Source organism: Dendrobates tinctorius, unplaced genomic scaffold, assembly GCF_039654945.1.
Source record: "Dendrobates tinctorius isolate UK_male_01 unplaced genomic scaffold, ASM3965494v1 ptg000418l, whole genome shotgun sequence".
NCBI lineage: Eukaryota > Metazoa > Chordata > Amphibia > Anura > Dendrobatidae > Dendrobates > Dendrobates tinctorius.
Window position 1 is genome coordinate 423,343 of NW_027362082.1, and position 144,179 is coordinate 567,521.

Consider the following 144,179-nt stretch of genomic DNA (forward strand, 5'->3'; position numbering starts at 1 on the left):
TCCGTACAACAGCACCACCACCAGCAGTGTCACCGAGCATCTGCACCCCGTCCCATGGAAGTGTCCAGCTCTCCGTCACCCAAACCCTAGACAGAAAGAGGAAATACACTACTCACCCACTGGCCCTGAATAACAGCATGTACAGATTCCTGGCCTTTGAAACGCTGCCATTCCATCTAATGGAGAAAAACAGTTTTAAAAAAGTGATTGTGGTGGCTGTTGTGCAGTACGTGGTTCCCATGCACCACTAATTTTTCAAGCGGGGCCATCAGTGTCCAGCACACACATGTTGCAGCCAAAATCAGGTGTGCAACACCATCAGTGGCAAGGTCCAGATAACTACCGATAGGCGGAACAGTAAGCACGGGCAGGGACGTTACTGCGCAGGAGCTGTGGACAGTGACTAAACAAGAGACCGATGAGTGGTTGGGGCTGCTGAACATAAGTCTTGGCCTGGTGGGGTGCGATAAGGGCTCATGCTCACTTGCGGTGAAATCGGACAAATTCAATCCAATAAAAAAATCAAATTGAATTTGTACCAATGTTACTCTATGATGGTGTGCTCATCTGCGTATTTTTCCAGCTCAGATCGGATCAAGATCAGGCTGGAGAAAAAAATCGCAGCATGCTGCAATTGTAATCACAAATCGGATCGCATCCTGCAATAGAAGTCAATGGGTACGATAAAAAAATCGGACAGCACTCGGACCATGCGAATGCTGTCCGATTTATACGCACCGCTGTCCTTTGAAAAGCCGGCAATTCATGTCCAGCTATTGTAAAATCACACTGACAGCTCAGAAAAGAATAGATAGAATAGATACAGTATATACACATAGAATACCGTATTTTTCCGACCATAAGACGCACTTTTTTCCCCCAAAATTTTGGGGGAAAGTGGGGGGTGCGTCTTATGGTCGCAATACAAGAAACTAACCTAGCTGGTGGCAGCGGGCGGGGCTCTGCGGTGCGGTGGTGGCAGCGGGCAGTGCTCCGGTGCAGGGGTGGCGGCTCCGCCGGCATTTCTTCGCACCCCGGAGGCCCCCGCAGATCCCTTGCTGGCCGCCGCCATGTTGCCCCTGCACCGGAGCACTGCCCGCTGCCACCACCGCACCGCCGAGGGCCGCGCGCTGCCACCACCGCACCGCAGAGCCCACCTGCCCCTACCCCAGCACAGAGCCGCCCGCTGCCACCACCACAGAGCCCACCTGCCCCAGCACAGCTGCCCCAGCCCAGCTGCCCCAGCACAGAGCCGCCCGCTGCCACCACCACCACAGAGCCCACCTGCCCCAGCAGTTGCCCCAGCGCAGCTGCCCCTACCCCAGCACAGCTGCCCCAGCACAGAGCCGCCCGCTGCCACCTCCGCAGAGCCCACCTGCCCCAGCAGTTGCCCCAGCGCAGCTGCCCCTACCCCAGCACAGAGCCGCCCGCTGCCACCACCGCAGAGCCCACCTGCCCCAGCACAGCTGCCCCAGCACAACCAACCTGCCCCAGCACAGAGCCGCCACCGCACGAGCCTGGACCACTGAGTGACCCCTGTGACTACTTCTCCACCTGTGCCGGATCCCTTCCCAGGTAAGCTGAATTCGGACTGTAAGACGGACCCCCATTTGACACATAATTATTTTTTTCCCTATTTTCCTTCTGAAAATTGGGGTGCGTCTTATGGTCCGGTGCGTCTTATAGTCCGAAAAATACGGTACATAAATATATATACATGTCAGTGACACAAACACAGTGCCTTGCGAAAGTATTCGGCCCTCCGGAACTTTTCAACCTTTTCCCACATATCATGCTTCAAACATAAAGATACCAAATGTAAATTTTTGGTGAAGAATCAACAAGTGGGACACAATTGTGAAGTAGAATGAAATTTATTGGTTATTTTAAATTTTTGTGGAAAGTCAAAAACTGAAAAGTGGGGCGTGCAATATTATTCGGCCCCTTTAGCGTAATACTTTGTCGCGCCACCTTTTGCTGCGATTACAGCTGCAAGTCGCTTGGGGTATGTCTCTATCAGTTTTGTACATCGAGAGACTGAAATTCTTGCCCATTCTTGCTTGGCAAACAGCTCGAGCTCAGTGAGGTTGGATGGAGATCGTTTCTGAACAGCAGTTTTCAGCTCTTTCCACAGGATGCCGTCAATCACCACTGGGAGGACCGGTCGCCCTCCAACATACTTGGCTCGCCACTTCTTTGGGCCTTGTGGTCCTACTCCTGGGGGGATGGTCCTCTGCCCCAGGGGTTGCTCATTTAAATAACAGAATCTTGCGATGTGGCCTGCCTTGCAGCAGTGACGACAGATGGGACGTCCATCCTGGTCATAGCGATCGTTGTCACTCCCCTCGGAGTGGCAGGATCCTCTTCTTCCGTAGCCACGGGACATCCTCTGGAGTGGAAGCCAGCTGGATCTTCTCCTTTGAGGACATCTGTATGGACTGCACAGTTTTGGCGAGTGCAGCCATATTTTTGGTCAGCTCTTGGACCTGAAGGCGCAGTTCTGTAGATGGATCATTATCCAAAGTCTGTGCGTCAGCCTCCGAGGGAAAGATGCTGCTTCTTGGTGGTATGTGATTGCTGGGCGCCTAGGGGGTGCTGGACGGCTGACATTTGGTTCATTCAGCACCCGGTTAGCCCTGTCTTTAAAGTCTGCAAAGTCTAGATCAGGGGTTTGTAGGGCTATGATGCGCAGCTGTGCTCTGGGTGCTGGATAGGAGTCCCTCAGTAAATTGGTCCTTTAACAACCTGTCTCCATCTTTCACACTGTCTGAGTCAATCTGCTTTATGGCTCGCAGCGCCTCCTGCAAGTTAAGAGCATAGTCCCATATACTGTCCTGCACTCTTTGCTTACACCCAAAGAATCTCATTTTTATTTCAGCTGCAAAGCAGGTGTCAAAGGTGCTTCTTAGCTTAGCCAGAATCTTTTTAACAGGCTCTTTATCAGTGTCCTGCCAGGACTTTACTTCTCTTTGCGCTGCACCAGTTAGCTGCCCAATAAGGATGTTCACTTTTTGGTTTTCAGACAGAGGATACACCTCAAACAAGCTGCACAGTCTCTTTGAATTCACTCAGGGTATGTGACTCCCCTGAGTACTGCGGTAACCAGGCCACTCCCGGTATATAGGGCATGGACAGCGGCATTATGGGGACTGCTGCGCTGGTTCTTGAGGTGCTCTGGAGGCGGTGCTGGATTCTGCGGTGCCATTGAAGCCGCAGCTGCGCTGGCCCCTGCACCTTGCGGCGCTGTGGGGGGTGCAGTGGCGTCCACCGCTGCATCTTCTCTTCCCCCCTAGTTAACGTTTGCCAGGCCCCGTGTTTCACTGGCTTACCGTTTGCCGCTCCAGAGGCTGGATGATCGGGGATGCCAGGACTGCAGGCCTCAGTTCCTCACATCCCGCCCGCTGGTCTCTTCCCGCGCAGCACTTCACTTTTCGCGCTCTCTTGCAGGCTCCACCCATGAAGGCACACCCCTTTGGCTTCCCGCACACGCCAAATGGGGTAATGGCGGCAATTGCAAAATAAGTCTATGGCACACAATACAGTCTCTGGCACACAGGACCTGGTAGCACTGGACTTCGTAAATCCTGTTCGTGACGCCAAAATGGATCGCCTGCCAGGGCAGTGGGGTTACTCGGTACCGGGCCGGTGTCTCAGAGGGATGTGTCACGGTGGCGGTGACCCGGTCTGTGGCCCTAGGAGTCCATGCAAAAGGGGTGAAATGTGGCTGAATAAAGTTTATAGGTGGATGATACGTGACGCCACCTGTGGTGCTCGGCAATGAAGGGGCTAAGCCGACACTGCAGGCAGATCCTCTGGGACAGATGGTATAAGGCAGCAACGTGTAAGAGCTCCCCACAGGTAGAGCTGTAGTCCCAGGGCAGTGGTAATAGGTGTTGAGGGAGAGGGTGCAGTGTTAGGCACAGAGATGTAGCAGTGCTGAAGGGGTTGCAGGAAGGAGGCAATGGCACAACAGGGTGCTGTTTCCTTTACCTTTACTTTGCTTTGTAAGTGCAGTCGAGGATCCAGATTACAGATGGAACAGGAGTTAATCAGCCTGGAAGCAACTTAGGAATCTCTTTATGCAGATGGGTTGTGTAGTCTCCTTCCTAGCGCTTATCTGAGGTACTTGCAGTACTGAGTTACACTGAAGTTCCCCTTGCTTGCTCTCTTTTAGAACTACCCTTGTATGGCAGACAGCCGTAGCCTCCTCTGTTGTGAGTTCATTCTCCCCTTCGTCACTGAGGTCTGGTGAACTCCCTTATCTGGTAAAGGAAGGTAATGAGCCTGATTATCAGGCACCTGAGTCTAATGATGATGACTGGCTGAGTGGAGTCACGGACTGGATATAAGGCTGCCGATGCCCTTCTGCCCTGCGGGTGATTTCTCTGTGGACTTCTAGGAAACCAGTCAGATTCCTGCTCCTCTAAAGCTAAGTTTTCTGCTTTGCCTTTTAGCATTTGTGTTTTGTTTTTGTTTGCCTTGCTTTTCTGGATTCTGCCATTCCCTGCTGGGGTGAGCTGATTCTTCTTTTGCCTGTTGCTCTGTCTTCAGAATATTCCTGAGTACTGACATAGTCTTTTTGAAGCCTAGCGTCTTCAGGGCCTTTTTCACTGTCAGTCTGTTGGCTCTTATTTTCATAGGGTTTTTCACGGATTGCAGACAGCAGCCTTCCTGTCCATTCCTATCTAGTTAGCTTGGGCCCCGTCTTTGCTCAGTCTATCTTTCTGTCTGTGTTGTGTTCTTTCTTCTTGCTTCACCGTCATTATATGTGGGGGGCTTCCTTTTGCTTTGGGGTCTGCTCTGGGGCAGTTTAGATTTCCCTTTCTGTCTTTAGGCTATTTAATTCTCCGGCTGTGATCGAGGGGTCTAGGGCATCGTAGGAACCCCCCACGGCTACTGCTAGTTGTGTTGATAGGTTCAGGGGTCTGAAATCCGATAGCTTCCAACCTCTCTGGTTTTCTGGACTTAGCTGCATTTCTGTTTTTGCCTCCTACGGTGACTCAATCATAACACTCCTCCTTCTATGGCTCACACTCGTTGCTGCTGTGCCTCCGAGTCTTATGTGGGAACAGAGCATTTACAGCCTCCTGTTCCTCCGGTTTCTGTTGCAGGAACATCAGCATCCATACAACCTCGGAGACCAGACTCCGGACCATGCGCTACAGCTAGAAGTGAGCCTGAATTCCGCTCAATCCTCCAGCTCATCTCTCCCACATCCACACACTTTGCCATCTCCACACGAACTCACTAACTTCCCTTTCCTGGCCACAGAGAGCAGCTCCTCAGCAGTTTGGGTTCAGAGCTCCCTGTGCTGGCCTGGAGTGGGAACTGTGCTGTGTGCTGGATTTACCTGCTAGAGAGATCCTTCATTGCTTCCAAGCAAGACATCACACTCCCTAGGAGGAAGGTAATGCCACTGTGGCGACCATACTCCAGGGGGTGCCACAGAAGCACTCGGCTGAGTGGTTCTGTTCTGAATTTAGACGTTGGGCAGCTGGGATTTCTTGGAGTGATGCCGCCCTTTGGGGGTTGTTCCGTAGAGGCCTGTGTGAATGTCTGAAGGATGCCCTGCACTTCATCCTCCACCTGACTCCCTGGAGGATGCCATGACCCAAGCTGTTTGTATGGATAGCAGACTGTGGTCAAGAGGCGTTATGCAACTCAAAACATCGTTATTCTCCAGTCGAGGTGATACCCGGACTCCTCCTGTGGCTATGGAGGTGAGTGCTGTCACCTGTGAGGAGAAGGAAATAAGATGCCGCCAGGAGAAGCAGTTGTGCTTCTATTGTTGGGAATCTGGATATTGGAAGAAGGACTGCCCTTCCTGTCCGTCGTCCTCCAAGGTGGCGGGAAATGACTAAGTCTGGGTAGTAGTCGACGAGGCTACCAAGACATTCAGGTACACTTTTCCTCACTTGCAAAAATTGTGCTTCAGTTGAAACTGGAACTTGATGGTCCTGTTCAGACTACCGCCTTTGTTGACTGTGGTTCTGTTGTTAACCTGATTGATACCCATATTATGACTCTTAATAAGATAGGGACAGTCAGCAGGATCCTGTTAAACTTGTGACAATTGACTCGTCCCTTCTTACCCAGTATGGTATCTGTTTCAGGTCTGAACTTTTTTCTCTGAAAGTGGGTCCCACTCATGTGGAAAAACTAAGTTGTCTTGTGTTAGATAACTTGCCTGTGGGACTGGTACTGGGGATGCCTTTGCTTCAACGCCATAATCCTACCATTGATTGGGTAACGGGGGAGCTCACTCAATGGGGATGCAAGGATAAATGTTATAACCTGAGACCTCTTGTTAACTTTGTTAAATCCATATCTGTGTCATCTGTCGGTCTGGAAGGTATTACGGAATACCTGAAGAATTTCGAAGATGTGTTTTCCAAAAGCAAAGCTGAGGCGCTGTGACCACATAGACCATACGATTGTGCCATTGATTTACTACCTGGAGCCAAGTTACCTAAGGCTCGGTTGTTCAATTTGTCTGGGCCAGAGTGCCAAGCCGTGAAGGAGTACATAGCTGAGAGTCTCCGCAAAGGGCATATCAGGCCTTCTGTTTCACCCGTGACAGCAGGGTTCTTTGTGAAGAAGAAAGATGGTGGTTTGCAGCCGTGCCTTGACTTTCAGGAACTTAACAAGATAACGGTTAGGAACACTTACCCGCTTCCCCTCATCCCAGACTTAAGGCTCCGTCACACACAGCGATCTTGCTAGCGAGATCGCTGATTTTGTGACACATCAGTGATCTCTCCAGCAAGATCGCTGTGTGTGATGGGGATCAGCGACCGGCCCCCCTGCTCGTTATCGCTGATCGTCGTCGAATGTCCCGGGCCATTTTTTGAATGCTGGTCTCCCGCTGCCCAGCGCGCATCGCTGCATGTGGCAGCGAGAGACCAGCGATCAGTGACGCTGGTTTCTAATGTAAACGTCAGGTAACTAGGAGCCCAACGGCTCTTGGATACCGGCTGTTTACCTTGGAAATGAGCGTGCACGCTGGTTTCCAGGGTAAACAGCGGGTATGTAGGAGCCGTGGGGCTACTAAAAAGAGAAGCAGCATGGATTGTGGATTGCGATGCACAAGTTCCCCTTGGCCTCAATGATAAATTGAATATGTCCGTGTGGCTATGATCTATATTTCTTTTAATTTTTTATATTAGTCATTTCTCTGTACTCGCTGTAAATGTTTTGCACTTCTCAGTTAACCATTCCCTAACCCTTGTTAAAACGAAGTGGTGTAACCCCCTGACAAGCATGGACCGGCAGAAGTGCTAAGCAAGAGCGAAACGGCCATAGTCCGTCAGGCTCTCTAATCTGTATAGCTCCCTGCTACCTGCACGCCACACTCTAATATGGTTTCATGTCTCGTTTCACCATGGAATAAAATTGCAAGAAGGATCTGGGTGACAATTCTTTCAATTTCTTATGATTACTCTTATACGTATACGCAATGGTGATGAATGGAAGGCCGCATTCAATACACCGGAGGGTCATACTGAAAATTTGGTGATGCCATTCAGAATAAACAATGCTCCGGCAGTCTTTGAAAATGTCATTTTTTTTTTTCTCACCGATGGGTAGATTTGCGGTAGTTTACCTGGATGATATATTGAGTTACTCACGTCCTCTGCAGGAGCATCAAGAGCATGTCAGACAGCTGGAGTGGGAAAAACATTACCCAGCAATCCCTTTTTGACATTTTGAAGACCTCCATAATTGAAAAATGTCCTAGCACCAAGAAACACAAAAGAGAAGAAGGAAGATTTGCTAAAAATTGCCTGTCTCCCGAATAAACTCATTACATGCAATCTGAAAACTTGCCTCTGCTGTGACTCGATCTGCCATGGTCTCTCTGAATTCACCCTTATTTCTACTGGTGAAATTTTCCCGATCAAAACTCCCATGTCATGTTCCACCAGTTATGTTACACACGTGATTATATGCTCATACCAGACATTATATGTGGGAAGGACGACCCAACCCCTCCACAAAAGGCTGAACTCACACCGTTCCAATACTCCATAGGGTTTTCTCCAACATGGGCTTTCACGTCACTGCACCATCAAACACAAGAAAGATTCCACACAACTGAGAATATTCCCCACAGAGGAGATTCCCCCACAGGGTCAGAATCGCATTGGATATCTACATCGGGAAGAAATCTTCTGGATTTATAAACTAAACCCCCTTACTCCAAATGGCCTCAGTGAGATTACAGATGTTACTGAGGCTCCTGCTGCACCAGCCTGGGATAAGTCAGATCATCAACGAACACCTCCTGTGACCCAGCTCCACCAGCGCTGCCGATCCCCCCCCCCCCCGGGTTTACTGAATTCAGACTGTGGGACAGACCCCCATTTGACACATTAACTTTTGCCCTATTATCCTTCTGAAAATTTGGGGTGCGTCTTATGGTCCGGTGCGGCTTATAGTCCGAAAGATACAGTATATCTTTATTCATTCTTTTAGGTGACCGCACTTCATTCATAGGCACTTTATAATATAATTATTGTATGTAAGTGTGTTCTGTTTTCTCATGAACTATAATTTATCTTTGTGTGACGGACTTTCTCATGAACTTTGACATTTTGTGATTTGTTGGCATTTTTTCATTTCAAAGACATACTGATAGGGAATTTAGATTGTGAGCCCCATCAGGGACAGCGATGATAATGTGTGCAACCTGTAAAGCGCTGCGGAATATAAGTAAATAAACATTTTTAATGAAAATCTCCATCTCCGATCGTCTCCATCAGCAGCGCAGGTACAGACACATTATACCCGGATCAGCTCTTCTGCTCGGTCTTTGGCCCCGGGTCCTGCAGCAGCTGATTTATGCATTGAGCATAGTGTAAAGGAGCCGCTCCATTAGGTGAGTGTAATACTCCCCTACTCTCATTATATCTGGTTATCAGGTAAGACCCTATTTTTCGCTTGTTTGTTCCTCAGTATCTCGACTACAAGAAATCTCTGTAACACTTTCAGGTTACTTGGATAAAACCAATGAAGGGACTGCTGGGACCGTAACGGGGTCCATCTGAACCCCCAATGCAGAAGCCACATGTCCTGAGAACTGGACCTGCTGGACCACAAATTGTCATTTCTCCAGGTTACCAAATAAATAGTTGTCACGTAGAACCTGGAGAACCTGTCTGACATGCTCAGCATGCTCCTCCAGAGGACGGGAGTAACTCACTATATCATCCAGGAAAATTACCACAAATCTACCAATCAGTGAGAAAAAATAATTACTGACATTGTCACAGACTGCCGGAGCATTGGTTACCCCGAATGGCGGCATCAGGTTGGGTTTTCTTACCACGAATATTGGATTTATGTTGGGGCCCCCTGTCCCTGACAGCCGGTGTCGTTTCCCCTACAGAGGCTAATCCACAAGGGCCCTGAGGAGCGAGACTCGGGCGAGTTTCTCCCAAGTGTGACCCCGGCCTCAGCCGGACTCTGGAAGGAGGAAATAACCGAGATTTGGGCATTTCAGCTCCTGGTGTGGAGTCGATAGCACAATCATATGCCGACATATAGTAGACGGCCGGTAACTGGTGAGAATTCCCTCATGTGTGGGGTCTATTTCCCTCCAGAGAAATCACACGTTATATTCCACACATAACAATGTGTAGAGAAGGCGGCGCGGGGTAATTGTGCCAGTAGTGAGGGGCGAATAATGGCGGGAATGTCACTGACTGAGGAGAAGGCTCCATGGAGGTCTTCACTCCAGAGATCATGAGACCCCTGACTCCTCCCCTCCTGTGACCTCATCACAGGTCCTGTGCACAGAGCAGCCATATATGTGGAGTGCGGCTCTGCAGGTTAGTGGTGGGCGGTCCGGCTCTTCTGGCTCCTTTCTCCACTTTTCTCCCTCCTGTCCCTTCACTATAAAGCCTGGGCCTCATTATACAGCTGTACAGTGGTCTAGTGAAGGCTTTTTAGCCCTTTCCTCAGACTGTAGCTCCTGGGATCAGACCCTCCTGTCCCTTCACTATAAAGCCTGGGCCTCATTATACAGCTGTACAGGGGTCTAGTGAAGGCTTTTTAACCCTTTCCTCAGACAGTAGCTCCTGGGATCAGGCCCTCACTCCTGTCCCTTCACTATAAAGCCTGGGCCTCATTATACAGCTGTACAGGGGTCTAGTGAAGGCTTTTTAACCCTTTCCTCAGTCTGTAGCTCCTGGGCACAGGCCCTCACTCCTGTCCCTTCACTATAAAGCCTGGGCCTCATTATACAGCTGTACAGGGGTCTAGTGAAGGCTTTTTAGCCCTCAGACTGTAGCTCCTGGGAACAGGCCCTCACTCCTGTCCCTTCACTATAAAGCTTGGGCCTCACTATACAGCTGTACAGGGTTCTAGTGAAGGCTTTTTAGCCCTTTCCTCAGTCTGTAGCTCCTGGGAACAGACCCTCACTCCTGTCCCTTCACTATAAAGCCTGGGCCTCACTATACAGCTGTACAGGGTTCTAGTGAAGGCTTTTTAGCCCTTTCCTCAGTCTGTAGCTCCTGGGAACAGACCCTCACTCCTGTCCCCTCACTATAAAGCCTGGGCCTCATTATACAGCTGTACAGGGGTCTAGTGAAGGATTTTTAGCCCTTTCCTCAGGCTGTAGCTCCTGGGAACAGGCCCTCACTCCTGTCCCTTCACTATAAAGCTTGGGCCTCACTATACAGCTGTACAGGGGTCTAGTGAAGGCTTTTTAGCTTTCCTCAGACTAGCTCCTGGGATCAGGCCCTCCTGTCCCTTCACTATAAAGCCTGGGCCTCATTATACAGCTGTACAGGGGTCTAGTGAAGGCTTTTTAGCCCTTTCCTCAGACAGTAGCTCCTGGGAACAGGCTCTCACTCCTGTCCCTTCACTATAAAGCCTGGGCCCCATTATACAGCTGTACAGGGGTCTAGTGAAGGCTTTTTTAGATCTTTCCTCTGTAGCTCCTGGGAACAGGCCCTCACTCCTGTCCCTTCACTATAAAGCCTGGGCCCCATTATACAGCTGTACAGGGGTCTAGTGAAGGCTTTTTAGCCCTTTCCTCAGACAGTAGCTCCTGGGAACAGGCCCTCACTCCTGTCCCTTCACTATAAAGCCAGGACCTCATTATACAGCTGTACAGGGGTCTAGTGAAGGCTTTTTAGCCCTTTCCTCAGACTGTAGCTCCTGGGCACAGGCCCTCACTCCTGTCCCTTCACTATAAAGCCTGGGCCTCATTATACAGCTGTACAGGGGTCTAGTGAAGCCTTTTTAGCCCTTTCCTCAGACTGTAGCTCCTGGGCACAGGCCCTCACTCCTGTCCCTTCACTATAAAGCCTGGGCCTCATTATACAGCTGTACAGGGGTCTAGTGAAGGCTCTTTAGCCCTTTCCTCAGACTGTAGCTCCTGGGCACAGGCCCTCACTCCAGTCCCATCACTATAAAGCCTGGGCCTCATTATACAGCTGTACAGGGGTCTAGTGAAGGCTCTTTAGCCCTTTCCTCAGACTGTAGCTCCTGGGCACATGCCCTCACTCCAGTCCCTTCACTATAAAGCCTGGGCCTCATTATACAGCTGTACAGGGGTCTAGTGAAGGCTTTTTAGCTCTTTCCTCAGTCTGTAATTCCTGGGCACAGGCCCTCACTCCTGTCCCTTCACTATAAAGACTGGGCCTCATTATACAGCTGTACAGGGGTCTAGTGAAGGCTTTTTAGCCCTTTCCTCAGTCTGTAGCTCCTGGGCACAGGCCCTCACTCCTGTCCCTTCACTATAAAGCCTGGGCCTCATTATACAGCTGTACAGGGGTCTAGTGAAGGCTCTTTAGCCCTTTCCTCAGACTGTAGCTCCTGGGCACAGGCCCTCACTCCAGTCCCTTCACTATAAAGCCTGGGCCTCATTATACAGCTGTACAGGGGTCTAGTGAAGGCTTTTTAGCCCTTTCCTCAGTCAGTAGCTCCTGGGATCAGGCCCTCACTCCAGTCCCTTCACTATAAAGCCTGGACCTCATTATATAGCTGTACAGGGGTCTAGTGAAGACTTTTTAGCCCTTTCCTCAGACTGTAGCTCCTGGGATCAGGCTCTCACTCCAGTCCCTTCACTATAAAGCCTGGGCCTCATTATACAGCTGTACAGGGGTCTAGTGAAGGCTTTTTAGCCCTTTCCTTAGACTGTAGCTCCTGGGCACAGGCCCTCACTCCTGTCCCTTCACTATAAAGCCTGGGCCTCATTATACAGCTGTACAGGGGTCTAGTGAAGGCTTTTTAGCCCTTTGCTCAGACTGTAGCTTCTGGGCACAGGCCCTCACTCCTCTCCCTTCACTATAAAGCCTGGGCCTCATTATACAGCAGTACCGGGGTCTAGTGAAGGCTTTTTAGCCCTTTCCTCAGACTGTAGCTCCTGGGAACAGGCCCTGACTCCTGCCCCTTCACTATAAAGCCTGGACCTCATTATACAGCTGTACAGGGGTCTAGTGAAGGCTTTTTAGCCCTTTCCTCAGACTGTAGCTCCTGGGAACAGGCCCTCACTCCTGTCCCTTCACTATAAAGCTTGGGCCTCACCATACAGCTGTACAGGGGTCTAGTGAAGCCTTTTTAGCCCTTTCCTCAGACTGTAGCTCCTGGGCACAGGCCCTCACTCCTGTCCCTTCACTATAAAGCCTGGGCCCCATTATACAGCTGTACAGGGGTCTAGTGAAGGCTTTTTAGCCCTTTCCTCAGACTGTAGCTCCTGGGCACAGGCCCTCACTCCTGTCCCTTCACTATAAAGCCTGGGCCTCATTATACAGCTGTACAGGGGTCTAGTGAAGGCTTTTTAGCCCTTTCCTCAGACTGTAGCTCCTGGTCACCATGTGATCTCACCATAACCCTAACAAGCTAATTAAGGTGTGAAATCTTCGTCAAAATTATCTTAGTACACAAATCTCCCAGGGTGCCCAAAGTTTTGCATCGCCCCTTTCTCCTTTTTGCAATTATGAAATTGTAAAAAAGTCTATATATATTTTTTTATTATTATTTTTGCCTAAAATACAAAGGCCATGTGTGATCTTAGAGGTTCGGCCTTTTAGAGATCATTTCATCTTCATCTTACTACTGCTCACAATAACGGTCATTTTGACCAGGGGCGCCCACACTTTTACATGCCGCTGTCAATGCTTCATCCCGCTGGTGCTCAATTTTTAATAGGGTCTCACTATTAAACTTAATGAAAAGTTTGGTGAATGTCTTTGAGCTGTTATTACTAGAGATGAGCGAATATCGTCGGAGAAGTTGTTATTGGCTGATATCACTTACAGAATAGCTGCATCGGGACCCCGGATCCCTGGAGCGCTCCCGATAATCAGCTGCATGTGTCGCCCTCCATGCAGGTGCTGTGACTAGCGGAGCTAGGACCGCTCGGATCACAGAGATATGGTTATTATATATCTATGTTATAGGGCTTTCGCAGGGCAGGCTCTTAAAGGTTTACTTCTAACTCCTGATTTCAAATAAAGAGTTTTTCCCGCACTTTTTTCCTTTCAGTTGAGGCTGAGAGAAGCCAAATGGTGTAACAGCAGGGGGCCTCCTATTCCTAGTGTGAACACAGGCTGCAAAGGAGGGGGGGTGACACTGCTCTGTGTGTGTGAAGGGAGGAGGGGTGAAGCTGCAGTGCCAGCAGCCTGGATTGTCCTATAGTGCTGGATCTTTCTGGAAAGTTACAACAGAAAACATCATATTTTTGTAGGCAAAACCCCGTACCTCACAGACATTGTATATCACAAACATATCCTACACAAGGATGACCGGTTAAAAACACTATTCAAAGACCCCCCCTTGCTATGTTACAGACAACCTCCCAATCTAAGAAACATCATTATCCGAAGTTCAATGCCCTCAGATTCACCAAGAGGAACATTTCCTTGCAATGGGAGAAGATGCAAAACCTGCATTCACATAGAGACCAAAGACAAAATCCGAATTCCCAACACAGCAGGACTATAAGATCCCAGGGACATTCACATGTTCCTCTTCCAATGTGGTGTATTTAATTCTATGCAATATATGTCCTGTGGGTGGCCTCTATGTTGGAGAAACAGGACAGAGACTGAGAGCAAGGATGAGGTCTCATCCTCATACAATTACAGACAAAAAAACCCATTTACCTGTGGCCAAACATTTCTGTGGTCCAGGACACAACATAAACAATATGAAAGTTGTCATTTTAAAAGGCAATTTTAAATCACAGAAACACAGGAGAGTGTGGGAGCAGAATTTCATTAAAATCTTTGATTCTATTCACACAGGACTCAATTTGTCAGAAGGTTTTATGGCCTATTACCATATCTGAGCTACTTGCTTCAAACAGCCCTTTGATCTCACAGAATTTTCACACCTCTGATGTAATCTTACCTAATTAAGGATTTTCCCTTCAAGCTCAGTATTTGTTTATTGAGATTGTATTGTCTATTTAAATGTCCATGTATCACACCAGCATGTGCTTTAAACTGTATATAAAAAAGGTTTCTTCAAATATTTTGTTATATCAGCCTGAGGAAGGGACGTAAACAGTCCCGAAAGCTTGCTTTGTAACAACATTCACTATTTGTTAGCCATTAAAAGGTATCATACCCACAAGATTCCTATTTTGTTTCTCTCACTGAGAGCACTTTATACAGTCATATGTAAAAGTTTGGGCACCCCTATTAATGTTAACCTTTTTTCTTAATAGCAATTTTGGTTTTTGCAACAGCTATTTCAGTTTCATATATCTAATAACTGATGGACTCAGTTATATTTCTGGATTCAAATGAGGTTTATTGTACTAACAGAAAATGTGCAATCTGCATTTAAACAAAATTTGACCGGTGCAAAAGTATGGGCACCCTTATCATTTTCTTGATTTGAACACTCCTAACTACTTTTTACTGACTTCCTGAAGCACTAAATTTGTTTTGTAACCTCATTGAGCTTTGAACTTCATAGCCAGGTGTATCAAATCATGAGAAAAGGTATTTAAAGTGGCCACTTGCAAGTAGTTCTCCTATTTGATTCTCCTATGAAGAGTGGCATCATGGGCTCCTCAAAACAACTCTCAAATGATCTGAAAACAAAGATTATTCAACATAGCTTTTCAGGGGAAGGATACAAAAAGTTGTCTCAGAGATTTAACCTGTCAGTTTCCACTGTGAGGAACATAGTAAGGAAATGGAAGAACACAGGTACAGTTCTTGTTAAGCCCAGAAGTGGCAGGCCAAGAAAAATATCAGAAAGGCAGAGAAGAAGAATGCTGAGAACAGTCAAGGACAATCCACAGACCACCTCCAAAGACCTGCAGCATCATCTTCCTGCAGATGGTGTCACTGTGCATCGGTCAACAATACAGCGCACTTTGCACAAGGAGAAGCTGTATGGGAGAGTGATGCGAAAGAAGCCGTTTCTGCAAGCACGCCACAAACAGAGTCACCTGAGGTCTGCAAAAGCACATTAGAACAAGCCAGTTACATTTTGGAAGAAGGTCCTGTGGACTGATGAAAGAAAGATTGAGTTGTTTGGTCATACAAAAAGGCGTTATGCATGCGCTGTATTGTTGACCGATGCACAGTGACACCATCTGCAGGAAGATGATGCTGCAGGTCTTTGGAGGTGGTCTGTGGATTGTCCTTGACTGTTCTCACCATTCTTCTTCTCTGCCTTTCTGATATTTTTCTTGGCCTGCCACTTCTGGGCTTAACAAGAACTGTACCTGTGTTCTTCCATTTCCTTACTATGTTCCTCACAGTGGAAACTGACAGGTTAAATCTCTGAGACAACTTTTTGTATCCTTCCCCTGAAAAGCTATGTTGAATAATCTTTGTTTTCAGATCATTTGAGAGTTGTTTTGAGGAGCCCATGATGCCACTCTTCATAGGAGAATCAAATAGGAGAACTACTTGCAAGTGGCCACTTTAAATACCTTTTCTCATGATTTGATACACCTGGCTATGAAGTTCAAAGCTCAATGAGGTTACAAAACCAATTTAGTGCTTCAGAAAGTCAGTAAAAAGTAGTTAGGAGTGTTCAAATCAAGAAAATGATAAGGGTGCCCATACTTTTGCACCGGTCAAATTTTGGTTAAATGCAGATTGCACATTTTCTGTTAGTACAATAAACCTCATTTGAATCCAGAAATATAACTGAGTCCATCAGTTATTAGATATATGAAACTGAAATAGCTGTTGCAAAAACCAAAATTGTTATAAAGAAAAAAGGTTAACATTAATAGGGGTGCCCAAACTTTTACATATGACTGTATATTTTTTCTACTGGCTAACATGGTACCAAACCACTTTTTTCGCTTTTCAAAATAATGTACATATTTTATTAAAATTTCATACAAAACATTATTATGCCATGGATCATCCTTGGTAGCTGAGCCTGATTGGATATACAGGTAATACTGTTCACATGCCCATACACTATATTAGCATAATAGCAATCACTTATAGATGTGGGTTGGTCTTTGTCTATTAATTATTGTTGTCCATGTTATTTGGCTCTATCCATAGCACTGAGATATTTTCTCCCCTTGTGATATATACAGCATAGCTCTCATGGTTGCTTTTCCAAGGGGGTGGTGTGTCCTTTAAATCAACAGCTGCATATTTTGCACATTTCTTATCCATCATTCCCTCATGTTCTTTCCCCTGTGTCTTTTTTTTAGCATAATAATGTTTTGTATGAAATTTTAAACAATAAAATATGTGCATTATTTTGAAAAAACTCTTTGGACTAGTACACTTTTTTTCGTTTTTTCTTGCAGCCCCCTCATAGAGTATGATGCAATCACCGCTCATAGAATATAAATATAATACTGTCCCCCAAAGAATATAATGTAGCCCCGAATAGAATATAATACAGCCCACCTCCCCATAGAATATAATGTAGCCCCATCAACGAGTATGATGCAATCCTCCCTCATAAAATCTAATACAGCCCCCCATAGAATATAATACAGCCCACCTCCCCATAGAATATAATGTAGCCCCATCAACGAGTATGATGCAATCCTCCCTCATAAAATCTAATACAGCCCCCATAGAATATAATACAGCCCACCTCCCCATAGAATATAATGTAGCCCCATCAACGAGTATGATGCAATCCTCCCTCATAAAATCTAATACAGCCCCCATAGAATATAATGTAGCCCCCCATAGAATATAATACAGCCCTCCTCCCCATAGTATATAATGCAGCCCCCCATAGTATAAAATATACCGCCCATAGTATATAACACAGCCTCCCTCATAGAATATAATATACCCCACAATAGTATATAACCCAGCCCACATATATAACCCAGCCCACATAGTGTATGGCACAGCCCTCATAGTATATAGCACAGTCCTAAAAGTACATAGCACTGCCCGCATAGTATATAGCACCGCCCGCATAGTATATAGCACAGCCCTCATAGTATATAGCACAGCCCGCATAGTTTATATAGCACAGCCCACATCTCCCCGCAAGAATGGCCTCACAGTCAAGTATTCACTTTTATAGTAAAAAAAACCCACTATCCTCACCTCTCCTCGTGCCTGCGCTGCTCCTGGCTCCTGTCTCAGCAGCTGCCTCTGCACTGCCTGCACCCGCAGTGTCAGAGGCAGGGAATGATGGGAGAGTGAGCATCAGCTGCCGCTCTCTCCCCCATCATTGCTTTGAACTGTACCGGCAGACGCCGGTATATTTCAATGTGGCGGTGGGTCAGCGCTGGTGGGCCCCCCTGCCTCACGGGCCTCAAAGCGGCTATGTGATGTGCCGCTAGCTGGGGACCCCTGGGGGAACGGGGGCCCTAGGCAGCGGCCTGGTCTGCCTGCCCCTAACGCCGGCCCTGGTTATAAGATACGTGGGGTTCCCGATCAGTTCGAAACCGCCGACCATAGACAAATGTCGGCGCAGCACAAAGCCCTGCTAGCGCTGATGTTTATCTACCGCTGGCAGTCATGAAGCGGTTAAGTTAAGGGTACCATAGTTTCTGTCCAGGCCTATTACATGAGATTAATTTTTTTTTTCATTCTGTGGAAGCATGGCTGAAAAGCCATGTCTGACATTCATTTCTTCATTTTCATAGATTTTTTGATTTATTATTACTTTTGTCAGATTCAAGTTATTTCTGTGACCATTGTGGGTTTTTCTGTCATTAAACGAGGGGTACCAACAATTTTGACCATGTGTGTAGGAGGAGTGAATAATTTGACTCCTCAGTCTCTTTCCAGAAATTAACACGCAGTGGATGTTGGAGTCAAAATTACACATTTGCCATTTTCTTACCCAGCACATAGTGCCCAGATTGTGCTCCAGGAGACACCGCAAATTAAGTGGATTCTTCTCACTATAATATTGCTAAATACAGGGATCCTAAATGTTGTTTGCGCACACTGCAAGACTCCGAAGTGAGAGCGGATTTTGCTGGATTGGTTTATAGAAACCTTGTTGCTTTTCAACAGCCTTTGAGCCACTAATAGTGTGGGAACCTCTGTTTTTCCACTGACAGATGATGGACCTGAGTGGGGACTTGTTTTTGTGAGATGAGAATTGGTATTATTTTCACCTACATGACATTGATTGGTTTCTTTTTATTCGATATTTGGGAGGCAGAATGAACAAACAGTTGAACACCACACACTACTGGCTCATCCAGCAAGGTTTTCTATTAGACTGTGAACTGTCGTCTTGGTAAATAAAGTTTTTTACATAGCTTGCCATTTTTATGGACAGTTTAAGTAGAAATGTTCAAAAATATAAAACTCAAGGATATTTTATTAAAAAATAATTTTTTCATCTTTGCAGATGACTGTACCAGGACATCAGAGGGACAGCTGACATCTTCAGCTTCTCAATCTGATGATCTTGAGATCCTACAGGATACAACTGAAGTGATTGCTGTTACTCCAGATATAGCATCAGCCATTCACAGCAAAGATCTGTCATCTGATCCTATGAAACAGGTCCCATCTTCTGATTCATTACCGACTACTAAGGAAAATGAAAGTCACAAAAGAGGCAATAAAAAACAAACTGCTCCTAAAGGAAAGAAGTCATTTTCCTGTTCAGAATGGGGGAATTGTTATGCACATAAATCACTGCTTGTTACTCACCATAGAAATCACACAGGGGAGAAGCCTTTTTCATGTTCAGAATGTGGGAAATCTTTTAATCAGAAATGGAGTCTTGTTACACACCAGAGAATTCACTCAGGGGAGAAGCTTTTTTCCTGTTTAGAATGTGGGAAATGTTTTACCCGGAAAGCGCAACTGATTAGTCACCAGAGAATTCACACAGGGGAGAAGCTTTTTTCCTGTTTAGAATGTGGGAAATGTTTTACCCGGAAAGCGCAACTGATTAGTCACCAGAGAATTCACACAGGGGAGAAGCCTTTTTCCTGTTCAGAATGTGGGAAATGTTTTAACCAGAAAGTGAATCTGATTAGTCACCAGAGAACTCACACAGGGGAGAAGCCTTTTTCATGTTTAGAATGTGGGAAATGTTTTAACAATAAATCACATTTTCTTATCCGCCAAAGAACTCACACAGGGGAGAAGCCTTTTTCATGTTTAGAATGTGGGAAATGTTTTACCCGGAAAGCGCATCTGATTAGTCACCAGAGAACTCACACAGGGGAGAAACTTTTTTCCTTTTAATGTGGGAATATTGTAACCAGAAAGTTCTTCTTGATCGCCATCAGATGAAAAGCTTTTTCATTTTCTTAATGTGGGAAATATTTTACTTGCAAATCAACTGTTAATAAACATCAGAGACGTCACATAGGGGAGAAGCCTTTTTTATGTTCATAATGTTGGAATAATTTTAGCCAAAATTGAATCTTCTTAAATGGGTTGTCTCGTGTCAATCCTCATGTTTGCTGACAAAAGGATAAAACTAAACTTTATTAATTCCAAATGTAAAACTATACCTATAATTCCCCCCCTGAAGGTTAGTCAATAGGTGACTAATAGAAAATAACATGTACCCCACAGTTCAGTATTTAGGGTGAGGTGATGTATACACACTCTCCAAGCCTCTCATTTCTATGGGTTTCATCGTCCTCACCAAAGGCGACTCATCAGGAGACTCTTTAATATTGATCTATATTCAAGCGATATTAGACAAAAAAAGCTAAAATCATGTATCATTTTATCCAAAACAGTCAGAAAACTAGCCCCATATTGGCAGATCCCAGACTTCAAACTATATACACTCACTGGCCACTTTATTAGGTACACCTGTCCAACTGTGTGTTAAGACTTAATTTCTAATCAGCCAATCACATGGCGGCAACTCAGTGCATTTAGGCATGTAGACATGGTCAAGACAATCTCCTGCAGTTCAAACCGAGCATCAGTATGGGGAAGAAAGGTGATTTGAGTGCCTTTGAACGTGGCATGATTGTTGGTGCCAGAAGGGCTGGTCTGAGAATTTCAGAAACTGCTGATCTACTGGGATTTTCACGCACAACCATCTCTAGGGTTTACAGAGAATGGTCCGAAAAAGAAAAAAAATCCAGTGAGCGGCAGTTCTGTGGCCGGAAATGCCTTGTTGATGCCAGAGGTCAGAGGAGAATGGGCATACTGGTTCGAGCTGATAGAAAGGCAACAGTGACTCAAATTGCCACCCGTTACAACCAAGGTAGGCAGAAGAGCATCTCTGAACGCACAGTGCGTCGAACTTTGAGGCAGATGGGCTACAGCAGCAGAAGACCACACTGGGTACCACTCCTCTCAGCTAAGAACAGGAAACTGAGGCTACAATTTGCACAAGCTCATCGAAATTGGACAGTAGAAGATTGGAAAAACGTTGCCTGGTCTGATGAGTCTCGATTTCTGCTGCGACATTCGGATGGTAGGGTCAGAATTTGGCGTAAACAACATGAAAGCATGGATCCATCCAGCCTTGTATCAACGGTTCAGGCTGGTGGTGGTGGTGTCATGGTGTGGGGAATTTTTTCTTGGCACTCTTTGGGCCCCTTGGTACCAATTGAGCATCGTTGCAACGCCACAGCCTACCTGAGTATTGTTGCTGACCATGTCCATCCCTTTATGACCACAATGTACCCAACATCTGATGGCTACTTTCAGCAGGATAATGCGCCATGTCATAAAGCTCGAATCATCTCAGATTGGTTTCTTGACCATGACAATGAGTTCACTGTACTCAAATGGCCTCCTCAGTCACCAGATCTCAATCCAATAGAGCATCTTTGGGATGTGGTGGAACGGGAGATTCGCATCAGGGATGTGCAGCCGACAAATCTGCGCCAACTGTGTGATGCCATCATGTCAATATGGTCCAAAATCTCTGAGGAATGCTTCCAGCACCTTGTTGAATCTCTGCCACGAAGAATTGAGGCAGTTCTGAAGGCAAAAGGGGGTCCAACCCGTTACTAGCATGGTGTACCTAATAAAGTGGCCAGTGAGTGTACATCGTAACAAGAAACGAGGAAAGGATTCGGCACACCAACCATGTAAAAATAAAAGAAAACCTTTATTGCAGCATGTGAAACTGGTTTAAAAACATTGGAAACACTTAACACGTTACAAGAGCCCTTACTCATAGGATATGAAAAAAACAAACTGACATAAGCATTATATACAACAGAAAAGCAATCAAAATCATGTGAATAATGGCATTAATTATGCACCAGTTGTGAATCAATGAACTTGGGAATGGAAAGACACAATACAATAGTCAATGGACCCAACACTGTTCCTGTCTTAAATAACGTGAAAAACAAAAACTGATGATATAAAAATTATTAACATGATAATTGTACAGCCATGAAAAGAAAACGTAAAATAATATGGCAGGAAAATTAATAAATATAAAACAAATCGTTTCTCAAATTCATGCCTCTGGGGTGTTTAGTGTCAAGCTTTAAGATCCAATAGGCTTCACGTATAGTCAGAAGTTTGTGTTTATTGCCTCCTCTGGTCGGATTATAAACCTTCGCAAACGCATAAAAGGTAAAATTAGAACCATCTCCTCTGTGAACATTAACAAAGTGCTTGGCAGCCCCCGAATAAGCCACATTCTTATTGGGAAGATTGGTCAAGTGCTCGGCAATACGTTTGTTTTTATCTTCCGCGTATGTAATTTATCCCAAACAATGTGCATGAAATACAATAAATTACGGATTGGGGGTCACAATTGATAAATGAGGTAATGTCATACGATTTGCCGTCTGATGATTGAAAAACCTTTTTTCTGTCTATCGCATGCGTGCAAACATTGCACCTACTAACTACCAGCACATTTATAGAAACCAGAAATGGACGACCAAGATTTAGGAGTAGACATTGGCTTTAAAAGAGTAGGGGAAAGAGCATTAGCTAAACTGCAACCCCGTCTGGCCATGGACCGCAGCCTGTACTGATAATATGCCGCAATTTGTCGTCCTGATATTGGTAAATATTTCTTAATTATAGATATTCAATTATATTGGGGCTGTAAGGTGCAGAAAAGGTGATAATAGAGTCGGAATGAAAATGAATAACGGATGATGTTTTAGTCGGTTCTAATGCGCTGGGTTTATTGGAAGCGTTATTAAATGCACGCTTGATGTTCAGGTTACTATAACCCCTGTGAAGTAGACGTTTACTGATAATTTCACTCTCCTTATAGAACAAACACTGATCACAGCATATACGCTCCGCTCCGTTACACTCACCGTAAGGGATCACCTTAGTTGTATGATGGGGATGAGGAGATGAAGAAAGTGACAGAGAATTACCAGAATTCTCCTTCCTATGGATAGTGGTGTGAATACAATGGAGGGTGGGATCGCCCATAAGAAAAATGTCCAAGAGGCAGATTTGGGTATTTATATTACTGACAGTAAAAGAAAGATTCAAAATATTAGAATTCAGACACTTATGAAGGGAAGACAAATCAGATGGGAACCTCGCCGAATGAGCAGTAAATCATCCACATACCTACCAGAAAAAACAAGATTTATACAAAAAGGATTGGAATCAGAAAATAAATATAATTCCTCCCACCAAGCCATATAGAGAAAGGCTAATGTTGGGGAGAATTTTGAGCCCATTGGGACACCAAGGACCTGCAACAAAAAAAATCATTGTTAAACAGGAAAAAATTATGTTTTAACAAATATGTAAGAGAATCAATGATAAATGACTTAAGACGATCAGAATCATTGCTGTAACAATCTAAATGGTGAATAATCGCACGTACAGCCAAATTGTGGGGAACAGAAGAATATAGGATAACAACGTCACATGTAAAAAATTGAAAATCCTCTTGCCAATGAAAATGCTCAAAAACCTGCAAGACCGACAAGGTATCCTGGAAATCTCCGTAATTCTGGACACAAGAACTCAAATTCTCATGTAAAGATCCGATTCTAGAAATGATAGGACGTAAAGGTGGTGGAAAGACATTTTTATGACTCTTGGGTAGACCATGAAAACCAGGAATAATCTCATGATCTGGTAATAGCCATTTGCTGACTTTAGAATTTATGATGCCGGCACGTGTGGCTTTTCCACACTACAACCCCCTTTGTCAGATTGACGTATCACAATGTTGGAGTTGCACTGTATTTCCTCAACAGCATTAGATTAATAGACAAATTATTAACATGATTTATGTCAATTTCGGCATCCAGTGCTTTCGGTTCTTTTTCAACCAATGATTGGAAAACATCAAGAGAAGGAACCCTTGATTGTAAAGGGTAACTAGATGTGTATTTCCTGAAGGAAGTACAGATAGTGGTTTGAAATCGTACCCGGCTGCCCCTTTAAGAGAGACTTGCCTGCTGCCCCTGCAAGACTTTCAACTCAGGATCCGTTTTAACTATGAGTGCCTCTCAGGGGCCACTTTGGCCTCAGGGTCTGATTTGGTGGGTGGGGCCCCAGGATCTTATTCCTTGGCCTGGGCTCCTCAGGGCTTGAATTGTTGGCTGGGATCCCTCATGCTCCGATTTGGAGGCCGGGGTCGATCAGCCTCCGATTTGGAGGCCGGGGTGGCTCAGCCTCCGATCTGGAGGCCAGGGTCGATCAGCCTTCGATTTGGAGGCCGGGGTCGATCAGCCTCCGATTTCGAAGCCGGGGTCGATCAGCCTCCGATTTGGAGGCCGGGGTGGCCCAGTCTCCGATTTGGAGGCCGGGGTGGCTCAGTCTCCGATTTGGAGGCCGGGGTGGCTCAGTCTCCGATTTGGATGCCGGGATGACCCGGGGTCGATCAGCCTCCGATTTGGAGGCCGGGGTCGATCAGCCTCCGATTTGGAGGCCGGGGTTGATCAGCCTCCGACTTGAAGGCCGGGGTGGCTCAGCCTCCGATTTGGAGCCTGGGGTCACTCAGCTTTCGATTTGGCGTGTCGGCCCTTTAAGACTGATTTCGGTGCGCCGGCCCTTTAACAATCACTTTGGCGCGTCGGCCCTTTAAGAGCTAGTTTGGCTCACTGGGCTTCTTCTAAATAAACTCTGGCGGAAATTCTCTCTCAGGGGCATGCGTCATGTGATGAAGCTAGATTTGCATTAGAGCTGTGGGTTTCGCTTTAAGAGCTGATATTATGTGGCAGAAGCTCTGTCCTCGGGGCGTCATGTGACGTTCGTAGGCGTTGGCATAGTAACTGGGTGTGCCTGCGCATATCAATGAGCTTAACTGCCATTTCAATCGCCTCTGGGCACGTTTTGCCATTTCCCATTGAAAAGCATTGGAGACAGTGCATTCCAATGACAGGAAAAAAAATTTTCAAACGCAAATTGCGCAAAAACTACAAATCTGATCGACACGAAAAATACTTAGCACACCTCTCATGGACGCTGGCTTCGAAACGACACCTCAACGGAGTCTGTGCGTGTAGCGGTTCGGGCCGCATTAATTGCGGAAATCAACTGAATAATAATAACTAGATGTGTATTTCCTGAAGGAAGTACAGATAGTGGTTTGAAATGGTGCCCGGGCTGCCCCTTTAAGAGAGACTTGCCTGCTGCCCCTGCAAGACTTTAAACTCAGGATCCATTTTAACTGTATGTGCCTCTCAGGGGCCACTTTGGCCTCAGGGTGTGATTTGGTGGGTGGGGCCCCTCAGGATCTGATTCCTTGGCCTGGGCTCCTCAGGGCTTGAATTGTTGGCCGGGATCCCTCAGGCTCCTATTTTGTGGGTGTGGCCCCTCAGGGTCCGATTTTGTGGGTGTGGCCTCTCAGGGTCCGATTTTGTGGGTGGGGCCCCTCAGGGTCCGATTTTGTGGCCGGGGCCCCGCAGGGTCCGATTTTGTGGCCGGGGCCCCTCAGGGTCTGATTTTGTGGGTGGGGCCCCTCAGGGTCCAATTTTGTGGCCGGGGCCCTCAGGGTCCAATTTTGTGGGTGGGGCCCTTCAGGGCCCGATTTTGTGGCCGGGGCTCCTCAGGGTCCGATTTTGTGGTTGGGGCCCCTCAGGTTCTGATTTTGTGGGTGGGGCCAGTCTGGGTCTGATTTGGTAGGCGGGGCCCCTCAGGGTCTAATTTTCTGGCCGGGGCCACTCAGGGTCCGATTTTGTGGGCTGGGCCCCTCAGGGTCCGATTTTGTGGTTGGGAGCCCTCAGGGTCCGATTTTGTGGTTGGGGCCCATCAGGGTCTGATTTTGTGGCCGAGGCCCCTCAGGGTCCGATTTTGTGGTTGGGGCCCCTCAGGTTCCGATTTTGTGGGTCGGGCCACTCTGGGTCTGATTTGGTAGGCGGGGCCCCTCAGGGTCTGATTTTCTGGCCGGGGCCACTCAGGGTCCGATTTTGTGGGTTGGGCCACTCTGGGTCTGATTTGGTGGGCAGGTCCGCTCTGAGTCCGATTTTGTGGGTGGAGCCCCTCAGGGTCTGGTTTGGTGGGCGGGACCACTCTGGGTCTGATTTGGTGGGTAGGGCCCCTCAGGGTCCGATTTGGTGGGCGGGGCCACTCTGTGTCCGATTTGGTGGGCGGGGCCACTCTAGGTCTGATTTGGTGGGCGAGGTCACTATGGGTCTGATTTGGTGGGCGGGGCCACTCTGGGTCCGATTTGGAGACCAGGGTGGTTCAGTTTCCGTTTTGTAGGCCAGGGTCGATCAGCCTCCGATTTGTAGGCCAGGGTCAATCGATTTGGAGCCTGGGGTCACTCAGCCTTTGATTTGGCGTGCCGGCCCTTTAAGACTCATTTTGGTGCGCCGGCCCTTTAAGAATCACTTAGGCGCGTCTGCCGTTTAAGAGCCAGTTTGGCGCACTGGGCTTCTAAATTCTCTTTGCCGCACATTCTCTCTCAGGGGCATGCGTCATGTGATGAAGCTAGATTTGCATTTGTGCTCTGGGTTTCGCTTTAAGAGCTGATATTATCTGCCAGAAACTCTGCCTTGGAGGGGTCATGAAAAGTTTGTAGGCGTTGGCATAGTAACTGGATGTGCCTGCGCATATCAATGAGCTTAACTGCTATTTGAATCGCCTCACGACTGCCCCATGTTTTCCCTATGGCAAAATTTTCCATTTGAAATGCATTGAGACAGTGCATTCCAATGACAGGAAAATGTTTTTTCAAGCGCAAATTGCACAAAAACTATAAATCTGATCGACACGAAAAGTACTTAGCACACCTCTCGTGAACGCTGGCTTCGAAACGACACCTCAACGGAGTCTGTGCGTGTAGCGGTTCGGGCTGCATTAATTGCGGAAATCAACTGAATAGTAATAATAATACTAGATGTGTATTTCCTGAAGGAAGTACAGATAGTGGTTTGAAATGGTGCCCGGGTTGCCCCTTTAAGAGAGACTTGCCTGCTGCCCCTGCAAGACTTTCAACTCAGGATCCGTTTTAACTGTGAGTGCATCTCAGGCGCCACTTTGGCCTCAGGGTCCGATTTTGTGGGTGGGGCCCCTCAGGGTCCGATTTAGTGGCCAGGGCCCCTCAGGGTCCGATTTGGTGGGTGGGGCCCCTCAGGGTCCGATTTAGCGGCCGGGGCCCCTCAGGATCTGATTTGGTGGGTGGGGACCCTCAGGGTCCGATTTTGTTGCCGGGGCCCCAGAGGTTCCAATTTGGTGGTTGGAGCCCCTCAGGGTCTGACTTTGTGACCAGGGCCCCTAAGGGTCCGATTTTGTGATTGGGGACCCTCATGGTCCAATTTTGTGGCCGGGGCCCCTCAGGGTCCAATTTGGTAGGTAGGGCCCCTCAGGGTTCGATTTTGTGGGTGCGTCCCCTCAGGGTCCGATTTGGTGGATGGGGCCCCTCTGGGTCCGATTTTGTGGCCGGGGCCCCACAGGGTCCGATTTTGTGGGTTTAGCCCCTCAGGGTCCGATTTGGTGGCTGGGGCCCCTCAGGGTCCGATTTGGTGGTCGGGGACACTCAGGGTCCGATTTGGTGGGCGGGGCCCCTAACGGTCCGATTTGGTGGGCTGGGCCCCTCAGGGTCCGATTTGGTGAGCGAGGCCCCTCAGAGTTCAATTTGGTGAGCGGGGCCCCTCGGGGTCCGATTTGGTCAGCATCGCCCCATAGGATCAGATTTGGTGGGCGGGGCCCCCCAGGGTCTGATTTTGTGGTTGGGGCCCCTCAGGGTCCGATTTTGTGGGTGGAGCCCCTTAGGGTCCGATTTTGTGTCCGGGGCCCCTCAGGGTCCGATTTTGTGTCCAGGGCCCCTCAGAGTCCGATTTTGTGGTTGAGGCCTTTCAGAATCCGATTTGGTGGGCAGGGCCCCTCAGGCTCCGATTTGGTGAGCGGGGCCCCTCAGGGTTCGATTTGGTGAGTGGGGCCTCTCAGAGTTCAATTTGGTGAGCGGGGCACCTCAGGGTCCGATTTTGTGGTTGGGGCCTTTCAGAATCCGATTTGGTGGGTGGAGCCGCTCAGGGTCCGATTTGGTGAGCGGGGCCCCTCAGAGTTCAATTTGGTGAGCGGGGCCCCTCAGGGTCCGATTTGGTGGGCGGGGCCCATCAGGGTCCGATTTGGTTTGTGGGGACCCTCAGGGTCCGATTTGGTGGGCGGGGCCCCTCAGGGTCTGATTTGCTGGGCGGGGTCCCTCAGGGTCCTATTTGGTGGGCGTGGCCCCTCAGAGTCCGATTTGGTGGGCGGGGCCACTCAGGGTCTGATTTGGTGGGCGGGGCCACTCAGGGTCCGATTTGGTGGGCGGGATCTCTCAGAGTCCGATTTGGTGGGCGGGGCCCCTCAGGGTCCGATTTGGTGGGCGGGGCCCCTCAGGGTCCGATTTGGTGGGCGGGGCCCCTCAGGGTCCGATTTGGTGGGCGGGGCCCCTCAGGGTCCGATTTGGTGAGCGGGGCCCCTCAGAGTTCAATTTGGTGAGCGGGGCCCCTCATGGTCCGATTTGGTGAGCGGGGCCCCTCTGTGTCCGATTTGGTGGGCGGGGCCCCTCAGGGTCTGATTTGGTGGGTGGGGCCCCTCAGGGTCCGATTTGGTGGGCGGGGGCACACTTTGCCGCACATTCTCTCTCAGGGGCATGCGTCATGTGATGAAGCTAGATTTGCATTTGTGCTGTGGGTTTTGCTTTAAGAGCTGATATGTGGCAGAAGCTCTGTCCTGGGGGCGTCATGTGACGTTCGTAGGCGTTGGCATAGTAACTGGGTGTTCCTGCGCATATCAATGAGCTTAACTGCCATTTCAATCGCCTCAGGGCACGTTTTGCCATTTCCCATTCAAATGCATTGAGACAGTGCATTCCAATGACGGGAAAAAAAATTTCAAACGCAAAATTGCGCAAAAACTACAAATCCGATCGACACGAAAAATACTTAGCACACAACTCGTGGACGCTGGCTTCAAAACAACACCTCAACGGAGTCTGTGCGTGTAGCGGTTCAGGCTGCATTAATTGCGGAAATCAACTGAATAGTAATAATAATACTAGATGTGTATTTCCTGAAGGAAGTACAGATAGTGGTTTGAAATGGTGCCCGGGCTGCCCCTTTAAGAGAGACTTGCCTGCTGCCCCTGCAAGACTTTCAACTCAGGATACGATTTAACTGTGGGTGCCTCTCAGGGGCCACTTTGGCCTCAGGGTCTGATTTTGTGGGTGGCGTCCCTCAGGGCCTGATTTTGTGGTTGGGGCCCCTCAGGGTCTGATTTTGTGGCCGCGGCCCCTCAGGGTCTGATTTTGTGGCAGGGGCCCCTCTGGGTCCGATTTTGTGGGTGGGGCCCCTCAGGGTCTGATTTGGTGGGTGGGGCCCCTCAAGGTCCGATTTTGTGGCTGGGGCCCTTCAGGGTCCGATTTTGTGGCCGGGGCCACTCAGGATCCGACTTTTGTGGCCGGAACCCCTCAGGGTCCAATTTTGTGGGTGGGGCCCCTCAGGGTCCGATTTTGTGGCCAGGGCCCGTCAGGGTCCGATTTTGTGGGTGGGGCCCTCAGGGTCCGATTTGGTGGGTGGGGCCCCTCAGGGTCCAATTTGGTTGGCGGGGCCCCTCAGGGTCCAATTTGGTGGGCAGGGCCCCTCAGGGTCCGATTTTGTGGCCGGGGCCCCTCAGGGTCCGATTTTGTGTCAGGGGCCCCTCAGGGTCCGATTTTGTGGTTGGGGCCCCTCAGGGTCCGATTTTGTGGCCGCGGCCCCTCAGGGTCTGATTTTGTGGCCGCGGCCCCTCAGGGTCTGATTTTGTGGCAGGGGCCCCTTTGGGTCCAATTTGGTGGGCGGGACCACTCTGGGTCCAATTTGGTGGGCGGGGCCTCTCAGGGTCCGATTTTGTGGTTGGGTCCCCACAGGGTCCGATTTTGTGGTTGGGGCCTCTCAGAGTCCGATTTTGTGGCCGGGGCCTATCAGGGTCCAATTTTGTGACTGGGGCCCATCATCCGATTTTGTGGCCGCGGCCCCTCAGGGTCTGATTTTGTGGCAGGGGCCCCTCTGGGTCTGATTTTGTGGGCGGAGCCCCTCTGGGTCCAATTTGGTGGGCGGGACCACTCTGGGTCCAATTTGGTGGGCGGGACCACTCTGGGTCCGATTTAGTGGGCGGGGCCTCTCAGGGTCCGATTTGGTGGGCGGGGCCCCACAGGGTCCGATTTGGTTGGCGGGGCCCCTCAGGGTCCGATTTGGTGGGCAGGGCCTCTCTGGGTCTTATTTGGTGGGTGGGGCCACTCTGGGTAAGATTTGGAGGCTGGGGTTGCTCAGCCTCCAATTTGGAGACCGGGGTCGTTGAGCTTCCTTTTTGGAGGCCGAGGTCAAAGAGCCTCCGATTTGGAGGCCGGGGTCGATGAGCTTCCGATTTGGAGGCCGGGGTCGATGAGCCTCCGATTTGGAGGCCAGGGTGGCTCAGCCTCCGATTTGGAGGCCGGGGTGGCTCAGCCTCCGATTTGGAGGCCGGGGTGGCTCAGCCTCCGATTTGGAGGCCGGGGTGGCTCAGCCTCCGATTTGGTGGCCGGGGTGGCTCAGCCTCCGATTTGGAGGCCAGGGTGGCTCAGCCTCCGATTTGGAGGCCGTGGTGGCTCAGCCTCCGATTTGGAGGCCGTGGTGGCTCAGCCTCCGATTTGGAGGCCGTGGTGGCTCAGCCTCCGATTTGGAGGCCGGGGTGGCTCAGCCTCCGATTTGGAGGCCGGGGTGGCTCAGCCTCCGATTTGGAGGCCGGGGTGGCTCAGCCTCCGATTTGGAGGCCGGGGTGGCTCAGCCTCCGATTTGGAGGCCGGGGTGGCTCAGCCTCCGATTTGGAGGCCGGGGTGGCTCAGCCTCCGATTTGGAGGCCGGGGTGGCTCAGCCTCCGATTTGGAGGCCGGGGTGGCTCAGCCTCCGATTTGGAGGCCGGGGTGGCTCAGCCTCCGATTTGGAAGCCGGGGTGGCTCAGCCTCCGATTTGGAGGCCGGGGTGGATCAGCGTCCGATTTGGAGGCCGGGGTGGCTCAGCCTCCGATTTGGAGGCCGGGGTGGCTCAGCCTCCGATTTGGAGGCCGGGGTGGCTCAGCCTCCGATTTGGAAGCCGGGGTGGCTCAGCCTCCGATTTGGAGGCCGGGGTGGCTCAGCCTCCGATTTGGAGGACGGGGTGGCTCAGCCTCCGATTTGGAGGCCGGGGTGGCTCAGCCTCCAATTTGGAGGCCGGGGTGGCTCAGCCTCCGATTTGGAGGCCGGGGTGGCTCAGCCTCCGATTTGGAGGCCGGGGTGGCTCAGCCTCTGATTTGGAAGTCTGGGTCGATCAGCCTCCGATTTGGAGGCCGAGGTGGATCAGGCTCCGATTTGCAGGCCGGGGTGGATCAGGCTCCGATTTGGAGGCCGGGGTGGATCAGGCTCCGATTTGGAGGCCGGGGTGGATCAGCCTCCGATTTGGAGGCCGGGGTGGATCAGCCTCCGATTTGGAGGCCGGGGTGGCTCAGCCTCCGATTTGGAGGCCGGGGTGGCTCAGCGTCCGATTTGGAGGCCGGGGTGGCTCAGCCTCCGATTTGGAGGCCGGGGTTGCTCAGCCTCCGATTTGGAGGCCGGGGTGGCTCAGCCTCCGATTTGGAGGCCGGGGTGGCTCAGTCTCCGATTTGGTGTGTCGGCCCTTTAAGACTCATTTGGGTGCGCTGGCCCTTTAACAATCACTTTGGCGCGTTGGCCCTTTAAGAGCTAGTTTGGCTGACTGGGCTTCTTTTAAATCCACTTTGGCGCACACATTCTCTCTCAGGGGCATGTGTCATGTGATGAAGCTAGATTTGCATTTGTGCTGTGGGTTTCGCTTTAAGAGCTGATATTATGTGGCAGAGGCTCTGTGCTGGGGTTCAAGTGAAGTTCGTAGGCGTTGGCATAGTAACTGGGTCTGCCTGCGCATATCAATGAGCTCAACTGTCATTTCAATCGCCTCAGGGCACGTTTTGCCACTTCCTATTGAAAAGCATTGGAGACAGTGCATTCCAATGACGGGAAAAAAAATTTTCAAACGCAAATTGCGCAAAAACTACAAATCCGATCGACACGAAAAATACTTAGCACACCTCTCGTGGACGCTGGCTTCGAAACGACACCTCAACGGAGTCTGTGCGTGTAGCGGTTCGGGCCGCATTAATTGCGGAAATCAACTTAATAATAATAATAATAAGAATAAGTTAGCAGCGTTCGGATTACAATATAGTGTTTTTTTCAAACCACTATAACTAGATGTGTATTTCCTGAAGGAAGTACAGATAGTGGTTTGAAATGGTGCCCGGGCTGCCCCTTTAAGAGAGACTTGCCTGCTGCCCCTGCAAGACTTTCAACTCAGGATACGATTTAACTGTGGGTGCCTCTCAGGGGCCACTTTGGCCTCATGGTCTGATATTGTGGGTGGGGCCCCTCAGGGCCTGATTTTGTGGGTGGGGCCCCTCAGGGTCCGATTTTTTTGGGTGGGGCCTCTCAGGGTCCGATTTTGTGGCCGGGGCCACTCAGGGTCCGATTTGGTGGCCGGGGCCCCTCAGGGTCCGATTTGGTGGCCGGGGCCCCTCAGGGTCTGATTTGGTGGGTGGGGCCCCTCAAGGTCCGATTTTGTGGCTGGGGCCCCTCAGGGTCCGATTTTGTGGCCGGGGCCAATCAGGATCCGATTTTTGTGGCCGGAACCCCTCAGGGTCCAATTTTGCAGGTGGGGCCCCTCAGGGTCCGATTTTGTGGCCGGGGCCCGTCAGGGTCTGATTTTGTGGGTGGGACCTCTCAGGGTCCGATTTGGTGGGCGGGGCCCCTCAGGGTCCAATTTGGTGGGCAGGTCCCCTCAGGGTCCGATTTTGTGGGTTGGGCCCCTCAGGGTCCGATTTTGTGGCCGGGGGCCCCTCCGGGTCCGATTTTGTGTCAGGGGCCCCTCAGGGTCCGATTTTGTGGTTGGGTCACATCAGGATCCGATTTTGTGGCCACGGCCCCTCAGGGTCTGATTTTGTGGCCACGGCCCCTCAGGGTCCGATTTTGTGGCAGGGGCCCCTCTGGGTCCGATTTTATGGGTGGGGCCCCTCTGGGTCCAATTTGGTGGGCAGGACCACTCTGGGTCCAATTTGGTGGGCGGGGCCTCTCAGGGTCCGATTTTGTGGTTGGGTCCCCTCAGGGTCCGATTTTGTGGTTGGGGCCCCTCAGGGTCGGATTTTGTGGCCGGGGCCTATCAGGGTCCAATTTTGTGACCGGGGCCCATCAGGGTCCGATTTTGTGGCCGCGGCCCCTCAGGGTCTGATTTTGTGGCAGGGGCCCCTCTGGGTCTGATTTTGTGGGCGGAGCCCCTCTGGGTCCAATTTGGTGGGCGGGACCACTCTGGGTCCAATTTGGTGGGCGGGACCACTCTGGGTCCGATTTGGTGGGCGGGGCCCCACAGGGTCCGATTTGGTGGGCGGGGCCACTCTGGGTAAGATTTGGAGGCTGGGGTCGCTCAGCCTCCAATTTGGAGGCCGTGGTCGTTGAGTTTCCGATTTGGAGGCCGAGGTCAAAAAGCCTCTGATTTGGAGGCCGGGGTCGATGAGACTCCGATTTGGAGGCCGGGGTGGCTCAGCCTCCGATTTGGAGGCCGGGGTGGCTCAGCCTCCGATTTGGAGGCCGGGGTGGCTCAGCCTCCGATTTGGAGGCCGGGGTGGCTCAGCCTCCGATTTGGAGGCCGGGGTGGCTGAGCCTCCGATTTGGAGGCCGGGGTGGCTGAGCCTCCGATTTGGAGACTGGGGTGGCTCAGCCTCCGATTTGGAGGCCGGGGTGGCTCAGCCTCCGATTTGGAGGCCGGGGTGGCTCAGCCTCCGATTTGGAGGCCGGGGTGGCTCAGCCTCCTATTTGGAGGCCGGGGTGGCTCAGCCTCCGATTTGGAGGCCGGGGTGGCTCCGCCTCCTATTTGGAGGCCGGGGTGGCTCAGCCTCCGAATTGGAGGCCGGGGTGGATCGGCCTCCGATTTGGAGGCCGGGGTGGATCGGCCTCCGATTTGGAGGCCGGGGTGGCTCGGCCTCCGATTTGGAGGCCGGGGTGGCTCTGCCTCCGATTTGGAGGCCGGGGTGGCTCGGCCTCCGATTTGGAGGCCGGGGTGGCTCAGCCTCCGATTTGGAGGCCGGGGTGGCTCAGCCTCCGATTTGGAGGCCGGGGTGGCTCAGCCTCCGATTTGGAGGCAGGAGTGGCTCAGCCTCCGATTTGGAGGCCGGGGTGGATCAGCCTCCGATTTGGAGGCCGGGGTGGCTCAGCCTCCGATTTGGAGGCCGGGGTGGATCAGCCTCCGATTTGGAGGCCGGGGTGGCTCAGCTTCCTATTTGGAGGCCGGGGTGGATCAGCCTCCGATTTGGAGGCCGGGGTCGATCAGCCTCTTATTTGGAGGCCGGGGTCGATCAGCCTCCTATTTGGAGGCCGGGGTCGATCAGCCTCCTATTTGGAGGCCGGGGTGGCTCATTGTCCGATTTGGAGGCCGGGGTCGATCAGCCTCCGATTTGGAGGCCGGGGTGGCTCAGCCTCCGATTTGGAGGCCGGGGTGGCTGAGCCTCCGATTTGGAGGCCGGGGTGGCTGAGCCTCCGATTTGGAGACTGGGGTGGCTCAGCCTCCGATTTGGAGGCCGGGGTGGCTCAGCCTCCGATTTGGAGGCCGGGGTGGCTCAGCCTCCGATTTGGAGGCCGGGGTGGCTCAGCCTCCTATTTGGAGGCCGGGGTGGCTCAGCCTCCGATTTGGAGGCCGGGGTGGCTCCGCCTCCTATTTGGAGGCCGGGGTGGCTCAGCCTCCGAATTGGAGGCCGGGGTGGATCGGCCTCCGATTTGGAGGCCGGGGTGGATCGGCCTCCGATTTGGAGGCCGGGGTGGCTCGGCCTCCGATTTGGAGGCCGGGGTGGCTCTGCCTCCGATTTGGAGGCCGGGGTGGCTCGGCCTCCGATTTGGAGGCCGGGCTGGCTCAGCCTCCGATTTGGAGGCCGGGGTGGCTCGGCCTCCGATTTGGAGGCCGGGGTGGCTCAGCCTCCGATTTGGAGGCCGGGGTGGCTCAGCCTCCGATTTGGAGGCAGGGGTGGCTCAGCCTCCGATTTGGAGGCCGGGGTGGATCAGCCTCCGATTTGGAGGCCGGGGTGGCTCAGCCTCCGATTTGGAGGCCGGGGTGGATCAGCCTCCGATTTGGAGGCCGGGGTGGCTCAGCTTCCTATTTGGAGGCCGGGGTGGATCAGCCTCCGATTTGGAGGCCGGGGTCGATCAGCCTCTTATTTGGAGGCCGGGGTCGATCAGCCTCCTATTTGGAGGCCGGGGTCGATCAGCCTCCTATTTGGAGGCCGGGGTGGCTCATTGTCCGATTTGGAGGCCGGGGTCGATCAGCCTCCTATTTGGAGGCCGGGGTGGCTCAGCCTCCGATTTGGAGGCCGGGGTGGCTCAGCCTCGGATTTGGAGGCCGGGGTGGCTCATTGTCCGATTTGGAGGCCGGGGTGGCTCATTGTCCGATTTGGAGGCCGGGGTGGCTCAGCCTCCGATTTGGAGGCCGGGGTGGCTCAGCCTCCGATTTGGAGGCCGGGGTGGCTCAGCCTCCGATTTGGAGGCCGGGGTGGCTCAGCCTCCGATTTGGAGGCCGGGGTGGATCAGCCTCCGATTTGGAGGCCGGGGTGGATCAGCCTCCGATTTGGAGGCCGGGGTGGCTCAGCCTCCGATTTGGAGGCCGGGGTGGATCAGCCTCCGATTTGGAGGCCGGGGTGGCTCAGCCTCCGATTTGGAGGCCGGGGTCGATCAGCCTCCGATTTGGAGGCCGGGGTGGCTCAGCCTCCGATTTGGAGGCCAGGGTGGCTCAGCCTCCGATTTGGAGGCCAGGGTGGCTCAGCCTCCGATTTGGAGGCCAGGGTGGCTCAGCCTCCTATTTGGAGGCTGGGGTGGATCAGCCTCCGATTTGGAGGCCGGGGTGGCTCAGCCTCCGATTTGGAGGCCGGGGTGGATCAGCCTCCGATTTGGAGGCCGGGGTGGCTCAGCTTCCTATTTGGAGGCCGGGGTGGATCAGCCTCCGATTTGGAGGCCGGGGTCGATCAGCCTCTTATTTGGAGGCCGGGGTCGATCAGCCTCCTATTTGGAGGCCGGGGTCGATCAGCCTCCTATTTGGAGGCCGGGGTGGCTCATTGTCCGATTTGGAGGCCGGGGTCGATCAGCCTCCTATTTGGAGGCCGGGGTGGCTCAGCCTCCGATTTGGAGGCCGGGGTGGCTCAGCCTCGGATTTGGAGGCCGGGGTGGCTCATTGTCCGATTTGGAGGCCGGGGTGGCTCATTGTCCGATTTGGAGGCCGGGGTGGCTCAGCCTCCGATTTGGAGGCCGGGGTGGCTCAGCCTCCGATTTGGAGGCCGGGGTGGCTCAGCCTCCGATTTGGAGGCCGGGGTGGCTCAGCCTCCGATTTGGAGGCCGGGGTGGATCAGCCTCCGATTTGGAGGCCGGGGTGGCTCAGCCTCCGATTTGGAGGCCAGGGTGGATCAGCCTCCGATTTGGAGGCCGGGGTGGCTCAGCCTCCGATTTGGAGGCCGGGGTCGATCAGCCTCCGATTTGGAGGCCGGGGTGGCTCAGCCTCCGATTTGGAGGCCAGGGTGGCTCAGCCTCCGATTTGGAGGCCAGGGTGGCTCAGCCTCCTATTTGGAGGCTGGGGTGGATCAGCCTCCGATTTGGAGGCCGGGGTGGCTCAGCCTCTGATTTGGAGGCCTGGGTCGATCAGCCTCCGATTTGGAGGCCGGTGTGGATCAGGCTCCGATTTGAAGGCCGGGGTGGATCAGGCTCCGATTTGGAGGCCGGGGTGGCTCATTGTCTGATTTGGAGGCCGGGGTGGCTCAGTCTCTGATTTGGAGGCCGGGGTGGCTCAGTCTCCGATTTGGTGTGTCGGCCCTTTAAGACTCATTTGGGTGCGCTGGCCCTTTAACAATCACTTTGGCGCGTTGGCCCTTTAAGAGCTAGTTTGGCTGACTGGGCTTCTTTTAAATCCACTTTGGCGCACACATTCTCTCTCAGGGGCATGTGTCATGTGATGAAGCTAGATTTGCATTTGTGCTGTGGGTTTCGCTTTAAGAGCTGATATTATGTGGCATAGGCTCTGTGCTGGGGTTCAAGTGACGTTCGTAGGCGTTGGCATAGTAACTGGGTCTGCCTGCGCATATCAATGAGCTCAACTGCCATTTCAATCGCCTCAGGGCACGTTTTGCCATTTCCTATTGAAAAGCATTGGAGACAGTGCATTCCAATGACGGGAAAAAAAAAATTTCAAACGCAAATTGCGCAAAAACTACAAATCCGATCGACACGAAAAATACTTAGCACACCTCTCAAGGACGCTGGCTTCGAAACGACACCTCAACGGAGTCTGTGCGTGTAGCGGTTCGGGCCGCATTAATTGCGGAAATCAACTTAATAATAATAATAAGAAGAATAAGTTAGCAGCGTTCGGATTACAATATAGTGGTTTTTTCAAACCACTATAACTAGATGTGTATTTCCTGAAGGAAGTACAGATAGTGGTTTGAAATGGTGCCCGGGCTGCCCCTTTAAGAGAGACTTGCCTGCTGCCCCTGCAAGACTTTCAACTCAGGATACGATTTAACTGTGGGTGCCTCTCAGGGGCCACTTTGGCCTCAGGGTCTGATTTTGTGGGTGGGGCCCCTCAGGGCCTGATTTTGTGGCCGGGGCCCGTCAGGGTCCGATTTTGTGGGTGGGGCCTCTCAGGGTCCGATTTGGTGGGCGGGGCCCCTCAGGGTCCAATTTGGTGGGCAGGGCCCCTCAGGGTCCGATTTTGTGTGTTGGGCCCCTCAGGGTCCGATTTTGTGGCCGGGGCCCCTCAGGGTCCGATTTTGTGTCAGGGGCCCCTCAGGGTCTGATTTTGTGGTTGGGTCCCCTCAGGGTCCGATTTTGTGGTTGGGGCCCCTCAGGGTCCGATTTTGTGGCCGCGGCCCCTCAGGGTCTGATTTTGTGGCCACGGCCCCTCAGGGTCCGATTTTGTGGTTGGGGCCCCTCAGGGTCCGATTTTGTGGCCGCGGCCCCTCAGGGTCCGATTTTGTGGCCACGGCCCCTCAGGGTCCGATTTTGTGGCAGGGGCCCCTCTGGGTCCGATTTTGTGGGTGGGGCCCCTCTGGGTCCAATTTGGTGGGCGGGACCACTCTGGGTCCAATTTGGTGGGCGGGGCCTCTCAGGGTCCGATTTTGTGGTTGGGGCCCCTCAGGGTCCGATTTTGTGGCCGAGGCCCATCAGGGTCCAATTTTGTGACTGGGGCCCATCAGGGTCCGATTTTGTGGCCGTGGCCCCTCAGGGTCTGATTTTGTGGCAGGGGCCCCTCAGGGTCTGATTTTGTGGCAGGGGCCCCTCTGGGTCTGATTTTGTGGGCGGAGCCCCTCTGGGTCCAATTTGGTGGGCGGGACCTCTCTGGGTCCAATTTGGTGGGCGGGGCCTCTCAGGGTCCGATTTGGTGGGCGGGGCCCCACAGGGTCCGATATGGTGGGCGGGGCCCCTCAGGGTCCGATTTGGTGGGCAGGGCCTCTCTGGGTCTGATTTGGTGGGTGGGGCCACTCTGGGTAAGATTTGGAGGCTGGGGTCGCTCAGCCTCCAATTTGGAGGCCGGGGTCGTTGAGCTTCCGATTTGGAGGCCGAGGTCAAAGAGCCTCCGATTTGGAGGCCGGGGTCGATGAGCTTCCGATTTGTAGGCCGGGGTCAATGAGCCTCCGATTTGGAGGCCGGGGTGGCTCAGCCTCCGATTTGGAGGCCGAGGTGGCTCAGCCTCCGATTTGGAGGCCGAGGTGGCTCAGCCTCCGATTTGGAGGCCGGGGTGGCTCAGCCTCCGATTTGGAGGCCGGGGTGGCTCAGCCTCCGATTTGGAGGCCGGGGTGGCTCAGCCTCCGATTTGGAGGCCGGGGTGGCTCAGCCTCCGATTTGGAGGCCGGGGTGGCTCAGCCTCCGATTTGGAGGCCGGGGTGGCTCAGCCTCCGATTTGGAGAACGGGGTCGATCAGCCTCCGATTTGGAGGCCGGGGTGGCTCAGCCTCCGATTTGGAGGCCAGGGTGGCTCAGCCTCCGATTTGGAGGCCGGGGTGGCTCAGCCTCCGATTTGGAGGCCGGGGTGGCTCAGCCTCCTATTTGGAGGCCGGGGTGGCTCAGCCTCCGATTTGGAGGCCGGGGTCGATCAGCCTCCGATTTGGAGGCCGGGGTCGATCAGCCTCCGATTTGGAGGCCGGGGTGGATCAGCCTCCGATTTGGAGGCCGGGGTGGATCAGCCTCCGATTTGGAGGCCGGGGTGGCTCAGTCTCTGATTTGGTGTGTCGGCCCTTTAAGACTCATTTGGGTGCGCTGGCCCTTTAACAATCACTTTGGCGTGTTGGCCCTTTAAGAGCTAGTTTGGCTCACTGGGCTTCTTTTAAATCCACTTTGGCGCACACATTCTCTCTCAGGGGCATGTGTCATGTGATGAAGCTAGATTTGCATTTGTGCTGTGAGTTTCGCTTTAAGAGCTGATATTATGTGGCAGAGGCTCTGTGCTGGGGTTCAAGTGAAGTTCGTAGGCGTTGGCATAGTAACTGGGTCTGCCTGCGCATATCAATGAGCTCAACTGTCATTTCAATCGCCTCAGGGCACGTTTTGCCATTACCCATTGAAAAGCATTGGAGACAGTGCATTCCAATGACGGGAAAAAAAAATTTCAAACGCAAATTGCGCAAAAACTACAAATCCGATCGACACGAAAAATACTTAGCACACCTCTCGTGGACGCTGGCTTCGAAACAACACCTCAACGGCGTCTGTGCGTATAGCGGTTCGGGCTGTATTAATTGCGGAAATCAACTTAATAATAATAAGAAGAAGAATAAGTTAGCAGCGTTCGGATTACAATATAGTGGTTTTTTCAAACCACTATAACTAGATGTGTATTTCCTGAAGGAAGTACAGATAGTGGTTTGAAATGGTGCCTGGGCTGCCCCTTTAAGAGAGACTTGCCTGCTGCCCCTGCAAGATTTTCAACTCGGGATCCGTTTTAACTGTGCGTGCTTCTCAGGGGCCACTTTGGCCTCGGGGTCTGATTTGGTGGGTGGGGCGCCTCAGGATCCGATTCGGTGGCCTGGGCTCCTCAGGATTTGAATTAGTGGCTGGGATTCCTCAGGGTCTGATTTTGTGGGTGTGGCCCCTCAGGGTCCGATTTTATGGGTGGGGCCCCTCAGGGTCCGATTTTGTGGGTGGGGCCCCTCATGGTCTGATTTTGTGGGTGGGGCCCCTCAGGGTACGATTTTGTGGCCGGGGCCCCTCAGGGACCGATTTCGTGGCCGTGGCCCCTCAGGGTCTGATTTTATGGCCGGGGCCCCTCAGGGACTGATTTTGTGGGTGGGGCCCCTCAGGGTCTGATTTTGTGGCCGGGGCCCCTCAGGGTCCGATTTTGTGGCCGAGTCCCCTCAGGGTCCGATTTTGTGGCCAGGGCCCCTCAGGGTCCGATTTTGAGGGCGGGGCCCCTCAGGGTCCGATTTGGTGGGTGGGGCCCCTCAGGGTCCGATTTGATGGGCGGGGCCCCTCAGGGTCCGATTTGGTGGGCGGGGCCCCTCAGGGTCCAATTTTGTGGGTGGGGCCCCTCTGGGTTCGATTTTGTGGCCGGGGTCTCTCAGGGTCCGATTTTGAGGCCGGGGCCCCTCAGGGTCCGATTTTGTGGCCGGGGCCCCTCAGGGTCCGATTTTGTGGTTGGGGCCCCTCAGGGTCTGATTTTGTGGTTTGGGCCCCTCAGGGTCCGATTTTGTGGCCGGGGCCCCTCAGGGTCCGATTTTGTGGTTGAGGCCCCTCAGGGTCCGATTTTGTGGCCGGGGCCCCTCAGGGTCCGATTTTGTGGCCGGGGCCCCTCAGGGTCCGATTTTGTGGCCGGGGCCCCTCAGGTTCCGATTTTGTGGCCGGGTCCACTCAGGGTCCGATTTTGTGGGTGGGGCCCCTTAGGGTCTGATTTTGTGGGTGGAGCCCCCTGGGTCCATTTTGGTGGGTGGGGCCACTCTGGGTCCGATTTGGTGGGCGGGGACCCTCAGGGTCTGATTTGGTGAGCGGGGCCCCTCGGGGTCTGATTTGGTGGGCGGGGCTCCTCGGGGTCCGATTTGGTGGGCGTGGCCTCTCGGTCCGATTTAGTGGGCAGTGCCCCTCAGGGTCCGATTTGGTGGGTGGGGCCCTCAGGGTCCGATTTGGTGGGCGGGGCCGCTCAGGGTCCGATTTGGTGGGCAGGGGCCACTCTGAGTCTGATTTGGTGGGCGGGGCCCCTCAGTGTCCGATTTGGTGGGCTGTGCCACTCTGGGTCCGTTTTTGGTGGGCGGGGCCACTCTGGGTCCGATTTGGAGGCCAGGGTGGCTCAGCCTCCGATTTGGAGGCCGGGGTGGCTCAGCCTCCGATTTGGAGCCTGGGGTCACTCAGCTTTCGATTTGGCGCGTCGGCCCTTTAAGACTCATTTCGGTGCGCCGGCCCTTTAAGAATCACTTTGGCGCTTCGGCCCTTTAAGAGCCAGTTTGGCTCACTGGGCTTCTAAATACACTTTGGTGCACATTCTCTCTCAGGGGCATGCGTCATATGATGAAGCTAGATTTGCATTTGTGCTGTGGGTTTCGCTTTAAGAGCTGATATTATGTGGCAGAAGCTGTGTCCTTGGGGCGTCATGTGACGTTCGTAGGCGTTGGCATAGTAACTGGGTCTGCCTGTGCATATCAATGAGCTCAACTGCCATTTCAATCGCCTCAGGGCACGTTTTGCCATTTCCCATTCAAATGCATTGGAGACAGTGCATTCCAATGACGGGAAAAAAAATTTTCAAACGCAAATTGCGCAAAAACTACAAATCCGATCGACACGAAAAATACTTAGCACACCTCTTGTGGACGCTGGCTTCGAAACGACACCTCAACGGAGTCTGTGCGTGTAGCGGTTCGGGCCGCATTAATTGCGGAAATCAACTGGAAAATAAGAAGAATAAGAAGAAGATGAAGAATAAGTTAGCAGCGTTCGGATTACAATATAGTGGTTTTTTCAAACCACTATAACTAGATGTGTATTTCCTGAAGGAAGTACAGATAGTGGTTTGAAATGGTGCCCGGGCTGCCCCTTTAAGAGAGACTTGCCTGCTGCCCCTGCAAGACTTTCAACTCAGGATCCATTTTAACTGTGAGTGCCTCTCAGGGGCCACTTTGGCCTCAGGGTCTGATTTGGTGGGTGGGGCCCCTCAGGATCTGATTCCTTGGACTGGGCTCCTCAGGGCTTGAATTGTTGGCCGGGATCCCTTAGGCTCCTCTTTTGAGGGTGTGGCCCCTCAGGGTCCGATTTTGAGGGTGTGGCCCCTCAGTGTCCGATTTTGTGGGTGGGGCCCCTCAGGGTCCGATTTTGTGGCCGGGGCCCCTCAGGGTCCGATTTTGTGGGCGGGGCCCTTCAGGGCCCGATTTTGTAGCCGGGGCTCATCAGGGTCCGATTTTGTGGTTGAGGCCCCTCAGGGTCCGATTTTGTGGGTGGGGCCACTCTGGGTCCGATTTGGTGGGTGGGGCCACTCTGGGTCCGTTTTGGTGGGCGGGGCTCCTCAGGGTCCGATTTGGTGGGCGGGGCCCCTCAGGGTTCAATTTGGTGGGTGGGGCCCCTCAGGGTCTGATTTGGTGGGCGGGGCCACTCTGGGTCCGATTTGGTGGGTGGGGTAACTCTGGGTCTGTTTTGGTGGGCGGGGCCCCTCAGGGTCCGATTTGGTGGGCGGGGCCCCTCAGGGTTCAATTTGGTGGGCGGGGCCCCTCAGGGTCTGATTTGGTGGGCGGGGCCCCTCAGGGTCCGATTTTTTGGCCGGGGCCCCTCAGGGTCCGATTTTGTGGGTTGGGCCCCTCAGGGTCCAATTTTGTGGCCGGGGCCCCTCAGGGTCCGATTTTGTGTCAGGGGCCCCTCAGGGTCCGATTTTGTGGTTGGGACCCCTCAGGGTCCGATTTTGTGGTTGGGGCCCCTCAGGGTCCGATTTTGTGGCCAGGGCCCATCAGGGTCCGATTTTGTGACTGAGGCCCATCAGGGTCTGATTTTGTGGCTGAGGCCCCTCAGGGTCCGATTTTGTTGGGGCCCCTCAGGGTCTGATTTTGTGGCAGGGGCCCCTCAGGGTCCGATTTTGTGGGTGGGGCACCTTAGGGTCTGATTTTGTGGGCGGAGCTCCTCTGGGTCCAATTTGGTGGGCAGGACCACTCTGGGTCCAATTTGGTGGGCGGGACCAGTCTCGGTCCAATTTGGTGGGAGGGGCCACTCAGGGTCCGATTTGGTGGGCGGGGCCACTCTGGGTCCGATTTTGTGGGCGTGGCCCCACAGGGTACGATTTGGTGGGCGGGGCCCCTCAGGGTCCAGTTTGGTGGGCAGGGCCTCTCTGGCTCCGATTTGGTGGGTGGGGCCACTCTGGGTAAGATTTGGAGGCTGGGGTCGCTCAGCCTCCTATTTGGAGGCCGGGGTCGTTGAGCTTCTGATTTGGAGGCCGGGGTCGTTGAGCTTCCGATTTGGAGGCCGAGGTCAAAGAGCCTCCGATTTGGAGGCCGGGGTCGATGAGCTTCCGATTTGGAGGCCGGGGTCGATGAGCCTCCGATATAGAGGCCGGGGTCATTGAGCCTCCGATTTGGAGGCCGGGGTCGTTGAGCCTCCGATTTGGAGGACGGGGTGGTTAAGCCTCCGATTTGGAGGCCGGGATAGTTAAGCCTCCGATTTGGAGGCCGGGGTCGATGAGCCTCCGATTTGGAGGCCGGGGTCGCTCAGCCTCCGATTTGGACCCCAGGGTCGATCAGCCTCCGATTTGAAGGCTGGGGTCGCTCAGCCTCTGATTCGGAGGCTGGGGTCGCTCAGCCTCCGATTTGGAGGCCCTGGTGGCTCAGCCTCCGATTTGCAAGCCGGGGTGGCTCAGCCTTCGATTTGGAGGCCGGGGTGGCTCAGCCTCCGATTTGGAGGCCGGGGTGGCTCAGCCTCCGAATTGGAGGCCGGGGTGGCTCAGCCTTTGATCTGGAGGCCGGGGTGGCTCAGCCTCCTATTTGGAGGCCGGAGTGGCTCAGCCTCCTATTTGGAGGCAGGGGTGGCTCAGCCTCCATTTTAGAGGCCGGGGTGGCTCAGCCTCCGATTTGGAGACCGCGGTGGCTCAGCCTCCGATTTGGAGGCCGTGGTGGATCTGCCTCCGATTTGGAGGCCGGGGTGGATCAGCCTCCGATTTGGAGGTCGGGGACGATCAGCCTCCGATTTGGAGGCCGGGGTGGCTCAGCCTCCGATTTGGAGCCTGGGGTCACTCAGCTTTCGATTTGATGTGTCGGCCCTTTAAGACTCATTTCCGTGCGCCGGCCCTTTAACAATCACATTGGCGCGTTGGCCCTTTAAGAGCTATTTTGGCTCACTGGGCTTCTTCTAAATCAACTTTGGCGCACATTCTCTCTCAGGGGCATGTGTCATGTGATGAAGCTAGATTTGCATTTGTGCTGTGGGTTTCGCTTTAAGAGCTGATATTATGTGGCAGAAGCTCTGTCCTGGGGGCGTCATGTGATGTTCGTAGGCGTTGGCATAGTAACTGGGTCTGCCTGCGCATATCAATGAAAAAATGAGGATGAGTGACCTCATGGAGATCAACATCCAACACTGCGGAGACACCATCACATGTTTCTCAATGCAAGCAATGACTAGCCAGGTCTTTCATCGGGAAGGAACAACCACGGGAAGGGCAGTCTCCAATGAAGGAAACCACCTATGCCAAAACATAGTATCCATCCACAGACAGCTGTTTCGGGGTATCGTTGGCATAGTAACTGGGTGTGCCTGCGCATATCAATGAGCTCAACTGTCATTTCAATCGCCTCAGGGCACGTTTTGCCATTTCCCATTGAAAAGCATTGGAGACAGTGCATTCCAATGACAGGAAAAAAAATTTTCAAACGCAAATTGCGCAAAAACTACAAATCCGATCAACACGAAAAATACTTAGCACACCTCACATGGACGCTGGCTTCGAAACGACACCTCAACGGAGTCTGTGCGTGTAGCGGTTCGAGCCGCATTAATTGCGGAAATCAACTGGAAAATAATAATAATAATAAGAAGAAGTTAGCAGCGTTCGGATTACAGTATAGTGGTTTTTTCAAACCACTATAATAAGTCAAATTCTGAGTAGAAACAAAAATGTCATTGTCTTGAACAGAACATGGATTGCATTTTGGATCCTGAAGAGATGATAATGTACAAATGGCTTTCTGTTCCTCAAGTGAAAATAATGCGGTAGTCAAAGGTGATGAAGCGGGTTCAAATGTTGGTCAATTACATTGCCGATCCACAGAGAAAAAGTGTCTTTTGACGGTTAACAACCTCGTAAGTTTATTAACATCTTTGATGGTCTGGAATAAGTTGAACTTTTTGCTCGGTACAGAATTCAGTCCTTTTGATAAAACTTCCATTTGTGCTTGAGATAAAACCACAGGGGTCAGAATCAGGACATAAGAAAAACTATCAATGGCTTTTACTAAGTTGTTTTCCTGTGCCTCGTAGGATAGCGTCTCCATGGACGGTTTTCTCTGTCTCCGTCCTCCTCTCCTACGCAAATTGCGTTTTTTGTTGCAACAGTGGAAAAATTACGAGGGTCACGTGTATCCACAGCCCTCCTACGTGAGGAATGGCCAGTGTCCTAATCCGAGCTATTGTATTCAGATGAAGAAAAATAGACCGTTTTATTGTGTTTATAACCAGGTTTGGAAGCGTTCACATTATTTCTCAAGATGGATTTTTTAGAGGAACCATGAAAAGAAGATTTATTCCAACTATATACTTTGTTGTTTTTATAGTTCATAGTGTCTCTGGAAAACGTAGATTTTTTATGTCAGGATCCTGACAGCGCCGGCATGCAGCCTCCGCTGAGCAGGGACTCACCCACACTGTAGGGGGCCCGGGGTCAGGTACAGCTGGAAAGTACAGATGCACAGGACCTGTGGATGCTGAAGTTTGCAAGCATTCACAGGACCTATGGTCATGTGACTGCAAGGGGGCGGGGCTTAGCATCCTGATTTCAGAGATGGCAGGACATTATCCAAAAACTCAGAGTCAGTCAAAACGAAGGTCATACACAGTACGGGCAAGCGAGGTACAGGAGGGATATTCAGGAGGGAGGTCAGACAAAGCCAAGGGTCATACACAGCACAGGCAAAGCAGGTACAGAGTCAGCAAACCAGAGACATAAACCATAACAGAGCAGGGTCAGAATACCAGGCAGACGGACAATGATTGACAATGAGTGACGCACGGACAAAGCAGGGTCGGTCACACTCACATAGGAGTATAAGTGACAGGGGATGGCTCTCCCCTGAAGCTATAAAAACCCTCCCCAGATCCACAGAGAGGCTCTCAGAGTTAACTCCTTCACCACCTACCCAAAACACACCATGACATTTTAGTCTTGATTATATTGTCTTCCAATGAATTTATATTATCAGTGATTTTTTTCATGAAAATGTCAAATCAGGTCGTGAGTTAAATTTCTTTACCGTATATACTCGTGTATAAGCTGAGATTTTCAACCCATTTTTTAGGCTGAAAGTGCTCCTCTCGGCTTATTCTCGAGTCATTGTCTCAGGAGGTAGGCGTTGGAGGGGGAGCACAGGAGTCGGCGGCTGTCAGATCATACTCACCCCTTCCTGGCACGGTCTCTGCACTTCCCTGCTTCTCAGATGGTTTCCGGTGCCGCAGATCTTCCTGTGTTCAGCTGTCACGTGGTACAGCAAGATTAAGTGGCGCGTGGAGGTGAAACAGGGACAGGTGAATATCACAGGTGTCGGGGCCCTGAGCAAGCGGCGACACTGGCACCTGGCCCCCATAGCGTGTCAGTATCCGCACCTGCTCATGACACCGTCACCTGGCCAACAGCGGCGAGAGGTGAGTATGTCATTTTTTTTTAAATCACAGCAGCATATGGTGCATATATATATCTATGGAGCATCTTATGGGGCCATCAACATTTATGCAGCATTATATGGGGCATATATATCTATAGAGCATCTTATGGGGCCATCAACCTTTATGGAGCAGCATATGGAGCAGCATATGGGGCATAATATTCTATGGAGCATCTATTGGGGCCATCAACCTTTATGGAGCAGCATATGGGGCATATTATTCTATGGAGCATCTTATGGGGCCATCAGCCTTTATGGAGCAGCTCTCCTCAACCACGACTATAAACTCTTGGTGAGGATCCTGGCGAACTGACTGCAGATGCTGCTACATGGCCTCCTATGTGAGGCTAAGACAGGATTTAATCAGGGATGCAGCAGCGTGGCAAATATTCGCATTTCAAACCTTTCAAACCTTTGCGGGCATTAAGGTTCCCGTGTCAATTTACTAATGGCTCACTGAAATGCTTGGGAATACAGGTGACAAAACACCCAGCTAAATTATAGAAAACTAATATTGATACATATCTTAAAAACTTAGAATCTACCTTAGTGAAATGGAAAGATTTTAACTTGTCATATCTAGGCAGAGCCAACTTAATTTAGATGACGGAATTCCCACGTCTCCTCTACCTCTTCCATACTATCCCAATTAACTATCTGTATCGCTCATTCATCTGGGAGGGAAAAATGCCCCGTATAGCCTTCAAAATACTCCAATGATTGCGGGGAAACGGGGGGATAAATTTCCCTGACATTTGACACTATACCTTAGCATCCCTGTACCGGGTGGTGGTGGACTGGCTGAGAGGAATGTCTTATTATGCCCAATATGACCTGGAGCGGTCTTACCCCGGCACTGGCTCTCCCTACCCTTCTACATCTCCCTTATACGGAATTGCTGACTGAAGTATAAGGGAGGGACAGGACTGTAGTCGTGACCTGTATTCCGGTGACAGCTGTGTCCAGTCCTTTCCCTACATGAAACAATACTATTCTCGGCATACCTGCATCTCCAGATTCAGGTTCACCCAGGCACTTCCCAGGCCATAGCAGTCTCTCTTCTAGGCGACCCCCATCAATGGAGACACAGTCCGAGACAACTTTAACACTTTCTCTACTTAGAATTTTGCACGTTACATTCACAGTTGGTACATCATAACATTTTCTTGCTTCCTGATCTCTCCTTTGCTTGTTGTCACTTCTGTGCAGTAAACACCCGGACTGGACCGTACTAGACTGCTTCCCAGTTCCTTCCAGGCCTGACCTCACTATAATGACATTTCCTTCAGCCTGTTTCACCCCAGACATGAATTCATCAATCACTATGTTTGGTGGCCCCTAGTGAAGCATCCGGCCCGTCTGTACTGATCTTGTCGAAGCTCCAACTCCTTTCATCTCCTTAGTCCAGCCAACTTATGCCCTAAAAGCATTGGCCCAGGCGGTAAAATGCCACATCTTCCTTTTCCGATTCTGACCCACTGCTTAGGCATGCAGTGGCCGTGGGTAACGTGGACAATAACGACTTAATTTTATGTGACTGCCGAGCTGTCCGGCCCTATAGCCCATGTGGACACTTGGGCACCCTGGCCCCATCTGACTAAACCACTCTTCATCACTAACCTTAACTCTCAGCAGCCCCTCCTACAAATAACCCTCTAAGAACCTCCTATCAGGCCCCACTAGTATACCCCCTCTAGTGGTCCGCAACATAATTACAACTACCTGGTCTATAGGGGAAACTATATAGTAAGAGTGTCCTTCTCTAATATCCCAAGAAGGATACACTACCTATCCCTGACTGTACATATACAAAGAACACATAATATGTAAGCATTATAATACAGGAATGCAAGTCAATATATACAGTTTTCTATACAATGGTAACACATTCAAGTGGCAATACCATAAGCAATGAGCAGTAATACATAGTTATACATGTAGCAGTATCGCAGGCAATTATCATAAAACACGTCTGTAAACATTTAGAACTGGAAGACAATCAGAGGGAAGGGGAGCATGAAAGACATCATATCTTACACTCGTGAGAGCTAACCCACTTTTAATGTCCACATGGAGGGTATGGCAGAAACTACGTTGACATTTCCAGCTCTTTGCCTGGATGTCTCTTCTTCTTCCACTTATTGGTAACCCCCACTTTCAGGACGGGCACTCTCACCCTGTCTTCTACCAGTGGTACTCCCAAGGTATAACATCTATTAAGCACTTAGTCCACCCCGAGGAACGACGGATTTACTCAATAGAGGAGTTGAAATGTAAATATCCCACTGCCATATTCCCTCCCTTCCAATACTTGCAAGGTAAAAGCTATGGAACAAAAGTATTAGCACATCTTTCTGAATATGAATGGAGACCATCCGTGCTTAGATGGCTCACGAAATATAATTCTCCATCTGGCCAAATAGCCACTAATTACAAATTCATCCATATAGCTCTGGATTATGCACAATTCCAATTTCCAGTAACAAAATGGCAGACTGAAGACCCCAGCATGTCCTGTGACACTATTCTGAAAGCTCTAGACCCAGCCTACAAATTCCTCCCCTCAGCCCGTTTCCTAGAAATGAGATTGAAAATCTGTCACGGCTCTTACCTGACTCTGCGAAAAGGTCATAGAATGGGGTTGTACACAACTTCTAAATGTTTTATATGCCATTCCCTAGAAGCCAACCTGTTTCATTGCTTGTGGGCATGCCCGGTCATTAGACTATTTTGGGAAAGAGTACGGCAATACACTGCCATACATCTGACAAACTTTGTTCCTGATGAACCCTTATGGGCCATATTTGGATACCTAAAACCAGATAATTACACCTGTTCTCCAGGGGCCCGTAAACTACTGCATTTGGTGGCGTCCGCCTGTACTAAGGCCATTTTACAGACATGGATCCACGACCATGCCCCTCCTTTCAATATCTTTCTAGAGAAGCTGTCACTCTTGCTTCAAATGGACTGGGCTGAGGCCTCTTTACATAAAGAGGGAAGGGTGCAGGCCTTTTTCAAAACTTGGGAAAGCTTCATCTCTCTGCTCCCACAGCACATCCAGAGCGATATTAAGACCTGTTTTCAGCCAACAGTCTGGTACCAGGAGCAACTACTACTGGGGGAGACACCTGTCCATTGATGTCTCTGGGTGAACCGCTGCAGAGAGACACTTCGGGGTGTTTGGGGTGTACTTTAGTGTCAGTGGGTCCTGAACTTAAGATTAGACACATGTGCTGGGTGTCTGATGGGTAAACATTATGCTTGTTTTTGACATGCCCCCCGCTTCCTTCTCCCTTTTTTCCCTTCCCCGGTTTTTCAGGTTTGTCTTGATCTATTGTTCTGTGTACCGATGCGATCTCTAATGAGGTTTCATTACATATGCCTCAAACATTATCTGCATGGATATATGTAGGAAAGATTTTTTTTCAATAAAAACAAAGTTAAAAAGACACAGCTGGATCCCAATGAAGGAGTAGAATTATCTCAAGGAGGATCACAGGGAAATGGACAGCATGAAACTTACATATGAGTGTCTGAGCAAAGGGTCTGAATACTTATGACCATGTGATAGTTCAGTTTTTCTTTTTTAATACATTAATAAAAATTTCTACATTTCAGTCAAGATGAGGTGCAGAGTGTACATTAATGAGAAAATTATGAAATTTTTTGAAATTGCCAAATGGCTGCAATGAAACAAAGAGTGAAAAATGTAAAGGGGTCTGAATACTTTCCGTACCACTATATATGTAGGGTGTATTTAGGTCATTGAGTGTAAACCGGCAGTGAGTGGGGCCGCCATATCGCAATCTTAGGGTGCCAACCTCGGCGGCAAGGCGGGCTGAGTGATAGGCCGTAATATGGCTAGATAACTTCTCCTCACTGTACCTCTGATATGATAAGCCCCCCTTTTTAAAGTATTAAAATTGTTGTAAGTAGTAGGAGGGTCTCTTTTTAGCTATTTTTTCATCTTCCCACTCTTCCATTATCATGGCTCTTATGTGTTTGTTAGCTGGAAAGACTCTGTTTCTCTGGGTTCACAGCCCCTAAACATTTCATCCTGTATTGAGTGAGCCATTTGTGCTTCCTCAGTTTTCATTGTACTCGTTCTGCATCGTCGGATGAAAAATAATCTTTATTCCATTCCTCTGGGAGAACCTGAGGCATTTCCTCTCCACCCTCCAGATATTGGTACCAATCATAAGAACCTTCATCTTTCTCTGATGATTCCATTTCCCACCTTTCTCTCTTATGATGGGACATGACCTGTACTGTCTGAGGGGGAACTGGACTGGAAACTGTGCTTAGCGCGTCTTCCCTAATTATAGACCTCATGTCAGCCATGAATGAGGTCTGCTCCTTCTTTAGGATCTTTGTAATACATTCAGCACACAGCTGGTTCTTATGTGTCACAAGTAACTTAGCCAAGACACCTAACTACTTTGGCACGAAGGGTAATAAATGGTGATTTTTTTCTCCTTGTCGTTAATGTATAGCTTGCCCAAATATGGAGGTGAGATTGACATTTAGCTTGAGAAATGGAAGTGTCAAGTACAACATTATCCATCACAGAACATGTGACACAGAGTTTGTCATTTACTTTGCCACTTGTCCTTGCAAGCTAATATATAGGACTCACGTGTCATGACTCTGGACAGGATGGTTCCGCCTCCATCCTGGTCAGGTCAGGGTTAATTTTAGTCTGCCTCTCTTTGGTTTTGGGGCGGCTATTTAATCTTGGCAGTTCCTGGATTTAGTGTCGGTGATACTTCTGTATACCTTGTTTGTGGTCGCTGACCCAGGTGACTCATCGTAAAGGTATGCCTTTGTCCCCTGACTTTTGCCTCTGTATTCTGCTTTGTACTTCTCTGTCTCTCCTGTTTATCTGATCCCCTTGGCTTGTCTCCGTTTACTCTTTGTCTTGTCGCTAGGTACTGCGCGCTCGTCTGGCTTTTGACCCTCGGCTCTCTTTGACCAGGTTTACTGTCTTTGTCCTGTGCTCTGCATGCTCAGTTTCTTTCCCTGCACTCACGTGTGGTGTCTCTGCCCCCTGGTCACGTGATCGCTTAGTGCTGGGTCCTGTGCTTGCTGCCCTAGCCTCAGGTCCTTGTGTGCTGCATGCCTTCTGCCTGCACTCCCCGCGCTCATTCATGTGCCCCCTGATAGCGCTCCCTAGGCAGTGCCTGTGACACCTTAGAAAACCTAGAGACCGAATAAGGTCAGCTTCTTACTGCGCTAAAGCAGTCCGTTCAACGCATAGCGTTGATGGGCTGCGTTAACACTATAGCATAACGCGATCGCGTTATGCTATACCGCTAGTGCAGATGCTTCATATGCGCTAACGGTGACGGAAGCTCAGATGCTGCAGCACGTGTCCGAGGGTCCATCACAGAATAATGGCACATCGCTAGCGCATGCTGATTATGGCATGAGTTGGCGATGCGCCCAATAATGGGGGTTAATGGCAGCGTTAACAGATTGCGTTACACTGTGTTATGCCTCGGTGTAACGTAATACGTTAAACGGATTGCCATAACGCAGTGTGACCCAGCCTAAGTGAACATGTCTTGAGCATCAACAATTCTAAAAAGATTGAAGACATGACTCAAATAAAACCCTTGCCGAGACATTTCAAGACAAAACATAACTGTGATTCCAGCTTACTACGTGTCTCTGGCATCAATAGGGTCCTGGTTACCAAAAGGGGTGGCGAATGGAAAAAGATCTGGTCACTAGGGATGGGCGAACCCAAACTGTAAAGTTCTGGACCCGTACCGAACACATAGTGCTCGGTCACAAAGTTCTGAACATGGGTTTCCATGGGATACCTGTGTTACAGTTGGGGTCCAAAGCCTGTAATAGCATAAAATTAATAATAAATATTATACTTACCTGTCCTGGGTCGCATCCTCCAATCCTGCTGTCTCCTGGCCGCATCTGCTTCTGGGGCCGCGCATTAACTGGGGTGAACCCTGACGTCACCACACGAACGCCACTGACACTGGCTGAAAATTTCCGAGCAGTGGAGTGAATAAGCCGGAAGTTAATGAGCGGCCCCGGAAGTAGATGCAGCCGGGAGACAAGGCGGGAGGACGCGTCACTGGACTAGTAAGTATAATTATAATGTTTATTATTAATTTTATGCTTTTACAGCCCCCCCACCCCATATCTGTAAAGTCCAAGCTCTGGGTTTGGACGCAAGTTTGCGTCATCTCCGGCCCCGAGCTTGAACTTTACAAAAAATCTCGGGCGAACCCAGCGATCCCGATCATCGGGGGGGGGGGGGGTTCGCCCATCACTACTGGTCACAATTAGAAACTAAATGGATCTGGCAATTACCTTATATCCCAATGGTGTAAATGAAGTTCTCAGCATCTCCCCTTTCCTATAGGGGGTTTGGTAGAATTTGTTCTCTACACTCTTTTTTAAATAAAACAGTTTTATCTGATTTCCATGTGTCTTATTTGTTTTTCATTTCCCTTTTATTTAAAAGGTTTCCTCATAAAACAACAGTCACAAGATAGCCTATCTGCACTTTACTCTCCTATGGTGAAGATCCTCTAGACATCCGGTGTCACGATATCACCGCTGCCACCAATATGTCACGATCCCACTGCTGACACCGATATGTCACGGACGGGGGAATGCGACGCACTGTCGACACATGGCTATCACAGGCACAGTGGGGGCTTATCTTAGTTAACCCACCACTGGCACCATGTGACAAAAATACAGCAAGCTAGTCTTGCCCTAACAATTTATCGCAGGGGGGTTATTTTGGATGCCCCAACACTGCTAACAACCTTCCAAGAACTGCGGGGATTTATGTATATCCCACTTTCTCAGTTCCACTTTGGAACTTGCAGCTCTCCGGCGCCCCCTTATTCTCAGGTCAGTCAGGGAACTACACCTAGGATAATTAGTCGCCGGACTGGCTGCTTGTTGTGCACAGGCGATTAGACTGCTGCAGTAAGGGGATTATCAGTGCTCTGGCCTCAGACACCCAATCAGCATATAAGACCCTTGCGTACTGCCAGCTAGCCCAACCAACCAAACACACCACGCCGCCACCAGCCCCTGGTTTCTCTGCTTAAGTTATAGACTTAATAGAGGGGTTCGAAGCCAACCCAATTCGGTAGCATAATTATCTAAAGGCACGTGTTCGTTTCTTAGAGCATGAAGACACACTGATAATTTTATGATTTATTCCCCAAAGGCGGGCAGTGATTACATAGATAAAAAGTTGTTACAAAGTTGAAACATTAGATATGTACATTGCAAATATAAAATAACAGGGATGAAAAGCAGAAATTAAAACTTACAGTTGCTCAATTATCTTTAGGCAAATCATGTGGCTGGGAGATGGGCAGGCAGCCAGCCAGACATCTCCCAACATCTGGTGGGTCCTTTCAGCATGAAAACTCCAGCTTAACTGACTGGTTTGTTTACTGGCATGCCTTATGGCGTCTGCTGTGTGACATCACAGAAGGGGTTGCTGGAGACGTTTGGCCCCCCTTTCTCTAAGTTACAATCTAACTGTAAAATTTATACTAACTATATCTCGATGAGGCAAGCTCACATAAACACGCAGATGGCATCGTTTTTCCCCATTTATCGAATACAATAAAACAAAACCAAACATGCAGTAGTTAGGACACAACATTTGGGAGTAATCCATATCTCCGTTTATGAGAGTGCTAGAACTTCGCAAGAGCCACCGTAGCGAAGCCGGGTCCGCGCAGATCACAGAAATGTCTGTTTCATTTTTCTGTTGCGACCGGAGCCTGCGCTAGGCTTATTTTAATATCTCTCATTCATAAGCTTGCCCCGTATGGTTTAAACAAAGACTTCCTTTCCTGGCTGTGCAGGGAGGGGGGAAGAGAGAGACAGCTGCTTGCAACAGGAAATGTCTGGTGTCCTATTACTAATGCAGACACAGAGCTGTGAGTAAGGGGGGTTTTCAGCTGACAGGTAGATTTTCTCATCAGTAGAGTAGCAATGGGAGATACTAGAATGTTCCGTAAAATCATATCTACTTAGCATTACATCCGGACAGTCAGGAACATTGGATACCATCTGTGTCTACCCACTATTCTAACAATGAACGGTCTCTCCACATTCATTTACTCCTCTATACGGTTATTACTGGGAATGACACTATGATGACTTTTCTTCTGGGAGACACAGATCACATGTGACTGATATTGCAGTGTGAATATAAACTTATATTTTTTCTGTATTTTTCTGACCTTACATTGTGGGTTATGAGGTGTTTTGGGCTTGTTTTTTTGTATCCTTTATTTTTAACTTTCCAGTTGGTTAATTGGGATTCCAATATAAGCCCATATATCCTGGGAAGTGTCAGGTTCTGGGATTTAATTATATTTTTTAATAACAATTTCATTCACGATTATTCACTTAACTTATTGTTCATTACATTTTCTCAAAATAACATATTTCTCTTTTTTTACACATCCTAATACTGATTTATTTATATTTCAAAGAAAACATTTCTATGAGTGTATACACTTCACAACAAACACTTTTCCATATATTTTATTATCCATCACTGTTTTTTAAGCTGCTTTTATCGTTATAACTTTACCATATCACTTTTTATTCTCTTTTCTTATCCGTTGCACTTTCACTGGCCACTTGGTGGTGTCACATTTGGCTCTTTTCACATGCATTGTTTTGTTTCCTGACACCACTCACTGTCACCCCTAGATTGTTTCCTATAGAATTATAGATCCGTGTCCCTCGTGATGTAAAAACTGTATGAAGTATATAGTTTGAAGTCTGGGATCTGCATATATGTGGCTAGTTTTGTTTCGGATAACATGATACATGATTTTAGTTTTTTTTGTCTAGTCTCGCTTGAATATAGATCAATATTAATTAGTCTCCTGATGACGCCTTTGGTGAGGACGATGAAACCCGTAGAAATGAGAGGCTTGGAGAGTGAGTGTGTATACATCACCTCACCCTATATACTGAGATGTAGGGTACATGTTTTTTTCTATTAGTCACCTACTGACTAACCTTCAGGGGGTGAATTATGGGTATAGTTTTACATTTGGAATTAATAAGGTTTATATTTATCCTTTTGTCAGCAAACATGAGGAATGACAAGAGACAACCCATTTAAGAAGATTTAATTTTGGTTAAAACTATTCCAACATTATGAACATAAAAAGTCTTCTCCCCTTTGTTATGTCTCTGATGTTTATTAACAGTTGATTTCCAAGTAAAATATTTCCCACATTAAGAAAATAAAAAAGGCTTCTCATCTGTGTGACTGCTCTGATGGCGATGAAGAAGCGCTTTCTGGTTAAAATGTTTCCCACATTCTGAACATGAAAATGGCTTCTCCCCTGTGTGAGTTCTCTGGTGCTTAACAAAATTTGATTTATTGTTAAAGCATTTCCCACATTCTGAACATGAAAAAGGCTTCTCTCCTGTGTGAGTTATTTGGTGGATAACAAAATGTGATTTATGTACAAAACATTTCCCACATTCTGAACATGAATATAGTTTCTCCCCTGTGTGAGTTCTCTGGTGCTTAACACAATGTGATTTATTGTTAAAACATTTCCCACATTCTGAACATGAAAAAGCCTTCTCCCCTGTGTGAGTTCTCTTGTGGGTAACCAATTGTGATTTCTGTGCAAAAGATTTCCCACATTCTGAACAGGAAAAAGGCTTCTCCCCTGTGTGAGTTCTCTGGTGGGTAACAAAATTTGATTTCTGTGCAAAATATTTCCCACATTCTGAACATGAAAATGGCTTCTTTCCTTTAGGAGCAGTTTGTTTTTTAATGCCTCTTTTGTGACTTTGATTTTCCTTAATAGTCAGTAATGAATCAGAAGATGGGACCTGTTTCATAGGATCAGATGACAGATCTTTGCTGTGAATGGATGATGATATATCTGGAGTAATAGCTATCACTTTAGTTGTATCTTGTAGGATCTCAAGATCATCAGATTTAAAAATTGAAGATGTCAGCTGTCCCTCTGATCTCCTGCTACAGTCATCTGCGAAGATAAAAAAAAAAAAAAATGTTAATAAAATATTAAGTTTTATATTTTTGAACATTTCTACTTAAACTGTACATAAAAATGGCAACCTATGTAAAAAACTTTAATTATTTACCAAGACAATGACAGTTCACAGTCTAATAGAAAACCTTGTTGGATGAACCAGCAGTGTGTGGTGTTCAACTGTTTGTTCATTCTGCCTCCCAAATATCAAATAAAAAGAAACCAATCAATGTTATGTAGGTGAAAATAATACCAATTCTCATCTCACAAAAAACAAGTCCCCACTCAGGTCCATCATCTGTAAACACTATTAGTGGCTCAAAGGCTGTTGAAAAGCAACAAGGTTTCCATAAACCAATCCAGTTATATCCGCTTTCACTTCGGAGTCTTGCAATGTGCGCAAACAACATTTAGGATTAGAGTTGAGCGAAACGGGTCGAAAAATTTCAAAAGTCGCCGACTTTGGGCAAAGTCGGGTTTCATGAAACGAAACCCGACCCTAGAATGAGGTCGGCCACGAGGTCGGCGACTTGCGCGCCAAAGTCGCGTTTCAAAAGTTTGTTTTGCGCTCTTTTTCAGCCAATCAGGATCCACGGACACTGTGGGCAACGTGATGACATAGGCACGGGTCACCACCATCTTTCAGAAGGGCATGCAAGTGATTGGCTTGCTTTGGTGGGCGTCACAGGGGGTATAAAAGGGCGTGCACGCCGACCGCCATCTTACTTCTGCCGATCTCAGTATAGGGAGAGGTTGCTGCTGATTCTGTAGGGAGAGTGTTAGGCAGGGAAGAAAAAAAAACTGCTTCTGCTGCTAGCGATTGTGCCTGTACAACACACCAGTCACTGTGTGTGCAGTGCAAGGGGAGGCTATATTGTGGTGTATCAGTGGTGTTGGTTGTTGGGCTGCCTTCTAAGGCTTCCTGACAGCTGGCGTTGCTGTTTACCCACTGCTCTGCAAACTGCTTTTTTAAAAGCAATCCCAATTTTTTTTTTTGTCCTGCTGAGGTACTGAGCTGCAAACTGCTTTTTTAAAAGCAATCCCAATTTGGTTTTTTTTGTCCTGCTGAGGTACTGAGCGTGCATTTTTTCACACCATACAGCGGTGTACGCTCCTCACACAGTACCGTGTAACGGCTGTTATCACAGCCACAGTGAAGCTATCTGTGTCACTCTGTGAGAATAAGTCGAGGACATGTTCCGTTCTTACAGACCTGTACTCTAGGGAGATTCCTACTCTGCCCAATTCTACATACACCTTGTAGTTTGTGATACACTAGCCAATTTCTGCCTGTGACATAGCACTCAGATATTCAGTGGGCCTCACACAATCCAAAAGTGTCCAGTGTCTGCAGAAATTCAAAATCTCACTTATCCTCTAGTCACTTTGGTCACAGCTGTGCCATCGAGCCTGTGACATAGCGCTCAGATATTCAGTGGGCCTCACACAATCCAAAAGTGTCCAGTGTCCACAAGTGTCTGCAGAAATTCAAAATCTCACTTATCCTCTAGTCACTTTGGTCACAGCTGTGCCATCGAGCCTGTCACATAGCGCTCAGATATTCAGTGGGCCTCACACAATCCAAAAGTGTCCAGTGTCCACAAGTGTCTGCAGAAATTCAAAATCTCACTTATCCTCTAGTCACTTTGGTCACAGCTGTGCCATCGAGCCTGTGACATAGCGCTCAGATATTCAGTGGGCCTCACACAATCCAAAAGTGTCCAGTGTCCACAAGTGTCTGCAGAAATTCAAAATCTCACTTATCCTCTAGTCACTTTGGTCACAGCTGTGCCATCGAGCCTGTCACATAGCGCTCAGATATTCAGTGGGCCTCACACAATCCAAAAGTGTCCAGTGTCCACAAGTGTCTGCAGAAATTCAAAATCTCACTTATCCTCTAGTCACTTTGGTCACAGCTGTGCCATCGAGCCTGTGACATAGCGCTCAGATATTCAGTGGGCCTCACACAATCCAAAAGTGTCCAGTGTCCACAAGTGTCTGCAGAAATTCAAAATCTCACTTATCCTCTAGTCACTTTGGTCACAGCTGTGCCATCGAGCCTGTGACATAGCACTCAGATATTCAGTGGGCCTCACACAATCCAAAAGTGTCCAGTGTCAACAAGTGTCTGCAGAAATTCAAAATCTCACTTATCCTCTGGTCATTTGGTCACAGCTGTGCCATCGAGCCTGTCACATAGCGCTCAGATATTCAGTGGGCCTCACACAATCCAAAAGTGTCCAGTGTCCACAAGTGTCTGCAGAAATTCAAAATCTCACTTATCCTCTAGTCACTTTGGTCACAGCTGTGCCATCGAGCCTGTCACATAGCGCTCAGATATTCAGTGGGCCTCACACAATCCAAAAGTGTCCAGTGTCCACTAGTGTGAGCAGAAATTCAAAATCTCCCCTGTCCTATAGACACCTTGTACCTTGTTTTACATTACTATATAGTTTGTTGGATTTTGTCTACATTTTTACCAAAAATGAGGAAGGCTGGTGGAAGAGGCCGTGGAATTGGGCGGGGGTTGGCAGCTGGTAATGATGGTGTTGGATCTGATGGTAGTGGCAAGAGCAAAATAGGACCAAATGCAGGTGTTGAGCCTGCGTCATCGTCTGGCTCCATAAGGCTTCGAAGGCTTAGTTTTCTAGGAGTTGGCAAACCGCTTTTAAAGCCAGAGCATCAGGAAAAAGTTTTGTCTTACATTGCTGACTCAGCCTCCAGCTCTATCGCCTCCTCTTCTTCAGTTGTAAAAAGTAAAAGCACTGAGTCGTCATTGGAGGCTCATGTTCATGAAACACACCTTTCCTTGTGTCCTTCACCCCAACCAAGATTGAAGGATGACGCAGGCCATACTACTGATTACTCCATGGAGCTGTTTTCACATACCATGCCTGGATTATCAAGTCAAATGGTGAATTACCCAGGCCAAGATGAATCTGACATGGAGTGCACTGATGCACAGCCGCTGATGGATGATTCTGCTGGTACATTCACTCAGAGCACTACATTGTCCTCGCAGTGTACAGAGCCAGATTCTGACCCTGATGAGACTCAGGTGCCCCTTCCCGCACACTATACCACCATACACGGTGACACAGAGGAAGGTGCACATGACATTGAAAAGGAGGTGATAGATGACCCAGTTGTTGACCCAGATTGGCATCCATTGGGGGAAGAGGGTGCTGCTTCCAATAGCTCAGATGAGGAGCATCCACAGCAGACATCGACATCGCAACAGCTGTTATCTGGCAGGCCCGGAGCACTCCAAAGACAGGTTCCAAAAATCAAAAGAGTTGCTGGACAGCTTGTCCAGAGGGTCAAAAGATCACAGCGTGCTAGGCCGCAAAATGTCTGCCAAAGTAGGAAGAGTGCAGTGTGGCACTTTTTTGAACAAAATCCTCATGATCAGGCCAAGGTTATCTGTAAGAAGTGCGCAAAGACCTTTAGCCGAGGGAAAAATCTGAAAAATTTGAATACCAGTTGCATGCTTAGACATTTAACCAGCATGCACTTGCAAGCGTGGACACAACACCAAACCTCAAGTGCCACATGTGCAACTGATCACAACGAAGGTAGTCAGCAACGCTACATTGTTTCCCCCACTGTAAGCCCACCGGTTAGCACAGCAGCAAATGTTGAGGTGTCGTTGCAAGGCCACAGCAGTCAGGGAATCCCACTGTTATATCAACGAAAGACTGATTCTAGGCCATCAGAAAGAACACCAACTCCATCACCATCATCAACCCTCTCTCAGTCCGCCCTGTCCACCGCTACTTCCACCATATGCAGCTCTCAAGTCCAGCTCACCCTCCCAGACACTATGAATAGGTCAAGAAAGTACTCAGTCTCTCATCCACGTACACTGGGTTTGAACGCCCACATTGCCAAACTAATCTCGTTTGAGATGATGCCCTTTCGGTTGGTGGAAAGCGCAGCTTTCCGCGAACTCATGGCCTATGCAGTACCACGCTATGACCTACCCAGTCGCCACTTCTCTCGCAAAGCCATCCCAGCCCTCCACCATCATGTGAAAGACCGCATTGTCCATGCACTCAAGCAGTCAGTGAGCGGAAAGGTGCACCTCACAACTGATGCATGGTCCAGTCGGCATGGCCAGGGCCGTTACGTGTCCATCACTGCGCACTGGGTTAATGTGGTGGATGCAGGGTCCACAGGGGACAGCGGTGGTGGGACAGTGCTGCCTAGCCCACGGTATAGGAAACAGTTAGCTGTAGGCGTTCGACCCTCCTCCAGAAGCGAAAACTCGTCCAGAGCGCAGTCGTACGAGCACTCCATCTGCAGCTGCCACTGTTGCACACGAGGTGTCCCCCTATCGAGCAGCTAGTGGAAAGCGTCAGCAGGCTGTGTTGCAGATGATGTGTTTGGGCGACAGACACACCGCCGAGGTGCTGGCCGAGTACTTTCAGCGACAAACTGAGTCATGGCTGGGCAGTGTACATCTTGAGGCAGGCAAGGTAGTTAGTGATAACGGCCGTAATTTTGTGGCAGCCATAGCCCTTTCAAAACTCAGCCACATACCTTGCTTGGCTCACACCTTGAACCTGGTGGTGCAGTGCTTCCTCAAAAATTATCCGGAGTTAACAGCCCTGCTCCAGAAGGTGCGAAGACTGTGCGCGCACATCCGCCGGTCGCCTGTACACTCCGTTCGTATGCAGAAGCTGCAGCGATTGCTCCACCTTCCCAACCACCGCCTCATTATCGACATTGCAACAAGGTGGAACTCCACCCTGCACATGGTGGAGCGGCTGTGCGAGCAGAGGCAGGCCATAATGCATTTGTGGGAGGATACACGGCCAGGCACTTTGAGAGCAGACATGGAGTTGACAGGTGTGCAGTGGTCGAAGCTGAAAGACCTCTGTAAAGTCCTTCAGTGTTTTGAGGAATGCACACGGCTGGTAAGCGCAGACGACGCCATCCTAAGCATGAGCATCCCACTTATGCGTCTGCTCATGCAAACTTTGACGCACCTTAAGGAGCAGGCTTCTGCAGCCAATGTTGATGAGGAGGAAGAGGAGGAGGGAATCCTTGATAACATTCAGCCATTGTCTGCTCAGGGATCTCTCCTGGACGAGGTGGAGGAAGAAGAGGAGGAGGATGATGGGGATGATTACTTAGGGGAGGAGGATGCATCTCGTGGGGCAAGTGAAAATGTTGGCATGGCAAGGTCTGGTACAGGGTTTGTGCATGACTGGAGGGATGTGGATTTGCCAGAAAGTGCTCCTCCAACCAGCACTCGCAGTGCATCATTGACACCGGGAACATTGGCCCACATGTCAGATTATGCCTTGCAGATCCTAAAAAGGGACCCCCGCATTGCCAAAATGATGAACGATGACGACTACTGGTTGGCCAGCATCCTGGATCCACGCTATAAAGGCAAATTACAAAACATCATGCCACAGGAGAACCTTGACCTAATATTGGCTAATAAACAAGCAACTCTGGTAAATCGGTTGCTTGAGGCATTCCCAGCACACAGCAGCGGTGATGGTTCTCACACGAGCCGTACGGGCCGGGGTCAGCTTGGCAGAGGTGTTCGTGGTGCACACAGCAGAAGTGGCATTGGAGACAGGGGTTTCATGACAATGTTGTGGACTGATTTTTCAAGTACCGCTCACACAACTGGTAATACTGCATCGATGGAAAGTGACAGGAGACAGCAGTTGTCAACTATGGTTACAAACTACTTTTCCTCCCATATCGATGTTCTCCCACACAGGTCATTCCCCTTTGACTATTGGGCCGCTAAACTGGACACCTGGCCTGAATTGGCACAATATGCCTTACAGGAGCTCGCTTGCCCAGCTGCAAGTGTGCTATCGGAAAGAGTCTTCAGTGCAGCTGGATCAATCCTGACAGAAAAAAGGACCCGTCTGTCAACCCAAAATGTGGATGATCTAACCTTCATTAAAATGAACCACGCATGGGTTTCCAAGGATTTTGTCCCACCTTCCCCTGATGACACATAGGGTGACAGAAAAATGGCTTGCTTTGGTCCACCTATTCCTGGGTCTTGACCTATTTCACCTTTTGCATCAGCTGAATGTCCAACATCAACATATGCCACTTTCTAAAACTCCCTAACTGTGCTGCCTCCCCCCCCATGGCCGGAGTCACCACCTAGCGCACGACACCGTGCGAGTGCCGTTGCCCTGGACAGGTGGGTAGGCCGAATCTTGGGCGTGGGCACTGGCACAGGGTCCCTCATAGTGCAATCAAGTGTCTCTGACGGTGGTGGTGCACACCCGCCGTCAGACACACCGCCGTACTATGAGGGGCCCAGTGCCAGTACCGACGCCCACGAGTGGGCCCCCCTTGCTTGGGCGGGGCCCCAGCATTTGCAATCTTTACCTCTCCCTGCTCCTCCGCTGTGTAGTCTGGGCCGTCAAATCCATACTGGGCCTGACACCGTTTGAGCCTGCCTCCTGATGTATAGACATATATTTTGAATGTGTACGCTATCCATACATGTTATCTGGGGATACGGTACCCTTTCTAACCTTTGTGCAATCACGTGCAATCCATACTGGGCCTAACACCGTCTGAGCCTGCCTCCTGATGTATAGACATATATTTTGAATGTGTACGCTATCCATACATGTTATCTGGGGATACGGTACCCTTTCTCACCTTTGTGCAATCACGTGCAATCCATACTGGGCCTAACACCGTCTGAGCCTGCCTCCTGATGTATAGACATATATTTTGAATGTGTACGCTATCCATACATGTTATCTGGGTATACGGTACCCTTTCTCACCTTTGTGCAATCAAGTGCAATCCATACTGGGCCTAACACCGTCTGAGCCTGCCTCCTGATGTATAGACATATATTTTGAATGTGTATGCTATCCATACATGTTATCTGGGGATACGGTACCCTTTCTCACCTTTGTGCAATCACGTGCAATCCATACTGGGCCTAACACCGTCTGAGCCTGCCTCATGATGTATAGACATATATTTTGAATGTGTACGCTATCCATACATGTTATCTGAGGATACGGTACCCTTTCTAACCTTTGTGCAATCACGTGCAATCCATACTGGGCCTAACACCGTCTGAGCCTGCCTCCTGATGTATAGACATATATTTTGAATGTGTACGCTATCCATATATGTTATCTGGGGATACGGTACCCTTTCTCACCTTTGTGCAATCACGTGCAATCCATACTGGGCCTGACACCGTCTGAGCCTGCCTCCTGATGTATAGACATATATTTTGAATGTGTACGCTATCCATACATGTTATCTGAGGATACGGAACCCTTTCTCACCTTTGTGCAATCACGTGCAATCCATACTGGGCCTGACACCGTCTGAGCCTGCCTCCTGATGTATAGCCATATATTTTGAATGTGTATGCTATCCATACATGTTATCTGGGGATACGGTACCCTTTCTCACCTTTGTGCAATCACGTGCAATCCATACTGGGCCTGACACCGTCTGAGCCTGCCTCCTGATGTATAGACATATCTTTTTAATGTGTATGCTATCCATACATGTTATCCGGGGATACGGTACCCTTTCTAACCTTTGTGCAATCACGTGCAATCCATACTGGGCCTAACACCGTCTGAGCCTGCCTCCTGATGTATAGACATATATTTTGAATGTGTACGCTATCCATACATGTTATCTGGGGATACGGTACCCTTTCTCACCTTTGTGCAATCACGTGCAATCCATACTGGGCCTAACACCGTCTGAGCCTGCCTCCTGATGTATAGACATATATTTTGAATGTGTACGCTATCCATACATGTTATCTGGGGATACGGTACCCTTTCTCACCTTTGTGCAATCACGTGCAATCCATACTGGGCCTAACACCGTCTGAGCCTGCCTCCTGATGTATAGACATATATTTTGAATGTGTACGCTATCCATACATGTTATCTGGGGATACGGTACCCTTTCTCACCTTTGTGCAATCACGTGCAATCCATACTGGGCCTAACACCGTCTGAGCCTGCCTCCTGATGTATAGACATATATTTTGAATGTGTACGCTATCCATACATGTTATCCGGGGATATGGTACCCTTTCTAACCTTTGTGCAATCACATGCAATCCATACTGGGCGTGAGAACGGCTGGCGAGCTGTTAAGCAAGCTACAGCACCTGTGGTTTGCACACGTAAGTTTTTCATTTTTTCAGGAATGACGGTTAGGCCTAATTCCGGAACTGCAGTTGACCTGCACTTACTGGGAAATCATTGTTCGCGGGTAATAATTGTAATCACAGATCCCCATCACTAACGTTGTTCAGCGGGTTATCTGCACCTGTGAGCGACAAACGCTGGCCTTTTCAGTGTAGCGCACATGCAGCCACGGACATGTAAGGGCATGACACACCAGTTATTGGCCAATCTCATGTGCCAGAGCCTCACGTGTCCCTCTAGTAAGCCGGACTTGGACCGCGGGGCATGACGGAGTCTCGTTCGTTAACGGAATTAAGCTTGCAATGTGTGCATCTGTTCTGTAGCTGGCATGGTTGAGGTTTCCCAGGTGGAGTCGAATTTAACTGTAGGCTCCACTCCTGGTGGTGCCCTTCTGGACATTCCTTTAAGGTTCAGCTTTGCAACCATACTGCCCACGTAAAACAAACACTTTGCCTTCATGAACGCTGTTTGGAGGGTCATGACTCGTGGGAATAACGCCGCCCAATCAGTTAACCTGCTAGAGAGATCGTTCGTTGCTCCCAAGCATGACATCACACTCCCTAGGAAGAAGGTAATGCCACTGTGGCGACCGTACTCCTGGGGGCGACACAAGTGCACTGATGCCCAGCCACTGCTCGATGAATCTGCTGGTACATTGACCCAGACCACTACATTCCCCTCGCACGCTACACGGCCTGAATCTGACCCTGATGAAACTCAGGTTACCCTTCCCATATACAGTTCCATCTTACACGGTGACAAAGAGGAAGCTGAAGATGAAAGTGCAGGTTCGGCCCACCCGCCATCAGACACACCACCGTACTATCAGGGGCTCTGTGCCAGTGCCGTCGCCAACGAGTGGGCCCCCCCTGCTTGCTCAGGATCACAGCACTTGCAAAGTTGAAATACTGTGCAGTGAGATGGAAGATGGGGACGACGAGGAGTCCAGACAAGTACAGGGATTCCCTAGCGAGGAGACTTATTTGATTGTTTTCAATGTTGGGACAGCAATTTTTGGGGAGCACTATACTCTGGAGAATGATAGATGGGGCCCACCATACACTGGAACATTCCAAAGGTGGACATCAGACACTGGAGCAGCATTTACAGGGCCCATTATACACTAGAGCATTAGAAATGGGGCCCATTATGTTTGGAGCATTATTTGGGCCCATAAGACAGTGGAGCTTCATCCATGGGGACCAACATATACTGTAGCATTATGTGGAGCTCATCATATACTGTTTCAAACATTATATGGGACCAATGATTCTGTATGGAGAAATAGATGGGCCTCGTCATGAGATGTAAAAAGTGAAGTATTTTTCATTGTACTATATACCGCTATTTCTCTGCCGTATCGGAGCATGATGAGTTGTGGTATGTGTTAAAGGGGCGCTCTTTCTCCCAGGGCACATGAAAACCTGGAGCCAGCCCTCCCCCCACAACTGTAGCCAAATAACCCCCATTTTTCAGTGCATAACTTGTATTATGAAGTTAATTAAGGTTGACAAGCTTAAGTAAGAAGAATTGATGCTTTTGGCATTCAAATGGGCACTGTTGGTGTGTTTCCTGTACTCCTCTCACTGCTGACTTTTATTCCCCATTGACTTACATTGGGTTTCGTGTTTCGGGACGACCCCGACTTTTCCCTATCATCGGACGATCTTGCTCGACCCGACTTTTGGAAAAGTCGGGTTTCACGAAACGAAACGCGACCCTAAAAAACCAAAAGTCGCTCAACTCTATTTAGGATCCCTGTATTTAGTAATATTATAGTGAGAAGAATCCACTTAATTTGCGGTGTGTGTCTCCTGGAGCACAATCTGGGCACTATGTGCTGGGTAATAAAATGGGTAATGTGTAATTTTCACTCTCCAACATCCACTGCGTGTTAATTTGCAGAAAGTGGCTGTGGAGTCAAAATATTCACTCCTCCTAAGGATTATAACCCTCAGTGAATTAATTTATAAAATAGAATCACTTTATGGGGATTTCGATTGTTCTGGTTTTCTGTCATTTAGTTATGTTAGGTCTAGTGTTGAGCATTCCGATACTGCAAATATCGGGTATCGGCTGATATTCGCTTTATCGGAGTTCCGATATTTTTACACTATCGAATACCGGAATCGGAAGTTCCCATAATACATGAGCCAGTTGTGTTAGCCATGTTAACTAATGGCATGGCTGTGATTGACTGCTGAAATGATGTCATCATGATGCGCGGTTTGTGCGGGCCTGCCGGGGGTCTGTGCGGGCCTGCCGGGGGTTGTGTGTGTGTGCAGGCATCATCCGACGGGACTGCAAGTCCCATCGGGCTATGCCTGCTACAATGACAGTGATTGACACATTAGCCAATGATGAGACAGTAGTAGTCCCATCATCCGGCTAATGTGTTGAATGTAAAAAAAAAAAAAAACTATACATACTACATACATACAACATGCATACATACTACATTCATACATACTATATATACTACATTCATACAACATACATACTTACTACATATATACTACATTCATACAACATACATACATACTACATATATACACAACATTCATACAACATACATACTACATTCATACAACATACTACATATATACTACATTCATACATACTACATATATACACACAACATTCATACAACATACATACATACTACATTCATACAACATACATACTACATATATACTACATTCATACAACCATACATACTACATTCATACAACATACATACTACATAATACATACTTACTACATATATACTTCATTCATACAACATACAATACATACATATAGACATACAGTACATATAACATAGAGTACATACTCACCATCACTTGTCACTTTGATCCCCGAAGCCAGTGTCATCTGTAAAAAATATTAAAATAACAAACAACCAATATACTCTGTGATCCGCAGAAATCCACTAGTGTCCCACGACGATCTCCTGCAGTGCATCACTGAGAGGTTACTATAGTTCACTAGTCTCACTTTATGGCAAAAGCTGCGTGGGAACTTTCTCACACAGCAATGCCAAAAGTGAGACTAGGGACTATTTTTTTTACAGTGGCGGAGGAATGCCTACCTCCCGTCATTGTATTCCTGGAGCCCCTAGAGGGCAGTCGCATCAGCTGATGCTGCTGCTCTCCACGGGAGATCGTCGTGGGACACTCGTGGATTTCTGCGGACCAGGGAGTATATTGGTTGTTTGTTATTTTAATATTTTTTATAGATGACACTGGCTTCGGGGATCAAAGTGACAAGTGATGGTGAGTATGTACTCTGTTATACAGTTCACTGCGCACGGTAGACACAGGAACACTCAGGTCTTTGGAGATGGACTTGTAGCCTTGAGATTGCTCATGCTTCCTCACAATTTGGTTTCTCAAGTCCTCAGACAGTTCTTTGGTCTTCTTTCTTTTCTCCATGCTCAATGTACACACAAGGACACAGGACAGAGGTTGAGTCAACTTTAATCCATGTCAACTGGCTGCAAGTGTGATTTAGTTATTGCCAACACCTGTTAGGTGCCACAGGTAAGTTACAGGTGCTGTTAATTACACAAATTAGAGAAGCATCACTTGATTTTTCGAACAGTGCCAATACTTTTGTCCACCCTCTTTTATGTTTGGTGTGGAATTATATCCAATTTGGCTTTAGGACAATTCTTTTTGTGTTTTTTCATTTAAGACAAATTAAATGAAGATAATAATATCAAAGAATTTGTGTTTGCAATCATTTTCAGGAAGAAACTGAGTATTATCTGACAGAATTGCAGGGGTGTCAATACTTTTGGCCACAACTGTATGTACTGTATGTCTATGTGAATGTATTGTATGTAGTATGTATGTTGTATGTATGTAGCATGTTGTATGAATGTAGTATATATGTAGTATGTATGCTTTTTTTTTTTTTTTTACATTCAACACATTAGCCGGATGATGGGACTACTACTGTCCCATCATTGGCTAATGTGTCAATCACTATCATTGTAGCAGGCATCACCCGATGGGACTTGTAGTCCCATCGGACGATGCCTGCACACACACACAACCGACAGGCCCACACACACAACCTACAGGCCCGCACAGACCCCCGGCCGGCCCGTACAGACCCCCGGAAGGCCTGCACAGACCCCCGGAAGGCCCGTACAGACCCCCTACAGGCCCACACAGACCCCCGGCAGGCCCGCACAGACCTCCGGCAGGCCCGCACAGACCCCGCCTGCACACACACACACACGCACAGCCTCCGCCCACACTCTTCCCCCCTCCCGAACTGGATGTGCAAGGAAAGAAAGGGTTTATTTTCATTCCGATATTTGTGCCCCATTGACTTGCATGGGTTTCCGGTATCTGAATCGGCGATACCCGATATTTTTGGGGTATCGGTACGATCCAATCCGATCCTATATTTCCCGATATCGGAAGGTATCGCTCAACACTAGTTAGGGCTTCTGCATATGGTGTGTCCAATCTCATCTGGGATCTGTTCCTGCTGTCCAGCTGGAGTAATCTGCTCCCTACTTCAGCCAATTGGAAAGTACCACACCTTACTAAAGCGCAAAGCACATGGCCGGAATCTGCCAGATACAGCGCTGTTCTCCTCTGGTTGAGTCCTCTGTGCTCAGCTTGCGGCTTGTGTATTTGTTTCCTGCTGTGACCGTGGCCCGTTTACTGACTACTCTTGTGTCTTCTGATTCTGTCCTTCTGGTTCTAACCCAGCTATCTGACTATTCTTCTTGCCATCTAACAGCACAGAATAGCAGGTAACACCATGGTCCAAGCCTAGGGGTCCCAGTGTAAGTCCAGATTCATGTAATGGTATTAAAGGGCGATGAGCAAGGCAATCCTTGGGATATGGAAAGCAGAGAAGATAGAGCCAAGCATGTTCATGGTGGACTTCTTTTGAGCTGCCAGGTGACCATGAACAGTGCTCCCAATACATTGTGTCTGCAAACTATTCCAGCTAGATCTTCATTCAAATAGCTAAATGGCGCTCCTTCCCTTCTGAACACTGCCATGTGCCCAGACAGTAGTGTACAATCGTATGTAGGGTATAGTGCGAAGCTGGAAAATAATTTGTAAGATCCAGTTGTTTTCTATTATCCTTTGTGAAGAATTTATCACCACATAAAGTGACACACGTCAGATATTAACCCCTTCACCCCCAAGGGTGGTTTGCACGTTCATGACCGGGCCAATTTTTACAATTCTGACCACTGTCCCTTTATGAGGTTATAACTCTGGAACGCTTCAACGGATCTAGGCGATTCTGAGATTGTTTTCTCGTGACATATTGTACTTCACTTTAGTGGTAAAAAATTTTCGCTATAACTTGCGTTTATTTATGAAAAAAACAGAAATATGGCAAAACTTTTGAAAATTTTGCAATTTTCAAACTTTGAATTTGTATGCCCTTAAAACAGAGAAATATGTGACACAAAATAGTTACTAAATAACATTTCCCACATGTCTACTTTACACCAGCACAATTTGGGAAACAACATTTTTTTTTGTTAGGAAGTTATAAGGGTTAAAATTTGACAAGCGATTTCTAATTTTTACAACAAAACTTACAAAACCATTTTTTTTAGGGACCACCTCACATTTGAAGTCACTTTGAGGGGTCTATATGGCAGAAAATACCCAAAAGTGACACCATTCTAAAAACTGCACCCCTGAAGCTACTCAAAACTACATTCAAGAAGATTATTAACCCTTCAGGTGCTTCACAGGAGCAGAAGCAACGTGGAAGGAAAAAATGAACATTTAACTTTTTAGTCACAAAAATAATATTTTAGCAACAATTTTTTTATTTTCCCAAGGGTAACAGGAGAAATTGGACCCCAAAAGTTGTTGTCAAATTTGTCCTGAGTACGCTGATACCCAATATATGGGGGGGAACCACTGTTTGGGCACAAGGCAGGGCTCAGAAGGGAAGGAGCCCCGTTTGACTTTTTCAACCTACAATTGGCTGGAATTGAGATCGGACGCCATGTCGCGTTTGACGAGTGTCTGATGTGCCTAAACAGTGGAAACCCCCCACAAGTGACCCCATTTTGGAAACTAGACCCCCTAAGGAACTTATCTAGATGTGTGGTGACCACTTTGAACCCCCAAGGGCTTCACAGAAGTTTATAACACCCAGGCGTGAAAATAAAAAATCATATTTTTTCCACAAACATGATCATTTAGTCCCCAATATTTTGTTTTCCCAAGGGTAACAGGAGAAATTGGACCCCAAAAGTTGTTGTCAAATTTGTCCTGAGTACGCTGATACCCAATATATGGGGGGAACCACTGTTTGGGCACAAGGCAGGGCTCAGAAGGGAAGGAGCCCCGTTTGACTTTTTCAACCTAAAATTGGCTGGAATTGAGATCGGACGCCATGTCGCGTTTGACGAGTGTCTGATGTGCCTAAACAGTGGAAACCCCCCACAAGTGACCCCATTTTGGAAACTAGACCCCCTAAGGAACTTATCTAGATGTGTGGTGACCACTTTGAACCCCCAAGGGCTTCACAGAAGTTTATAACACCCAGGCGTGAAAATAAAAAATCATATTTTTTCCACAAACATGATCATTTAGTCCCCAATATTTTGTTTTCCCAAGGGTAACAGGAGAAATTGGACCCCAAAGGTTGTTGTCAAATTTGTCCTGAGTACGCTGATACCCAATATGTGGGGGGGAACCACTGTTTAGGCACATGGCAGGGCTCAGAAGGGAAGGAGCCCCGTTTGACTTTTTCAACCTAGAATTGGCTGGAAGTGAGATCGGACGCCATGTCACGTTTGACGAGCGTCTGATGTGCCTAAACAGTGGAAACCCCCCACAAGTGACCCCATTTTGGAAACTAGACCCCCTAAGGAACTTATCTAGATGTGTGGTGACCACTTTGAACCCCCAAGGGCTTCACAGAAGTTTATAACACCCGGGAGTGAAAATAAAAAATCATATTTTTTCCACAAACATGATCATTTAGTCACCAATATTTTGTTTTCCCAAGGGTAACAGCAGAAATTGGACCCCAAAGGTTCTTGTCAAATTTGTCCTGAGTACGCTGATACCCAATATGTGGGGAGGAACCACTGTTTGGGCACATGGCAGGGCTCAGAAGGGAAGGAGCCCCGTTTGACTTTTTCAACCTAAAATTGGCTGGAATTGAGATCGGACGCCATGTCGCGTTTGACAAGCGTCTGATGTGCCTAAACAGTGGAAACCCCCCACAAGTGGCCCCCTTTTGGAAACTAGACCCCCTAAGGAACTTATCTAGATGTGTGGTGACCACTTTGAACCCCCAAGGGCTTCACAGAAGTTTATAACACCCGGGCGTGAAAATAAAAAATCATTTTTTCCACAAACATGATCATTTAGTCCCCAATATTTTGTTTTCCCAAGGGTAACAGGAGAAATTGGACCCCAAAGGTTCTTGTCAAATTTGTCCTGAGTATGCTGATACCCAATATGTGGGGGGGAACCACTGTTTAGGCACATGGCAGGGCTCACAAGGGAAGGAGCCCCGTTTGACTTTTTCAACCTAAAATTGGCTGGAATTGAGATCGGACGCCATGTCACGTTTGACGAGCATCTGATGTGCCTAAACAGTGGAAACCCCCCACAAGTGACCCCATTTTGGAAACTAGACCACCTAAGGAACTTATCTAGATGTGTGGTGAGCACTTTGAACCCCCAAGGGCTTCACAGAAGTTTATAACACCCGGGCGTGAAAATAAAAAATCATATTTTTTCCACAAACATGATCATTTAGTCCCCAATATTTTGTTTTCCCAAGGGTAACAGGAGAAATTGGACCCCAAAGGTTGTTGTCAAATTTGTCCTGAGTACGCTGATACCCAATATGTGGGGGGGAACCACTGTTTAGGCACATGGCAGGGCTCAGAAGGGAAGGAGCCCCGTTTGACTTTTTCAACCTAAAATTGGCTGGAATTGAGATTGGACGCCATGTCACGTTTGACGAGCGTCTGATGTGCCTAAACAGTGGAAACCCCCCACAAGTGACCCCATTTTGGAAACTAGACCCCCTAAGGAACTTATCTAGATGTGTGGTGACCACTTTGAACCCCCAAGGGCTTCACAGAAGTTTATAACACCCGGGCGTGAAAATAAAAAATCATATTTTTTCCACAAACATGATCATTTAGTCCCCAATATTTTGTTTTCCCAAGAGTAACAGGAGAAATTGGACCCCAAAAGTTGTTGTCCAATTTGTCCTGAGTACCCTGATACCCCACATGTGGGAGAAAACTACTGTTTGGGCACACGTCAGGGCTCGAAAGGGAAGTAATGACGTTTTGGAAAGCAGACTTTGATGGAATGGTCTGTGGGCATCATGTTCCATTTGCAGAGCCCTTGATGTTCCTAAACAGTAGAAACCCCCAATAAGTGACCCCATTTTGGAAATTAGACCCCCTAAGGAACTTATCTAGATGTGTGGTGAGCACTTTGAACCCCCAAGTGTTTCACTAAAGATTATAATGCCCAGGCGTGAAAATATAAAATCCTGTTTTGTTCCCACATAAATGATCATTTAGTCCCCAATTTTTAATTTTCCCAAGAGTAACAGGAGAAATTGGACCCCAAAAGTTGTTGTCCAATTTGTCCTGAGTACCCTGATACCCCACATGTGGGAGAAAACTACTGTTTGGGCACACGTCAGGGCTCGAAAGGGAAGTAATGACGTTTTGGAAAGCAGACTTTGATGGAATGGTCTGCGGGCGTCATGTTCCATTTGCAGAGCCCTTGATGTTCCTAAACAGTAGAAACCCCCAATAAGTGACCCCATTTTGGAAACTAGACCCCCTAAGGAACTTATCTAGATGTGTGGTGAGCACTTTGAACCCCTAAGTGTTTCACTAAAGATTATAATGCCCAGGCGTGAAAATATAAAATCCTGTTTTGTTCCCACATAAATGATCATTTAGTCCCCAATTTTTAATTTTCCCAAGAGTAACAGGAGAAATTGGACCCCAAAAGTTGTTGTCCAATTTGTCCTGAGTACCCTGATACCCCACATGTGGGAGAAAACTACTGTTTGGGCACACGTCAGGGCTCGAAAGGGAAGTAATGACGTTTTGGAAAGCAGACTTTGATGGAATGGTCTGCGGGCGTCATGTTCCATTTGCAGAGCCCTTGATGTTCCTAAACAGTAGAAACCCCCCATAAGTGACCCCATTTTGGAAACTAGACCCCCTAAGGAACTTATCTAGATGTGTGGTGAGCACTTTGAACCCCCAAGTGTTTCACTAAAGATTATAATGCCCAGGCGTGAAAATATAAAATCCTGTTTTGTTCCCACATAAATGATCATTTAGTCCCCAATTTTTAATTTTCCCAAGAGTAACAGGAGAAATTGGACCCCAAAAGTCGTTGTCCAATTTGTCCTGGGTACTCTGGTACCCCACATGTGGGAAAAAACTGTTTAGGCACACGTTGGGGCTCGAAAGGGAAGTAGTGTTGTTTTGGAATGCAGACTTTGATGGTCTGCTGGCGTCATGTTCCATTTGCAGAGTCCCTGATGTGCCTAAACAGGAAAAAAACCCACATATGACATCATTTTGGATACTAGACCCCCAATGAACAAATCTAGATGTGCCCCCAACTAATCTAATGCAAATTAGTAGTGCATGGAGGTGTGGTACAATTTGAAGCAATCCTTCATGCACAGGCCAGGTTTTTCGGGGCAGGTGTCGCACTGGTAAGTGGTGTCCCTGCGTATTCCTTTTTTGTAACACACTCGACACCTTTTTTGCGGCTTACCTTTTCTTGGGGTTGGCGGGACCACCCCCGGAAAATGCTGACCTGGGACAATACGAGCACCTTCAGTTCCTGAAGCACTGGGGCCCGCTCCTTCCTGAGCGCCAAACATCATGGCCTTAACCACTACCTCCTGGAAATGAAGGTACGCCGTATCGCTGGGGCATGCACATTGTGACAGCAGGAATGCGTTGAGCATTGCCATTTGGACGATGTGCACGGCCAGCTTTTTGTACCACACCTTGGCCTTCCTCAATGCATTGTACGGTTGGAGGAGTTGATCGGAGAGATCAACTCCCCCCATTTTTTTGTTGTACCCCACTACACATGTCGGTTTGAGGACCTGTGTAGAGGTACCCCGTACAGTGCAGAGGGTACTGCCATCACCGTGTATGGTGGTCAAGAGATGGACATCTCTCTTGTCCTTGTACTTGACCACCAGCAGGTGGTCGCTACATTGGGCTCTGCTCTCACCTTTTCGGAGCATCTGCCCAAGTAGCGTCTTCAGGAGGCCTCTCTGATTTTTGCGGACAGTACCGCAGGCTGCGGTACGTCGCTCAGAGAGGGATTTGTATAGTGGGATGCTGGTATAAAAGTTATCAGTGTAGAGGTGATAACCTTTATCCAGCAGTGGGTGCACCAAATCCCACACAATTTTCCCACTCACTCCCAGGAAAGGAGGACACTCAGGGGGTTCAATCCGGGTGTCCTTCCCTTCGTAAACTCTAAACTTGTGGGTGTACCCTGAGGTACTCTCACACAACTTATAGAGTTTGATTCCGTACCTGGCCCTCTTACTGGGCAGGTATTGACGGAATCGCAGCCTTCCCTTGAAGTGAACCAAGGACTCATCCACGCAGATGTCCCTTTGGGGCACGTACACTTCAGCAAACTTTTTGTTGAAGTGTTCGATGACCGGCCGAACTTTGAACAGACGGTCAAAGTTGGGGTCATCTTGTGCGGGACACGCTGCATTATCAGTATAATGCAGAAACTTGTGGATGGCCTCAAAACGCGTCCGGGCCATGACCATTCGGAACACTGGAGTGTTGTATAAAATATCAACACTCCAATATTGCCGAATTTCCGGTTTCTTCAGTATCCCCATATGGAGGACCAGGCCCCAAAACTGCGTCATTTCAACTGCGTCTACAGGAGACCAGTTTGAAAATGTTGAAAGCGGGTTTTGCTCCAAAAATTGACGAGCGTACAAATTAGTTTGCTCCACCATGAGGTTAACAAAATCCTCAGAGAAAAAGACTTTGAAAAAGTCAATTTCTGTGAGGCCGGTGGTGTCAAACTTGATTCCTGATTCTGCCACAAAATCAGGAATCAGTGGCTCGTAATTTTCGGGGGGCGAGGTCCATACGGGGAGCACTGGGTCAGCTGCGGGCATGGTGGGCGCGGCCTCATCTTCTGTCCTGGAGCGTCTGCGTGGCGGTTCCGCAGGACCCGAGGAGGAAGATGAGGAGGGAGAAGAGGAAGAAGAAGAGGATGAAGAATCCGAAAAATAAAGAAAAGTCGGATCGTCATCCAAATCGCTATCAGTTTCGGAGGCAAGTAAAGCATATGCCTCCTCCACTGAATAGCGCTGTTGGGATGAATTTGATGACATTTTTGTGTAAATATGGTGCTTGGGTGTACACTTTATTGAAAACTGTATGTGTACGTGAGGGGGGGGGGGGGAGTGATTGGTGTAAACTTTCTGTAAAGAAAAAGCTGTGGAAAAAAGTATAAAACAGCAGGCCCTAGCTGATAAGTGTCACTTATCAAAACTAGGCTGCTGGATGTGCGCACGGGGTGGCGCAAGGGGGGGGTGGAAAAAAAAAAAAAAGGAAAACGGCAAACTCTGATAAGTGAACTGTGTCACTTATCCAAGTTTCGCAGCTGCGGGATGTGTGTACGGAGGGGCTAAGGAAAAAAAAGCGAGCTCAAGTGTTGATCGGTGAACTGCGTCACCAATCAACGCTCGGCGGCTGCGCACGGAGGTGGCGCAAAAGTGGGGTGGAGGGGGGTAAAAATAGGGGGAAGGGGGATGGGGGGATTGGGGTGGAAGAAGAGAGATTGGGCAGGGATCAACAGTTAGGGTTGTAGTTAGGTGGCACAAAGGGGGGTGAAAAAAATGAAAAACGGCAGGCACAAGCTTGGATAAGTGACGTGTGTCACTTATCCAACTTTTGCGGCTGCGGAATGTGTGAACGGAAGTGGCGCAAAGGGGGCTAAGGAAAAAAAAGCGAGCGCGAGTGTTGATCGGTGAACTGCGTCACCGATCAACGCTCGCCGGCTGCGCACGGAGGTGACGCAAAAGTGGGGTGGAGGGGGGTAAAAGGGGGGTAAGAGGGGGGGTGGAGGGGGGATGAAGATAGATTGGGGGGGTGAAGATAGATTGGGCAGGGGATCAGGGATCAATTAACACTTACAATTGTAGTTTTCTTTCTTCTTCTTCTTCTTTCTTCTGCAGGGATTGTGATGCTACAAGCTGTGGCACCACAATACCCAGCACAGGAGCTCTTGCTGCGTCCGACTTCTCTGCAGGAATCCTCAGCTAGAGTGAGGACCCCTGCAGACAGGTCAGACAGGTCAGAGGCAGGTCAGGGGGCAGGTCACAGAGCGGTCACATCGCTGCTGTGACCTGTCATTGGTGGGATCGAATGATTACATCGATCCCACCAATCCCTGATCTGCCTGGTGACCATGGCAACTGCCTAGAATCGGAGCTCACAGCTCCGATTACTAGGCAGGTCATGCCCAGGTCACCAGCAGGGCACAGAGCGATCACATGGTGACCGCAGCTGTGCCCTGTGGTTGGCGCGATCGCCGATCTAATCGATCGCGCCAGCCAACTCCTGCAGGCCCTACTGGGCCTGCATCAGGCTCCAGCATGATCGGTGCTAATATAGCACCGATCCTGGCCGGTTCTGGCAGGGCACAGCGGCGATATAGCGCCGCTGTGCACTGCGATTGGCGCGATCGATCAGATCGGCGATCGCGCCAATCCGGGTGCTTTTTGCCGGTGCCTGGCGTTGCCAGGCACCGGCTCTAGGATCGAGTACATCGGTACTCGATCCCCGCCTAGGACATCATTGTTTCAGCCAAGCTGATTGGCTGAAACAATGAGAAACGCTGCGATTGGCTGTTCAGAATTGAACAGCCAATCACAGCGCTCTGGATGCCGGGGGGGGCGGGATCGCAGCCCGGGATGCCGACGCCATCTTTTCTAAGGTGAGATGGCGTCGGAATTTTAATGCGATCACCGCGACTTTAGTCGCGGTATCGCATTAAAGGGCCCGACGTACTATCCCGTCCCCGGTCATACGGGCCCGGGTACCGTGGACGGGATAGTACGTCGGATGGCAGGAAGGGGTTAATAATGGGGCCTGATTAGGAACTACTGAAATGATCAAACTCCACAGTCTCCATCAGTACTAAATGAGTAACTAGTGGTGAAACCTCTCTGGTGTAACTAGAGTATGGGTCTCGGAGACTTCACAATCTATACTATCCTAAGCTCCAATATTTTCTGTCAGATGAGTTTCAAGAAGAAATATTAGGCATTTAAAGAGAACTGTGTATAAGGCCGGTTTCACACGTCCTGATATTTCCGGTACCGGAGATGTCCATGTGTGTAATACTTGTGGCACATGTGTGACAACCGTGTGCCGCCCTAGTGCAGCATCAGTACCACAAGGACGGCCGACAGGGAAGAAGCGCTACAGTAAGCGCTGTTCCCCGGCAGCGGGTGCTGAAGACGCTCACATCATTCTCCCCTGCTCTGCCGGCGGGGAGAATAATGATAGTTATATTAAAGTAAGAATGATGACTATTACTCCCATCAACCTACACCTGATGCTAAGAACAATGACAGCAGGAGCAGATGATGGGAGTATTCCTCACCCGCCGCCTGCGCTATAACTAAATAAAGGAATGAAAAAACGGCGTGCGTTCCCTTTTATTTTCTATAACCAGTCCGGAAAAACTCACAACTGGGGGCTGCAACCCTCATCTGTCAGCTTTGGCAAGGCTGGTTTTCAAGAATAGAGGGGTCCAAACAGTTTTTTTAATTAATTAAATAATTTAAAAAAACGGCGTGAGTTCCCCTCCATTTTTGACAACCAGCCTTGCTAAAGCTGACAACTGGGGGCTAGTATTCTCAGGCTTGTAAGGGGCCATAGATATTGACCCCCCAGCCTAAAAATAGCAGCCTGCAGCTGCCCAGAAAAGGAAAATCTATTAAATGCGCCTATTCTGGTGCTTTGCCCGGCTCTTCCCACTTGCCCTGTAGTGATGGCAAGTGGGCTTCTTATTTGTGGGGTTGTATTGTCAGGTGACATCAAGCCCACGGCTTAGTAATGGAGAGTAAGACACCTATCCATTACTAATCCTATAGATATATGGTAAATAAATCACAGCCAGAATAAAGTCTTTTATTAGAGATAAAACAAAACACAGGGTAAGTAGGAAGAGCCGGGCAAAGTGTCGGAATTTCTGGGTTTTCTGGGCAGCTGCGGGCTGGTTATTGTTTAATCTGTATTTGTAGTTTTCAGTTAATGAGATTCTTGTGCTTCGGGGTGGGATTGTGGGAGTGGCTGTGGGTTGGGCTGTGGGAGGGGCCTTATGTGGTGCTCTGCATATATATTCATCTGTATTGGCTTATGACACTGACCCTTCAGTGACCTGCCCTCTATTTTACATAAAAAATTACATCCAGAAAAATGTCACCGGCGATGGTGGCGCCTGCGCAGTACCATCTATAAGTAAGAGATAGATGCTACTGGCCAGGCGCCGCCAGTGTCATTTGTAATTTCTTTTTTCTAAGCCTCACAATAGCCACAATATTATAGGCATAATCACCAATAATATCAACACTATTATATGCATTATGTAATAATGTGGGCAGGTCAGTGAGGGGTCAGCGACCTGTCATAAGCCAATACAGATGCATATGTAAACAGACCATCATATAAAGCTCCGCCCACAGCCCCGCCCCAGAGCACGAGAATCTCATTAACTGAAGACTACAAATACAGATTAAACATAAACCACAAGACGGATTTCATCACCAGGTATCACTGTAATCAGTATAACGACGCTGACCTGAGTGTCTGTAGGTTACTGTGCACAATCCGGCTGACAGGATCCCTTTAAATTTAGATCTTAGGCATTTGGAAGAGGCAATGGAGAGATTTTTTTCAAGACTATCAGGGAGTTACAGACTCACATTAGGCAGGAAGGCCGATCCCACCACAATCAAACTATCATACAGAATGAACAGGTTATAAAAAAAAGACAGAATAAAAAAATATGTTACATCCCCAACAACGTATGTACAAGGGGAGAACACTAAACGAGTTGCACTCATTTATGGTGGACCATTGCAGCCACTATGAGTCCTGACCGGAGGAGTAGAGAAAGTATTAGCGCCCCCATTTCAGGAGAGATTGTGCAGTTATCTGAATTCCTTAGGATGGAAAACATATTGGAATTCATGACGTTTAGTAAATCTATGACACCAGGGCTGGAGCCAACACATCTCCTGCAGGCGGGAATAAATGTATATTACAGCCATCAGCCACACACAGCTTAGAGATCTATCATGGCACAGGTGGAATGTTTGTCCTGGAGATTATCACAATCCTCCTTGAAATTACTGTATTTTTTGGACCATAAGACGCACCTAGGTTTTAGAGAATGAAATTAGGAAAAAAAATTGAAGCAAAAAATGTGGTCAATTCTGTACTTAATATCCCCTATCCTGGTATATATGGTCCCCTCATACCCATTCTGATACACATGGCCCACTCATCTCTATCCTGGTATGCATGGCCTCATCCCAATCCTGGTATGCAGGGTCCCCATCTTGTCCTGGTATGCATGATCCCATCCCTATCCTGGTATGCAGAGCTCCCATCTTGTCCTGGTATGCATGGTCCCATCCCTATCCTTGTATGCAGGGTCCCCATCTCGTTCTAGTATGCATGGTCCCATCCCTATCCTTGTATGCAGGGTCCCCATCTCGTTCTAGTATGCATGGTCCCATCCCAATCCTGGTATGCAGGGTCCCCATCTTGTCCTAGTAGGCATGGCCCCATCTCATCCTGGTATGCAGGGCCCCATCTCATCCTAGTATGCATGGCACCTCATCGCTATCCTGGTATGCATGGCCCCATCATCCCTATCCTGGAAAGCATGGCCCCAACCTTATCCTGGTATGCATGGACCCCATCTCGTCCTGGTATTCAGTGACTTATTTCGTCCTGGTATGTAGGGCCCCATCCTTATAAGAAGCCCCCACCCCCATTCCTATCCTGGTGTGCATGGCCCATCACAAAACATTAAAAAAAAAACCAAACCATTACGCTTACCTCTGGTGCCAGCATCTGCTATTTGCTTGTAAGCAGCGCTGAGAACAGTGAGCATTCATGAATATTCATTTCTCTTAAGTAGCGGCACACGTGACCGCCGGTAGCAGCAGGAAGCCGGTGGCTGACACTGCGCGCTACTGAAGAGCAATGAATACTCACTGCCCTTTGCGTGCACGTCCCTGCCATGCGCTGCTTACAAGCATATAGCAGTTGCTGGCACCGGAGCAGGACGCTGCGAGGGAGCGCGGGGTAAGTGTAATGATTTGTTTTTTAATGTTTTCTGATGGGACCATGGATACCAGGATGGGGACGGGGGTGGGGGCCAATTATAAGGATGGGGCCATGCATACCAGGACCGGGGTTAGGGGCTAATCATCTCAAGATACTATTATTAAAGAGAAATGAATATTCATTGCCCTCCAAGCCCATGGGCGTGTAATGCAGTGAATATTCATTTCTCTTTAGCAGCGGGAACAAGATTTAGCCGCAGTCACCGGCTCCAGCCTCCTGTGACCCGCTGCTCCGCTGATGCAGTTCCCTCACCTCCACACCAAAGCCAGAGCCGGTACATCCGGACTATAAGACGCAACCCCCATTTTCCTCCACATTTTTGAAGGATAAAAGTGTGTCTTATAGTCCGAAAAATACGGTAGTTTTAATACAAATTGGAAAGTCAGGATAAAGGGAAACTCTGCTGTTATTGTACAGAAATTCACACTTGGCCTCACTGCACATTTACTGTTGTGGATCATAAAAGAGATGTTTGGCCAGAAAGACTGGACCTGGTCTTGTAGGGACCATGAGACATTCAGCAGCACAGAAGGGAGAGAAGATTCATCCGATAAGATCTCAGGGATCTAGGAAGCCAACAGCATCATTACCCTCCGCTTTCTCTTACAGGCCCAGCATAAGATTTTTCTACAAGTGATTTTCTATCTTGTCAGCACATTCTACGTACGCTGTCATTTGGATTTAGTTACAGATCTGGGCAGGTAACAGTCAGCGTCTCCTAATCCCAGGGGGTAGGTGGATCTACCAGGTTGTAAGTTCTATAGAAAAGGGATTTCAATGTCCAAAATCAATGAACAGTTTTGGGTGGAGGAGAATGTTGTGGTACTAGAGGCAAAATGGTGATCATGGTAATACGGCCGGACTACACCACCGATAAAGCAACCACAGCCGGTGACTGAGAGGAATCTGTGACTTCTCTACATTCAGTGGTTACTACTCACCTGGGTAGTCATATGTGGGAATCTCCTCTTTACACCGCTCATCATCTCTTACATATGTCTCTGTAGTATTAATATGGGTCAGATCTTCACCCTGAAACAAATATTGTAAAAGTCACCGACAGATGGAGAAGTCCCATCTATGATCAGCTCTAATCCTGCCATCTCCACCGTTCTCATTACACAGGTATAAAACATATAACACTGGTGGATAAAACAAGACTGAGCACAAGACCTTCACAGCCGTCTACACATCATAGGGGAGATCTCCTGACACCTTCTCTCCATCTACCTGATGATCCTGAGGAGCACTGGGATCCTCTTGTTTACAGTCCTGTGGAAGAAGAGGACGGGGACATCTCTCTGGTGTTGTCCTCTTACTGGATAGATCTGGAGGAAACACATACAGGGACTGAATTCATTCTCTACATACAGATAATTATAGGCCGTGTGTATTTAGCCCTGTCTATTACCTGGAGATGTGAGGCGCTGGGGAACCTCCATTATGACGTTCTTGTACAGATCGCTGTGTCCTTCTAAATACTCCCACTCCTCCATGGAGAAATAGACAGCGACCTCCTGACACCTTATAGGAACCTGACACATACAATGATACCGTCATCCCCCGATCCCTTCATAGTGTTTCTGTATAATGTCCCAGCATTCCCAGCAGTGTCACCTCTCCAGTCAGCAGCTCAATCATCTTGTAGAGGAGTTCTAGGATCTTCTGGTCATTGATATCCTCACGGATTAGGGGGTGAGGTGGAGGCCCCGTGATTGGGCTCAGGGGTCTTCCAGATCCCTCAGACACAGGGTCCTGACAGCGATCACTAGAGGTCTTCTTCACCACTGTGTAATCCTGGTTATGGAGAGACACATTAATAAATCTCACTACAGACATTTCCAGAGTCCTCCCCTCTCCAGTTCTGTCCATATGTTATTCCCATAGATAAGAATGATAGAATGTGACGTCATCAGAATCTCTCACCTCTCCAGTGAGACGGAAGAGGATCTCTAGGGTGAGGTGTAACATTCTCTCCGCCATCTTGTCTCTGTCCATACCCATCCTTGATGGGTAAATCAAGAATATTTTCTTTTGTAGAAGATCCTCACTGAGAGGATCCGATATTGTAGAGACCTGAATGAGAAGAAGATGATGCGATGTAACACTGTGCTTGAGAGCGGGCCCACCTGGAGCTACTGTCAGGGCTGGCGTTTTTACTTCACATGTATCAGAGTGCAGGGAGTGAGTCATGTAACCACTCTTCTGCAGTTTGTGGAGGAGAGGGGGAAGGAAGGTTACCCACCCAATCCAGGATGAGCGCGCTCTCCTTCAAAGCTCCCTGCTGCAGAGAAGTCATCAGCCCCAAAAGCCTGGACGCAGCGGGGCTTGCTCTGCCTCTGACTGTGAGCTGAGCTCACTGTCTGCACTCTTCTGCTTCTGTCTGGAAGGAGCCTGACAGCCAAGGAGGCTAGGAGCAGCACCGAGGACCAGGGACACACTGGACACAGCATGAGGACTGATGAGTGTCTTGGCACATGTCATTTACTATTTGATATGTCTAATCTGTTGGTCGAATATATACATACAGATATATAAAGCAATGAAGGTTCTTAAAGGGGTTGTCCACTACTTTAAATTAACCCCCCAATGTATCCCCCTGGCGCCCCTAATGAATTTTGTAAATACCTCATGTTGCCTATACTGCCTGTGAGCGTCGCTATCGCTGGCCGCTCACAGGCAGCACATGACCCCTGGCTGCAGCCGGCTCTTGCTTCCGCTGACGTCCCGACAAGTGCTGGCAGCAGCCGGGGGTCCATCTTCCTCCTTCCGCGCTGGCTGCCAGGCTGTGGGAGCGATTATCCCCCCGCATCACACCCGGCATCCACCAAGCGCCCATTCATTGAGAAAGCGCGCAGTGGATGCTGGGTGGATGCTGGGTGTGACCCCGGGGGTAACCCCGCCCACAACCCAGCAGCCACTGCGGGGACCCAGCGCTGAGTCACGCCTCACTTGTGACATCAGCGCTGGGTTACGTGCTGCCTGTGAGCGGCCAGCGATAACGCCACTCACAGGCAGTATAGGCAACATGAGGTATTTACAAAATTCATTAGGGGCCTGGGGGGATACTTTGGGGGTTAATTTAATGTAGTGGACAACCCCTTTAAACTTTTATGTCTTGTTTATCCTGCAAGCTGGACAGAGACTAAGGGTATGTGCACACGTTGCTTATTCCATTGTGGATTTTTCTGCATGGATTCTGCAGAATCCGCAGGTAAGACGACCTGTGTTTTACCTGCAGGTTCCTGCGGATTTAGTGCGGATTTGCTCTGCGTTTTTACACCTGCAGATTCCTATAATGGAATAGGTAAAGGTTTTAAATACAAGAGTTAGGACTGTCCCACAAGGGTTGCTGTGACGTGGCGGGATGGCTTCTACATTATTTTGATCAAAATTATGTTAACTAAATACCCTTATTATTACTATTATTACTACCTTCATGCAATTTTTGCAATATATTTTTTTACTTTTTTATTCCAGGATATTTGTTTTGTGTTTTGCTTTTGGTTTTCTCTGTGTAAAGGTCATGTGTTCATATGCAATTACAATTTGCATGCACATTAATTTACTTTTTCTGCTCAGACCCAGTTTCTCATTTGTTTCATTGCGCATTCTGTGCATATAAGGGTGTGACCGCCCTGCTTCTGAGTTGGAAAATCCATCCTGTCTGGCCTACACTATTACTGGTGGTTCAGTCCCTCTGTCCTTGTTCACATTTACGTCACTTGACAAGTGGAAAGGTTTTAAATACAAGAGTTAGGACTGTCCCACAAGGGTTGCCGTGACGTGGCGGGATGGCTTCTACATTATTTTGATCAAAATTATGTTAACTAAATACCCTTATTATTACTATTATTACTACCTTCATGCAATTTTTGCAATATATTTTTTTACTTTTTTATTCCAGGATATTTGTTTTGTGTTTTGTTTTTGGTTTTCTCTATAATGGAATAGGTGTAAAACCGCTGCGGAATCCGCACAAAGAATTGACATGCTGTGGAAAATAAACCGCTGTGTTTCCGCGCTGAATTTTCAGCATCATGTGCACAGCGGTTTTTGTTGCTCACTATGGGCCTGATTCACCGTCTCTCCTGCCTTGATTGACATGGCTGACGTCTCCTGTGTCATCCACTGTCTGTCCAGCTCTCGCACCTGCACAGGAGGGAACAGGAGCTGCGCAGCGCAACAGACTGGATGACATAGGAGGCGTCAGCCACGTCAGTAAAGGCAGGAGGATGGCAATTGTGGGGTCAGAGGAGGTGCTAAGCAGGGACCATAGACACTCATCCGACTGGACGCTGCCGATTAGCTTACGAGAAGGAGAATGATTATTTTCTTAAGTTTGCAAGCGGCTGGAATCTTACAGGATGGCTTTTTAAATGTGGCTAAAAGATGGTGGCTACAGGTCTTACAGATTAACCCCTTCACCCCCAAGGGTGGTTTGCACGTTCATGACTGGGCCAATTTTTACAATTCTGACCACTGTCCCTTTATGAGGTCATAACTCTGGAACGCTTCCATGGATCCCGGTGATTCTGACATTGTTTTCTCGTGACATATTGTACTTCATGTTAGTGGTAAAATTTCAAATAACTTGCGTTTATTTGTGAGAAAAATGGAAATTTGGCGAAAATTTTGAAAACTTCGCAATTTTCCAACTTTGAGTTTTTATGCCCTTAAATCACAGAGATACGGCACACAAAAAACTTGATAACTAATATTTCCCACATGTTTACTTTACATCAGCACAATTTTGGAACCAAAATTTTTTTTTTTTGTTAGGAAGTTATAAGGGTTAAAAGTTGACCAGTGATTTCTCATTTTTACAACACCATTTTATTTTTAGGACCACATCACATTTGAAGCCACTTTGAGGGGTCTATATGATAGAAAATACCCAAAAGTGACACCATTCTAAAAACTGCACCCCTTAAGGTGCTCAAAACCACATTCAAGAAGTTTATTAACCCTTTAAGTGCGTCACAGGAATTTTTTTGAATATTTAAAAAAAAATGAACATCTAACTTTTTTTCACAAAAAAAAACTTCAGGTTCAATTTTTTTTATTTTACCAAGGGTAACAGGAGAAATTGGACTGTAAAAGTTATTGTGCAATTTGTCCTGAGTGCGCTGAAACCTTATATGTGGGGGGGGAACGACTGTTTCGGCGCATGGCAGAGCTCAGAATGGAAGGAGTGCCGTTTGACTTTTTCAATGCAAAATTGGCTGGAATTCAGATCGGACGCCATGTCACGTTTGGAGAGTCCCTGATGTACCTAAACAGTGGAAACCTCCTACAAGTGACCCCATTTTGGAAACTAGACCCCCAAGGAACTTATCTTGATATGCGGTGAGAACTTTGAACCCACAAGGGCTTTACAGAAGTTTATAACGTACAGCGGTGCAATTAAAAAATCATATTTTTTCCACAAAAATGATCTTTTCACCCTCAATTCTTATTTTTCCAAGGGTAACAGGACCCTAAAAGTTATTGTGCAATTTGTCCTGAGTACGCTGATACCCCACATGTGGGGGTAAACCACTATTTGGGCGCATGGCCGAGCTCGGAAGGGAAGCAGCGCCATTTGACGTTTTTGGCTGGAATTGAGATCGGACACCATGTCGCGATTGGAAAACCCCTGATGTACCTAAACAGTGGAAATCCCCCACAAATGACACCATTTTGGAAACTAGACCCCCTAAGGAACTTATCTAGATGTGTGGTGAGAACTTTGAACCCCCAAGGGCTTCACAGAAGTTTATAACATAAAGCCGTACAATTAAAAAATCATATTTTTTCCACAAAAATGATCTTTTCACCTTCAATTCTTATTTTTCCAAGGGTAACAGGACCCTAAAAGTTATTGTGCAATTTGTCCTGAGTACGCTCATACCCCACATGTGGGGGTAAACCACTATTTGGGCGCATGGCAGAGCTCGGAAGGGAAGCAGCGCCATTTGATGTTTTTGGCTGGAATTGAGATCGGACACCATGTCGCGATTGGAAAACCCCTGATGTACCTAAACAGTGGAAACCCCCCACAAATGACACCATTTTGTAAACTAGACCCCCCAAGGAACTTATCTAGATGTGTGGTGAGCACTTTGAACTCCCCAGTGCTTCACAGAAGTTTATAACGCCCGGGCGTGAAAATAAAAAATTCGTATTTTTTCCACAAACATGATCTTTTAGTCACCATTTTTTTATTTTCCCAACGGTACCAGGAGAAATTGGACCCCAAAAGTTGTTGTCCTATTTGTCCTGAGTATGCTGATACCCCATATGTGGGAGAAAACTACTGTATGTACACACGTCGGGGCTCGGAAGGGAAGTAGTGACGTTTTGGAATGCAGACTTTGATGGAATGGTCTGCGGGTGTCATGTTGCCTTTGGAGAGCCCCTAATGTACCTAAACAGTGGAAACCCCCCACAAATGACCCCATTTTGAAAACTAGACCCCCTAAGGAACTTATCTAGATGTGAGGTGAGCACTTTGAACCCCCAAAGGCTTCACAGAAGTTTATAATGCCAGGGCATGAAAATAAAAAAATCGTATTTTTTCCACAAACATGATCAATTAGTCCCCAATTTTTTTATTTTCCCAAGGGTAACAGGAGAAATTGAACCCCAAAAGATGTTGTCCAATTTGTCATGAGTACGCTGACACCCCATATGTGGGAGAAAACTACTGTATGGACACACGTCGGGGCTCGGAAGGGAAGCAGTGACATTTTGGAATGCAGACTTTGATGGAATGGTCTGCGGGTGTCATGTGCGTTTGGAGAGCCCCTGATGTACCTAAACTATTGAAACTCCCCACAAGTGACCCCATTTTGGACACTAGGCCCCCCACGGAACTTATCTAGATGTGTGGTGAGCACTTTGAACCCCCAAGTGCTTCACAGAAGTTTATAACGCTCGGACGTGAAAATAAAAAAATCATTTTTTTCCACAAAAATGATATTTTTGCCCCCAATTTTTTATTTTCCTAAGGGTAACAGGAGAAATTGGACCCCAAAAATTGATTTGCAATTTGACCTGAGTAGGCTGATACATGTGGGGGTAAAACACTGGGCGCATGGCAGAGCTTGGAAGGGAAGGAGCACCATTTGACTTTTTTAACTCAGAATTGGCTGGAATTGAGATCAGACGCCATGTTGCATTTGGAGAGCCCCTGATGTGCCCAAACAGTGGAAACCCCCAATTATAACTCCAACCCTAACCCCAACACACCCCTAACCCTAATCTGAGCCCTAACCCTAGCACTAACCCTAGCCCTAACCCTAACGGGAAAATGGAAATAAATACATTTTTTAATTTTATTTTTCCCTAACTAAGGGGGTGATAACGGGGGGTTTGATTTACTATTTATGGCGGTTTTTATGTTTGGCAGCTGTCACACGCTAAAAGACGCTTTTTATTGTAAAAATAGTTTTTGCATCACCACATATTGAGAGCTATAATTTTTCCGTATTTTGACCCACCGAGTCATGTGAGGTCTTATTTTTTGCGGGACGAGTTGACGTTTTTATTGGTACCATTTTCGGGCACGTGACATTTTTTGATCACTTTTTATTCCGATTTTTGGGACGCAGAATGAACAAAAACCAGCGTTTCATGAATTTCTTTTGGGGGGGTGCGTTTACACCGTTCCGCGTGCGATAAAATTGATAAAGCGTTTTTATTCTTCGTGTCAGTACGGTTACAGCGATACCTTATTTAGGTCGTTTTTTTTATGTTTTGTTGGTTTTATGCAATGAAAACTATTTTATATAAAAAATAATTATTTTTGCATCGCTTTATTCTGCGAGCTATAACTTTTTTATTTTTTTGCTGATGATGCTGTTTGGCAGCTCGTTTTTTGCGGGACAAGATGTCGTTTTCAGCGGTACCATGGATATTTATATGCGTCTTTTTGATCGCGCGTTATTACACTTTTTGTTTGGCGGTATGATAACAAATCATTATTTTTTGCTTCGTTTTTTATTTTTATTTTTTAAGGGGTTCGCTAAAGGGGTTAACTAATGGGATAGTTTTATAGGGCGGGTCGTAACGGACGCGGCGATACCTAATATGTGTACTTTTATTGTTTTTTTTTTTTTATTTCTAAAAAATGGATTTATTTGGGGGAATATTTTTTTTTTTTTCTAATTTATTTGGCGATTTTTTTTAATTTATTTTAACATTTTTTTTTATTTTTTTTTTTACTTTATTAAATAGTCCCAGGTGGGACATCACTGTCCTGTGACAGATCGCTGATCTGTCACATCACAGATCACTGTGACAGATCAGCAATCTGTCACAGGCACTGCAGAAGGCTTCCTCATGCCTGCGCTTTGCAGGCACTGAGGAAGCCAGCTTCCTGCAGGCCCCCGAAGGCCCCCGTCGCCATCTTTGATTCGGGGGCCTGCAGGAAAGGAGCCCCCCGCAGCAGCGCTGCACATTGCGCTGCCGTGGGGGGCTCAGGGAAGCACGGAGGGAGCCCCCTCCCTGCCGATGCTTCCCTTTAACCCCCGGTACACCGTGATCATGTTTGATCGCGGTGTGCAAGGGGGTAACATGTTGGGGGCGGTCCGTGACCGCCCCTGACACATTGAGCCGGGTGTCAGCTGCGATAATCAGCTGACACCCGGCCGCGATCAGCGCCGCTCACCACGTGGGCGCCGCTGATCTCGGTAGACGTACTATCCCGTCCATGGGCATAGGGGCCCGGGTCCCATGGATGGGATAGTACGTCTCATGTCAGAAAGGGGTTAAAGTTCGGCTCACGATCGCCGAAATTGCAATATTCAACAATTTAATCATCGATTAAATCACCAAATATAGCCGAACATACCCAGCACAAAAGCCGGTGTTTCCCAACCTGTGTGACATTGTGGTAAACACGGACTAAAACTACATTATCCTATAACACAGCAAGTGAAGAGCTAAGCGGCCTATACACCAAGCACTTAACCGACCCAATTTAGAAAATAGGCATAAATGGATTAAAGCTAAAGCAGAATTTGACCTTTAGCTGGACAGACTAGAAAGAATAAGGGGGAACCAAAAAACATCTGAATTTTTTAGATACGGTAATAAGGATGGTTCATTATTGGCTCGCTTGGCAAAAAGCCGAACACCTATGAGATTTATAGGTAGATTGAATGATCACAAAGGTTCACCACAAACAGACCCAAAAATCATAAATGACATCTGGCATAAATACTATAACACATTGTATGAACAAGAACCAGTAGATGGAGAAGAGGGGAAGACATTCCTAGATAGACTATCCCTCCCAACAGTCTCAGAAGGTGAGAAAGATTCAACTCTACAATAAGAAAGGAAGAGATAGTGGACACTATTAACTCCCTGAAAAATAGCGAGGCACCCGGACCAGATGGGCTGCCAGGGGAGTTCTGCAAAATATTAGTAGAAGAGGTTTCTTCTCCACTGGTGGCCGTTTTTATCAAATCCTAAAAGAAAAGGTATACCTGCCAACAGGAAATAGGGCCAATATTAAAGTACACTACCGTGTGACTATTCTAGCTGCAAATGTCTGGTTTGTAATGCAATATCTTCATAGGTGTAAGGAGGCCCATTTCCAACAACCATCACTACAGTGTTCTTATGGTACTTTGATAACTGTGTAAGAAGCTAATGGATGGTTAGATTACCATTGTGCAAGTATGTTAGCACAGCTGAAAACAGTTTGGCTGATTAGAGAAGCTATAAATCTGACCTTCCTTTGAGCTAGTTGAGAATCTGGAGCATTATATTTGTTGGTTCCATTAAACTCTCAAAATGGCCAGAAAAAAGGACTTTCGTGTGAAACTTGACAGTCTATTCTTGTTCTTAGAAATGAATTATTTGTGAGACATTGCCAGAAAACTGAAGAATTCCTACCACGGTGTGTACTACTCCCTTCAGAGGAGACGACAAACAGGCTCTAACCAGAGTAGAAAGTGAAGTAGGAGGCCCCACTGCACAACTGAGTAACAAGTACATTAGAGTCTGTAGTTTGAGAAATCGACGCCTCACAGGTCCTCAACTGGCAGCTTCATTAAATACACACAAAACACCAGTATCAACACCTACAGTGAAGAGGCGACTCCGGGATGCTGGCCTACAGGGCAAAGTGGAAAAGAAAAAGCCATATCTGAGACTGGCTAATAAAAGGAAAAGATTAATATGGGCAAAAGAACACAGACATTGGACAGAGGAAGATTGGAAAAAAGTGTTAAGGACAGACGAATCCAAGTTTGAGGTGTTTGGATCACACAGAAGAACATTTGTGAGACGCAGATTAACTGAAAAGATGATGAAAGAGTGCCTGACGCCATCTGTCAAGCATGGTGGAGGTAACGTGATGGTCAGGGGTTGCTTTGGTGATGGTAAAGTGTGAGATTTGTACAAGGTAAAAGGGATTTTGAATAAGGAAGGCTATCACTCCATTTTGCAACGCCATGCCATACTGTTATGGATGAGTCACCGAAGGAGGAAAAAACAAAAATAATAGCTAAGTCCAGAAAACCAGAGAAGTTGGAAGCTATCGGATTGCAGACCCCCTGAACCTATCCACAACAACTAGCAGTAGCCGTGGGGGGTTCCTACGGTGCCCTAGACCCCTCGATCACAGCCAGAGAACTAAATAACCTAAAGACAGAAAGGGAAATCTAAACTGCCCCAGAGCAGCCCCCAAAGCAATAGGCAGCCCCCAACATATAATGACTGTGAAGCAAGATGAAAAACACTAACACAGATAGAAAGATAGGCTGAGCAAATGATGGGGCCCAAGCTAACTAAATAAGACAGGACAGAAAAGCTGCTGTCTGCAATCCGCAAAAACCCTATCCAAAAATGTACCAACAGACTGATAGGAGAAACAGGCCCTGAAGTCGCTAGGCTTCAAAAAGACTATATCAGCACTCAGGTAAATTCTTAAGACAGAGCCAAAGATCAACAGATCAGAGACAAAAATGGAATTCAGCTCACCCCTGGCCGGGGATGGCAGAACTCCCAAAAAACAAGGCAAACAAAACCAGAACTAAAGTGTACAAAAAGCAGAGCAAAACTTAGCTTTGAGAAGCAGAAATCAGACTGGTCTCCAAGAATGCAGCAGGAAGATCACCAGCAAGGCAGCAGGGCGTCGGCTGCCTTATATCCAGTCATCAGTTCCTGTGACCCAGTCATCATCTACCTGCTCAGCTGTTTGGTAATCAGCCTCACTACCTTCCTTCGCCAGAAGAGGGAGTTCATCAGACATCACTGGTGAAGGGAAAAATGAACTCACAACACCATACCCTGTGGACAGCGCTTGAATGGAGCCAATTTCATCCTACAACAGGACAATGACCCAAATTATGAAAGAACTATTTAGGGAAGAAGCTGGCAGCTGGTATTCTATCTGTAATGGAATGGCCAGGGCAGTCACCAGATCTCAACACCATTGAGCTGTTGTGGGAGCAGCTTGACCGTATGGCACGCAAAAAGTGCCCATCAAGACAAACCAACTTGTGGGAGAGGCTTCTGGAAGCATGGGGTGAAATTTCTCCAGATTACCTCAGCAAATTAACTGCTAGAATGCCAAAGGTTTGCAATGCTGGAATTGCAGCAAAGGGAGCATTCTCTGACAAAAGCAAAATTTGAAGGAGAAAATTATTATTTCAAATAAAAATCTTTTTTTCGAACCTTGTCAATGTCTGGACGAGATTTTAACCCCTTACAGACCGCTGACGGGATAGTACATCAGCGGTCAGTATCCTCTGCTTTGATGTGGGCTCCGGCGGTGAGCCCACTTCAAAACCTCGACATGTCAGCTGTTATAAACAGGTGACATGTGCCGGCAATAGGCGCGGGCGGAATCAAGATCTGCCCGCGCCTATTAACTAGTTAAATCCCACTGTCAAACACTGACAGCGGGCATTAAACTAGTATTTCCGGCGTCCAGCCGGAAATGAGCGTATCACCAACCCCCGTCACGTGATCAGGGGTCAGCGACGCGTTGCCATGACAATCAGAGGTCTCATAGAGACCTCTATGGTTGTTGCCGTCAGATTGCTATGAGTGCCACTCTGTTGTTGGCGCTCATAGCAATGCTGTATTACTGCTACATATGAGCGATCTGCTCATCTCCCATATGTAGCAGAGCCGATCAAGTATGGCATGCTTCTACTCTCCCGTGGAGACTATTGAAGCGTGCCAAAAATAAAAAAAAAGTGTTTAAAAATTAAAGAAAATAAAAATCATAAAAATTCAAATCACCCCCCTTTCGCCCCAATCAAAATAAACAATAAAAAAAATCAAACCTACAGATATTTGGTATCGCCGCATTCAGAATCGCCCGATCTATCAATAAAAAAAGGATTAACCCGACTGCTAAATGGCGTAGCGAGAAAAAAAATCAAAACGCCAGAATTACGGTTTTTTGGTCGCCGTGACATTGCATTAAAATGCAATAACGGGTGATCAAAAGAATGTATCTGCACAAATATGGTATCATTAAAAACATCAGCTCGGCACGCAAAAAATAAGCCCTCACCAAGCACAAGATCACGAAAAATGGAGACGCTACGGGGCTCGAAAAATTGTGCTTATTTTTTAGCAAATTTTGGAATTTTTTTCCACCACTTGGATAAAAGAGAACCTAGACATGTTTGGAGTCTATGAACTCGTAATGAGCTGGAGAATCATGATGGCAGGGCAGTTTTAGCATTTAGTGAACTTAGCAAAAAAGCCAAACAAAAAAGTGAGGGTTTGCACTTTTTTTCAATTTTACCGCATTTAGAATTTTTTTTCCCGGTTTTGAGTACAAGACATGATAAAACGAATGGTGTCGTTCAAAAGCACAACTCATCCTGCATACAGCCATACTGACGGAGAAATAAAAAAGTTATGGCTCTGGAAATAAGGGGAGCGAAAAATGAAAAAAGCTCCGTTCATTAAAGGGAGTCTGTCACCCCATTTTAGCCCTATCAGCTGCGGCCACCGCCATCAGGGGCTTATCTACAGCATTCTGTAATGCATTCTGTAATGCTGCAGATAAGCCCCTGATGTAACCTGAAAGATAAGAAAAACACGTGAGATTATACTCACCGGGGGGCGTTGCAGTCTGGTCCAGGGCCTCCCATCTTCATACGATGACGTCCTCCTCCTAACTTCTCCCTCGGCTGCCGCGCAGGCGTGCTTTATCGGTCCTGTAGAAGGCAGAGCAGAGTACTGCAGTGCGCAGGCGCGGGACCTCTGTGCCCTTCCCGGCCCCTCGCACTGCAGTACTTTACTCTGCCCTCTACAGGTCAGATCAGTACGCCTGCACAGGAGCCGAGGGAGAAGTTAGGAGGACGTCATCGTATGAAGATGGGAGGCACCGTACGCCGGGGTGAGTATAATCTAACGTGTTTTCCTTATCTTTCGGGTTACATCGGGGCTTATCTACAGCATTACAGAATGCATTACAGAATGCTGCAGATAAGCCCCTGATGGCGGCGGCCCCAGCTTATAGTGCTAAAATGGGGTGACAGACTCCCTTTAAGTGGTTAAATTAATTTGGCAACTCAATAGATGAATAAAAGTCGGAGTTTTCATGGAAAACACAAAATTGTCTGGGTGACCCCAAACTTTGGAGCGGTCGTGTGTTACACAAGCGATTCCCCTGAGGGTTAATAATCCTCCCTGTCCCCTAGAGGTGGAGGGGGTAACATGGGGCCACTTGTGGGGTCTCTGGTGTCAGCGCTCTTCACACGTCACACGGCGTCCGCCGTCTATCCCAGTCACAATGGCGCCCCTTCCCTCCTGAGCCTGTGGGGTATCGGCACTCAGGAGACACGGCGCACTGTGCGGCCTCAGCACTCCTGTCACCTTTAGGACAATGATACATTGGGGGGAAAGTCACATTTCTGTGAGGAAAACAGGAAAATTGTCATTTTTTCCTTCCACATTGCTGAAATTCCCGTCACACTGTCCGAATTCAGAGATTGTCCTGTCAGAAAGGAGAAGACAGGGAGCGAAAGGGTTAATAGGACTCACAGGAGGAACCGGCCCAGAAAGCAGAAGGTCCAGGAGTGTCCACCACATATATGGCTGCTCTGTGCACACAGGACCTGTAGTGACGTCATGCCCATGTGACCAGAAGGGGCGGTGCCTCCTCCTCCATAGAGCAGACGGGAGGAAGCTGTGGCCCCGCCCACACTGTCCAGCATTCACCATAGGAGAGCAGTGTGGAGAGCGCGCAGCAGAGGAGCGGAGCTTTCAGCGGGGAAGAGCGCGGAGGAGGGAGCAGCCGACACCCCGCAGAGGACAGAAAGAAGACGGTCTGTGGAGAGAGAGTGTGGGGGGGCAGAGGCTGGGCATGGGGTAACAGGCAGAGGCTGCCAATGTGGGGTGGGGAGAGGCGGAGCTGGCGCGTGGTGGACGGGAGCAGAGCCGGAGCTGGCGCGTGGTGGACGGGAGCAGAGCCGGAGCTGGCGCGTGGTGGACGGGAGCAGAGCCGGAGCTGGCGCGTGGTGGACGGGAGCAGAGCCGGAGCTGGCGCGTGGTGGACGGGAGCAGAGCCGGAGCTGGCGCGTGGTGGACGGGAGCAGAGCCGGAGCTGGCGCGTGGTGGACGGGAGCAGAGCCGGAGCTGGCGCGTGGCGGACGGGAGCAGAGCCGGAGCTGGCGCGTGGCGGACGGGAGCAGAGCCGGAGCTGGCGCGTGGCGGACGGGAGCAGAGCCGGAGCTGGCGCGTGGCGGACGGGAGCAGAGCCGGAGCTGGCGCGTGGCGGACGGGAGCAGAGCCGGAGCTGGCGCGTGGCGGACGGGAGCAGAGCCGGAGCTGGCGCGTGGCGGACGGGAGCAGAGCCGGAGCTGGCGCGTGGCGGACGGGAGCAGAGCCGGAGCTGGCGCGTGGCGGACGGGAGCAGAGCCGGAGCTGGCGCGTGGCGGACGGGAGCAGAGCCGGAGCTGGCGCGTGGCGGACGGGAGCAGAGCCGGAGCTGGCGCGTGGCGGACGGGAGCAGAGCCGGAGCTGGCGCGTGGCGGACGGGAGCAGAGCCGGAGCTGGCGCGTGGCGGACGGGAGCAGAGCCGGAGCTGGCGCGTGGCGGACGGGAGCAGAGCCGGAGCTGGCGCGTGGCGGACGGGAGCAGAGCCGGAGCTGGCGCGTGGCGGACGGGAGCAGAGCCGGAGCTGGCGCGTGGCGGACGGGAGCAGAGCCGGAGCTGGCGCGTGGCGGACGGGAGCAGAGCCGGAGCTGGCGCGTGGCGGACGGGAGCAGAGCCGGAGCTGGCGCGTGGCGGACGGGAGCAGAGCCGGAGCTGGCGCGTGGCGGACGGGAGCAGAGCCGGAGCTGGCGCGTGGCGGACGGGAGCAGAGCCGGAGCTGGCGCGTGGCGGACGGGAGCAGAGCCGGAGCTGGCGCGTGGCGGACGGGAGCAGAGCCGGAGCTGGCGCGTGGCGGACGGGAGCAGAGCCGGAGCTGGCGCGTGGCGGACGGGAGCAGAGCCGGAGCTGGCGCGTGGCGGACGGGAGCAGAGCCGGAGCTGGCGCGTGGCGGACGGGAGCAGAGCCGGAGCTGGCGCGTGGCGGACGGGAGCAGAGCCGGAGCTGGCGCGTGGTGGACGGGAGCAGAGCCGGAGCTGGCGCGTGGTGGACGGGAGCAGAGCCGGAGCTGGCGCGTGGTGGACGGGAGCAGAGCCGGAGCTGGCGCGTGGTGGACGGGAGCAGAGCCGGAGCTGGCGCGTGGTGGACGGGAGCAGAGCCGGAGCTGGCGTGTGGTGGACGGGAGCAGAGCTGGCGCGTGGTGGACGGGAGCAGAGCTGGAGTGTGGTGGACGGGGCGGAGCTGGCGCGTGGTGGACGGGGGAGGAGCTGGCGTGTGGTGGACGGGGCGGAGCCAAAGCTGGCGCGTGGTGGACGGGAGCAGAGCCGGAGCTGGAGTGTGGTGGACGGGAGCGGAGCCGGAGCCGGCGCGTGGTGGACGGGAGCGGAGCCGGAGCCGGCGCGTGGTGGACGGGAGCGGAGCCGGCGCGTGGTGGACGGGAGCGGAGCCGGCGCGTGGTGGACGGGAGCGGAGCCGGAGCCGGCACGTGGTGGACGGGAGCGGAGGCAGAGCCGGCGTGTGGTGGACGGGAGCGGAGGCGGAGCTGGCGTGTGGTGGACGGGAGCAGAGCCGGAGCTAGAGTGTGGTGGACGGGGGCGGAGCTGGCGCGTGGTGGACGGGAGCAGAGCCGGAGCTGGCGCGTGGTGGACGGGAGCAGAGCCGGAGCTGGAGTGTGGTGGATGGGGGCGGAGCTGGCGCGTGGTGGACGGGAGCAGAGCCGGAGCTGGCGCGTGGTGGACGGGAGCAGAGCCGGAGCTGGCGCGTGGTGGACGGGAGCAGAGCCGGAGCTGGCGCGTGGTGGACGGGAGCAGAGCCGGAGCTGGCGCGTGGTGGACGGGAGCAGAGCCGGAGCTGGCGCGTGGTGGACGGGAGCAGAGCCGGAGCTGGCGCGTGGTGGACGGGAGCAGAGCCGGAGCTGGCGCGTGGTGGACGGGAGCAGAGCCGGAGCTGGCGCGTGGTGGACGGGAGCAGAGCCGGAGCTGGCGTGTGGTGGACGGGAGCAGAGCTGGCGCGTGGTGGACGGGAGCAGAGCTGGAGTGTGGTGGACGGGGCGGAGCTGGCGCGTGGTGGACGGGGGAGGAGCTGGCGTGTGGTGGACGGGGCGGAGCCAAAGCTGGCGCGTGGTGGACGGGAGCAGAGCCGGAGCTGGAGTGTGGTGGACGGGAGCGGAGCTGGCGCGTGGTGGACGGGAGCAGAGCCGGAGCTGGCGTGTGGTGGATGGAAGCGGAGGCGGAGCTGGCGCGTGGTGGATGGAAGCGGAGGCGGAGCTGGCGCGTGGTGGACGGAAGCGGAGGCGGAGCTGGCGCGTGGTGGACGGAAGCGGAGGCGGAGCTGGCGCGTGGTGGACGGGAGCGGAGCCGGAGCTGGCGCGTGGTGGACGGGAGCAGAGCCGGAGCTGGCGCGTGGTGGACGGGAGCAGAGCTGGCGCGTGGTGGACGGGAGCGGAGCCGGAGCTGGCGCGTGGTGGATGGGAGCAGAGCTGGCGCGTGGTGGACGGGAGCAGAGCTGGAGTGTGGTGGACGGGGCGGAGCTGGCGCGTGGTGGATGGGGCGGAGCTGGCGTGTGGTGGACGGGGGCGGAGCCAAAGCTGGCGTGTGGTGGACGGGAGCAGAGCCGGAGCTGGAGTGTGGTGGACGGGGGCGGAGCTGGCGCGTGGTGGACGGGAGCAGAGCCGGAGCTGGCGCGTGGTGGACGGGAGCAGAGCCGGAGCTGGAGTGTGGTGGACGGGGGCGGAGCTGGCACGTGGTGGACGGGAGCAGAGCCGGAGCTGGCGCGTGGTGGACGGGAGCAGAGCCGGAGCTGGCGCGTGGTGGACGGGAGCAGAGCCGGAGCTGGCGCGTGGTGGACGGGGACGGAGCTGGCGCGTGGTGGACCGGAGCAGAGCCGGAGCGTGGTGGACGGGAGCGGAGCCGGCGCGTGGTGGACGGGAGCGGAGCCGGAGCCGGCGCGTGGTGGACGGGAGCGGAGGCAGAGCCGGCGTGTGGTGGACGGGAGCGGAGGCGGAGCCGGCGTGTGGTGGACGGGAGCGGAGGCGGAGCCGGCGTGTGGTGGACGGGAGCGGAGGCGGAGCTGGCGCGTGGTGGACGGGAGCAGAGCTGGAGCTGGCGCGCGTGGTGGACGGAGGCGGAGCTGGCGTGTGGTGGACGGGAGCAGAGCCGGAGCTGGCGTGTGGTGTACGGGGGCGGAGCTGGCGCGTGGTGGACGGGAGCAGAGCCGGAGCTGGCGCGTGGTGTACGGGGGCGGAGCTGGCGCATGGTGGACGGGAGCGGAGGCGGAGCTGTCGTGTGGTGGACGGGAGCAGAGCCGGAGCTGGCGCGTGGTGCTGGCGCGTGGTGGACGGGAGCAGAGCCGGAGCTGGCGCGTGGTGGACGGGAGCAGAGCCGGAGCCGGCGCGTGGTGGACGGGAGCGGAGGCGGAGCCGGCACGTTGTGGACGGGAGCGAAGGCGGAGCCGGCGTGTGGTGGACGGGAGCGGAGGCGGAGCCGGCGTGTGGTGGACGGGAGCGGAGGCGGAGCCGGCGTGTGGTGGACGGGAGCGGAGGCGGAGCCGGCGTGTGGTGGACGGGAGCGGAGGCGGAGCCGGCGTGTGGTGGACGGGAGCGGAGGCGGAGCTGGCATGTGGTGGACGGGAGCGGAGGCGGAGCCGGCGTGTGGTGGACGGGGGCGGAGCTGGCGTGTGGTGGATGGGAGCGGAGGCGGAGTCGGCGTGTGGTGGACGGGGGCGGAGCTGGAGCTGGCGTGTGGTGGACGGGAGATAAAACATAACCTTTAGTTAGATAGTAGAATAAATACAATTTTGTGTCCCCCAGAGTGAATGAATATAAATGTTTGGGTGAAGTCACAAATAAAGGGGCGTGAGGAGCACAGCCCGATCAGGAGGAATGATTCCCACTTGAAATGGCTGAACTGCAATCAGCAAGTCCCAGAATCTCACCTTGTGGATCTGGGAGAATCCCACAGAACCCCGCAAATAACGACTGACAGATTCTGGCTGCATATAACAGGAATGACTGGAATCTGGATGACAGTTATAGAGTTACCACCCGAAATATGCCAGAGCAATAAGGAAGGAAAGGCACAAGCTCAGCAATTCATGAAGCCGATGCGGGAGGAAAAGGAGATCCTGGGTCCAGGATGATCCATACAGGACAAGGGGAAGAAAATGCCCTACAAGACCCCAAAGGGCTAACAGTAGTCTATCCCCAAGACTCCCCCCCCCCGACCGTCCACAGCTCCCCCTGTGCTAAACAAGCCCTGCATTCCCCCATGGAAGGGCCCAACGCGTTTCTTCCAAGCTGAGTCATCAGGGGACTTCTGCTTGTGATAGGAGGTGAGGTGCCATAGTGCTGAGCTAGAGAGGAATGGATCCCTCCACTCCTTGTCTGAAGCTGTGAGGAACGGCAGGACAAAAAGGGTTAACTTTACATAGATGAGGAGAAATTAATTACCACTTCCCATTAGGAATTCCCACAGGTGTTAACACTGAACATATGGTGTGCATGCCATTATGTCTCCAATCACTAGGACGTCTTACAGACGCGTGTTACCCCAGAGAAAGGCAGGGGGAGAACATACCATGGTACTTCTGGTGGTTGAAACGCACGCCAGTGTGCCATAAAGGCGCGTGAGCCGCAAGGAAAAAATCCACCACACTCAAATGAAGGCGGGCTACTAATTGTGTCCAATGAGGTAGAGGCGTGCGCTCCACAACCTAGTGTTTCCGGTACGTGGAACACACGCCAAAATAACTTCCGGTTTCTTGAACCGCATAGAAGTAGAATATGAAACCAAGTTGGCTTGATGGCGCACGGTCCACAGCCTTGTATCTCCGGCAAGTGGAACGCACGCCAATGCCACATCCGGCAAGTGGAACGCGCGCCAATGCCACATCCGGCAAGTGGAACGCACGCCAACGCCACATCCGGCAAGTGGAACGCGCGCCAACGCCACATCCGGCTTTGATGGCACCTTCCCTTTAAACTGCCAGGGTTTTGTTGCAGACGCTCCTGTGCCGTTCCTGCGGTGTACATCTATGTTATGGGGCCCAAAGAGTTTCACTTGTTAAAATATAATGTGTCTTCTGCTTTTTTTATGTTTTTATTTTTACAAGAATTGTTGGAGCCAATTTTCTGTAGAAACATTTTAATATCGGCTTTTTCTGGAGTTTTTCTTGTAATATAGGAAAGCCTAAGGCCAGAAATAAACCCCATAAATCACTGTACATGGAGACTTTGGGATCAGATCATTTCTGTCCGTTGTGATTGTGGAACCTAAAAATCTTTTCTAAAAGCCTCAAACTTCTGTGTGTGACTCAGAGCTGAGATCTAACGTGAGAGAAGATTCCAGTATGGGGAAGACGGGAAACCTTCATATAGACGGCCGGTGGGGATGGAGTCAGTGACCGACTCTGGCCAAATCTGTTTCTAGAGCCGCAGTAGAAGATGAAGATGTTGTCCTCATCATGAAGGAGTTATTTCTCATGTCGCGTGTAATGAATATCTCCTGCAGTATTGCTAATGCCGATTCCAGTGTCGGTAATGAGACGAGAATTAGCGTTATGGAAGATGAGTCTATGAGGAACGTGTTCAACTGCCGACTCCGAGGAGGAAACTGCTTGTTGTCTGTGGCCTAAATATATAGGTTTTATTAGTAGATGTCAGGGAAGAAAACTAAACCCTGTAAGATAATAAATCTCCTCATATGTTTCCCTTATTATCTCCAGTAATTGTATTATTACACAGGATTCTTATGGTGTTACATCGGATCATCTTCTTCTCATTCAGGTCTCTACAATATCGGATCCTCTCAGTGAAGATCTTCTACAAAAGAGAATTTTCCTGATTTACCCACCAAGGATGGATATGGACAGAGACAAGATGGCGGAGAGGATACTACACCTCACCCTAGAGATCCTCTTCCGTCTCACTGGAGAGGTGAGAGATTCTGATGATGTCACATTACATCATTCTTATCTATGGGAATAACAGATGGACAGAACTGGAGAGGTGAGGACTCTGGAAATGTCTGGAGTGAGATTTATTAATGTGTCTCTCCATAACCAGGATTACAGTGGTGAAGACGACCTCTAGTGATCGCTGTCAGGACCCTGTGTCTGAGGGATGTGAAAGACCCCTGAGCCCAATCACGGGGCCTCCACCTCTCCCCCTGATCCATGTGGACATCAATGACCAGAAGATCCTAGAACTCACCTACAAGATGATGGAGCTGCTGACTGGAGAGGTGACACTGCTGGGAATGCAGGGACATTATACAGTAACACTATGAAGGGATCGGGGGATGACGGTATCATTGTATGTGTCAGGTTCCTATAAGGTGTCAGGATGTCGCTGTCTATTTCTCCATGGAGGAGTGGGAGTATTTAGCAGGACACAGAGATCTGTACAAGGACGTCATAATGGAGGTTCCCCAGCCCCTCACATCTCCAGGTAATAGACAGGACTAAATACACACGGCCTATAATTATCTGTATGTAGAGAATGAATTCAGTCCCTGTATGTGTTTCCTCCAGATCTATCTAGTAAGAGGACAACACCAGAGAGATGTCCCCGTCCTCTTCTTCCACAGGACTGTAACCAAGAAGATCCCAGTGCTCCTCAGGATCATCAGGTAGATGGAGAGAAGGTGTCAGGAGATCTCCCCTATGATGTGTAGACGGCTGTGAAGGTCTTATGCTCAGTCTTGTTTTATCCACCAGTATTATATGTTTTATACTTGTGTGATGAGAACGGTGGAGATGGCAGGATTAGAGCTGATCATAGATGGGACTTCTCCATCTGTCGGTGACTTTTACAATATTTGTTTCAGGGTGAAGATCTGACCAATATTAATACTACAGAGACATATGTGAGGGGTGATGAATGGTGAGTAGTAACCACTGAATCCAGAGAAGTCACAGATTCCTCTCAGTCACTGGCTTTGGCTGCTTCATCGGTGGTGTAGTCCGGCCGTATTACCATGATCACCATTTTGCCTCTAGACCACAACATTCTCCTCCACCCAAAACTGTTCAAATGACTTTGGGCATTGAAAGCCCTTTTCTATAGAACTTACAACCAATTACATTGTTTTTGATCCTAAGGAATTCAGATTACTGCACAATCTCTCCTGAAATGGGGAGCAAAACTATCTCTAATCTTCTGCTCAGGATTCATAGTAGCTCCAATGAGCCACCATAAATGAATGCAACTCTGGTTTACTGTTGTGTAATCTGTATTTGTAGTTTTCAGTTAATGAGATTCTCATGCTCTGGGCGGGGCTTTATGTGGTGCTCTGATTACATTTTTTTTTATTATTTATATAGCACCATTGATTCCATGGTGCTGTACATGAGAGGGGGTTACATACAAATTGCAGATGTCACAGTAAACAAGCTAACAATCACAGATTGATAGAGGGGAGAGAGCACCCTGCCCTTTAGGGCTTACATGCTACAGGATGGTGGGTAAGGAGACAGTAGGTTGGTGGGTCGTAGCAGTTCCGGTGTTGGTTGAGGTGATATCCCCGGTAGTGGTGAGAGAGAAGGAGGTAGCGGGGTCATTGCAGGCTGTAGGCTTTCTTGAAGAGGTGGGTTTTCAGGTTCCGTCTGAAGGATCCAAATGTGGTTGATATTTGGACTTGTTGGGGCAAAGAATTCTAGAGAATTGGGGCAGTTCGGGAGAAGTCTTGGAGGCAGTTGGGTGAGGAGCGAATAATTGTGGAGGTGAGGAGGTCTTGGGAGGACCAGAGATTACGTGAGGGAAGGTATCGGGAGATTAGTTCAGAGGCATATGGGGGAGACAGGTTATAGATGGCCTTGTAGGTCAGTATTAGTAATTTGAACTGGATACGCTGAGGGAGTGGGAGCCAGTGAAGAGATTTGCAGAGGGGAGAAGTGGAGGAGTAGCGAGGAGAGAGATTAATTAGTCGGGCAGCAGAGTTAAGGATGGACTGGAGAGGTGCGAGGGTGTTAGCAGGGAGACCACAGAAAAGAATTCTGCCGTAGTCGAGGCGGGAGATGAGGTCATGCACAAGTATTTTAGTAGGTTGAGGAAAGGACGGGTTCTTGAAATATTTTTGAGCTGGAGGCAAGAGGAGGTAGAAAGAGCTTGGATGTGAGGTTTGAAGCACAGGGCAGAGTCAAAGGTTACTCCGAGGCAGCAGACTTCTGTTACTGGGGAAAGCGTGATGTCATTAATCGTGATAGGTCAGGTAAGGAAGATCTGTGAGATGGAGGAAAGAAGACTTCAGATTTGTCCACATTGAGCTTGAGGAAGCGAGAGGAGATGGAGGAGGATATGGCTGATAGACACTCCGGGATTCTGTACAGCAGAGAGGTGACATCTGGGCCAAAATGTTGTACCCAAAATGTACCCACTCAGAGAGGTAGATCTGAGTGTCATCGGCATAAAGGTGGTACTGGAATCTGTGGGACTTTGAGTTGCCCCAGGCCAAGTGTATAGATTAAGAAGAGTAGGGGTCCTAGAACAGAGGCTTGGGGGACTCCAACAGAGAGAGAGGGTGGGATGAGGAAGGTAGTGTGGGAGTGGGAGACGCTGAATGTGCGGTTGGAAAGGTATGAGGAGATCCAGGATAGGGCGATGTCTTTGATGCCAAAGGAGGAGAGGATATGTAGTAGGAGGCAGTGGTCAACTGTGTCGAATGCAGAAGACAGGTCTAGAAGCAGGAGTAGAGAGTATTGTCCATTTAATTTTGCTGTAATTAGGTTGTTAGTAATTTTGGTCAGGGCTGTCTCAGTGGAGTGATGGGGGCATAAATAAAGATTGTAGATTGTCAAAGAGCAAGTTAGATGATAGATGGGAAGAAAGTTCAGCGTGGACGTGCTGCTCCTGGAGTTTGGAAGCAAATGGGAGCAGTGATATTGGACGATAGCTGGACATTGCGGTTGGGTCGAGGGTTGGCTTTTAAAGGATAGGCGTGATTGTGGCATGTTTGAAAGCAGAAGGGAAGGTACCAGACGTTAGTGATAGGTTGAAGAGGTGGGTTAGGGATGAGATAAGTGTGGTGTTGAAGTTGGGGAGGGGATGGGATGTGGTCGAGTGCACAGGTTGTGAGGTGCGATTTGGAGAAGAGACAATTAAGCTCCCCTTCAGCGATGTTGGAGAGGGAGGTTATGGGGTTTGGGCAGTGGTCTGGTATACAAAGGGGTTGTGTTGGTTGAATGATGAAGACTTGGCTTGTTTGGTAGATCTTATTTTTGAAGTGTGTGCCAAATTCCTCGGCAGAGATAAGGGAGGTTGGAGGGGACAGTGGTGTGACCTTTGACCGCACACGGCTATCACATGTGCAGGGGGGCTTATCTTAGTTATCCCACTGCTGTCAACAATGTGATGAAAGCAGCAAGCTTGTCTTGCCCCAACAATTTACCGCAGGGGTTTATTGTAGATATCCCACTGCTGCCACAATATGTCACGAACTGCCGAGATTTATGTATATCCCACTTTCCAGTTCCACTTTGGAGCTCGCAGGCGCCCCCCCTTACCTTCAGGTCAGTCAGAGAACTGCACCTAGGAAGTCGCCGGACGGGCTACTTGTTGTGCAATGGCTATTAGGTCCACTTGCAGTGAGGGAATTATAAATGCTTTGGCCGCAGCTACACAATCTGCCTATAAAACCCGCTCAGTCACTACCAGCTCTACCCACCTAGCCAAAACACACCGCTGCCACCAACTTCTGATTCTCTATATTAATATTTAAAATTAATACAGGGGTTCCGAAGCCAACCCAAATAGTAGCGTAATTAGCTTATAGGCACGTGAATTCGTCACAGAACAAGGAGACGGAACTAATAAATTTTATATTTACTCCAAAAAGTAGGCACTGTTTACAGAGATATAAAAAGATCTTACAATGGGAGACAATTAAAATATGTACATGCCTATAATATTGTGGCTATTGTTGGGCTTATAGAAAAAATTACACCCAGCAAAATGTCACCGGCGATGGCGGCGCCTGCACAGTAGCATCTATATCAAATATATATATATATATATATATACATATATATATATATATATATATATATATATATCAGCACAATTTTGGAAACAAATTTTTTTTCCTTAGGAAGTTATAAGGGTTAAAAGCTAAACAGCGATTTCTCATTTTTACAACAAAATTTACAAAACCATTTTTTTTAGGGACCACCTCACCTTTGAAGTGAGTTTGGGGGGGTCAGTATGACAGGAAATACCCAAAAGTGACACCATTGTAAAAACTGCACCCCTAAAGGTACTCAAAATCACATTCAAGAAGTTTCTTAACCCTTCAGGTGCTTCACAGGAATGATTGGAATGTGTAAGGAAAAAATAAACATTTACTTTTCTTTCACAAAAATTTTCATGTAGACCTAATTTTTTTTTTACTTTTGCAAGGGTAACAGGAGAAAATGGATGATACGTTTTGTTTTGAAATTTCTCCTGAGCATGCTGATACCCCATATTTGGGGGAAATCTACTGTGTGTGCGCACGGCAGAGCTCAGAAGGGAAAGCGCACCATTTGACTTTTTGAATGTAAAATTTGCTGGAATAATTAGCGGTTGCCATGTCGCGTTTGGAGAGTCTGAATTCAGCTTACTGGGAGGGATCAGCAAAGGTGCATGAGTGGTCACAGACGTTCGGTGGTCAAGGCTGGTGCGGCGGCAGCGCTCTGTGCTGGTGCGGCGGCAATGCTCTGTGCTGGGGCGGCAGTGCTCTGTGCTGCGAGGGGCCTCCGCCACCATTTTGTCAAAGCCGGAGTCCCCACAGCTCCATTGCTGCGATGCGCCGCAGCATTTGTAAGTATATTCCGACTCTAAAAAATTTTTGGGAAAAAGTGCGTCTTATAGTCCGAAAAATATGGTACATTTTTACCGCTAAAATGTTGTTTTAAGCCCAGATTTTACATTGGAAAATAGGTAGATAAGTATATGGTCAACATAGGTAAAACTATGGGTGTACATAGATGTGTTGTGAACTCTCTTAATCTTACTTTTGAGGCAGGGCTCCCTCTGGTGGATACTGCTGGTAGTGGAGCTGGTCAATTTGATGTTAATCCAACAGCTGCAGAGGATGATTGGAGAAGTGGGGGTAGAGACTGGGAGTACATAAGCGAGCAGACTTCTCTCAGTGGCTGCCGGGGATACTCCTGTCTGTGCATAGTGAGGATATCTGTCTCCTGCCTGATCCTGCATTTTCCAGCTAAGTGTCATTTGCTAAATCCTTTGCATCTGATTTTGCCTTGCTGTCAGGAGTCAGCTGGCTCCCCCTGGGGCTTCTGGCTCCTGCCCTGTATTTTTGTATCTTGTGTTTGTTTGCTCAGTCACCTGCTGTATTAGCCTGTTGCTAGCCTCCATTTCACACCTGAGTGCTGATTTAGTGGGGGCGAGGTTGTGCTAACCTCAGTATTTTTGTGCTTCAGTCATGTTGGAATTTGTAGGGTTTTTGCGTGATTGCAGACAGTGCCTTTTCTGTCCTATCCTATCTAGTCAGTGTGGGCCCCATCATTTGATCAGTCTATTTTCTGTCTGTGTCTCATCTTGTCTCCCCGACAATATATGTTTGGGGGCTGTCTATTCCTTTGGGGATCTGCTCTGGGGCAGTTTAGATTTCACCTTTCTGTCTTTAGGCTTAGTTAGTCCTCCGGCTGTGACGAGGCGTCTAGGGCATCGTAGGAACGCTCCACGGCTACTGCTAGTTGTGTTGTTAAGATCAGGGGTCTGCAATCCGCTGAGTGACCAACCTTTCTGGTGTTCTGGTGGCATAGCCTTTTGCGCTTTCCTCCTCGGTGACCCATTCATAACATAGATAAATTCGAGGAAGGGTGTCATTTCCAATTCCCAGAGGGGTGTCATTTCCAAAATGGGGTCACTTCAGGGGGGATTCTGCTGTTGTTGCCCTTTGGAGAGCCTCTAAGTGCCAGAACACCAGAATTTCCCCTGAAGTGATCCTTTTTGGAAATGACACCCCTCTGGGAATTCATCTATGGATATAGTGACCATTTTCACTACATGGATGATTTCCAGAAACTCTTAGAAGAAGTTTCAGAGCAAAAATTGCAAAAATGTCATTGTAGTGCCCAATATATTGTGCCCAATTTGTGTCTCTGGAGACCTACCCCCGGAAAATGTTAAAAGGAACCTGTCACCCCTCTCAGGCGTTTTTAAGTAAAAGAGCCACCTCCTGTATTTTGTCAAGCAGTGCATGGAAGTCCATAAATTAGTTCCATAAGAATTGATATATCAGCGGTCACTTGTTTGACCTTTTAGATGTGCAGCAGCTGACTACTAATCATACATGCCTGATCTCTCCTGCAATAGGTGAGTGGATTTCTTTTATATTTATTATTAACCCAGATAAGACCCTATTTGTGCTTTTTTGTTCCTATAGTGTACTATATTGAAAGCTGTCATGGAGGCATAAGGCTGGCAATGATGGGCATTGTGGGTAATAGCAAGTATCATGCCTCATTCGTCTCTTGGAACATACACGACATCTTCTCTGGGTGTTCTTTCTTGTTTCAGTTACTGAGATGAGTGCAATAAAATGTCGCTCAGTGAGTCTTCTGACATCAGATTCTAAAGGATTGGCAGGGACAACATTTTCAAAAACAAGATTTTCAGTGATCTTTTCCTGGTAATCAAAACCATTTTTCCAGATGTCCCCAGATAAGTAGGGCATCCTGGTGGGTTTAGTTGGCTGTCTTTCCCCTCATAAATGTGAAATGCTGATGTGTATCCGGTTGAACTCTCGCACATTTTATAGAGCTTTATTCCGAACCTTGCCCTCTTAGAAGGAATAAATTGCTTGAGGTGCAGTCTTCCTTTGAATTTTACAAGGGACTCATCAATGGAAATGTTTTCTGTTGGGGTGTAGAGCTATAAGAACTTTTCTGTCAAGTATTCGATGATGGGTCTGATTTTGAATAGTCTGTCATGTTCTGGGACATCTCTGGGCAGGCATTGACTATTGACGTTAAAATGCCAAAATCTCATGAGCATTTCATAACGGGTCCTAGGAAGAATGGCAGAAAACATAGTGGTGGCTTGAACAGGGCGGTTGGACAAATAGGACTGAATGATCGTTTTTTAACAAGCCCCATAGCGAATGTAAGTCCTAAAAATGTTTTAATTTCTAGGACATTAGTTGGTTCCATAAATTTGACCTAGCATAATAGGATCGTGGATTCTGGCTGATGAATTTGGACGCATATAAATTTGTAGGACAATATGCTCTTGCAAGCTATCTGTCATAAACAAATTAAAAAAATTAATTGGTCCAAAATTTTCCACCTCCACATTTATACCAGGAGTGGCATTAAAATTAGGGATGAATGGAGTAGCCGAATCCGAAGCCTCCCTTCTGAGAAATGCTACATCAAGAGGCAAAGCCCCTTGGACATTGGTGTGCGCCAATTCGCGAGCACTAGGGACAACGCTAGTACTGGGCATTGTTCCCTGAGTTGGTGACATTTCTCCAGAAGCGCTATTTGTCCTTCTTGTTGTACTGGTCCTTGTGTGAGGATGGACCAGAATCACTGCTCATTTCTGAGCTATCACTGTGGCTGCTAATAAAGCCCTCGCCATCCTCATCGCCATCTGACACTGCACTTTCTTCACTGTCAGAACATAAAAGTGCATAAGCCTCCTCTGCACTATAAAACTGACGGGCCATTTTATTCGTTTTTATTTTTTTTCCCGTAAGTAGAAAACTACGACGTGACTGATGTGACCTAATTATTGGGGAGACAATTGAGAAAAGCCTAATTCTTTAGCCTACCTGTTATGAACAGGTCACCGAGGAGGATGGCAGGAATAGGCTAGGCCACCAGAAAACCAGAAAGGTTGGTCACTTAGCGGATTGCAGATCCCTAGTCCTAACAACACAACTAACAGCAGCCGTGGAGCGTACCTATGATACCCTTGATGCCTTGGCACAGCCGGAGAGCTAGCAAAGCCTAAAGCAAGAAAGGTGAAATCTAAACTGCCCTGGAGTAGACCCCAAAGGAATAGATAGCCCCCAAACATATATCGTCGGTGAGACAAGATAAAACACAAACGCAGGCAGAAAATAGACTGAGCAAATAATGGGGCCCAAGCTGGCTAGATAGGATAGGATAGGAAAGGAAAGACACTGTCTGCAATCACGCAAAAAACCCTGAAAAATCCAACATGTCTGATGTACAAAAAAACACTGAGGTCTCACGACCTCGCCCCCACTATATCAGCTTTCTGATATGAACTGGAAGCAAAGCAAAAGAGACTAATATAACAGGGGATTGAACAAACTGACACAAGCTGTAACATATGGAGCGGTGGTCTCTTACAGCCCCCAGCAGGGAGCAAGCTGAACCCTCACAACAAGCAGAAAGAGACAAAACCAGATCAGATGCAAAGGATTAGCACATGAACAACTTAGCTGAACATTGCAGGATCAGGGCAGGAGACATCAGACCTCAGAATGCACAGGAAAGCAATCATCACCCGGGATTGAAGGAAGTCTGCTGACTTAAATACTCTAATCAGTAACCCCAGATCTCCAATCGTCATCATCATCAGGTGGCAGACCTCTGTCAATCCGGCCAGCTCCACTACCTCCAGTAACCACCAGAGGGAGCCCTGACCCAGAAGTAAGAGAATTCACAATACCTACCCCTAACTTTAGAATAAACCCTAACTTTAGCCCAACAGTAACCCTAACTTTAACCCTAACTATCCTATAAAGAGAGCACGGCACTCAGGAATAGTTTGGTTGTTGGTGCTCAAGTCGGATATCCAACCCATCAATCAAAAATGACAAAAATCTTGGCACTCAATATGTGAAATATTCAGACACTTATTTTGTGCATCCAGACAGAAAGGTTTAAACGTTTTCAGTCTTACACACAGGGCAGCCAGACCACGGACCAGGGCTTCACCAGTGCAATTCAATTCTAGAGGTTGTATAACCACTGCTATCAGTGCTGTCTTCACTCCTTATTTTAGTGACCCTAGAGGTCCTTTTTCTGAAGCCCTACGCTGTACAGCTGCCTGTTCTAATTTTGGACGGCTCAGTCCACATACGCTTTCCAGACGCCAGCCATTTAACATTTCCACTGGCCATCCAGGCTCTCTACTTTGTCCTTCTTTTGGCTACCATTGGAAGGATTTATTTATTTCAGTAAACGAGATTTTTCTGATGAAGGTCCTATGCTGGACTGAAAACGTTTAAACCTTTCTGTCTGGATGCACAAAATAAAAGTGTCTGAATATTTCACATATTGAGTGCCAAGATTTTTGTCATTTTTAACCCTAACTATAGCACTAACCCTAACCTGCCTTAGTTGTTTTTTTACTTTATAGCACAATCGCTGACTGACACAGCTGGTGCCAGCAGCACTTGTAACACTGTTTCTCCTCTAATCTCTCACTGACAGGAGATCTGAGGAGAAACAGTGTTTTTATGATGCAGATTGCCCGGGAAAGTTCGCTGCTACAACAAACTTTCCTAGTGATTTGTCTCGTTGCCTGGTGTGATGCTGACATCATAAGGACCTGAACCAACCAGGTCTCAATGAGGTCGAGGGTCACAGGATACGTTGTGCGCTGGAATCCCCTCGTTATAAGGTACATGGGGGCCTGATGAGCACAAAACCGCCGACCGTAGATAAACGTCAGTGCTGCACAAAGCCCTGCTAGCGCCGACATTTATGTACTATTGGTGGTCACAAAGCGGTTAAGTTAAAGGCACCATAATTTCTGTCCAGGCCTAATTCATGAGTTTTATTTTTTTTAAAGTACTGTGGAAGCATGGTTGAAAAGCAATATCTGACTTTCATTTGCTTCAAGTTATTTCTGTGACCATTGTGGGTTTATCTGTCAGTAAACGAGGGGTTCCAACAATTTTGACCACGTGTGTAGGAGTGAATATTTTGACTCCACAGCCTCTTTCTGGAAATTAACACGCAGTGGATGTTGGAGAGTGAAAATTACACATTTGCCATTTTCTTACCCAGCACATAGTGCCCAGATTGTGCTCCAGGAGACACACACCAAAAATTAAGTGGGTTCTTCTCACTATAATATTGCTGAATACAGGGATCCTAAATGTTGTTGGCGCACACTGCAAGACTCCGAAGTGAGAGCGGATTTTGCTGGATTGGTTTATAGAAACCTTGTTGCTTTTCAACAGCCTTTGGGCCACTAATAGTGTGGGAACCTCTGTTTTTCCACTGACAGATGATGGACCCGAGTGGGGACTTGTTTTTGTGAGATGAGAATTGGTATTATTTTCGCCTACATAACATTGATTGGTTTCTTTTTATTTGATATTTGGGAGGCAGAATGAACAAACAGTTGAACACCGCACACTACTGGCTCATCCAACAAGGTTTTCTATTAGACTGTGAACTGTCATTGTCTTGGTAAATAATTAAAGTTTTTACATAAACTGTCCATAAAAATGGCAAGCTAAGTAGAAATGTTCAAAAATATAAAACTCAAGGATATTTTATTAATAAGTAATAATTGTTTTTATCTTAGCAGATGACTGTACCAGGAGATCAGAGGGACAGCTGACATATTCAACTTTTAAATCGGATGATCTTGAGATCCTACAAGCTACAACTGAAGTGATTGCTATTACTCCAGATATATCATCATCCATTCACAGCAAAGATCTGTCATCTGATCCTATGAAACAGGTCCCATCTTCTGATTCATTACTGACTACTAAGGAAAATCAAAGTAAAAAAAGAGGCAATAAAAAACAAACTGCTCCTAAAGCAAAGAAGTCATTTTCCTGTTCAGAATGTGCGAAATGTTTTGCACATAAATCACTGCTTGTTACTCACCATAGAACTCACACAGGAGAGAAGCCTTTTTCCTGTTCAGAATGTGGGAAATGTTTTAACCAGAAAGGGAATCTTGATGATCACCAAAGAACCCACACAGGAGAGAAGCCTTTTTCATGTACAGAATGTGGGAAACGTTTTAACCGGAAATCAGATTTGGTTAATCACCATAGAACTCACACAGGGGAGAAGCCTTTTTCCTGCTCAGAATGTGGGAAATGTTTTAACCATAAAGGGAATCTTGTTAAACACCAAAGAATTCACACAGGCGAAAAGCCTTTTTCATGTTCAGAATGTGGGAAATGTTTTGCACGTAAATCACATTTTGTTAGCCACCAGAGAGCTCACACAGGAGAGAAGCCATATTCATGTTCAGAATGTGGGAAATGTTCTAAACGGAAAGCTCTTCTTGTTAGACATCGGAGCAGTCACAGAGTAGAAGCCTTTTTCATTTTCTTAATGTGGGAAATATTTTACTTGGAAATCAACTGTTAATAAATATCAGAGACGTCACATAGGGGAGAAGCCTTTTTTATGTTCATAGCAGGGTGTTATGAATGAGTCACCGTAGGAGGCAAAAACAGAAATACTAGCTAAGTCCAGAAAACCAGAGAAGTTGGCAGCTATCGGATTGCAGACCCCTGAACCTATCAACAACAACTAGCAGTAGCTGTGGGGGGTTCCTACGGTGCCCTAGACCCCTCGATCACAGCCGGAGAACTAAATAACCTAAAGACAGAAAGGGAAATCTAAACTGCCCCAGAGCAGACCCCAAAGCAATAGGCAGCCCCCAACATATAATGACGGTGAAGCAAGATGAAAAAACACTCACACAGATAGAAAGATAGGCTGAGCAAATGATGGGGCCCAAGCTAACTAAATTGGACAGGATAGAAAAGCTGCTGTCTGCAATCCACCAAAACCCTATCAAAACAAGAGCCAACAGACTGATAGGGAAAAAAGCCCTGAAGACGCTAGGCTTCAAAAGACTGTATCAGTACTCAGGTATTTTCTGAAGACAGAGCAAAAAGGAATTCAGCTCACCCCAGCAGGGAATGGCAGAATTCCAGAAAAACAAGGCAAAACAAAACCAAAACACAAATGCAAAAAGCAGAGCAGAAAACTTAACTTTTGAGGAGCAGGAATCAGACTGGTCTCCTAGAATCCCTCTGAGAAATCACTAGCAAGGCAGAAGGACGTCGGCTGCCTTATATCCAGTCAGCAATTCCAGTCACCATCATCCTGCTCAGGTGCTTGGTAATCAGCCTCACTACCTTCCTTCACAGAAGAGGGAGTTCATCAGACCTCAATGGTGAAGGGGAAAATTAACTCACAACAGCAGGGCTGTTGAGTCGGTAAGGCCTGTTTCACACTTCCGTTTTTGTGTCCGCCAAACGGATCCGTTTCCGTTTTTTTGACGGAAACTGATGCAAACGGATCCGTTTTTTTAAAAACGGATCCGTTTTTTTGACGGATCCGCGGTAACCGTAATGGAAGTCTATGGGACAAAAAAACGGATCCTGCAAAAAATGGCGGATCCGTTTTTTTACGGAAAACAACGGATTTTGACGGATTTGAAAAAACGGAAGTGTGAAACAGGCCTAAGCCAAACCTGCGACTCCGACTCCTCAATTTCCCTTACACCGACTCCAACTCCCACATATATTGCTTATATTTAAGTGAAAAATTTATTGTTGTACAATGTGAACAACAGACATTTAATCATTTCTATGATCCAATAATCAAGATATGTAGATAGAACATAATATCTATTTATTGGAATACAACTTTATAACACAAAAAACTAATAAATTGTAAATATGTAATACACTGTATACATGTATACGGTACAGACCAAAGTTTGGACACACCTCCTCATTCAAAGAGTTTTCTTTATTTTCATGACTATGAAAATTGTAGATTCATTCTGAAGGCATCAAAACAATGAATTAACACATGTGGAATTATATAATTAAAGTGTGAAACAACAGAAAATATGTCATATTCTAGATTCTTCAAAGTAGACACTTTTTGCTTTGATTATTGCTTTGCACACTCTTGGCATTCTCTTGATGAGCTTCAAGTGGTAGTCACCAGAAATGGTCTTCCAACAGTCTTGAAGGAGTTCCCAGAGATGCTTAGCACTTGTTGGCCCTTTGGCCTTCACTCTGTGGTCCAGCTCACCCCAAACCATCTCGATTGGGTTCAGGTCTGGTGACTGTGGAGGCCAGGTCATCTGGCGTAGCACCCCATCACTCTCCTTCTTGGTCAAATAGCCCTTACACAGCCTGGAGGTGCGTTTGAGGCCATTGTCCTGTTGAAAAATAAATGATGGTCCAACTAAACACAAACCGGATGGTATAGCATGCCGCTGCAAGATGCTGTGGTAGCCATGCTGGTTCAGTATGCCTTCAATTTTGAATAAATCCCCAACAGTGTCACCAGCAAAGCACCCCCACACCATCACACCTCCTCCATGCTTCACGGTAGGAACCAGGCATGTAGAGTCCATCCGTTCACCTTTTCTGCGTCGTACAAAGACACGGTGGTTGGAACCAAAGATCTCAAATTTGGACTCATCAGACCAAAGCACAGATTTCCACTGGTCTAATGTCCATTCCTTGTGTTCTTAGCCCAAACAAGTCTCTTCTGCTTGTTGCCTGTCCTTAGCAGTGGTTTCCTAGCAGCTATTTTACCATGAAGGCCTGCTGCACAAAGTCTCCTCTTAACAGTTGTAGAGATGTGTCTGCTGCTAGAACTCTGTGTGGCATTGACCTGGTCTCTAATCTGAGCTGCTGTTAACCTGCGATTTCTGAGGCTGGTGACTCGGATGAACTTATCCTCCGCAGCAGAGGTGACTCTTGGTCTTCCTTTCCTGGGGCGGTCCTCATGTGAGCCAGTTTCTTTGTAGCGCTTGATGGTTTTTGCCAATGCACTTGGGGACACTTTCAAAGTTTTCCCAATTTTTCAGACTGACTAACCTTCATTTCTTAAAGGAATGATGGCCACTCGTTTTTCTTTACTGCTTTTTTCTTACCATAATACAAATTCTAACAGTCTATTCAGTAGGACTATCAGCTGTGTATCCACCAGACTTCTGCACAACACAACTGATGGTCCCAACCCCATTTATAAGGCAAGAAATCCCACTTATTAAACCTGACAGGCCACACCTGTGAAGTGAAAACCATTTCCGGTGACTACCTCTTGAAGCTCATCAAGAGTGTGCAAAGCAGTAATCAAAGCAAAAGGTGGCTACTTTGAAGAACCTAGAATATAAGACATATTTTCAGTTGTTTTATAAAAGGGGGGTTAAGAGAAGAAATAATACTCGCATGCATCTGTATTGGCTTATGACAGGTCGCTGATCCCTCACTGACCTGCCCCCATTATTACATAATGCATATAATAGCATTGATATTATTGGTGATAATTTATTGGTGATAATGCCTATAATATTGTGGTCATTGTGAGGCTTAGAAAAAAAATTACATCCAGCACAATGTCACCGGCGATGGCGGCGCCTGCACAGTAGTATCTATATCAACTATATATATATATCAGCACAATTTTGGAAACAAAATTTTTTTCCTTAGGAAGTTATAAGGGTTAAAAGCTAAAGATAGGGTGCGCAGATCGCAAGCATCCATGTGCGATAGTAGGCGGTGATGACCGGATGGGGCGGGCAGGGAGTCGGCAGGGGGCGGGGCTTAGCGGCGCCGTGCGCTGCGTCGAATAAACTCTAGTGTGAAACTAGCCTTAGCCTGTTGCTAGCCGCCATTTCACACCTGAGTGCTGATTTAGTGGGGGCGAGGTTGTGCTAACCTCAGTATTTTTGTGCTTCAGTCGTGTTGGAATTTTTAGGGTTTTTGCGTGATTGCAGACAGTGCCTTTTCTGTCCTGTCCTATCTAGTCAGTGTGGGCCCCATCATTTGATCAGTCTATTTTCTGTCTGTGTCTCATCTTGTCTCCCCGACAATATATGTTTGGGGGCTGTCTATTCCTTTGGGGATCTGCTCTGGGGCAGTTTAGATTTCACCTTTCTGTCTTTAGGCTTAGTTAGTCCTCCGGCTGTGACGAAGCGTCTAGGGCATCGTAGGAACGCTCCACGGCTACTGCTAGTTGTGTTAAGATCAGGGGTCTGCAATCCGCTGAGTGACCAACCTCTCTGGTGTTCTGGTGGCATAGCCTTTTGCGCTTTCCTCCTCGGTGACCCATTCATAACATAGATGAATTCGAAGAAGGGTGTCATTTCCAATTCCCACAGGGGAGTCATTTCCAAAATGGGGTCACTTCAGGGGGGGATTCTGCTGTTGTACTTTGGAGAGCCGCTAAGTTCCAGAACACCAGAATTTCCCCTGAAGTGACCCTTTTTGGAAATGACACCCCTCTGGGAATTCATCTATGGATATAGTGACCATTTTCACTACATGGATGATTTCTAGAAACTCATAGAAGAAGTTTCAGAGCAAAAATTGCAAAAATGTCATTGTAGTGCCCAATATATTGTGCCCAATTTGTGTCTCTGGAGACCTACCCCGGAAATTGTTAAAAGGAACCTGTCACCCCCTTCAGGCGTTTTTAAGTAAAAGAGCCACCTCCTGTATTTTGTCAAGCAGTGCATGGAAGTCCATAAATTAGTTCCATAAGAATTGATATATCAGCGGTCACTTGTTTGACCTTTGGACGTGCAGCAGCTGACTACTAATTGTACGTGCCTGATCTCTCCTGCAATAGGTGAGTGGATTTCTTTTATATTTATTATTAACCCAGATAAGACCCTATTTGTGCTTTTTTGTTCCTATAGTGTACTATTTTGAAAGCTGTCATGGAGGCATAAGGCTGGCAATGATGGGCATTGTGGGTAATAATAGCGGGTATCATGCCTCATTCCTCTCTTGGAACATACACGACATCTTCTCTGGGGGTTCTTTCTTGTTTCAGTTACTGAGATGAGTGCAATAAAATGTCGCTCAGTGAGTCTTCTGACATCAGATTCTAAAGGATTGGCGGGGACAACATTTTCAAAAACAAGATTTTCAGTGATCTTTTCCTGGTAATCAAAACCATTTTTCCAGATGTCCCCAGATAAGTAGGGCATCCTGGTGGGTTTAGTTGGCTATCTTTCCCCTCATAAATGTGAAAAGCTGATGTGTATCCGGTTGAACTCTCGCACATTTTATAGAGCTTTATTCCGAACCTTGTCCTCTTAGAAGGAATAAATTGCTTGAGGTGCAGTCTTCCTTTGAATTTTACAAGGGACTCATCAATGGAAATGTTTTCTGTTGGGGTGTAGAGCTATAAGAACTTTTCTGTCAAGTCTTCGATGATGGGTCTGATTTTGAATAGTCTGTCATGTTCTGGGACATCTCTGGGCAGGCATTGACTATTGACGTTAAAATGCCAAAATCTCATGAGCATTTCATAACGGGTCCTAGGAAGAATGGCAGAAAACATAGGGGTGGCTTGAACAGGGCGGTTGGACAAATAGGACTGAATGATCGTTTTTTAACAAGCCACATAGCGAATATAAGTCCTAAAAATGCTTTCATTTCTAGGACATTAGTTGGTTCCATAAATTTGACCTAGCATAATAGGATCGTGGATTCTGGCTGATGAATTTGGACGCATATAAATTTGTAGGACAATATGCTCTTGCAAGCTGTCATAAACAAATTAAAAAAATTAATTGGTCCAAAATTTTCCACCTCCACATTTATACCAGGAGTGGCATTAAAATTAGGGATGAATGGAGTAGCCGAATCCGAAGCCTCCCTTCTGAGAAATGCTACATCAAGAGGCAAAGCCCCTTGGACATTGGTGTGCGCCAATTCGCGAGCACTAGGGACAACGCTAGTACTGAGCATTGTTCCCTGAGTTGGAGACATTTCTCCAGAAGCGCTATTTGTCCTTCTTGTTGTACTGGTCCTTGTGTGTGAGGATGGACCAGAATCACTGCTCATTTCTGAGCTATCACTGTGGCTGCTAATAAAGCCCTCGCCATCCTCATCGCCATCTGACACTGCACTTTCTTCACTGTCAGAACATAAAAGTGCATAAGCCTCCTCTGCACTATAATACTGGCGGGCCATTTTATTCGTTTTTATTTTTTTTCCGTAAATAGAAAACTACGACGTGACTGACGTGACCTAATTATTGGGGAGACAATTGAGAAAAGCTTAATTCTTTAGCCTACCTGTTATGAACAGGTCACCGAGGAGGATGGCAGGAATAGGCTAGGCCACCAGAAAACCAGAAAGGTTGGTCACTTAGCGGATTGCAGACCGCTAGTCCTAACAACACAACTAACAGCAGCCGTGGAGCGTACCTACAATACCCTTGATGCCTTGGCACAGCCGGAGAGCTAGCTAAGCCTAAAGCAAGAAACGTGAAATCTAAACTGCTCTGGAGTAGACCCCAAAGGAATAGATAGCCCCCAAACATATATTGTCGGTGAGACAAGATGAAACACAAACACAGGCAGAAAATAGACTGAGCAAATGATGGGGCCCAAGCTGACTAGATAGGATAGGAAAGGAAAGACACTGCAATCACGCAAAACCCTGAAAAATCCAACATGTCTGATGTACAAAAAAACACTGAGGTCTCACGACCTCGCCCCCACTATATCAGCATTCTGGTATGAACTGGAAGCAAAGCAAAAGAGACTAATATAACAGGGGACTGAACAAACTGACACAAGCTGTAACATATGGAGCGGTGGTCTCTTACAGCCCCCAGCAGGGAGCAAGCTGAACCCTCACAACAAGCAGAAAGAGACAAAACCAGATCAGATGCAAAGGATTAGCATATGAACAACTTAGCTGAACATTGTAGGATCAGGGCAGGAGACGTCAGACCTCAGAATGCACAGGAAAGCAATCATCACCAGGGATTGAAGGAAGTCTGCTGACTTAAATACTCCAATCAGTAACCCCAGATCTCCAATCGTCATCATCATCAGGTGGCAGACCTCTGTCAATCCGGCCAGCTCCACTACCTCCAGTAACCACCAGAGGGAGCCCTGACCCAGAAGTAAGAGAATTCACAACACCTACCCCTAACTTTAGAATAAACCCTAACTTTAGCCCAACAGTAACCCTAACTTTAACCCTAACTATAGCACTAACCCTAACCTGCCTTAGTTGTTTTTTTACTTTATAGCACAATCGCTGACTGACACAGCTGGTGCCAGCAGCACTTGTAACACTGTTTCTCCTCTAATCTCTCACTGACAGGAGATCTGAGGAGAAACAGTGTTTTTATGATGCAGATTGCCCGGGAAAGTTCGCTGCTACAACAAACTTTCCTAGTGATTTGTCTCGTTGCCTGGTGTGATGCTGACGTCATAAGGACCTGAACCAACCAGGTCTCAATGAGGTCGAGGGTCACAGGATACGTTGTGCGCTGGAATCCCCTCGTTATAAGGTACATGGGGGCCTGATGAGCACAAAACCGCCGACCGTAGATAAACGTCAGTGCTGCACAAAGCCCTGCTAGCGCCGACATTTATGTACTATTGGTGGTCACAAAGCGGTTAAGTTAACCCCTTCACTACCAAGGGTGGTTTGCACGTTAACTCCCGGGCCAATTTTTACAATTCTGACCACTGTACCTTTATGAGGTCATAACTCTGGAACGCTTTCATGGATCCCGGTGATTCTGACATTGTTTTCTCGTGACATATTGTACTTCATGGTAGTGGTAAAATTGCATTCAAATAACTTGCATTTATTTGTGAAAAAAACGGAAATTTGGCGAAAATTTCGCAATTTTCCAACTTTGAATTTTTATGCCCTTAAATCACAGCGATACGGCACACAAAAAACTTAATACATAACATTTCCCACATGTTTACTTTACATCAGCACAATTTTGGAACCCAAATTTTTTTTGTTAGGAAGTTATAAGGGTTAAAAATTGACCAGCGATTTCTCATTTTTGCAACACCATTTTATTTTTAGGGACCACTTCACATTTGAAGCCACTTTGAGGGGTCTATATGATAGAAAATACCCAAAAGTGACACCATTATAAAAACTGCACCCCTTAAGGTGCTTAAAACCACATTCAAGAAGTTTATTAACCCTTTAGGTGCGTCACAGGAATTTTTTGAATATTAAAAAAAAAAATGAACATTTAACTTTTTTTCACAAAAAAAATACTTCAGGTTCAATTTTCTTTATTTTACCAAGGGTAACAGGAGAAATTGGACTGCAAAAGTTATTGTGCAATTTGTCCTGAGTACGCTGATACCTGATATGTGGGGGGGAACCACTGTTTCGGCGCATGGCAGACCTCAGTAGGGAAGGAGCGCTGTTTGACTTTTTCAATGCAAAATTGGCTGGAATTCAGATCGGACGCCATGTCGCGTTTGGAGAGCCCCTGATGTACCTAAACAGTGGAAACCCCCCAAGTGACCCCATTTTGGAAACTAGACCCCCCAAGGAACTTATCTAGATATGTGGTGAGAACTTTGAACCCACAAGGGCTTCACAGAAGTTTATAACGTACAGCGGTACAATTAAAAAATCATATTTTTTCCACAAAAATGATCTTTTCACCCCCAATTTTTATTTTTCCAAAAGTAACAGGACCCTAAAAGTTATTGTGCAATTTATCCTGAGTACGCTGATACCCCACATGTGGGTATAAACCACTATTTGGGCGCATGGCAGAGCTCGGAAGGGAAGCAGCGCCATTTGACGTTTTTGGCTGGAATTGAGATCAGACACCATGTCGCGTTAGGAAAGCCCCTGATGTACCAAAACAGTAGAAACCCCCCACAAATGACACCATTTTGGAAACTAGACCCCCCAAGGAACTTATCTAGATGTGTGGTGAGCACTTTGAACCCCCCAGTGCTTCACTGAAGTTTATAACGTCCGGGCGTGAAAATAAAAAAATCGTATTTTTTCCACAAACATGATCTTTTAGTCCCCATTTTTTTATTTTCCCAAGGGTAACAGGAGAAATTGGACCCCAAAAGTTGTTGTCCAATTTGTCCTGAGTACGCTGATACCTCATATGTGGGAGAAAACTACTGTATGGGCACACGTCGGGGCTCGGAAGGGAAGTAGTGACATTTTGGAATGCAGACTTTGATGGATTGGTCTGCGGGTGTCATGTGCGTTTGGAGAGCCCCTGATGTACCTAAACAGTGGAAACCCCCCACAAATGACCCCATTTTGGAAACTAGACCCCCTAAGGAACTTATCTAGATGTGTGGTGAGCACTTTGAACCCCCCAGTGCTTCACAGAAGTTTATAACGACCGGGCGTGAAAATAAAAATATCGTATTTTTTCAACAAACATCATCTTTTAGTCCCCATTTTTTTTATTTTCCCAAGGGTAACAGGAGAAATTGGACCCCAAAAGTTGTTGTCCAATTTGTCCTGAGTACGCTGATACCTCATATGTGGGAGAAAACTACTGTATGGGCACACGTCGGGGCTCGGAAGGGAAGTAGTGACGTTTTGGAATGCAGACTTTGATGGATTGGTATGCGGGTGTCATGTGCGTTTGGAGAGCCCCTGATGTACCTAAACTATTGAAACTCCCCACAAGTGACCCCATTTTGGAAACTAGACCCCCCACGGAGCTTATCTAGATGTGTGGAGAGCACTTTGAACCCCCAAGTGCTTCACAGAAGTTTATAACGCCTGGGCGTGAAAATAAAAAAAACATTTTTTTCCGCAAAATTATATTTTTGCCCCCAATTTTTTATTTTCCTAAGGGTAACAGGAGAAATTGGACTCCAAAAGTTGTTTTGTAATTTGTCCTGAGTAGGCTGATACCCTACATGTGGGGGTAAAACACTGTTTGTGCACATGGCAGAGCTTGGAAGGGAAGGAGCACCATTTGACTTTTTCAACGCAGAATTGGCTGGAATTGAGATCAGACGCCATGTTGCCTTTGGAGAGCACCTGATGTGCCCAAACAGTGGAAACCCCCAATTATAACTCCAACCCTAACCTCAACACACCCCTAACCCTAATCTGAGCCCTAGCCCTAACCCTAGCCCTAACCCTAGCGGGAAAATGGAAATAAATACATTTTCTTTTAGTTTTATTATTTTTCCCTTACTAAGGGGGTGATAACGGGGGGTTTGATTTACGATTTATGGCGGTTTTTATGTTTGGCGGCTGTCACACGCTAAAAGACGCTTTTTATTGTAAAAATAGTTTTTGCATCACCACATATTGTGAGCTATAATTTTTCCGTATTTTGACCCACCGAGTCATGTGAGGTCTTATTTTTTGCGGGACAAGTTGACGTTTTTATTGGTACCATTTTCGGGCACGTGACATTTTTTGATCGCTTTTTATTCCGATTTTTGGGGAGCAGAATGAACAAAAACCAGCGTTTCATGAATTTCTTTTGGGGGGGTGCGTTTACACCGTTCCGCGTGCGGTAAAATTGATAACGCATTTTTATTCTCCGGGTCGGTACGGTTACAGCGATACCTCATTTAGGTCGTTTTTTTATGTTTTGTCGGTTTTTTGCAATGAAAACTATTTTATATAAAAAATAATTATTTTTGTATCGCTTTATTCTGCGAGCTATAACTTTTTTATTTTTTTGTGGATGATGCTGTATGGTGGCTCGTTTTTTGCGGGACAAGATGACGTTTTCAGCGGTACCATGCATATTTATATCTGCCTTTTTGATCGCGCGTTATTGCACTTTTTGTTCAGTGGTATGATAATAAATCATTATTTTTTGCTTCGTTTTTTATTTTTTAAGGGGTTCGCTAAAGGGGTTAACTAATGGGACAGTTTTATAGGGCAGGTCATTACGGACGCGGCGATACCAAATATGTGTACTTTTATTGTTTTTGGTTTTTTTTATTTTGGATAAATGGATTTATTGGGGAATATTTTTTTTTTTTTTTACTAATTTATTTAGCGATTTTTTTTTAATTATTTTTAACACTTTTTTTTTACTTTATTACCTTGTCCCAGGTGGGACATCACTGTCCTGTGACAGATCGCTGATCTGTCACATCACAGATCACTGTGACAGATCAGCGATCTGACACAGGCACTGCTGAAGGCTTCCTCATGCCTGCGCTTTGCAGGCACTGAGGAAGCCAGCTTCCTCAGGCCCCTGAAGGCCCCCGTCGCCATCTTGGATTCGGGGGCCTGGAGGAAAGGAGCCCCCCCGCAGCAGCGCTGCACATTCCGCTGCCGTGGGGGGCTCAGGGAAGCACGGAGGGAGCCCCCTCCCTGCCGATGCTTCCCTTTAACCCCCGGTACACCGCGATCGCTTTTGATCGCGGTGTGCAAGGGGTTAACGTGTCGGGGGCGGTCCGTGACCGCCCCTGACACATTGTGCCGGGTGTCAGCTATGATAATTAGCTGACACTCGGCCACGATCAGCGGCGCTCACCACGTGGGCGCCGCTGATCGCGATGACGTAATATTCCGTCCATGGTAATTAGGTCCATGGTCACATGGACGGAATATTACGTCAATTGTAGGTAAGGGGTTAAAGGCACCATAATTTCTGTCCAGGCCAAATTCATAAGTTTTATTTTTTTAAAAGTACTGTGGAAGCATGGTTGAAAAGCAATATCTGACTTTCATTTGCTTCAAGTTATTTCTGTGACCATTGTGGGTTTATCTGTCAGTAAACGAGGGGTTCCAACAATTTTGACCACGTGTGTAGGAGGAGTGAATATTTTGACTCCACAGCCTCTTTCCGGAAATTAACACGCAGTGGATGTTGGAGAGTGAAAATTACACATTTGCCATTTTCTTACCCAGCACATAGTGCCCAGATTGTGCTCCAGGAGACACACACCGCAAATTAAGTGGGTTCTTCTTCCTATAATATTGCAAAATACAGAGATCCTAAATGTTGTTTGCGCACACTGCAAGACTCCGACATGAGAGCGGATTTTGCTGGATTGGTTTATAGAAACTCTGTTGCTTTTCAACAGCCTTTGAGCCACTAATAGTGTGGGAACCTCTGTTTTTCCACTGACAGATGATGGACCTGAGTGAGGACTTGTTTTTTGTGAGATGAGAATTGGTATTATTTTCGCCTACATAACATTGATTGTTCATTCTGCCTCCCAAATATCAAATATAAAGAAACCAAACAGTTGAACACCACACACTACTCGTTCATCCTTCAAGGTTTTATGTTAGACTGTGAACTGTCATTGTCTTGGTAAATAATTATAGTTTTTTTTACATAGCTTGCCATTTTTATGGACAGTTTAAATAGAAATGTTCAAAAATATAAAACTCAAGGATATTTTATTAAAAAAATAATTGTTTTTATCTAAGCAGATGACTGTACCAGGAAAGCAGAGGGACAGCTGACATCTTCAGATTTTAAATCTGATGATCTTGAGATCTTACAAGATACAACTAAAGTGAATGCCATTACTCCAGATATATCATCATCCATTCACAGCAAAGATCTGTCATATAAGCCTATGAAACAGGTCCCATCTCCTGATTCATTACTGACTACTAAGGAAAATCAAAGTAAAAAAAGATTCATTAAAAAACAAACTGCTCCTAAAGCAAAGAAGCCTTTTTCCTGTTCAGAATGTGGGAAACGTTTTAACCGGAAATCAGATTTGGTTAATCACCATAGAACTCACACAGGGGAGAAGCCTTTTTCCTGCTCAGAATGTGAGAAATGTTTCAACCATAAAGGGAATCTTGTTAAACACCAAAGAACTCACACAGGGGAGAAGCCTTTTTCTTGTTCAGAATGTGGAAAATGTTTTGCATGTAAATCACATTTTGTTAGCCACCAGAGAGCTCACACAGGAGGGAAGCCATATTCATGTTCAGAATGTGGGAAATGTTCTAAACGGAAAGCTCTTCTTGTTAGGCTGGTTTCACATTTGCGCTTTTGTGCGCAGCGCATCGTGCGCACCCGTGCGCATGCGCACTGCGCACCTATGTTTAACATGACGTGCGCATGTTTTTGCGCACACTTGCGTTTTCGTGCGCATGCGTTTTTTTGCCTTTGGCGCCAGACTCAACATGTTGGATTTTTTGGTGCGCCCTGTCTCGGCAAAAAAACGCATGCGCACGCTTGCGCACGGAATGCGCAAAAACAACACATTGAAGTCTATGGTAACGCATGCGTGCGCATGGTCTTGCGCACGGTTGCGTTTTTTTACGCATGCGTTTTTGAGTGAAACAAGTCTAGAATGTTCTCTAGACAATGGAAAAAAACGTCACACTTAAAAACGCATGCGCATAAAAAACGCCAACGCATGCAAAAAACGCATGTAAAACGCAAACAACGCTGCGTTTTTTTTACACATCAGCGTGCGCATGACGTTAAAAAAACGCGCATTTGTTTTGCGTTTTTCTTTGCGTTTTTTATGCGCCCGATGCGCTGCGCAAAAAAACGCTAATGTGAAACTAGCCTTAGACATCGGAGCAGTCACACAGAGGAGAAGCCTTTTTCATTTTCTTAATGTGGGAAATATTTTACTTGGAAATCAACTGTTAATAAATATCAGAGACGTCACATAGGGGAGAAGCCTTTTTTATGTTCATAGTGTTGAAATAGTTTTAACGGAAATTGGATCTTCTTAAATGGGTTGTCTCTTGTCATTCCTCATGTTTGCTGACAAAATTAAACTTTATTAATTCCAAATCTAAAATTGTACCCATAATTCACCCCCTGCAGGTTAGTCAGTAACATAGTAACATAGCTATTAAGGTTGAAGGAAGACTTTAAGTCCATTTAGTTCAACCCATATCCTAACCTAGCATGTGTGTGTGTGGGGATCAAGCAGAGAGTAGAGTGTGTGTGGGGGGTCAGGCAGAGAGTAGAGTGCGTGTGGGGATCAAGCAGAGAGTAGAGTGTGTGTGGGGGCTAGGCAGGAAGTGTCTGAGGTCTGGTTTTTAATTTTTTCCTAATTTTTTTTCCTGACTTTTTGGAGCTGAAACTAAAGTTTTTGAATTTTTTTGTTCAATTTTTTCTTCAAAAACTCCTTGAGATACTCATCTTAAAGAAGTGGTGAAATCTTGCTCTTATTCTTCATGGCAGATTTCCATAAATTGGTAATACTGGAAGGGCATCTGTGTATGATTTGGGAGAAAGTTTAAAAAAAATAAAGAGACATGTAAAATAAAACAGCTTGATCTCTGCTTGTTGGTGTGAACAGCTCAGATGCAGCCCTATGGTAACAGACTAGAAACAAATCTGTGTAGTCAGAGTCTTCAGGCCACATTGGTTGAGAAATTACATCTTCCAGAAATCTTTAGATGCGTGGGCTGAGCAGTTCATTACATACTTGTAGATTGTGAGCCCTCGCGGGCAGGGTCCTCTCTCCTCCTGTACCAGTTATGACTTGTATTGTTTAAGATTATTGTACTTTTATTATGTATACCCCTCCTTACATGTAAAGCGCCATGGAATAGATGGCGCTATAACAATAAATAATAATAATAATAATAATAGTGGAATGTGTTGATAACAATAAAACATAATGATCAATGTAAATTACAGTATCCCACGGAGAGCTGGATTTGGAATGATGCTCAAAATCAAGGAGAAAAATCTAATTACAGGCTGGTCCAACTTCAGTGGAAAGTCCTCTAGAAAAAGAAATGATGCTCAGGAATGTGTGTGGCCTCCATCTGCCTGTATGACCTCCCTACAATGCCTGGGCATTCTCCTGATGAGGCGAATGTTCTCCTCAGGGATCTCATCCCTGACCAGGATTAATGTATCAGTTAACTCCTGGACAGTCTGTGGTGCAACGTGGTGGATGGAACGAGATACAAAGTCACAGATATGCTTGATTGGATTCAGGTCTGGGGAATGGGCACGTCAGTCAATAGCATCAGTGCCTTCATCATGCAGGAACTGATGACATTTCAGCCACATGAGGCCTAGCATTGTCATGCAGCAGAAGGAACTCCGGACCCACTGCACGGGCCCATGATCTCACAATGGGTCTGAGGGTCTCATCCCGGTACTTAATGGCAGTCAGAGTACCTCTGGCTAGCACATAAAGGGATGTGTGGCCCTCCAAAATAATGCCTTCCCATATCATTACTGACCCACTGCCAAACCGGTCATGGTGGAGGATGTTGCAGGCAGCAGAACTTTCTCCACAGTGTCTCCAGACTCACGTCTGTAACATGCTCAGGGTGAACCTGCTGTCATTCATGAAGAGCACAAGGCACCAATGTTGAATCTGCCAATCTTGGTGTTCTCTGGCAAATGCCAATCACCGTGCACAGTGTTGGGCTGTAAGCACAACACCCACTTGTGGACATTGGGCCCTCAAACCATCTTTATGGAGTCTGTTTCTGACAGTCTGAGCTAATTATGCAAATTGTCTCATCAGAGAGGAAGAGGACCAGAACTCTAGTGCCACCTATTGGAAGTAGCAATCCTAAAAGTCAATGTCGACCCTTTAACGAGCCTTGTTACATGACTTAGGATAAAAGCCAAGCCAGACAGTCTGAGCAGACACATGGATGTTAGTGGACTGCTGGAGGTCGTTTTGCAGGTCTCTGGCACTGCTCCTCATATTCCTCCTTGCACAAAGGAGGAGGTAGCAGTCCTGCTGCTGGATTGTGGCCCTCCTATGGCCCCCTCCATGTCTCCTGGTGTACTGGCCTGCTTCCTGGTATCTGCTCCATGCTCTGGACACTGCTGACAAACACAGCTACCGTTCTCGCCACAGCTCGCACTGATGTGCCATCCTGGAAGAGCTTCACTACCTGAGCAACTTCTATGGGTTGTAGATACTGCCTCATGCTACTGTACACGCTCTAGAGATGACAGCAATGACAAAACGCAAAAGTGACCAAAACAACAGCCAAGAAGGATGAGATCAGAGAAATGGTCTGTTGTCACCCCCTGCAGAATCCTCCTTTATAGGGTTGTCATGCTAATTGCCGATCATTTCTACCTGTTGTTTGTTCCATTTGCACAACAGCAGGAGGAACTGATTCACAATCAGTGTTGTATCATCACTGGACAGGTTATCTTACAGAAGTGATTGACTTTGAGTTACATCGTGTTGTATAAGTGTTCCCTTTATTTTTTTTGCGCAATATATTATAATATCTACTTAATAAACAGTGCCCTCATCGATATTCTACATCATAACGTATCCTTTCAATATCACATTCATTTGTTTGTCATAAATTACATTTATGTATTTTCTGATTAGTGATGAGCGAACGTGCTTGCTATTCCTCGTTACTCGCCTGAGTATCACTGTACTCGGCGAGCACAGTGCATATCCGGGACTACTCGGCGGGAAATGCTCCACCCAGCATTTTTGGCGGTCTTTAGAGACCCAATCACCATGCAGGGATTGTCTGCCAGGCACTGTAATGCCGCAGCCATCTTTGTTATGGTCGTGCAGTTATTGGCTGGCCACACAGCATCATCAAGGGTATAAGAGACCGGACACCACCCTGATCGGTGCATTCAACTCTGGATTGAGATAGTGTAGGGAGAGCTGCTGCAGAGATAGGGTCAGATTTGGGGAGTTATTAGTCAGTGTGGGGTCTACCATCCTAAATACTCACATCCAGCTAAACCAACAGTCCTTCTAAGGACTAATTCCGGAGTATATAGGTTGCAGTGTTATGTGGACAGGGGAGTGTACGTCGCTCTATACATATTAGTGCAAGGCCGGCAAGCACTCTATGTGTGTATATACATATCATATGCATACAAATTGTGGCAATTCTGGCCAATATTCCACTGTATTTGCTGTCAGATACCCTAGTCCTCTACACTATTTTGGGGTAAAAATACAGGCCACATATTGAACAGTGTGATATCTCGGTAAAAATACTTCTGTTTCAAGTCATTATGGCTGCTTCATGACTGTCTTAAATACTCCAACTACTACCACCATCATCTTTTGCCTAGAGGCATTCATTGCGCAGATAGAAAGTCTGAGGAGCAGAGGGTTAACGCTTGGGCGGTGTTGTACTCTGTCTCTGAATTTAAAGGCAAAATCTTCTAGATTAAATCATGACTGAAAGAGCCAGAGCAAGATCACGCGGAAGAGCAGGACTCGCAACTACTGAAGGCTGCTGTTCCTGGGCCGCAATCTGAAAATCCATTACCTACTAATACTGAACTGGTTGGATGATGACGTAAAAAAGGAGCCCCTGCACTTTCTGTAACGGAGATTTTGACATTTCGGCTGCATTTCAAGAGGTGTCAATTGGAGAGCGTGGTGGTCATAGATGTGACTTCTACACCACCACATGAGCTGCTGCCTCTCCACCAGCTGAGGCACCGCACCCTCGACCTTCTGTCTCATCCCCATTATCCTGTAGAATGTTAGTCCACAAGGACAAGGTCCTCTACTCTCTGTACCAGTCTGTCATTGTAAATTTGTTTACTGTAAACGATATCTATTACTTTGTATGTAACCTCTTCTCATGTACAGAACCATGGAATTAATGGCGCTATATAAATAAATAATTATAATAATACTATATGGGTGTTTCCACTAGACAAACCATCCAACATGTTATTGAATCAAAATCGTTTTTCTGACAACTCTGTTCAGCTGTGCCCAAACTGTCAAATTGGTAGCTAGATCCCAGTGGGTCTTGGCACAGTGTCATGTTGACTACAGTCCACAGATGTTATCTAGATCACTAATCTCACCTCTACTTTACCAGCACGATGAATTAATAGGAAAAGCACGTGGTATTGATGGTGCTGTTTTCTTGCCAAAGAAACTCAATAAGATCAATGAGGTGGTTAGCCGCACACGGAATGGAGAAATAGTAAAGATGACAATTCGTTTCACATTTGAGTTAAAACACACTTCACCAACTTGCTTTCACTTTTACATTAGATTCCGAAGCCTTTAAGAAAAAGATGAATATATTGTGAAGCAAATAGGTATGAATAATTATTATCACCCAAATGATGTTACATATGTCAGAACATACCCAGCCTATCAGTGGGGAAATGATTTACCACCGAAATTTTGAAGTATGAGACTAGTGTCATCTTGTGGATTGATATGAGCCACAAAGTCCTTCAAAGTGAAAGTGTTCTGGATGTAATGTACAATTTTCTCTTGAAAATTGGAAGAACATGCCTTCTATGATTTTTGCATTAAAGAACTGATTGGCCAGATATGTACGCAGTCAGGATGACCGTGCTGCGGGTACCTGTGCTGTGCCGGGTTCGGAACTGTCAAGGCTGCGTTTCCCGAGGGAAGTAATAGGGGAATGGACAGGCTCCATTACCCAGGAAGAGGGGGCATGTATAGACCGGGAACGTGGTCGGAAGCTGAGGGAAAAAAACACAAAGCAGGAGTGAGTCCCCAGCTGTGAGCGTGTGAGCAGCAAGGGGGGTAGTGCACAATGCACTCGAAGTGCCGACGCTGCAGCGAACTGCAACAGACAGACCCTGTGACCTAGAGGCAGGGGGCCAGCTTAAGAGAAAGGGCACGACAGCAGAGATTTTTGGTGTGGACAAGCAGCGCAGAGGAGGCTGAGCGGCGTGCTCTGTCCTTAGAGCACAGGCACCGCAAAGGACTTCCCGTCAGCTCCTGCCAATACAGTTGTGGCCAAAAGTATTGACACCCCTGCAATTCTGTCAGATAATACTCGGTTTCTTCCTGAAAATGATTGCAATCACAAATTCTTTGGTATTATCTTCATTTAATTTGTCCTAAATGAAAAAACACAAAAGAGAATGAAGCAAAAAGGAAAACATTGATCATTTCACACAAAACTCCAAAAATGGGCCAGACAAAAGTATTGGCACCCTCAGCCTAATACTTGGTTAGACAACCTTTAGCGAAAATAACTGCGACCAACCGCTTCCAGTAATCATCAATGAGTTTCTTACAATGCTCTGCTGGAATTTTAGACCATTCTTCTTTGGCAAACTGCTCCAGGTCCCTGATATTTGAAGGGTGCCTTCTCCAAACTGCCATTTTTAGATCTCTCCACAGGTGTTCCATGGGATTCAGGTCTGGACTCATTGCTGGCCACCTTAGAAGTCTCCAGTGCTTTCTCAAACCATTTTCTAGTGCTTTTTGAAGTGTGTTTTGGGTCATTGTCCTGCTGGAAGACCCATGACCTCTGAGGGAGACCCAGCTTTCTCACACTGGGCCCTACATTATGCTGCAAAATTTGTTGGTAGTCTTCAGACTTCATAATGCCATGCACACGGTCAAGCAGTACAGTGCCAGAGGCAGCAAAGCAACCCCAAAACATCAGAGAACCTTCGCCATGTTTGACTGTAGGGACCGTGTTCTTTTCTTTGAATGCCTCTTTTTTCTCCTGTAAACTCTATGTTGATGCCTTTGCCCAAAAAGCTCTACTTTTGTCTCATCTGACCAGAGAACATTCTTCCAAAACGTTTTAGGCTTTTTCAGGTAAGTTTTGGCAAACTCGTCTCGGGGTAAGAAGTGGGGTCTTCCTGGGTCTCCTACCATACAGTCCCTTTTCATTCAGACGCCGATGGATAGTACGGGTTGACACTGTTGTACCCTCGGACTGCAGGGCAGCTTGAACTTGTTTGGATGTTAGTCGAGGTTCTTTATCCAACATCCGCACAATCTTGGGTTGAAATCTCTTGTCTATTTTTCTTTTCCGTCCACATCTAGGGAGGTTAGCCACAGTGCCATGGGCTTTAAACTTCTTGATGACACTGCGCACGGTAGACACAGGAACATTCAGGTCTTTAGAGATGGACTTGTAGCCTTGAGATTGCTCATGCTTCCTCACAATTTGGTTTCTCAAGTCCTCAGACAGTTCTTTGGTCTTCTTTCTTTTCTCCATGCTCAATGTGGTGCACACAAGGACACAGGACAGAGGTTGAGCCAACTTTAATCCATGTCAACTGGCTGCAAGTGTGATTTAGTTATTGCCAACACCTGTTAGGTGCCACAGTTAAGTTACAGGTGCTGTTAATTACACAAATTAGAGAAGCATCACATGATTTTTCGAACAGTGCCAATACTTTTGTCCACCCTCTTTTTTATGTTTGGTGTGGAATTATATCCAATTTGGCTTTAGGACAATTCTTTTTGTGTTTTTTCATTTAAGACAAATTAAATGAAGATAATAATAACAAAGAATTTGTGTTTGCAATCATTTTCAGGAAGAAACTGAGTATTTGACAGAATTGCAGGGGTGTCAATACTTTTGGCCACAACTGTAAAAGTGGTACTGCCATTTAGCGAGGTGCCGTGTGCCCAGTGACCGCCAGAGAGCGAGTCACCGTGCACTCCTTGACCATGAGTACAGCACACATGCGCAGTAGAGAGAGCCAGTTCATGCCACATGTTCAGTGTGTCTGTCTTCTAAAGCTAAGTTTTGCTCTGTTATTGTTCTATGAGATTTTGTCTGATTTGCTTAGTTTTGTGTTCAGGCAGCCCCGACTGGGGCTTTGCTGAATTTCCATTTTTGTCCCTGATCGGTTAAATCTCTTTTGCTCTGTCTTCAGAATATATCGGAGTGCTGATATAGGGATTTTGAAGTCTAGTGACTTCAGGGCCGTTTTTCCTATCAGACGTGTTGGGACATTTTTTGGTAGGGTTTTTGTGGATTGCAGTCAGCATCTTTTCTGTCCTTTCCTATCTAGTTAGTTGGGCCCCATCGTTTGCTCTGCCTTTCTTTCTGTCTGTGTTTGTGTTTTCACCGACAATACATGTTGGGGGCTGTCTATTGCTTTGGGGTCTGCTCTGGGGCAGTTTAGATTTCCCCTTTCTTTCTTTAGGCTTATTTAGTTCTTCGGCTGTGAAGAGGCGTCTAGGACCACCGTAGGAACGCTCCACGGCTACTGTTAGTTGTGAATAGGATCAGGGGTCTGCAATCCGCTAGCTACCAACCTCTCCGGTTTTCTGGACATAGCTTGCATTTTTGTTTTTTCCTCCGGTGACTCATTCATAACACATAAGTATCCATACAACCTCGGAGACCGGGCCCCGGCCTTGCGCTGAGAACCTATAGGCAGGGTTCCTCTTCCAACCCACAACTCCTCTCTGTTCTCTACTCCTTCGTTCCGTACTGTTCTTTCTCTCTCTAATGGAAGCTTAGGTTGCAGTTCTACATCTTTCTCCTTGTTCCTTTCCCATGCCAGCTGTCTCAGATCACTAAGGCAGCTGCAGCACTCCTTCTTCCTTCCCTCTTGGACCCATCCTCAGACTCTCCTGACTGACTGTCCTTCTTTTGCCTGACCTCCCGCCAGACTGACCTGTAATCCTACACTTTCCCACTCTTTTATGTATCTCAACTCCACCCACCTCCCAGCACATCTCGTGTTATAAAGCCAGGAACCACGAAAGGTGCTCTGCTACCCTCTAAGCATGAAGCCGCAATGTGGTCCTGCTGAACTATCCTGTGTGTGGGATGCAGGTGTTGGAGTGAGGAAAGGAGTTCCCAACTTACCTAGGCGGTGGGGCACTACACCTTAGGAGAAGGTGCAGTACCTCTGTGGCAACAGCCTCAGGGGCGCCACACTTGCGTTCCATGGACTGGGGTGTGGACAACTGAACGCTGCGGTGGGACAAGGATGTGGACGTGCTTGTTAATGGTGCTAGTTGAGTTTTTGTGCAACTACAGATGCAGTGAAATTTAGAATTAGCCTGCACACTGTGAGAATTAAAGTGAGGGGCTGGGGTAATGGACCATATAGGCCCTAGACCAGGATAAGGCCGGGGACACACATGCAAGAAACTCACGATTCTCGTGCGAGTCTGTCGCATGAACACCGGGCACTGCCGCCGACACTCGGACCAGAGTGTGCAGTATGTATTTCTATGCAGCCGCAAGCTCTGGTCCGAATGCCAGCGGCAGTGCCGGGTGTTCATGCATAAATAGAAAAGATTTATTGGGGTTTTCACAAGGGAGCGATAATTTACAATGTGAGGAAGCAACTACAGTTGTTGATGTTTTCACCCCGCCGGGGTCTTAATCATAATGTTGCTCCATCATAATTAATTATTATTTTTATCATTCTATTTTATGTTTTGATTATTTTTTGTTTTTTTTGTATATAGCATTGCAATTTACCCCTTGGGGCTGTGGTACTACCTTATATACACCGACCCGTGTATAAGCCGACCCCCCTAATTTTGTCACAAAAAAACTTATTGACTCGCGTATAAGCCGAGGGTGCACAGTGAGTGGCCCCAGATAATGCTGCACAGTGAGTGGACCCAGATAATGCTGCACAGTGAGTGGCCCCAGATAATGCTGCACAGTGAGTGGCCTCAGATAATTCTGCACAGTGTGTGGCCCCAGATAATGCTGCACAGTGAGTGGCCCCAGATAATGCTGCACAGTGAGTGGCCCCAGATAATGCTGCACAGTGAGTGGCCCCAGATAATGCTGCACAGTGAGTGGCCCCAGATAATGCTGCACAGTGAGTGGCCCCAGATAATGCTGCACAGTGAGTGGCCCCAGATAATGCTGCACAGTGAGTGGCCCCAGATAATGCTGCACAGTGAGTGGCCCCAGATAATGCTGCACAGTGAGTGGCCCCAGATAATGCTGCACAGTGAGTGGCCCCAGATAATGCTGCACAGTGAGTGGCCCCAGATAATGCTGCACAGTGAGTGGCCCCAGATAATGCTGCACAGTGAGTGGCCCCAGATAATGCTGCACAGTGAGTGGCCCCAGATAATGCTGCACAGTGAGTGGCCCCAGATAATGCTGCACAGTGAGTGGCCCCAGATAATGCTGCACAGTGAGTGGCCCCAGATAATGCTGCACAGTGAGTGGCCCCAGATAATGCTGCACAGTGAGTGGCCCCAGATAATGCTGCACAGTGAGTGGCCCCAGATAATGCTGCACAGTGAGTGGCCCCAGATAATGCTGCACAGTGAGTGGCCCCAGATAATGCTGCACAGTGAGTGGCCCCAGATAATGCTGCACAGTGAGTGGCCCCAGATAATGCTGCACAGTGAGTGGCCCCAGATAATGCTGCACAGTGAGTGGCCCCAGATAATGCTGCACAGTGAGTGGCCCCAGATAATGCTGCACAGTGAGTGGCCCCAGATAATGCTGCACAGTGAGTGGCCCCAGATAATGCTGCACAGTGAGTGGCCCCAGATAATGCTGCACAGTGAGTGGCCCCAGATAATGCTGCACAGTGAGTGGCCCCAGATAATGCTGCACAGTGAGTGGCCCCAGATAATGCTGCACAGTGAGTGGCCCCAGATAATGCTGCACAGTGAGTGGCCCCAGATAATGCTGCACAGTGAGTGGCCCCAGATAATGCTGCACAGTGAGTGGCCCCAGATAATGCTGCACAGTGAGTGGCCCCAGATAATGCTGCACAGTGAGTGGCCCCAGATAATGCTGCACAGTGAGTGGCCCCAGATAATGCTGCACAGTGAGTGGCCCCAGATAATGCTGCACAGTGAGTGGCCCCAGATAATGCTGCACAGTGAGTGGCCCCAGTTAATGCTGCATAGTGAGTGGCCCCAGATAATGCTGCACAGTGTGTGGCCCCAGATAATGCTGCACAGTGAGTGGCCCCAGATAATGCTGCACAGTGAGTGGCCCCAGATAATGCTGCACAGTGAGTGGCCCCAGTTATGCTGCATAGTGAGTGGCCCCAGATAATGCTGCACAGTGAGTGGCCCCAGATAATGATACACAGTGAGTGGACCCAGATAATGCTGCACAGTGAGAGGCCCATATAATGCTGCACAGTGAGTGGCCCCAGATAATGAGGACAGCGAGTGGCCCCAGATATTGATACACAGTGAGTGGCCACAGATAATGCTGCACAGTGAGTGGCCCCAGATAATGCTGCACAGTGAGTGGCCCCAGATAATGCTGCACAGTGAGTGGCCCCAGTTATGCTGCACAGTGAGTGGCCCCAGTTATGCTGCACAGTGAGTGGCCCCAGATAATGCTGCACAGTGAGTGGCCCCAGATAATGCTGTACAGTGACTGGCCCCAGATAATGCTGTACAGTGACTGGCCCCAGATAATGCTGCACAGTGACTGGCCCCAGATAATGCTGCACAGTGACTGGCCCCAGATAATGCTGCACAGTGAGTGGCCCCAGATAATGCTGCACAGTGGGTGGCCCCAGATAATGCTGCACAGTGAGTGGCCCCAGTTATGTTGCACAGTGAGTGGCCCCAGCTTTGCTGCACAGTGAGTGGCCCCAACATGTTGCTGCTGCCGCTGCCTCCGATACAAGAAAAAAAAACTGTATAGTCACCTACATAGTTACTACAGCCTGAGCCAAGTACTGCTGACTATCCAACAAGTTTGGGTATGTCAACTGAATGCAGGGAAAAAGAAACTAAACCAAAACTGAAACCAAGCTAGAAGTGTGGAATTAAAGGGGCAGTATGAACAAAATGTGGAGGCTATTAATAGTTTATACAATTAAGACATGCTGCTTTTAAACACCTACCTATTGCCATATAGTAAAACAAAAAAGATTTTTACTTACTTTGGGGTCCCCCCCTCACCCTGGCGTTAGATCGTTGCCCCTACTTTCGTCCGTGTAACTATGGGCGCACATGCACACTGCTCTCACTTCTCATTTTAATCGTGATTTATATTAAAAAAAAACCTTTTGATTTAAATCAGTGATTTAAATCATGATTTAAATCGATCCGATTTAAATAGAAAAAAATCTTTTGATTTAAATCGTGATTTAAATCATGATTTAAATCGGCGTGATTTAAATCAATCCACCCTGAGCAGCACCCTTGTTCGTTGGGTGAATTGACCTTTTAAGGGAGCCCGACGTACTCACTAAATTGTCCCTATACCTAAGTTTTTTTGGATGCAGATTGCTCTCACACAAGTGTTTTTTTGATTTGGAAAAGAAAGAAATGAGGATGGAGAATCAAAACTTTAAGGCTAAAAAATATACTCACACATATATACACCAACTGTATAGACACACATAAATATTTATGGTGTATACATTAGGCTATAAGACCTGGAGACTGTTATTACACATGCTGCCACTAGGTTTATTTTCTTTAATTTAAAAAAAAACAAAAAAAAAAAACTGTCGCTGTCAGGAGTGGGATTCGAACCCACGCCTCCACGTGGTGACTGCAGACGCTGAACACGCTCCCTGGTGCACAACAGCTTGCACCTCCAGGGACCAGTACTGCTGCTGTCAAGGAGTGGGGTTTGAACCCACGCCTCCACATGTGGTGACTGCAGACGGTTAACACGCTCCCTGGTGCGCAACAGCTTGCACCTCCAGGGACCAGTACTGCTGCTGTCAGGAGTGGGATTCGAACCCACGCCTCCACGTGGTGACTGCAGACGCTGAACACGCTCCCTGGTGCACAACAGCTTGCACCTCGAGGGACCAGTACTGCTGCTGTCAAGGAGTGGGATTTGAACCCACGCCTCCACATGTGGTGATTGCAGACGGTTAACACGCTCCCTGGTGCGCAACAGCTTGCACCTCCAGGGACCAGTACTTCTGCTGTCAGGAGTGGGATTCGAACCCACGCCTCCACGGGAGACTGTTATTACACATGCTGCCACTAGGTTTATTTTCTTTTCTTTAAAAAAAAAAAAAAACAAAAAAACAACTGTCGCTGTCAGGAGTGGGATTCGAACCCACGCCTCCACGTGGTGACTGCAGACGCTGAACACGCTCCCTGGTGCACAACAGCTTGCACCTCCAGGGACCAGTACTGCTGCTGTCAAGGAGTGGGATTTGAACCCACGCCTCCACATGTGGTGACTGCAGACGCTTAACACGCTCCCTGGTGCACAACAGCTTGCACCTCCAGGGACCAGTACTGCTGCTGTCAGGAGTGGGATTCGAACCCACGCCTCCACGGGAGACTGCAACCTGAACACAGTGCCTTAGACCACTAGGCCATCCTGACTGCTGACATTGACATGCTCCCTGGTGACACAAGAGTTTGCACCACCAGGGACTTCAGTACAGATCTGCTGTCCAAATCAGACATTGGGGCCCCTGGTGGGACTTCTGGCAAAGCCAGAGGGGACATTGGGATGTCATTTGAAAGCTAATTACCAGACTGAGGTGAGGGAGCAGTTCTTGGGGCTGTGTGGTGCTCTGTTGGGCATTTGTGCACCCTCAAGCCTGCACCACAAGGACCACTTTTATCCATGGACAGCCAGGCTCTGACCCCCTGAATTCAAATTCCATTTGGAGCAGGGGGACAAGTGATGTTGCTGTATGTAGGTGGCCTCCTGGATGATGTTCCTGCCAAGCTTGATTTGCCTGACCCCTTCTGCAGAGTAGTTAAGGGGATTGAGAACCCCCAAGACTGCCCCAGACTGAAAATGTCTTTTCAAATCTGCTGTCCAAATCAGACATTGGGGCCTCTGGTAAAGCCAGAGGGGACATTGGGATGTCATTTGAAAGCTAATTACCAGCTTCTTTTTCATTACTTTAGTTCTGCAGACAGATGGTAAACGCCATTGTCTGTAAAGACCCCGTTACACACTGCGATATCGCTAGCAATATTTTTGAACCCCTCTCCATAATCTTTGAAAATTCTTGGAGAACAGGAGAAGTGCCAGAAGACTGGAGAAGAGCAAATGTTGTTCCTATCTTCAAAAAGGGGAAGAAGGTGGACCCAGGCAACTATAGGCCGGTGAGTCTGACTTCTATACCAGGAAAGATCTTTGAACAAATTATTAAACAACATGTATGTCAATACCTGGATAAGAATGAAGTGATTAAACAGAGTCAGCATGGGTTTCTAACTAATAAGTCATGTCAGACTAACTTAATTTCCTTCTATGACGGTATCACTGATTGGGTGGATCAAGGAAATGCTGTAGATATAGTATATCTTGACTTCAGCAAAGCATTTGACAAAGTCTCTCATACAATCCTTATTGAAAAAATGACTAAGTATGGAATGGACAAGGCAACTGTTAGGTGGATTCATAACTGGCTTAGTGATCGGACCCAAAGAGTGGTCGTAAATGGCTGCACATCCAGTTGGAAGAATGTCTCAAGTGGGGTACCACAGGGCTCTGTCCTGGGCCCTGTATTGTTCAACATCTTTATCAACGATTTAGATGAAGGAATTGAGGGTAAACTGATTAAATTTGCTGATGACACAAAGCTAGGAGGGATAGCTAATACTAGAGAAGAGAGAGAGAGGATTCAAAAAGATTTAAATAAACTGGAGAAGTGGGCAGCAACTAACAGAATGGTTTTTAACAGGGAGAAATGCAAAGTACTACATCTGGGCAATAAAAATGAAAAAAGCATATATAGAATGGGAGGAATAGGGCTAAGTGACAGCACATGTGAAAAAGACTTGGGTATACTAATAGATCACAGACTGAATATGAGTCAACAGTGTGATGCAGCAGCAAAAAAGGCAAATGCAATTCTAGGATGTATTAACAGAAGCATACAGTCTAGATCACGTGAAGTCATTATTTCCCTCTACTCCTCTTTGGTCAGACCTCATCTGGAATATTGTGTCCAGTTTTGGGCACCACATTTTAAAAAAGACATCAACAAACTGGAGCAAGTTCAGAAAAGAGCGACCAGAATGGTGACCGGTCTGCAAACCCTGTCTTATGAGGAAAGGTTGCAGGATTTGGGAATGTTTAGTTTGCAAAAGAGAAGACTGAGAGGAGACTTAATAGCTGTCTACAAATATCTAAAGGGCTGTCACATTGTAGAAGGATCAACTTTATTCTCATTTGCACAAGGAAAGACTAGAAGCAATGGGATGAAACTGAATGAGAAGAGACACAGATTAGATATTAGAAAAAACTTTTTGACAGTTAGAGTGATCAATGAGTGGAACAGGCTGCCACGAGAAGTGGTGAGTTCTCCTTCAATGGAAGTCTTCAAACAGAGGCTGGACAGACATCTGACTGGGATGATTTAGCGAATCCTGCTTTGAGCAGGGGGTTGGACCAGATGGCCCAGGAGGTCCCTTCCAACTCTACGATTCTATGATTCTATATTGCTGTAAAGTCACCGATTTTGTGACGTTGCAGCGATATTGCTAGCGATATCCCTGCATGTGATACTTACCTCCGACCGGCTCCCCCGCTGGTTATCACTGATCGCGCGAGAAGCTCCTGGTCCATTCCTCGTCGGCCACTTCCTGCTGGGCTTCCTGTGGCGCCCAGGGCGGGAGGACGCAGGATCGCCGCGTCTGACAGGTAAGTAGCGATCCCCGTCCCCAGCAATGTCGCTGGTGAGATCTGCCTGTGTAGCAGCTCACTAGCGACCACCTAGCGATGCACCAGCGATCCTGACCGCGTCATATCGCTAGTCGGGATCGCTGGTGCATCGCTAGGTGTAACGGTACCCTAAGTGTTACAATGAGTCACTTCTAACTGGCTAGATAGAAAAGTTGCAGACTCTGTAATCTCAGGATAAATTACCGTATTTTTCGGACTATAAGATGCAACGGACCATAAGAACACCCCAATTTTCAGTAGGAAAATAGGGGGAAAAAAAATAATGTGTCAAATGGGGGTCCGTCTTACAGTCCGAATTCAGCTTACCTGGGAAGGGATCTGGCACAGGTGAAGTAGTCACAGGGGTCATTCAGTGGTCCAGGCTCGTGCGGTGGCGGCTCTGTGCTAGGGCAGGTTGGTTGTGCTGGGGCAGCTGCGCTGGGGGAGAGGCAGCAGCGCTGAGGCAGGGGCAGCAGCAGCGCTGAGGCAGGGGCAGCAGCAGCGCTGAGGCAGGGGCAGCAGCAGCGCTGAGGCAGGGGCAGCAGCAGCGCTGAGGCAGGGGCAGCAGCAGCGCTGAGGCAGGGGCAGCAGCAGCGCTGAGGCAGGGGCAGCAGCAGCGCTGAGGCAGGTGGGCTCTGTGGTGGTGGCAGCGGGCGGCGCTCTGCGGTGCGGTGGTGGCAGCGGGCTGTGCTCCGGTACAGGGACGGCAGCTCCGCCGCGATTTCTTCGCAGCCCGGAGGCCCCCGCACTTCCCTTGCTGGCCGCCGCCATGTTGCAGTGGCCTCCGGGAGCATGGACGCCGGAAAGAATCTGCCGCAGACCTCAAAATTTGAAATCTCATTTTCAAAAGTGAGAGCCGGCTAATGGTGCCAAAAATGAGAGCAATAGCTTTAACAACCGGTTCCACCGAACCGGGGAGAACCCGCTGAATCCCACCCCTGGCTGCGCCCCGAGGGCTCATAGTGCTGCGCTGTGTGGAGTGGGATTCGAACCCACGCCTCCACGTGGTGACTGCAGACGCTGAACACGCTCCCTGGTGCACAACAGCTTGCACCTCCAGGGACCAGTACTGCTGCTGTCAGGAGTGGGATTCGAACCCACGCCTCTACGGGAGACTGCCCCGAGGGCTCATAGTGCTGCGCTGTGTGGTGCGGGGTGGGCAGGGTCAGCGCTGCGCCCCCAGGGCTCATAGTGCTCCGCTGTGTGGTGCGGGGTGGGTGGGGTCAGCGCTGCGCCCCCAGGGCTTATAGCGCTGCGCTGTGTGGTGCGGCGTGGGCGGGGTCAGCGCTGCACCCCCAGGGCTCATAGTGCTCCGCTGTGTGGTGCGGGGTCATCTCCCATCTCCTCCCTGGCTCTGTGCTGCTGTGTAAGATCGCTTAGTGGTGGGGGAGGGGCGGCAGTGACTGGCCGGTGGGCAGGGTCACTGTGCTATGGGAACCAAGATCCGGCCTGCATAGAAGGTGGAAGAGGGAGGAGTCGTGTGACACGCCGAGCTGCCTGTGACTCATCCCCTGGCTCGGGGGGCGGAGTCAGCGCCGTGCAGCACACAAACAGTCTCTCCCTGGCTTGCAGTACAGTGAGGCTGGGGGATGGGCGGCCGGGCTCTGTGTCACGTGGCTCCGAGCCCACCCCCTGCTTTCTCGGTCTAACTGCAGCAACAATGACGTCACCTGAGCGCCAGATTTGAACCTTGGAGCTGCCGGCCGGTAACTGTATGCCTGTATGGGGTCAGCTGTGGGGGGAGGCAGGGGGTCCCTGCAGAGTGTATGGGGTCAGCTGTGGGGGGCACTGCGGGTAGACAGGGGGTCCTGCAGAGTGTATGGGGTCAGCTGTGGGGGGCACTGCGGGTAGACAGGGGGTCCCTGCAGAGTGTATGGGGTCAGCTGTGGGGGGCACTACGGGGGAGACAGGGGGTCCCTGCAGAGTGTATGGGGTCAGCTGTGGGGGGCACTGCGTGGGAGACAGGGGGTCCCTGCAGAGTGTTTGGGGTCAGCTGTGGGGGGCACTGCGTGGGAGACAGGTGGTCCCTGCAGGGGGAGGTGAGGACAGTGTATGGGCACAGCTGTGGGGGGCATGGCGGGGTACAGGCGTTCCCTGTGGGGTAGGGGAGGGTTAGGGGGGCTGTGTTGTCACTCTGCTGTGAACACTAATTATGAATGCAATATTTCCCTTATTAATTATTGTTTTTTTTATTTCTCTGTCTCTCAGTAGGTAACACTTGGGGCAGTCGCCCGCTCTCTGTGTGTCTGCTGGCAATATACTCTCGTAGAAAAAGGGGTTAATGTACCAGTACAATTCATAGGACTTAATTTTTATTCTATGTCAAAATTCAATAATTTCCTTTTCCCTTTTTTTTCCAATAGGTAACAAGGCATCGTGGACACTAAACTGGCTCAAGAACTGGCGGGACAAGGACACCAAGTTTGCCTAATGGACGACATCGCTATGGAGGAACACAGCTCTCCGGCCACCATCATCATGTGGAGCAGCTAAGCCTCTTCATCCTCGGTTTGGGTAAGTGACAATCCATGTATGTATGGTCTAAGGAGCGGTCATGGCACATGTACATACATGTATGTGTAAACATGTATATACAGTCAGCTGTCATGGCACTCGGGAAGTCACACCAGGGGGCTGTGTGGCCCTGTAGGCCTCTACACCACCACACAGCCTCCCGCAACCCGCTCTACAGCACCACACAGCCTCCCGCAGCCCCGTCTACACCACCACACTTCCTCCTCCAGCCTCTGTCTCCCCCCTCCAGTCCCTGACGCCCCCCCCTCCAGCCTCCTTCCTAATTTAGAGCTTTTGGGTTTTTTTATCAGCATAAATTGTCATTTAAGAAACGATTGTCCATTCAAGAAGAGATTTGTGTTGGCAGATTATCCTAGGAAAGCGTGTTAGATGATAATAATCGTGCTGCCCATCTCACCCGACGAGCAAGCAGCACCCTTGTTCGTTGGGTGAATTGACCTTTTAAGGGAGCCCGACGTACTCACTAAATTGTCCCTATCCCTAAGTTTTTTTGGATGCAGATTGCTCTCACACGAGTGTTTTTTTGATTTGGAAAAGAAAGAAATGAGGATGGAGAATCAAAACTTTAAGGCTAAAAAATATACTCACACATATATACACCAACTGTATAGACACACATATAAATATTTATGGTGTATACATTAGGCTATAAGACCTGGAGACTGTTATTACACATGCTGCCACTAGGTTTATTTTCTTTTCTTTAAAAAAAAAAAAGATGCAACGGACCATAAGAACACCCCAATTTTCAGTAGGAAAATAGGGGGAAAAAAAATAATGTGTCAAATGGGGGTCCGTCTTACAGTC

At 48.3% G+C, this 144,179-nt stretch overlaps 4 protein-coding genes and 1 non-coding gene across 5 annotated transcripts; 2 read left to right on the forward strand and 3 right to left on the reverse strand.

The window, feature by feature from the left end:
• Positions 1-55,792: 55,792 nt before the first annotated feature.
• On the reverse strand, positions 55,793-82,895 carry LOC141076500 (oocyte zinc finger protein XlCOF8.4-like). Its single transcript, XM_073563983.1, has 4 exons — positions 82,736-82,895; positions 82,555-82,652; positions 82,266-82,356; positions 55,793-56,688 (listed from the first exon to the last, which is right to left on the reverse strand). The coding sequence occupies exons 1-4, from the start codon at positions 82,866-82,868 to the stop codon at positions 55,919-55,921; spliced, it is 1,092 nt and encodes a 363-aa protein (XP_073420084.1). The 5' UTR covers positions 82,869-82,895; the 3' UTR covers positions 55,793-55,918.
• A 1-nt stretch (position 82,896) lies between these two features.
• On the reverse strand, positions 82,897-83,623 carry LOC141076488 (oocyte zinc finger protein XlCOF29-like). Its single transcript, XM_073563972.1, has 3 exons — positions 83,570-83,623; positions 83,251-83,400; positions 82,897-83,121 (listed from the first exon to the last, which is right to left on the reverse strand). Exons 1-3 carry the CDS (start codon positions 83,621-83,623, stop codon positions 82,897-82,899), a joined length of 429 nt encoding a protein of 142 aa, XP_073420073.1.
• A 15,855-nt stretch (positions 83,624-99,478) lies between these two features.
• LOC141076489 (oocyte zinc finger protein XlCOF8.4-like) lies at positions 99,479-102,551 on the forward strand. The gene is made up of 5 exons (XM_073563974.1): positions 99,479-100,209; positions 101,663-101,812; positions 101,942-102,119; positions 102,202-102,325; positions 102,409-102,551. The coding sequence occupies exons 3-5, from the start codon at positions 102,096-102,098 to the stop codon at positions 102,549-102,551; spliced, it is 291 nt and encodes a 96-aa protein (XP_073420075.1). The 5' UTR covers positions 99,479-100,209; positions 101,663-101,812; positions 101,942-102,095.
• A 156-nt stretch (positions 102,552-102,707) lies between these two features.
• Positions 102,708-113,217, forward strand: LOC141076499 (uncharacterized). Its single transcript, XM_073563981.1, has 2 exons — positions 102,708-102,760; positions 112,394-113,217. The coding sequence occupies exons 1-2, from the start codon at positions 102,754-102,756 to the stop codon at positions 113,197-113,199; spliced, it is 813 nt and encodes a 270-aa protein (XP_073420082.1). The 5' UTR covers positions 102,708-102,753; the 3' UTR covers positions 113,200-113,217.
• A 25,235-nt stretch (positions 113,218-138,452) lies between these two features.
• On the reverse strand, positions 138,453-138,535 carry TRNAL-CAG (transfer RNA leucine (anticodon CAG)). The gene has a single exon. It is a non-coding gene; the product is annotated as a tRNA-Leu (tRNA).
• Between the last annotated feature and the right edge of the window lie 5,644 nt (positions 138,536-144,179).

Bases quoted from the DNA above. Each gene is read 5' to 3' on its own strand.
- LOC141076500 (XM_073563983.1), bottom strand. From the start codon at position 82,868: ATGTGTCAGGTTCCTATAAGGTGTCAGGAGGTCGCTGTCTATTTCTCC. The intron at 82,653-82,735 runs GTAATAGACAGG...TGTTTCCTCCAG, and splicing joins CCAGCGCCTCACATCTCCAG to ATCTATCCAGTAAGAGGACA. The intron at 56,689-82,265 runs GTGAGTAGTAAC...TTATCTTCGCAG, and splicing joins TCCCACATATGACTACCCAG to ATGACTGTAGCAGGAGATCA.
- LOC141076488 (XM_073563972.1), bottom strand. From the start codon at position 83,623: ATGACTTCTCTGCAGCAGGGAGCTTTGAAGGAGAGCGCGCTCATCCTG. The intron at 83,401-83,569 runs GTGGGTAACCTT...CTTCTCATTCAG, and splicing joins GCGCGCTCATCCTGGATTGG to GTCTCTACAATATCGGATCC. The intron at 83,122-83,250 runs GTGAGAGATTCT...CTCCATAACCAG, and splicing joins TCTTCCGTCTCACTGGAGAG to GATTACACAGTGGTGAAGAA.
- LOC141076489 (XM_073563974.1), top strand. From the start codon at position 102,096: ATGATGGAGCTGCTGACTGGAGAG. The intron at 102,120-102,201 runs GTGACACTGCTG...TGTATGTGTCAG, and splicing joins TGGAGCTGCTGACTGGAGAG to GTTCCTATAAGGTGTCAGGA. The intron at 102,326-102,408 runs GTAATAGACAGG...TGTTTCCTCCAG, and splicing joins CCAGCCCCTCACATCTCCAG to ATCTATCTAGTAAGAGGACA.